Genomic DNA, 140,423 nt, shown 5'->3' with positions numbered 1-140,423 from the left:
ACTTTTCAGTAATCCCTTGTAAGTTGAGGGTGAAGCTGCATCAAGGCTGCACTGAATGAGCCTCCATCACTGTTCCTAGTCTTCTATCTGTCCTATTATGTAATGGTGTTCATTTTTAAAAATTTTATTTAACTTTTTTAAAACTTTATTTGTAAACCACCTTGTTTTGCATTGCAGGAAAGGAGGTTTTTCAGGATTGCTAATAAGCCATAAACCAGTTAAACATGGTTGAACATTCGAAGAGTTTTAGTTGACTATGTCCATTCAACCACTGTTGAATATAGAGATCACACTGTAGAAATTATTGTAGGATGAGAAAGTTACAACAAAAATTCTTTTGAACTCATTTCTTTCATCTTTTGGCTCGTTTTCTTATTTCATATAGGCTTAAGCTCGTTGAAATCATCTCTGAAGTCGGCGATGTTGATGTACGTTGGTGATTTGCAAGGCATTCTTTCTGTTCGAGGTCTGTGAAGCCCCAAGTCTCAGGGCAGACTGATTCTTTGGGGCCAGGATTCTAAAGTTCAGTTGGCTTTGCACTGAGGTCCGGATTCTGTAAACAGCGTCATTATCGGCAGCCGCCTAAAAAAAAACAAAAAACGGCTGCCAGTCATGTGTCAATCGCGCAACGGTACCGTTTGCGGAATGGCGCCAGAAATGTAGGGATTTTACAAGCCTACATTTATGGCATCTACATTTTAAAGAATCAAGCCTATGGAGGCACCTTATAACGCCCAACGCCATTTCTGTCATTAATCATGCCTACAGTGGCGTTATGCATCGTAAGGCACCCCCGTAAGTGAGATCACGGCAACCTCTTTGGATGTGCTTTGGTGTTTTTTTTTTAACTGAGTTTTAATTGGATTTTAATGCATGCAGCCAATTATTGCACCAATTAAACCAATTTAGTTAAGTGGCGGTAGGGAGGCCTACTGCTATTTAACTTTGGGCGCAGGCTTTAGAATCAGGCCCTCATTGCACCACAGTTGCATAAATTAAGGTGTGGTATATGCAAAGCCTACACAGTAAATACTGATGGTATGTCCAGCAATTTTTTTTTTTTTTTTTTTTGCATTTACCAAACAGGTCATCACTCCTGATTTAGTAAAATGACCACTAGCAGCAATACAGCAAGATTACCAGTAGGGGTCATAGGCACTGTTTTAAACCCGGTGCAATTCTAATGCAGCAGCAGAGACCACTCCCACTTTGGCCCACTAGACTACCATAAAAACACCTGCCTGCGTCCAGTCAAGGGGCAGGGGGAGAAGTAATTGGGGGGGCAACCTCTGTTAAGGGGCAGCTGTTGAGGGAATAAGACTGGGGGCTTCTATTAGAGAGGTGAAGGAGGCGCAAAGGGTTGATGATCATGGGTATGCTAGTTGCCTGGCAATGAGGTAATATTAAGGGTAGCAACAGTATTGGCCGTACCAACCTATACGCTCACAGTAAGAGCCAGGAATAAAGAAGTGGGCCTGGACAATGGGCCTTCCACCAAAAGGACCAGGCCAGAATCAGCAAGAGTCGTAAAACTGTTTATTAATCTCAAAGCGGAAAAGTCCAAGTGCCTTTTCTTGGAAATAAGAGGAAATTCTAAGAAAATCTCCCATTTTATTTCCTTTCATTTGTAACCAAATTAAACAAAACAAATGGAATTTCAGTCAGTCATTCAAAGTTTCCCCCGGATATTTCCAGGGTTTTCTCCCATCGTAGCTTACCTTATTTGCAGTCAAAAAAAAAGAGGCAGCAGTAATTTTGCACCGAGATACAGAGGGAAGGGGTATTTTTATTTTTTTTTTTTTTGCCATTTTAATGGTTAAAAAGAAACCCTACCCCCCCCCCCCAACTTTCCCAGAGAAGAAACCACAAAATTAAACATAAAGAAAAAAAAGATCCCCTCAATCCATACACTTATAATCCCACACTTATTTGTCCACTCTTGCCTACACACACCTTATAGTTCATACTGATGTGCATTCTCTTTCAGGAGTCGAACCTGGAGAATGCTATAAGCAACGCCGTACGGTTTGGACTTCTGCCACCTATCAATGGTATGTCTAATTGAATTTTTAATTATTTCTAACCTGATTTTTACAAAAAAAATAGGTCCTCTCAATAAAGCAGCCTTTTCCTAACCTTTCCCCTGCTTTTCCCCTCTCTGATACAACTTCCCATTTCACGTTCATATGCTGTGATTAAGTGTTATTAATTGCGCAATTAAAACTAATCACGCCGTTAGTCACAATTATCATTTTTTAATGTTGCCCATCCCTAATTATCCCCTCCTCCCTTTTTACTAAGCCAAGGTAGAGGTTCCTACCGTGGCCTGGGTCGCTAAATGCTCCGACGCTCATGGGAATTCAACGGTACATAGTCAAAAGCGCGCGCCGAGACAACTGAGCGCAAGGCGGAAGCCCACGCCGAAGAAAAACAGTGTTTTAAGGAGCTCCGACGGGTGGTGTTGGTGGGGAACCCCCCCCCCTCCACACACACACTTTACTGAATACAGACCGCGCCGGCATGGTGCGGTGTTGTGGGGGGTTTGGGGTGTTGTAACCCCCCTCATTATACTGGAAACTTAACTTTTTCTGTTTTTTTAGGGAAAAAGTGAAGTTTTCAGTATAATGTGGAGGGTTACAACACCCCAAACCCCCCCCCAACGCCAGCGCAATCTGTATTCAGTAAAGTGGGGGGTTCCCCCCCTCCCCCGTCGGAGCCCCTTAAAACACTGTTTTTTCTTTGGCGCGGGCTTCCGCCTTGCGCTCGGTTGTCTCGGCGCGCCTTTGTCGGCGCGCGCTTTTGACCTGTCACCGAATTCAACAGGTCAGCCACAAACCGTGCGTGGGAATTGCCGCCTCTGCTGGCCATCTTATGAAGAGCAAGGCCTGGTTAAGGTAAACCCGGAGAGGTGGGAGAAGAGATGCTGGACCGCGGGATACGCAAGGGGAAGAGAAAGTAAATGCCGGACAAGAGAGAGGAGTTAAAAAAAATGTAATTGTAGTCAAAATTTTAACCAACAAATCAAATTAATAGCATACTAAGGGCCCAATTCGATAAGACACCAACAGCTAGGCACCTAGATTGGTGCGCCTAGCTGATCTAAGGGCTCTTGAGCAGGTGGTAGTTTTTCGGGTAGCGCACGCTAATCCGGTGCGTGCGTTAAAAACGCTAGCGCACCTTTGTAAAAGGAGCCCTAAGTGTCTAACTTAGGGGTCCTTTTATCAAGGCATGCTAATTAATTTAGTGCACGCTAAATGCTAAGGCGTCCATTGTATTCTGTAGGCGCCTTAGCAATTAGCGCGGGCTAAATCAGCGCACGTTAATTTTTTTTTTAAAAACTTACTTTTTCAATTGGTCCAGTCAGTGCTGTTAATTGAAAAGGACCATTAAAATGAATTTTACAAAAATGAATTTGTTGGTAGGTGTCTACAACTTGGACGTACGCATCTATACCGAGGAGTCTACCAGTGCTTACACGGAAAGTAGGCGTGGTTAGGGGGCGGAGTCTGGGCATGGACTGAGTTAGGTTCCAGTAGGCAGGTCAACCTTAGGTACTGATATTTTAGGCTAGGTACCAGCACCTAAGTTGTAGATGTCTAGACACCTAACTCGATTTAGGCCAGGAGTCTCAAAGTCCCTCCTTGAGGGCCGCAATCCAGTCAGGTTTCCAGGATTTCCCCAATGAATATGCATGAGATCTATGTGCATGCACTGCTTTCAATGCATGTTCATTGGGGAAAATCCTGAAAACCCGACTGGATTGCGGCCCTCGAGGAGGGACTTTGAGATTTAGGCTCTATAGGTGTGATTCCAGAAAAAAATAACAGCTTTAAGGCCATCTCCTGGTCCCCAATCCCTCATTATGTAGGAAAAAAAAACAACAACCTTGGACTGCCGGTGCCATTTGTAACTGCAGCACTGCCACGAGCAACTGAGGAATCACTAGGGCTTCACAGAAGGGCCCCGAGTGAATTAGTGAACCTTTGCCATGCTGACATGACAGTATGTGCTAATTCATGCAATAAGTATACCGTGGTATGAAGCAGGAAATAGACATGTTATGGATAGAGAATTCTGTTATCTTTTTCTCAATGATTTATAAGCACATCATTTAGCATATTTGAATACATTTCAACAATACATGAACGGCATATTTCATGTGAAGTTTGAGTCTGTTGTAGCGGGCCTCCTCACATCGGTCAGTCCTTATTAAACTTGTAGGCAATACGGCTTAAAGCCATCAATAACATCTTAGTTAGAAGACTAAAAGGGACTCCAAGGGCCTAAAAGGGAGGAGTCCCTTTTAGTCTGATAACTAAGATGTTATTGATGGCTTTAAGCTGTATTGCCTACAAGTTTAATAAGATTGACCGATGAGGAGGCCCGCTACAACAGACTCAAACTTCACATGAAATATGCAGTTCGAATATAGCTGCTGAGGTCATTGTTGAAATGTATTGAAATATGCTAGATGAAGTGCTAAGAAATCATTGAGAAAAAGATTATTACATGATTTGGATATAAGAGTATAGCTATTTATGAGACCTTTACAAAGTTTTGCTTCACTCAGAAAATATTATATTGGGCTAGAATATTTGACGGATAGAGAATTGGCATTTGTTTTTAAAAAATATTTTTGCTTTGAGTGGAGAAATTGATTTTTTGCATTTCTTTTTTTCTTTTGTAAATCTTTATTAAATTTCCAAAGTACCATAGTGCAAACAGACAATTTCAATACTTCCCCCTCCCCATTCGCGGTTTCTGCACTCGCGATTTCACATAAATCGAGATTTTTTTCTAGGGAGGGGGAAAATAAAAAAAACCCATATTTTTTACCTCCCTGCCACCTTCCCGGCCTTACCTGGTGGTCTAGCGGGCTTTTGGGGCAGGAGCGATCTTCCTACGCTCCTGCCCCGTGCAGATCGCCATGAGGAAATGGCTGTAGGGAGTTCCCGTCAGTCTCGAGAGACTACGGGAACTCACAGGAGCCATTTCCTCATGGCGATCTGCATGGGGCAGGAGCATAGGAAGATCGCTCCTGCCCCGAAAGCCCTCTAGACCACCAGGTAAGGCTGGGAAGGTGGCAGGGAGGTGGGGGTCGGTCAGAGCCGGATATTCACGGTCCGGCTCTGCCCATATCCCCCGCGAATATGAGGGAGAAGTGTACATAAGTTTACACGAAATGCACATTAAACATTTTTCGCATTTCTATTCCTCAGCGATCCTGGCAAAATTAGCTAACAGATTTCTGTTTTATGTCTTTCAGGGAGAATGTCACAAGGATTCCCTATTCCCTCCCTGCATGGCATGTCCCTGGATAACACAGTAGTTAATATTAACCAAGTAAGGATGAGAAAATTTGAACAACTCATGCTCTTTTTTTCTTTCTTAAAATTGCTCAGTTTTCTTATGTGTGAAGGGTTGATTCTGCCTTCTGTGTACCTCCTTAAAACGGGACCTATGCTTTCCATAGGGGAACTAGGCAATGGCCTAGAGCACCAACATTCAGGGGGTAGCAGAAGGGCAGCAAACAGCCTTTTAAAATGTATCAAGGACTCAGCTTCTGAAGCCAGAGGAGAGAAGTTGGTCTCAAGTCCTCTTGGCTCAGAGGAAACCAAAGCACTCTTAAGCATCTTTCTACCTCTAGTTAGGGAATTTCCAAGTACCTATCTTATTTATTTTTATCTGTTGTATCTTTTAATGCATCAATTTTGTAAACCGCTTCGAAACCTCACGGTTATTAGCGGTATATAAGAATTAAATTAAAATTAAATAAGAAGAGCCTTACTGGGTCAGACCAATGGTCCATCAAGCCCAGTAGCCCATTCTCATGGTGGCCAATCCAGGTCACTAATACTTGGCCAAAACCCAAGGAGTAGCAACATTCCATGCTACCAATACAGGGCAAGAAGTAGCTTCCCCCACGTCTTTCTGAGTAACAATGGACTTTTCCTCCAGGAACTTGTCCAAACCTTTCTTAAAACCAGGTATGCTATCCGCTCTTACCACAACCTCTGGCAACACGTTCCAGAGCTTAACTATTCTCCGAGTAGAAAAAATATTTCCTCCTATTGGTTTTAAAAGTATTTCCCTGTAACTTCATGCGTCCCGTCTTTGTAATTTTTGACAGTGAAAAATCGATCCACTTCTACCCGTTCTACTCCACTCAGGATTTTGTAGACTCAGGGTAGGATTAATTCGTCGAGGGCCTCTAGGCACACAAGTACACTGGGCCCCCCTGCCGCGCCCCACCCCACCAAGGGCCCAGGCGGAAACAGGAAACTGTGTCAGAGGGAAGCTTTGGGCAAGCAGCACCGCTTGCAAAATTACAGTTCCCGTTGCCTTTCTTACCCGTGTTGCTTGCTTGTCTTACTTTCCGTCGATGGGGGGGTGCCACATTGCCAATCGGTGGGGGGGGGGGGGCCGTGTTGCCGATCGATGCTGGAGAGGCCCATCGCCGTTTGGGAAAAACAATGTTGATGCCCTCCTTCATCAGGCCCCCTGACCATTTTGGGCCCTAGGCACATGCCTACTGGGCCTATTGGTTTATCCTGCCCTGTGTAGACTTCAACCCTATCTCCCCTCAGCCGTCTCTTTTCCAAGCTGAAGAGCCCTAACCGTTTTAGTCTTTCCTCATATGAAAGGAGTTCCATCCTCTTTATCATCTTGGTCGCTCTTCTTTGAACCTTTTCTACTGCCGCTATATCTTTCTTAGTCTTGTTAACCATCCCATTTTTAAAATAATTCCCAGCATCCTGTTTGCTTTCATGGCCGCCACCACACATTGGGTGGAAGATTTCATCGAATTGTCTACAATACCTAGATCCTTTTCACTTTGGTTCCATTGTAGAGTAGGTTCCTACCATTATTGTTTTTTGAAATACGTAAAGTCCGCATTATCTTACAAATTCTAAGCAAATTTCAATGTTACATACATAGCACTCTAGACCAGTGGTTCTCAATCCTGTCCTGGAGGACCCCTAGGCCAGTCGGGTTTTCAGGATAGCCCTCATGAATATGCATGGAGTATATGCAGATCTCTCTCATGCATATTTATTAGGGCTATTCTGAAAGCCCGACTGGTCTGGGGGTCCTCCAGGAGAGGGTTGGGAACCACTGCTCTAGACAACAAATAAAGCATGAATATAAAAACAGTAGCCATATAACTAGGCAGTTGCGGAGGCCCCAGATTAAAAGGAGCCTAGTTTAAAACTACCTCCTTTGTGCGAGATTCAGGTGTGTCCTGTTTCATTGCAAATATTTGCACATTCCTAATTAAAACAACACAAGCAATGCAGTTCCTTGAAGCAGCTAAGGTTGGAAGCGGCAAAAGGGAGGATGTGCTGCCACCCTTTGAGCTACTTGATTTATGCAAGACACATAACTATAGTCTAGTAGAGAGCTTCCCAAGTCAGTCCTGGAGCACCCTCTTAGCCAGTGGCGTAGTAGGTGTGAGCGGCCCCCCCCAGAGTGGTGGTGCTGCTTCCCCCGCCTCCTGTCATGCATGCGCCCCTTTCCCCGTACCTTTTTAATTTCTCCGGCGTGGGCAACATGCCCATGTCGGTGTCGGCTTGCCTTCTGACATCACTTGCTAGGCGCGGGTCCCAGAAGTGATCTCGGAGAGAGCTCCGACGCCGATGCGGGCAACAAACTCACGCCGGAGAAGTACAAATGGTACAGGAGAAGGTAAGGGGCATGCGCGCGTGTGTGGCGAGGAGTGGGGTGCCACGCTCTTAGGAAGACCGCGCCCAGGGTGGACCCCCCCCACCTCCTGGTACCACCCGTACTATGCCACTGCTCTTGCCAGTCAGGTTTTTAGGATATCGACAATGAATATGTATGATAGAAATTTGCATACAATGGTAGCAATATATGCAAATCCGTCTCATGCATATTCATTGTGGATAGCCTAAAAACCTGACTGGACCAAATTGGGAAACACATTTGTTTCCTATCAATCTTACTGTGGGGTCAATATCCTATAACTCAGTGTCCCGCAAACTTCCTCGAGCCGGGGTGCACTAAATGCAGTGGCCATGGTTTAATGCATCCGGGAAGTGCGCGGACGTCAGCGTGATGATGCCACGAGCACGTGCGACATCATCACGTCGACATCTGCGCAAGCACAAAGGCCCTGAGACGCCCGCAGGGAAGGCGAGGCACTGGCGCAGGCTGATTGTCTACAGGACATGCCTCACGCCATGTAGGCGGTCTTCCGGCGCCAACGCCTTCCCTCCTCCCCAGCGTGCCACAGCTAGGGAGGACACATCCGGGGGTCCGGATGGCTTCTGAAAACCCAGCACTTTGTCAGAGTTTTGAAAAGCCTCCTCTCAATCGCGTCATGGCGTGGCACCCAGTTTGCGATACGCTGCTTTAACTGCGCGGCCAAAATTTCCAATTTACTTTTGCAACTGGAAAACCTAGGGGGGGAAAAAAAAAATTGTATGTGCCCCCTTTCTGTTCTTTTTCTCCTCAGGACTCGCTGCTGATTTCGACAGATGTGAGCTACGTCCCTTGGAAAGGTTCTCAGGGAGCCGAAGCCAAGAGAGTAACGGGCACAGCATCTTCCACTGCCTGATCGCGTTCTTGTCCTTCCAGGTTCGAAGGGTGGGATGTTGTCTTCGTACCTAGTCCTTGGCAGCTTAAGGGAAAATCATGTCCAAATGCTTGTCCGGGAAGCTTTTATGTTCTTGTTGTTCATGCTACAGCTTTAGATTGTACGTGTCCTTTTCAGATTGTAATAAACTCCATTTTACAGCTTCAGTTGCATTTCCTCATGTTTGCCTTTTAAAGCCAGATAAATTATTTTAGAGGGGTAGTTACCAACACGTGTTAAGGCAGTAGCTATCTTTCACCCCCTCCCTCCCCCCCCCCACCAACGGTAGGCTCTCTCTTCTCCCTTTCCCCTTTTTCTCTCTCCCCCTCCCCTCCATGATGGATTACAATCATAGAACACGTGTTAAGGCAGTAGCTATCTTTCACCCCCTCCCTCCCCCCCCCCACCAACGGTAGGCTCTCTCTTCTCCCTTTCCCCTTTTTCTCTCTCCCCCTCCCCTCCATGATGGATTACAATCATAGAACACGTGTTAAGGCAGTAGCTATCTTTCCCCCCCTCCCTCCCCCCCCCCACCAACGGTAGGCTCTCTCTTCTCCCTTTCCCCTTTTTCTCTCTCCCCCTCCCCTCCATGATGGATTACAATCATAGAACACGTGTTAAGGCAGTAGCTATCTTTCACCCCCCCCCCCCCCCCCCCCCACCAACGGTAGGCTCTCTCTTCTCCCTTTCCCCTTTTTCTCTCTCCCCCTCCCCTCCATGATGGATTACAATCATAGAACACGTGTTAAGGCAGTAGCTATCTTTCACCCCCTCCCTCCCCCCCCCCCACCAACGGTAGGCTCTCTCTTCTCCCTTTCCCCTTTTTCTCTCTCCCCCTCCCCTCCATGATGGATTACAATCATAGAACACGTGTTAAGGCAGTAGCTATCTTTCACCCCCTCCCGCCCCCCCCCCCACCAACGGTAGGCTCTCTCTTCTCCCTTTCCCCTTTTTCTCTCTCCCCCTCCCCTCCATGATGGATTACAATCATAGAACACGTGTTAAGGCAGTAGCTATCTTTCACCCCCTCCCTCCCCCTCCCCCACCAACGGTAGGCTCTCTCTTCTCCCTTTCCCCTTTTTCTCTCTCCCCCTCCCCTCCATGATGGATTACAATCATAGAACACGTGTTAAGGCAGTAGCTATCTTTCACCCCCTCCCTCCCCCCCCCCCCCACCAACGGTAGGCTCTCTCTTCTCCCTTTCCCCTTTTTCTCTCTCCCCCTCCCCTCCATGATGGATTACAATCATAGAACACGTGTTTTGGCAGTGCAATGTGATTAAAATTATAATGAGATGCAAAAGCATGCAAAACACTTATTTATTATAGAAACTGAGCAGTGCAGCTTGCTATTTTATACATGAAAATGTGGGGTTACCAGATTTTACGTTAGTCAAATCCGGACCCCTTAGACCCGCCCAGCTCCACCTACCCTGCCCCCGTTATGCCCCAGTCCCACCCCAGCCCAGCCCCCGCTGCCTGTTCATTGGGCAGAAAGGTATCCGCGCATGACTTCACCGCATTGCACCTGCGCAGGTCCGGATGACCCTCCCGCATGCAATTTCTTTTCAAAACCCGGACAAAGTAGCTTCAAAAGAAAAGTCTCCCATAGAGCTATGTTTTTCAAGCTGTTCCAGAGGTGTCTCCTAGCCAGACATCCACAAGGGCAGGGGTCTCAAAGTCCCTCCTTGAAGGCCGCAATCCAGTCGGGTTTTCAGGATTTCCTCAATGAATATACATGAGATCTATGTGCATATTCATTAGGGAAATCCTGAAAACCCGACTGGATTGCGGCCCTCCAGGAGGGACTTTGAGACCCCTGCACAAGGGTATGCAAATGTATTCAATCCCTACTGCTGTCCCTTGTGACCTTGGGCAATTCACTTAACCTTCCGTTGCCCCGAGGCACAAAAAAACAACAACTTAGGGCCCCTTTAGCAAAGCAGCAGTAACGATTCGGCCGTTTTAAATACACAGAAGTCCATTTAATTCCCGTGGGCTTTGGTACCTTGTCAGCATTGCTATCGTGACTTTGTAAAAGCGTCTGTTAGATTATGAGGCCACCAGGAACGGAGGAAGTTCCTGAATATAATATGCAAAACTTCTTTTGTTGTACCACAGAAAGGCGGTACCTCCTCATGAATGAAGATTCATTAAGAATGTTTTGAAAACCCGGACTGGCTAGGTGGCACTCCTGGATTAGCTTGGGGAAAAAAACAAACCTTCTACAGTATATGAAGAGTCAGATTTACCGTAGCTAATATGCTGGGGGAAGGTAGAGGTTTCAATTTCCATTTGCCTTAAAACATACAGCAGATGTATATTTGTTTTGTATTGGGAAGCTAATGAGTCATTAAGAAGCGGTCGGCTTTTACTTCATTTTGGCGTCGGTCTGTTTGTTTTGTAATGTGTTCTCTCTCATACACATGAGCTGGCAGTAGGTTCCTTTGGCATTCATGTTTCTGTCTGTGCAAATATTGCCATCTATTATAATGTGATTACACAATGTCTGTCATGGAACGTGGCAAGTTTCCCCAGATCTGTTTGCTTATTTGAGAGGAGCTGTTGTACATGTTTACATAACCATGAGAAAACAAATCCATAATCCAAGTGTAAATCTTTAGTGCCAAAAAGAGTTAAAGCAGTATTTACCACCGAGAGACAATGGTTCAAGCCCTGCGGGTATTAGAATGGCAAACAAGTGGCCTTGTGAAGAATTACTTCAAATCACAATCAACTCACAGGTAAGCAAACACGCCAACACTCTCAGGCTGGCACCAGCAACCCTGACAAACTGAGAAGACATGTAAGTAATTGGACAAGCAAGAAGGGCTGGAAAGGCCTCAAATAAACAGGATGAGAGCACGAGTCCAAAACAAATTCACTCTATTACAAACAGCATATTAAAAAAAACAAAAAAAAAATGAAACAGCACAATCCAGATGAATGGATGTACCAAGGAGCCAACACGGACTGCGCTTTGGCAGCCTATACCTTCACCAGGAGTCTGTTTGGCCAGCACTGCGCCATTTAAGATGGTGGCGATTTGGATTAAAACCAGGTTGATTTCCCACAATGATACTTAGGCCCTCTTTTACAAAAGGTGTGGTAACCGTTTTAGCGCGGGCTAAATCAATGCATGCTAAAAAAAAAAAAAAAAAAGAGTAATTATATAGACAGCTTAAAGGCTAGGATTACAGTGTCCCCCCGGTCATTCGTGGTTCGCTGTTCGTGGTCCTGGTCATTCGCAGATTTCCCGACCGCGAATGACCGGGCAGCCGAAGCGGCAGGAGAGGGCAGCCGGAGCGCCAGCGAGTGAAGGAAATCACTCGGGGTATGCTCCGACCGCCTCTTCCTGGCCTCACCAATCAGGAGCTGCGTGTCAAAGCAGCTCCTGATTGGTGAGGCCCAACTTTAGTGCAGGAAGAGGCGGTCGGAATGCTCCGACCGCCTCTTCCTGGCCTCACCAATCAGGAGCTGCGTGTCAAAGCAGCTCCCGATTGGCGAGGCCCGACTTTAGTGCAGGAAGAGGCGGTCGGAGCATACCGCGAGTGATTTCCTTCACTCGCTGGCGCTCCGGCTGCCCTCTCCTATCTCCCCCCACTAAAAACTGTATTTGCGGTTTTTCAGCATTCACGGGGGTTCCTGGTACGGAACCCCTGCGAATATCGGGGGAGTACTGTATATACAGTGTACAGAAAAGACAATTTGGAATGGAAGTAACACTGGAACATATCTCATGGGATACCAAACATCTTGAGAATTGAAGAGCATCACCTGAAAACTCAGCTATCAGCACTGCATAGTTTTCTCAAGCTGGTCTTGTTGCCCAGTGCTTCAACTGTCATCCTGGTTGCCAAGGGGCTCTTATTAGTACATAAGAACTGTCTTACTGGGTCAGACCAGGGCCAACCCAGGTCCCAAGTAGTACAAAAGATTTTATGCAGTTAGGAAGAAGCAGTGGATCTCCCCAAGCCATCTCAATAATGGCCTATGGACTTCTCGTTTAGGAAAGTATCCAAGTCATTTTTAAACCCCTCTGATGCTCGAATTGCTCCCTGTCAAAATTGTTCCCACCCTGAAACTATTAGGAGTTACCTTAGAATCTAGTTTTCCTATCATTCTCATATTAGCATGGTCGTTCAGGAATGTTTCTATCGGCTCAAGATGATACGTTCCCTTGCTAAATTGCTTGAACCAGCCTCCTTCAACACACTGATCCACACTTTAGTGATCGCCTGTATAGACTATTGTAATGCCCTATATAAGGGCATTACAACAAAAGGAAATTAGACGGCTTCAAATTGTGCATAACACAGCGATTTTAAGATCATCTGCGGCGCGAAGAAATACGATCACGTCTCACCCTTGTTGATTAGCGCACACTGGTTACCAGTTGACCATAGAATCTATATATATAAAATTGGAGGTATGTATGTGTGTGTGTATGTGCCGCGATCACGCAAAAACGGCTTGCCCGATTTGAACGAAACTTGGTATGCAGATCCCTCACTACCTGGGGTGATATGTTCTGTGGGTCTCGCGGCCCACCTGCACACGTGGGCGGAGCAACAAACAGAAAATCAGATTTCACCCATTCAAGTCAATGGAAAAAATGTAAAAAGCTGTGGGATCTCCAGTTATTTTACTTAGCAACCTCGATCCACCAAAACTTTTCAATGGCACAAGGCTTTGTGTAAAGAGGTTACTGTCCAATGTAATTGAAGCGACTATCTTAACCGGAAAGGGACAAGGTGAAACCGTATTTATCCCGCGGATACCACTTATTCCAACAGATCTTTTTTTTTCAGTTTAAGAGATTGCAAATTCCAGTGAGACTTGCATTCTCTATCACAATCAACAAATCACAGGGACAGACTATTACATACTGTGGAGTGGATTTAAGATCCCCCTGTTTTTCCCATGGACAACTCTATGTTGCTTGCTCAAGGGTGGGTTCACCCAAGAATGTATATGTTCTTGCTCCTGGAGGTGAAACTAAAATTGTTGTTTATAATCAAGTTTTGTGTTAGTTGTATTGTATTCATTTTGTCAAATATTTCACATTATAATTTGATTATTGTACTTTTTATAAAGCTGTAAAAAAATAATTTCATTCACCACTATAAAGTTTCTTTATTTCAATCCATTTACAGTGTTATTGCTATAATTAAATACCCGTGCAACGCCGGGGCATCAGCTAGTCAGTTATAAAATCCTGCTTTTAACATTTAAAACAAAATTAAATACCCAACCAGAATTTATTAACAGACTTCTAATACCTTACAATGCTATAAAAACCCTCCGTTCGACATCTCGGAATCTTCTTGTTATACCATCTTTAAAATTGATTAACACGCTGCGCTCCAATAATTTTGCCGCCACCGCCCCTACCCTCTGGAATTCATTGCCCACCTATTTGCGCAATGAGTCCGATCTAAAACAATTTAAAACAAAACTAAAAACATTCTTGTTCCAGGACGCCTTTGGATAAAAACTGTTCTTTTAAGGACATTTCAGATTAAATTTTGGTTTAGATTAAATTTTAGATTAAATTGATAATTTTCCCCCTAACCTATTGTATTTTCCTTTTATGTTGCTCTTTTCTTTCACGATTGTAGTTCTTCCCCACTCTCCTATTGTTTGAATTAAGTCCATATGTCTATCAGTGTTTTGTTATGACACTTGGTTTTTCCCTAGTATCCCTTTTTTTACCATGTATTTATATAATTTTAGAGTGTACACCGCTTAGAATAATGATTAAGCGGTTTAAAAAGATTTTTTAATAAACTTGAAACCCTGCTAAGCTAACTGATTTCATCACATTCTCCAGCAACAAATTAATATTTCCTCCGGTTTGTTTGAAATCTACTACTTAGTGGCTTCATCACAGTAGTTATCAGTCTGCCAGTGTCTGTGAGAAGCCAAATTCTGTACTGGGAACTGATTATTCAGACAGAACATCTACTCTCACTGTTTGGGTACTTTGGCATCACTGACGCTGAAACCGTGGATTGAAGACAAAGTTGTATTTTTCTTTCCAGCTTATGATTTATCTTTAATCTTATCTATTGTTTTGCCTTTTGTCTTTGTTTTGTTCTATTTCTATCATTTAAATTTCTCCAGAATTCTACTGTTCAACGGCTCCCCCTTCTGCTTCTATTCCTTTCTCTCCTCTCTTCTACCTTCCAAAGTATTTAGATCAATGCTGTCTTGTTAAAATGTTTATTTTTATTTTTTATTTTTCCTCTAACTCTACTTTTCACTTCTCTATTACCCTCCAGGTACTTTAGTTAGATTGTGAGCCTTCGGGACAGTAAGGGAATTTTTCAAGTACCTTTCTTAATTCTAATCTTAATGTATATTTTCTGTAAACCGCTTAGAACCTAACGGATGGAGCGGTATATAAGAAATAAATTACATTACATTACATTACATTACATGGACCATTTGGCCTTCATCTGCCATCATGTTTCTAGGTTTCTATAACCATAAAGCTCTATGACATCACAATGCAGGCAAAGAGCCTTAGCCAATGGGAAGAAGATATGCAAATGTTAAGAGCCTTAGCCAATAGGGAGAGGAGGAGATAGTGGATGCTGCAGAATTCTACTGTTCAACGGCTCCCCCTTCTGCTTCTATTCCTTTCTCTCCTCTCTTCTACCTTCCAAAGTATTTAGATCAATGCTGTCTTGTTAAAATGTTTATTTTATTTTTATTTTTCCTCTAACTCTACTTTTCACTTCTCTATTACCCTCCAGGTACTTTAGTTAGATTGTGAGCCTTCGGGACAGTAAGGGAATTTTTCAAGTACCTTTCTTATTTCTAATCTTAATGTATATTTTCTGTAAACCGCTTAGAACCTAACGGATGTAGCGGTATATAAGAAATAAATTACATTACATTACCTTACTGATAACAAAGAGCAGATTACTCGTTTTACCTCTCGTTATCACTTATCCTGTATAATTCTCACATGTTGGGAACATGTACTATCAGCTGCCATACAGTGTCTGTGTGTTTGGAAAGTAAACTGTAAAAAGAAGCCCCTCGGTGATGGTAAGTGAAGCTCAGCTGTGGGCCAACGGGTCGCTCAGCTCCATCCCATGGGAATCTCAACTGCGAGGCTGTTGAGAGGGCTTCCCAGTCTTTGAAAGGCAGGATGGTGCTGTTTACTTCCAAGGTGAAGTGTCGTTTCCTTTTTTTTTTGTAAATAAATACTCTACTTATTCCTAAAATAAGCCTGTGTGTGTAATACTCTTTTACAATAGAAATGAGTGGATCAGACTCTTCCTATGCTAACATTGAGTAAAGAGGTTTTGAGATGATCTGTAATAGAGTACAAACAAACCAAAACTGCAGGCTTGTACACGATGCAGGCAAATTTTATTGTGACAAATAAATCATATCTAAAAACCTTTTACCAAGCGAGGGACCCAACACGGTCTGTGTTTCAGACAACCTTCATCAGGGGTCCTATTAAGTACAAATACAATATTAAAACAATTATGTAAAAATAATGAATCTAAATAATTTTTTTTATATATTAAAAAATATATATACAAAAGGTAAATAAGTGTTGTGTAATATACCATATAGGAACATGGTGATCCTGTTTATCCTTAAAACAAGTGTGTGAAGAAGAAGAAAAGAAAGACTGCATGCAATAATCATGAATTCCATGTAGAATGTACATAAATAAGCTAAATGAATCATAAGAGAGACAGTTAAAGTAAAAAATGAGTGAATATAATAACCCAAGAGAACCAAGTATAAGTAAAAAGGCAATAATAACCAGAATATAGTGAATGTCACCATTAGAGGGATTATATATAAATCAATGTGAAAATCCTAAGATGTGGTAAAAGCATAAATGGTGAAAGGGAAAATACAAAATTTTGAAATAAGATATATATAAATAATACATACCATGGTAAAAAAGGAGGAAAGAAAAAATTGTACAGTCAGGCAACACAAGAATAAGCACGGGATTCAAGACAAGGCTAGACAAGTTCCTGTTGAACCAGAACGCAAGTAAGGCTAGACTCAAATAGGGCACTGGTCTTTGACCTAAGGGCCGCCGCGGGAGCACGATGGACCACTCTTCTGACCCAGCAGCGGCAAATCTTATGTTCTCTTTCAACACCCACAAAGAAGGTTTCTACAATCATAATGTAACCATGGGTTACAAAATAAATATGTTATAGTTGACCCAGGGCAGGAGAGACCTGACAGAGGGGTTTTTTTTTCCTCTAATATTTTAAAGTTAAAAGTTTTGGAATTCTAGACTGCTGATGTCTGCCAACAGGTCCGATGACCTCATGGAGAAGTCAGTAGTGCCGAGGAGAGCAGTTGGGTGGTTATCAGTCTGGAAGACAGGTTGGTCTTGGTTGCCTGAGAATAGAAAAAGATTAAAAAAAAAAAAAGATTTTATAGTGGATCTTAATTTAATGTTAATTAAGTTCAAGTCTGGCCTATTTTTGCGGCAAGGGCTGTGTTTGGTTATGTCATACAGTGATTCTCTGTCACTTTTGTGTTGAGGTGCAGAGCTCTTGTATTTAAATGGAAGGTAATTAATTTTGTCCTGGTTAACATTAAGAAAACAGGATAGAAAGTATCTTTTTGATGAGTTCTGGTTATTTATAAAAACCAGTTGTGAATTGGAGTAAATTCTGTCACTAAAATATTTTGGTTTAGATAACCATTTGATTCATAACCTTGGAGATAAGCCTATAGATTAAGATGCATTGTGGGTGGGAAACAGTTTAGGGAAATTTTAATTACAGTATCCATTTTTTTTCTCTGGGTAGCTAGTCAAAAGTATAGAAACAAATATAAATTTCAGGGTGTCATAGGGTTTTGCTTCCTTTGGGTTTTTTTTCGTTAGGGAGTAGGTACTCCATTTATTGAAGCTGAATCTCCAGAGAGGAAGAAGAAGTGCTGGTACCCAACGGCTCTGCAGAAAAAAGAACACCTAAACCCTGTGAGGAAAAAATTATTTCAAAGAACTAAATTCTTTGAGAAAGATTTTATATGGAATCTTATTCTAAAGTTACAGTACCTTGACTGTTTCGATCATGTCCCCTCTGTCTCCTCTTTTCAAGGGATAAGAGGCCCAGTTTCTCCAATCTCTCACTGTACGGCAACTCCTCCAGCCCCTTAACCATTTTAGTCGCTCTTCTCTGGACCCTTTTGAGTAGTACCATGTCCTTCTTCATGTGTGGCGACCAGTGCTGGACGCAGTACTCCAGGTGAGGGCGCACCATGGCCCAGTACAGCGGCACGATAACCTTCTCTGATCTGTTCGTGATCCCCATCTTTATCATTGCTAGCATTCTTTTTGCCCTTTTCGCTGCTGCCACGCATTGCACAGACGGCTTCATCGACTTGTCGATCAGAACTCCCAATTCTCTTTCCTGGGAGGTCTCTCCAAGTACCGCCCCGGACATCCTTTATTCATGCATGAGATTTTTGTTATCGACATGCATCACTTTACACTTATCCCTGTTGAACCTCATTTGCCATGCCGATGCCCATTTCTCAAGCTTGATTATGTCCAAGATCAGATCTATCCTGCTTCAAACCCGGAGGATCCATAATGATATATTTTCATATGCTAGGTCTAACATGCATTTATTTATGTATATTTGCTTGGCAATGTAAACATTTTCATATCTAGGTGGATTATAATCCTAAAAGCTCAGGTCCTGATATTTAAACTCCATGATTGGTATACCAATTAAATACCGACTAAGGTTGTAGTAAGAGCGGATAGCATAGCTGGTTTTAAGAAAGGTTTGGACAATTTCCTGGAGGAAAAGTCCATAGTGTGAAATTGAGAAAGACATGCTTGCCCTGGATCGGTAGCATTGAATGTTGCTACTCTATGGGGTTCCAGAATCTTTTTACTCTATGGGATTCCGGAATCTTTTTACTCTATGGGATTCCGGAATCTTTTTACTCTATGGGATTCCGGAATCTTTTTACTCTATGGGGTTCCGGAATCTTTTTACTCTATGGGGTTCCGGAATCTTTTTACTCTATGGGGTTCCGGAATCTTTTTACTCTATGGGGTTCCGGAATCTTTTTACTCTATGGGGTTCCGGAATCTTTTTACTCTATGGGGTTCCAGAATCTTGCTACTCTTTGGGAATCTGTATGGAATGTTGCTACTTCTTGGGTTTTGGCCAGGTACTAGTGACCTGGATAGGCCACCATGAAAACGAGCTACTGGGCTTGATGGACCATTGGTCTGACCCAGTAAGGCTATTCAGATGGTCTGTTGCTTTCAACTAGCTCTGACTATCCACAGGGTTTGTTTAGTACTATGGCACACACCACCATAGGAATACACAAGTGCATGACCCGGCAAAAGAAGTGCACCCCCGGCAAAAGAAAAGATGTGATAGTAGTAAAGGCTGCAACATAAGCAATATCAGCAACTCATTTCTTAGTATTGCAACGGAAAGTGAAACGACACAAAAATCCATACGAAAAAGGAGATTATTGCTGAAAAACAGCTGGAAAGCGATGACCACAAATGCTCGCAGTCTAAGCAACAAAGTTCATGATCTCCAACCCCTGATATTAGAGGCAGATCTAGATATTGTTGCTATCACAGAGACATGGTTCAGTGAATCACATGGATGGGATGCAAACATACCGGGATATAATCTTTTTAGGAAGGACAGAGATGGTCATAAAGGTGGAGGAGTAGCTCTCTATGTAAAGATCAATATCCAAGCGACCGAAATGCAAGGGACCTGGGAAGAGGAAGAAGCGATATGGATTGCTCTGAAAAGAGAAGATGGAACTTCTATCTACGTGGGTGTAGTCTACAGACCTCCGACTCAATCGCAGCAAATTAATAAGGATCTGATTGTGGATATCCAAAAGTTTGGAAGGAAAGAGGAGGTTCTGCTGTTGGGAGATTTCAACCTGCCGGATGCGGACTGGAATGTTCCGTCTGCGGAATCGGAAAGAAGTAGGGAGATTGTGGATGCCTTTCAAGAGGCTCTGCTCAGACAAATGGTGACGGAACCCACAAGGGAAAAAGCGATATTGGATCTGGTCCTCACAAATGGAGAGAGTATCTCTAATGTTCGAGTGGGTGCTCACCTGGGTAGTAGCGATCATCAAACGGTTTGGTTTGATATAACGGCTAAAGTGGAGAGCGGCCGCACGATACTTAAAGTCCTAGATTTCAAACGTACGGACTTTAATGCAATGGGAAAGTACCTGAAGAAAGAGCTGTTAGGATGGGAGGACATAAGAGAAGTGGAAAGACAGTGGTCTAAGCTGAAAGGAGCGATAAAAATGGCTACGGACCTTTATGTGAAGAAAATCAATAAAAACAAGAGAAAAAGGAAGCCGATATGGTTCTCCAACCTAGTGGCTGAGAAAATAAAGGCGAAAGAGTTGGCGTTCATGAAATATTAAAAAACCCAAGAAGAGGAGAGCAGAAAGGACTACAGGGTGAAACTGAAAGAAGCCAAGAGAGAGATACGTTTGGCGAAGGCACAGGCGGAAGAACAAATGGCTAAAAATGTAAAAAAGGGAGATAAAAATTTTTTCAGATATATTAGTGAAAGGAGGAAGATAAAAAATGGAATTGCTAGGCTAGTCACCTTTCCTTCCTTCGAGCGACTTCCATTAACCACCACCCTCTGGCGTCTGTGGTAAAACACACGCTAAAACAATTAGCGCACCTTAGTAAAACAAGGGAGGATAATGTTATTTTCTGTGGCATACACACAATTCACAGCTGTAAAAGAATTTCTGCTATCTGCTGCGTGTTACACGAGGGGCACCATGCCGAAGATCCGAAGTGTCCGAAGATCTAAAGGCGAAAAAACAGTGTGACAAGGCAGTGGCTGCTGCCAGAAGGATGCTGGGCTGTATAAAGAGAGGCGTAGTCAATAGAAGGAAGAAGGTGTTGACGCCCTTGTACAGGTCATTGGTGAGGCCCCACTTGGAGTATTGTGTTCAGTTTTGGAGACCGTATCTGGCGAAAGACGTAAGAAGACTTGAGGCGGTCCAGAGGAGGGCGACGAAAATGATAGGAGGCTTGCGCCAGAAGACGTATGAGGAGAGACTGGAAGCCCTGAATATGTATACCCTAGAGGAAAGGAGAGACAGGGGAGATATGATTCAGACGTTCAAATACTTAAAGGGTATTAACGTAGAACAAAATCTCTTCCAGAGAAAGGAAAATGGTAAAACCAGAGGACATAATTTGAGGTTGAGGGGTGGTAGATTCAGGGGCAATGTTAGGAAGTTCTACTTTACGGAGAGGGTGGTGGATGCCTGGAATGCGCTCCCGAGAGAGGTGGTGGAGAGTAAAACTGTGACTGAGTTCAAAGAAGCGTGGGATGAACACAGAGGATTTAGAATCAGAAAATAAGATTAAATATTGAACTAGGCCAGTTACTGGGCAGACTTGCACGGTCTGTGTCTGTGTATGGCCGTTTGGGGGAGGATGGGCAGGGGAGGGCTTCAATGGCTGGGAGGGTGTAGATGGGCTGGAGTTAGTCTTAACAGAGATTTTGGCAGTTGGAACCCAAGCACAGTACCGGGTAAAGCTTTGGATTCTTGCCCAGAAATAGCTAAGAAGAAAAAAAAAAAAATTTAATTGAATCAGGTTGGCCAGACTGGATGGACCATTCGGGTCTTTATCTGCCGTCATCTACTATGTTAATGTGAAGTCAAATTAAATCAAACAAACAGTACACCCTGTGAAATAACTAGCCTGTAACTGGAAAAATTTCCTCGACTATTGTTTCAAACATCAGCTGGCTCGATCCTGTTCATCGACTTTAACTTTTAATTGCCACACACTTTGGTGAATCCCAGGGTCCGACTGAACTTGGTTTCGGAGAAACTATAACCGAATCCAAAATCTCTTGTTAAAGCCAAAGATAGGTAATTAACATGGAGGAAAAAGGTCTTTTCATTACTCTCTAGCAAGAGATTGAAATGCTGGCATAGAGTGGCGGTTCTCCCTCAGACAATTGCCCCATGAATGTAGACCCTTGATAAAGCCGGAAAACCAGGCGAAACGGGTCCCTTCGGGGATGGGGGTTGATTGAACAGCCTTGTTACTGTTATGATTCATACGCCAGCAGATACAGATTAAGATAAGTCCCACTCTGCGTTTTGTGCAAGCACTCCATTGAGAGTGTCTGCTCTGTTGAGTTATTTATTTATAAAGTTATTTATTCAATACGTAAAAAATACAAAAAAATATATAAAATTTAAATTTTAAAAAAAGTTTTAAGTTAAAAATAGAGAATTACTAGGAGGTTTTTGGTCAATGATAGACACGGGAACCCCATTCGTATGCGAACGATTATTATCCCTTGTGGATGGTTCGTGGGGTTACCGAGACTTTTTTCCTCCATGTTAATTACCTATCTTTGGCTTTAACAAGAGATTTTGGATTCGGTTATAAGATATAAGCTATCTCTTGATCCTCATTGGATTTTGTTTTGGAGAAAACTATCCCCTTCAGCGGGAACCCAATAATTAATGGTGCCGACTGTTATGGCTCACCAATATTCCTATGAAGAAAAGACTCCACTCATTGTCCGTTTCACAGGGTGCACCGTTTGTGTTTGATTTTGCATGATTTAATTTGACTTTCTTTGATTTAAAGGCTCGAGAGCAGACGCTAAAGCAGTATTCCATAACCTTAGCTTATCCCCAGCTTTTTATATATTGAAGGAATTGTATAAATGGGGCCTAGGTTAAGAACCAGAAGGCACCTACCAGCATCCAGATGAATTCCATGCATCAGTGACATCAGAAGAGCACCAAGGCCGACGCGAGCAGCAAGTGGAAGATGCTGCTTAAGGCGGCGAACATTTAAAGAGGTACACGGGGGTGGGGAGGAGGAGAGGCACCATTGCTGGCATCCCCCGCGACGGCGGAATGTGGTGTGGTCCGTCCCTCCACCTCCCCTTACTACAACACTGCTTTCAGAATATTGTAAATAAGAACATAAGAAGTGCCTCTGCTGGGTCAGACCAGAGGTCCATCGTGCCCAGCAGTCCGCTCGCGCAGCGGCCCATCAGGTCTAGGACTTGCGTAGTAGTCTTCTATATGTACCCCTCTATCCCTTCAATCCTTTTTTTTTTTTCTCCCTTATCTATATCCTTCTAACTGTACCCTTCTTCATCCTATATCTTCCCTATCTATATCCCTCAATAACTTCTTTCAATAATATATCCAATTTCTCTTTGAAACCCTGTAAAGTACTCTGTCCTATCACACTCTCTGGAAGCGCATTCCAGGTATCCACCACCCTCTGAGTGAAGAAGTACTTCCTGGAATTGGTTCTAAACCTGTCCCCTTTTAGTTTCTCTGAGTGCCCCCTTGTTCTTGTAGTTCCCCGTAGGCTGAAGAATCTGTCCCTCTCCACATTCTCAATGCCCTTCATGATCTTATATGTCTCCTCTGAGTCTCCACTTTTCCAGGGAGAAGAGCCCCGGTTTCTCTAGCCTGTCTGCGTATGAAAGGTTTTCCATACCCTTTATCATACGTGTAGCTCTTCTCTGGACCCTCTCAAGTATCGCCATATCCTTCTTCAGGTACGACGACCAGTACTGAACACAGTACTCCAGATGCGGTCGCACCATCGCTCGATACAGCGGCAGGATAACTTCCTTCGTTCTGGTCGTAATATCCTTCTTGATGATACCCAACATTCTGTTTGCTTTCCTTGACGCTGCTGCGCATTGTGCTGATGGTTTCATTGTGGTGTCCACCAGCACTCCCAAGTCCCTTTCAAGGTTACTCTCCCCCAGTACCAACCCCCCCATTTTGTAGCAGAACCTCGGGTTCTTTTTCCCCACATGCATGACCTTGCATTTCTCCACATTGAAGCTCATCTGCCATTTGTTGGCCCACTCCTCCAGCTTGTTCAGATCCCTTTGTAATTTTTCGCAATCCTCTACTGTTCCTACCCTGCTACAGAGTTTGTTGTCATCCGCAAATTTTATAACTTCACACTTCGTCCCTTTTTCTAGGTCATTAATAAATACATTGAACAGCAGCGGTCTGAGTACTGACCCCTGCGGAACACCGCTTGTGACCTCTCTCCAGGCTGAGTAGTGTCCCTTCACTCCCACCCTCTGCTTCCTGCCTGCCAACCAGTGCTTAACCCATCTGTGCACGTCGCCTTCCACCCCGTGGTTCCACAGCTTCCTAAGAAGCCGCTCGTGGGGTACCTTGTGAAAGGCTTTTTGGAAGTCCAGATAAATGATGTCTATGGAATCTCCTCTGTCCATCTGTCTGCTTATCTCTTCAAAGAAGTGTAGTAAGTTCGTTTGACATGACCTTCCTTTGCAAAAGCCGTGTTGGGTCATTTTCAGTAGCCTATTTCTGTCTATGTGCTCACTGATGTTGTTTTTTTATCAGTGCTTCCACCATATTGCCCGGGACCAAAGTCAGACTTACCGGTCTGTAGTTTCCCGGGTCCCCTCTTGATCCTTTTTTGAAGATAGGTGTAACGTTTGCTACTCTCCAGTCCTCCGGGATCTCCCCTGTTTTCAAGGATAGGTTGCAAACTAATTGGAGTAATTCTGCCATTTCGTTTTTCAGTTCTTTTAAAACCCTTGGGTGGATTCCATCTGGGCCCAGGGATTTTTCTGTTTTCAATCTATCTACCTGCTGTAGGACATCCTCGAGGCTTACTTCTATTGTCGATAGTTTTTCTTCTTGGTCTCCATTGGAGATTTTCTCAGGTTCCGGTACATTGGTTGTGTCCTCTCTCGTGAAGACTGATGAGAAGAACCTGTTTAACCTATCGGCCACCTCTTTTTCCTCCTTTACTACTCCCTTTCTATCTCCATCATCGTGTGCTAAAATTCTGCATTCACAGCGCGTGAAGACTAACTTACCCTAACGACCTATAGTGGACTCGGACTGTCCCGAATACTATTATAGAAGTTGCGTTTTACCATGCTACATCTTGACATCTAAAGTTTGGTGCCTTTCATGGAACTGCCTCATATATATGAATCTAAAGAAAATTCGGCAAAAAAATATATAAGTGTAGTATATCCAGTCAAATCTTTGTAAATGTAGAAATAATAATTGTCTGGATAGTGATGAACTTTTTTTTCTTTCAAAAAGTCGCCTCAGCCCCACCACTCCACCGCTTATAGTGTTTCATACCGCGGGAAGCATATTGTGGTGCTTCATCATTGGCTGTCAATTTTTGAAAAAAGTTTTCATCTAGATTTTTTAATTTTTTCTTTTTTAAACGTTGTTGTGTGATTTATTTGAAAAATAAATATTTCAAAATTGTTTTTACTGGTTTCTATCCGTCTGTATCATTTAGAAAGTAGATAGTACTTATCTCAGCCAAAAAACCCAGGGAGTCATGAATATACAGTGGTGCCTCGCATAAAGAACGCCTCGCACAGCGAACGCTGCACACAACGAACTTCATGTCGTGATTCATACAACGAACTTCGTTTCACACAACGAAGTCGCCCGAGCTTCCACGATCGCTGCCGATGTATTGCATCCTTCCGCGCAGGCACTGCAGGCAGTCGTTAGTCACTGCGCTTAACGCGTTTCACATAACGAACTTTTCGCATAACAAACTTGCTCCTGGAACGAATTAAGTTCGTTGTGTGAGGCACCACTGTATATGAATAGCAACAAACAAAAATGGATGAATATCGCCATCTAGGTGAAGAGTCCAGGTAATGCTGAAATGTTTGAGACAATTCTTTTTGAATATTGAGCCTACAGTTATTTTCATATTTTGAGGATTCTGGAAACTATTACCCCACCCCCTTCCTTTTATGAAGCTGCATTAGCATTTTTTAATCACCAGCCATGGTGGTAAGAACATAAGAACATAATGATTTGCCGCTGCTGGGTCAGACCAGTGGTCCATCGTGCCCAGCAGTCCGCTCCCGCGGTGGCCCTTAGATCAAAGACCAGTGCCCTAAGACCAGCCCTACCTGCATATGTTCCGGTTCAGCATGAACTTGTCTAACTTTGTCTTAAATCCCTGGAGGGTGTTTTCCCCCATAACAGCCTCTGGAAGAGCGTTCCAGTTTTCCACCACTCTCTGGGTGAAGAAGAACTTACTTAAGTTTGTACAGAATCTATCCCCTATTCCAATGAGCTTCAGAAGTTTTACCACCGCAATAGGTGATAAAAAGCGCTACAGTGGCTTTATAAAAGGGGGGTATATCTGTCTGTCACTGTCTAGGATAGTGGATCTCAACATGACCCTTGGCATACAGCCAGCCAATCCAGTTTCTAGGCGATCCACAAATGAATTTGCATGGGATAGATTTGTATTCAATGAACAGGGTAAGATAAATCATTAAAAAAAAAAAAAAAATCTTTCTACTTAAGAAACTCGGAAGTATTCGTAAATACTTTGATGTGACCCAATTTAAGATCTTGGTTCAATCAGTAATCTTGAGTCAGATAAGACTTCTAAAATTAATACAACATTGCAAACCATTCAGAACACGCATTGCGACCGATTTATTCACTGAAAAAAAATCCGATAGTATATCTCATTATTTTTTGAGGTCACATTGGTTTTCTGTATGAGGGGGTGCTGAAAAGTTCTCAGCCCAACCAAGAAGAGAATGATGTGGAGACGTTTCAATCAATGATCTCAAAATGTCAAAAACATTGAATTTTGTTTCTGCAAATTGACACTTGACACCTTTTAGTAGGAATCCCTGTGCTTGTGTTATCGATACGAACGTATGAATTCAGAAATAAAGTGTTATGATAAAAATTTTAATAAGATTTGGGGCCCTTTAGCAAATTTTGAATCTACCAATTATTAGGCCAAGCCTTCCATTTTATCGAGTTTTACACACATCCGGATTGAGAGGGAGGGATGGGGGAGATAGAAACATAGAAAAATGATGGCAGAAAAGGGCCACGGCCCATCCAGTCTGCCCACCCCAAAGACCCACCCCCTATCTACCTCCATGAAGAGATCCGACATGCCAATCCCATCTTTTCTTAAAATCTGGCACACTGCTGTGGAAGATTATTCCAACGGTCAACCACCCTTTCGGTGAAGAAATATTTTCTGGTATCGCCATGAAATTTCCCATCCCTGATTTTCCACGGATGCCCCCTTGTCGCCGAGGGTCCTTTAAGAAAAAAGAGATTTTCTTCCCCCTCGATACGGCCCGTGACATATTTGAACGTCTCGATCATGTCTCCCCTCTCTCTGCGTTCTTCGAGAGAGTATAGCTGCAACTTATCCAGCCGTTCCTCATACGGGAGATCCTTGAGTCCTGAGACCATCCTGGTGGCCATTCGCTGAACCGACTCAACTCTCCGCACATCCTTTTGATAATGCAGCCTCCAGAACTGTTTCTATTATTATCGTTAGTAATAAGTGCTGTTATTTGGTGCCAATTGTTGTATTTTTGTATTCCCTTTGTATGTTTTTAAAATGAATAAAGACTTAAAAAATATATAAAATAAGATAATACTCTTTTCAGCTACAGTGGTAAAATAATGCTCAAAATTTAGGAAGTTGGTTGGTTGGATTGAGCACTTTTCAGCACCCCCTCGTAGAAGCAAAAATCCTTTTTCAAATTTTATTGTTTTATTTATAAATACTTTTCACGTTTTATTATTATATTTATAAAGTTTCATTTGATATGGTCCCAACGCATTGCTCCCCCTCCTTTACAAAGCTGCAGTAGCATTTTTAGCGCCGGCCACTGAGGTAACAGCTCCGATGCTCATATACCGTATTTTCACGCATATAACGCACGCGTTATATGTGTTTTTACAAACCGTGCATAACCTTGCGCGGTATACGCGTGAGCGCGTTGTACAAAATTTTTTTTTACATACTTTCCCCCTCCCCGACGTCCGATTCACCCCCCCCGCCGCAGGACCGCTCGCACCCCCACCCCGAAGGACCGCTCGCACGCGCTCCCATCCACACCCGCATCCCCACCCTGAAGGACCGCTCACACGCACTCCCACCCGCACCCCCACCCTGAAGGACCGCTCGCACGCACTCCCGCCCTCTTGCCCCAGCCAACCGCGGCAACCCCGACACGATCGGGGCAAGAGGGAGCTCAAGCCCTCTTGCCCCCCCCCGACACGATCGGGGCAAAAGGGAGCCCAAGCCCTCTTGCCCCGCCGACTCCCCAACTCCCCGACAATATCGGGCCAGGAGGGAGCCCAAACCCTCCTGGCCACGGCAACCCCCTACCCCCACCCCGCACTACATTACGGGCAGGAGGGATCCCAGGCCCTCCTGCCCTCGACGCAAGCTCTCTCCCCCCAACGACCGCCCCCCCCCAAGAACCGCCGACCACCCCCCCAGCTGACCCGCGACCCCCTGGCCGATTCGCGGTTATGGGCAGGTTTGTCGGACCAGGGCTGTTGTCGGTCGGTCGGGTTAGCGCCACAAACGTAAGGGGACCTGGCCGGCTGTGCTGCACACGGGGCGGGGCGGACCGCCCCCCTCCCTTGGAAGCCACTCGAGCCGCGAGGCTACTCCTCCTTACCTACCCTGCCTGCAGTACAGAGCCGAACGGAAGTCTTCTCAACGTCAGCGCAGACGTCAGAGGGAGGGAGGGCTTTGTTTACCGACATCAGCGCCGACGTCGGGAAGACTTCCGTTCGGCTCTGTGCTGCAAGCAGAGCAGGTAGTGAGAAAAGCCGCGAGACTTAATACATCCAGCCCCGCAGGAACCCCGCGACCCTCGGAGGCGTCCCCACGGGATCCCCGCGACCCGTGCAGCTCTCTATTGCGGACCTTCCCACGTGCCAGCTGCAAGGCCTTCGCGTGCCACAGCTGGCACGCGTGCCATAGGTTCTCCATCGCTGTCCTAGAGCAACTCCTGGAGAGGATGAAATTAGTACAGGAGGCAGTGGAGGCTAATTCTGTGAAGTTGGTATCGGTAAAGGAGGAAATTTGAAGCCTCACTAAACAGGTACAGGTTTTTAATGTAAGGCTGTGAGCAAAGAGTGGAAGCCTGCGAAGCTAAATTGGTCCAGTGTCAATCTGACCATAAGACCATACTGCGCTTATCTAAGGAGGTGGAGGATTTGAACAACAGGGGACGCAGAAAAAATGTACTGCTGATTGGTTTTCCTGAGGGGGTGGAAGGTGTTGATCCCATAAAATTTTTGGAGAGCTTCATGCCAAAAGTGCTCCCATTTCAGTTTTCTAATCCTCTGGAAATAGAGAGGGCACACAGAGTCCCATCAAGGCGAACAACTGGTCAAAGAAATCCCAGGCCACAGATATTTAAGTTGCTGCGCTTCCAGCAGGCAGTTGAAATTCTGAGAATAGCAAAGGAAAAGAAAAATCTAAAGTGGCAAAAATCCAGAGTTTTATTCTTGCCAGACTTTGCAAAAACAACAGCCGATCTGAGGAAAAGGTTCCTATTGCTCCGACCACAGCTGAAACAGCCGATTTGATTATGTTTAAATTCACTGTATTGCACTGTTAATAAATTGAAGACTAATAAAGATTTATTTTAAAAAAAAGTTCTGTTCTAGGATAGGTGTTACATTAGAAGCCCCTGTATTATGCGTGTTCTGCAATATTTGGGGAATTAATGCAACCGTTCTGTAGTTGTTACAATCCTTGGCATCACCTTTCTTAGCTATAGGTATGAACAGTGATCTTCTCCAATTGGTTGGCTATGTTTTCCTTCCCAATCTGTTGAAACAGTCACGTCAGGGCCTTCTGAGCCTTCGATTAATTCAATTGGAATACCATTGATACAGGTACTTTAAAAAAAAAACTAAAGCTTTAATTGCTGCTATGATTTCTTTTAAAATATCTGGTTCTTCTTCAGCATCAGTTTCCCATTCAATTTCCCCAATATTACCTCATTGCATTTTTTGTATAATTTTTTCTTTTTTCGCCTTTTATGCATAATTTATTTCAGCTTACAAAGCATGCACACTTGCTACTTGCTACTAATTTTCACAAGAATTTCCATGGCCAGTATCAAAATCGTCTTTTCAATAAAGTACACTGTAATTGCCGCAGAAATCTTCCCTATAGAAGATGCAGGGACAAAAGTAGTGACGGATTCAATTCCCAGCACTGGAGATTGTCATTTGCTCAGCATTGAGCTAATCTCTTTGTATTACATGGAATTTAAAGTGAGAAGATACATTGGTGGAAATGGCTTGGCGTTACAATGCGGTAAATGAACTGCTGTTGTTTGAGGGGGGATCCCTGCCATCATGCTTATTGCTGGTGCAAAGTATACTCGATTCTACTATTTTTTCCTTGCTTCTATTGAATGGAATTTCTTTATTTTCATTCTTAAGATAATTTTAGAAGGGAAAGATGGATTACAGGCTGATCCCATAGACTACACAGCCACAGTATCTGGAAAAGGTAGGAAACTGGTTGGATGACTCCGAAAGATGACGTACGGATGAATACAGACCACACGTCCATTCTTGTTCCTTTTGGAACAGATCCAAGATAAGCAGCACCGTGCTGAATCACAATTTGTCATGTGTCTGGGCAACACCGGCCTGTCCTTCTGGTGCAAGTCACGTTTCCAAACAGAATGTACGTAAAATACTGAACCTAAGAAAGGCTCCAGTTGCCACAGCTCAGAATATTTCAAACTAAATCATCTAATCTAATCAGGATTTTTTAAATCACACTTCTCCAGAATAGGTTCAAGGCAAAATACGAGGCCCCTGGAACATTCATGGGGAAAAGTTATATCACATCATAAGGGGGAGAGAATTACAGAAAACCCCCAAAACATTGTGGAGGAGGGTTAGATTGTTGCGAGAGTTACAATACATTAAGGACAAAGCCTAAGTAATAATATAGGGAAAAGTTTCATCAAATGGAACTAGGGGTAGAGTTGTCAATTGCCACAGGTCGTGCTAATAATAGCAAAGCCTGCAGGTAGAGTGAGCCCATCACAACTCACCACAACCTTATCTGTCACATGACCCACACATCTACAATCACCTATCACACAGCCTAAACCTCCATGCTCCCACACCCCTCACAAACAAACTGCCACCCGCACACACCCCATCCCTCGTATATTATCTCCGTTAACACAAACACACCTTCCCCCCCAAAAAAAAATACACCCCAGCCCACTGCACACACCTGGTCTTCACACCTAGTCAAAGCGTTAGAGGGAATATTCAGTGGTACTGTCTGGAGGGTATCAAGGTAGGTCAAGGCAATATTCAAGGTAGGCTGAGAGAATATCCAAGGTAGGGTGAGGCAATATTCAGTGGCACTGACCAAATAGTACTGAGGCATTGTCTGGATAGCACTGCTGAATATTCTGCTGGCATCAACCCTACCCAGACAGTGCCAATAAATATTCTCTCAGCCTACCGTGATGCTTGTAACACCCTAACTAAGGACAAATTGCAAGTGGAGTCAGAAGAGAAGTATGAAAAAGATGTCAGTGACAGTAGGCGTGGATAAGCGGCTATGTGTGCAGAAACACCAAAATTCTGCTAGGCACTAATCTATAAATACGCTTATATCATCTTCCATAGCATTGTCCAGGCAGATATACACACCCAGTTGGGCTGAACTCCTACCCAGTTAAATCCTTTTGAAGATCAACCCCAATACCTATAGGACATCGTTTCCGGATGCTCATCTACTTGGTCTGGTTTTCAGGATACCTTTAATGAAATATGCATAAGACTCACTTGCAAACATTTGGAGATCTGATGCATGCAAATCTATCTCATGCATATTTATTACAGATATCCTGAAAGCCAGACTGGGTTGAAATGCCTCCAGGATAGTGTTGGGAAATAGTGATTATAGGCAATTATTTTTGATACCTCCATTCCTCTATGAAGAAATTATTACCAAGGAACTCGATGCCCTATTTTTCAGAATACAAGCAAGCTCCTCCTAGTTTTTGAAATTCCCAAGCGTGCAAAAGGTTACACTAAAGCAGTGGTCTCAAACTCACGGCCTGGGGCCACAAGGGGCCTACAAGGTACTATTTTGAGACCCTCGGTATGTTTATCATAATCACAAAAGTAAAATAAGAGTTTCTAGATCATATGTCTCTTTAGCTATAAACCACAATATTATTATTAAGACTTAGCCAAATGGAAAGATTTATAAACTATACAGAGTTTTACCTCATGCAAAATTGTCATTTCTTTAATAAGACATTAACTATTTTTTCTGAGGCCCTTCAAGTACCTCCAAACCCAAAATGTGGCCCTGCAAACGGTTTGAGTTTGAGACCACTGCACTAAAGCTATAAAAACATGAAAAATCTTACTTTTTGAGCAGACAAGTCGAAATGGACCTCGTTCCTATGCTTTGTAGGTTTTTATGCGGCCATCACGTTCACCACGGTATGACGGGCTGCTGACAAGTTTTCAGCCCAGCCAACAAAGTTGGGACAGTCTCCATCGAGGGCTATACACTTAGGCCCTCTTTTACAAAGGTGCGCTAAGGCAGGGGGGTCTCAAAGTTCCTCCTGGAGGGCTGCAATCCAGTCAGGTTTTCAGGATTTCCCCAATGAATATGCATGAGATCTGTGTGCACGCACTGCTTTCAATGCACCTTCATTGGGGAAATCCTGAAAACCCGACTGGATTGCGGCCCTCAAGGAGGGACTTTGAGATCCCTGCGCCTAAGGGTTTTAGCGTGGATTTAGCACGTGCTATATGTAAAAGAGGGGGTTAGTCCAGTGATTTTCCACTTTTGTTGTCCCATCATAAAAATATAGGGGTCCTTTTACTAAGGCACACTAAACGTTAAAGCCTTAGTAAAAGGAATAATTGCCAATTGCTGCCACAGCACAATGAGGGGAATTTGATAGTGGGCACTAGTGTTGCCCAATTCACGATTCGAATCGGTTCGGTTTTGTAAAAAAACAGACTTACCGATTCATCCCGATTAAAGTTCATTCTTTTTTCACTGCCGGCCGCCGGACTCGTTCCCATCTAATGTAACTTCCAGTTTTGCAAAACCGGAAGTTACATCAGAAGGAATGAAAGGACGTGGGAGTGTGGAAGGGAAGCGAGTAGACCTCGTGCAGCGGACCAGTCGGAAGCAAAGGGTATTTTTTGGCTGTCTCCGCATTTCTCCTCTCTTCCCCGCGATTCCACATCCAGTCGAGTAAGTAACTGAACCGGCGGGGGGGGGGGGGGGGGGGGGCTGAGAATCGGCAGAGGGGCTGGTGAGTCTGGGGATGGAAGTTGGGAATTTTTGATATGATATTGCCTTGGTTAAATAAAATGTTTAAACTTAAAAAGCTATGTCATTAACAGTGAATCGAATCGAAATATTTTTCTCTGAATCAGGCAGCACTCTGATCATGTTACCCCTCTGCTTCAAAATGCCCACTGGTTGCCGGTCTCACATAGGGTAACATACAAAATCTATGCAGACTAATACCCCAGCTTTTATAGAGTTTTGATTCCATACGACCCTCCGAGATCTTTAAGATCTATATCTCAATTTAGCCTTAATATTCCTTCTCTAAAAATTATTGGCACACGCCGCACCTCCACTTTTTCTGTGACAACCCCTACGATCTGGAATGCTCTTCCGCTCTACTTAAAAATGGAAAAAAAAACTTAAAAAATTTTAAAAGCAACTTAAAATGCTTTCTTTTTAAAGATGCTTTTAACTGAAGTATTGTATTTTAGAGATTAATCTATATCTGTTCTTTTTTTAACTACATTTATTTTCCCAGTCCCTTTTGTGTTTACCTTAAATGTTTCTCCCATTTACTATATCAATTGTATTTCCCCCCCCCCTTTCCTACTTGTGTCCATTGCTTGTTAGTCCATAATAACCTAGTATGTATTGTTGTCAGCCTCGTAGTTCATAGAAAGTATGTCTTAATTGTTACATTTTTTTGTTGAAATGTTATTTTATACTCTGTACAACGCTTTGTAGAATCGAAAAAGCGTTTAATCAAAAAACTAAAACAATAAACAATAAACACTAGTGGGCACTCAAAATTAATTTAAACAAAAGAGACAGAAAATGCTACAGCAACATTTTTCACTTCGATATCTCTGGGAAACCAGTAATTCTAGAAATGGATTTTAAATGAGCTCACAGTTAAAAAACAACTGAAGAGAGCAGGAGCCGGGTCAAGCCCAACTGTAAATCACTTTCATCTCTCAATGATTGCACTTTCTGGATTTGGCCATAATCTTAGTACACCAGCATTTATGGACAGACTTCTTATTCCATAGGATTCCCCCCTAAAATCCTCATCACAATTTACCCTTAATGTTCCCTCTCTGAAAGTAATCGGCATTCGTCGCTCATACATTTTTTTCTGTAACAGCGCCCTCTATTTGGAACTCCACTACCATTACATTTAAGAGTAGAACTAAATTTAGTTAAGTTTAAGCGCAGCTTAAAATGCTTCCTTTTTAAGGATTCATATGATTAATGTATCCCATATAATCTTGATGTATCCTATATAGTCTTAATACATCTTTATTTTTTAATCAATTTTAAAACTCTTCCCAATCCTATCATTTCGTTTCTTTCCTTTGTTTTTTTTAAAATTTTATATTTTGTAAGAATTGTAATTTTCCCCACCTTTCCCTTTTGTCCTATTCCTTCCCCCCCCCCCTTAGTATGTCTGTTCCTGTATTGTTTTTATTCATTATTTATTTTTTATTTTAATTGTACAACATTTTGAAAATGTAATGTAAAGTGTTTTATCAAAATTTTAATCTATATATATATAAAATCGGAGGTAAGTATGTGTGTATGTATGTGCCGCGATCACGCAAAAACGGCTTGACCGATTTGAACGAAACTTGGTATGCAGATCCCTCACTACCTGGGGTGATATGTTCTGGGTGTCTCCCGGCCCCCCTGCACACGTGGGCGGAGCTACAAACATAAAATCAGATTTCACCCATTTATGTCAATGGAAAAAATGTAAAAAGCTGCCATTCTCACAGTAATTCACAAACGGCTTGACCGATTTGAACGAAACTTGGTATGCAGATCCCTCACTACCTGGGGTAATATGTTCTGGGGGTCTCGCGGCCCTCCTGCACACGTGGGCGGAGCTACAAACAGAAAATCAGATTTCACCCATTCATGTCAATGGAAAAAATGTAAAAAGCTGCCATTCTCACTGTTATTCAAAATCGGCTTGACCGATTTGGACGAAACTTGGTATGCAGATCTCTCACTACCTGGGGTGATATGTTCTGGGGGTCTCACGGCCCACCTGCACACGTGGGCGGAGCTACAAACAGAAAATCAGATTTTACCCATTCATGTCAATGGAACAAATGTAAAAAGCTGCCATTCTCACAGTAATTCACAAACGGCTTGACCGATTTGAACGAAACTTGGTATGCAGATCCCTCACTACCTGGGGTGATATGTTCTGGGGGTCTCGCGGCCCTCCTGCACACGTGGGCGGAGCTACAAACAGAAAATCAGATTTTACCCATTCATGTCAATGGAAAAAATGTAAAAAGCTGCCATTCTCACTGTAATTCAAAAACGGCTTGACCGATTTGGACGAAACTTGGTATGCAGATCCCTCACTACCTGGGGTGATATGTTCTGGGGGTCTCGCGGCCCACAACTCTATGTTGCTTGCTCAAGGATGGGTTCACCCAAGAATTTATATGTTCTTGCTCCAGGAGGTGAAACTAAAATTGTTGTTTATAATCACGTTTTGCGTTAGTTGTATTGTATTCATTTTGTCAAATATTTCACATTATTATTTGAATAGTGTACTTTTTATTAAGCTGTAAAAAAATAATTTCATTCACCACTATAAAGTATCTTTATTTGAATCCATTTACAGTGTTATTGCTATAATTAAATACCCGTGCAACGCCGGGGCATCAGCTAGTAAACTATAATTATAAACTTAATCTCAGGTCTCTAGTTCTGATGGATTTTTGCTGCAAAGTTGCCCCAGAAAACCCTTCACCAGTAGTGTAACGGAGTGGTCTCTCGCTCTTCAATGTTTAAAGGCTCAAAATTTGTTGCCAGAAAAAAACCCAACACAAAGCACAGTGGCATAGTAAGAAGGGGGTGTGGGCGGGAAGTACGTGGCACCCCTCTTCCTTTCCGCCCCTTCCCCCGTGCCTCTAGGCGTTCACTGCCACGAGCAACAACTTTAACGTGCTCCTTGTGACCACGTTATCCCTCCCACTGATGTCACTTCCGGATGCCACACATAGGAAATGACATCAGTGGGAGAGACGACGGGGTCGCCAGGAGAGCATCAACGTTGTTGTTGCTCAAGGCAGTGAACAACTAGAGGTACAGGGAAGGGGGGCATGTACGCAGAAGGGGGGAGCGGGGAAGGAGCAGGGTGGAGGCGAGGGCGGGTGAGGGGCAATACCACCCAAAACAGTGAACAACTAGAGGTACGGAGAAGAGAAGGGGGAACATGCACGCAGAAGGGGGTAGCGGGGAAGGAGTGGGGCAGAGATGGGGAAGGAGCGGGGCACTACCACCCAAGGCGGTGAAAAATAGAGGTATGGGGAAGGGAAGAGGGAACATGCACGCAGAAGGGGGGAGCAGGGAAGGAGCGGGGCGGAGGCAAGGGTGGGGGAGGGGCACTACCACCCAAAGTGGTGAACAACTAGAGGTACGGGGAAGGGGGGACATGCACGCAGAAGGGGGGAGTGGGGCGGAGACAGGGGAAGGAGCACTATGACCCCAGATACCTCTCACCCTCATAGGAACGGAGCAATATGAACCCCTCCCTCACTCCCTATCAGAATAGATTCATATGTGACAAGCAGACAAAGATGACATGAACATCTGGAATAAAGCCAAATAGCAAAAGGAATGCATTAGCTGTTTTGCCCAAAACTGGATGTTTTTCAGCATAAGAAGCAGCAAGAAAGATTTTATTTATTTATTTAAAATTATTTATAATCCGCTAGCCACAAATCTAGGCAAGGAACAGAACATACAAAATATACTAAAAGCAAACACAAATCAGCATATAAAAACAAAAAATTAGAACATTCTCGGTGCTTGAAACTCCCCCCCCCAAAAAAAACAAACAAACAAACAAAAAAACCTTATATACAGCAAAGTCTTCACCCCTTTTCTAAAATGCAACAGCATGTTATTTTTTCGCAAAGATAAAGGAAGGGCATGCCAAAGAATTGGGACCTGGACAGACAGCATTGACTTACGGTTCCTCAAAAGCCGCACCACATCCGACAACGGAACTTCTAAACAAATTTTGTCAGAGGACCGTAACTCACGCAAAAGGACGATGCCGCCGTAGCAAAGAACGAACACTCAATAGACAGTTAAACCAAAGCACTTTAAAGATCATACAGAATTTTACACTCAACCCGCACGTCGATCGGTAACCCATGAAGCTCACGAAGGATCGGGGGGGGATCGTATTTGGAAGCAGGAACAATAAACGCGCTACGGCATTTTGAGCTAGCAGCGATGCCCGCATAACACACCTTCGGGCCAACCCAAATAGATGGAGTTGCAAATAATCAAGCAGAGTGGTTTATCAACAGTGCGACAACCCAGCGAAAACGATCTCCAGAGTGCTGGTCACGCAACCGCCGTACCAAACGCAGCTCGAAAAACACACCGGAAATGACATGCGTAATCTGGGACTTCAAAAGGTGTGATGTAACCTGAATTCACCTGCTCTTGCTTGCGTTATGCAAACTAAATTATTCCTCTCCAGTCAGAGACGGGATGTCCTACTTCTGAGAAGTTCTGCAGGTCTGGATTCATTTCAACAATCTACGGTCCTCCATCTCAACAACAATCTGACGCGGCCTGTGTCTGTTTGAATCTACAGGGTAGCCGATTATTATTTTTGTTTTAACTTTTGTTCTTGATATTGCTTTTCCCTCTTTTCCATTTTGTTTTGATTTTTTAAAAATTTTTTTTCTATTTTGCCGCTTTCACGTCCTGACGTTTTAACGTAGCCGCCACGACGTCATTGGGTGCGCTGTTTTCGCGGGGCTCCAGGGCGTTTCAAATGCCCTCAGCGCCATTGTTTTCTTTACTTCTCCATCAGCAGTTCATTGTGCAACGCTCTGGCAAGCTTTTATTTATTTTAAAAACTAGTCTTTTAGTCCGTTACATTAACGGGTGCCTGTCTTTCTTTCTTTCTCTCTCCTTGGCCGCTGTCTGTCTGTCTTTCTTTTTTTGTTGTCTGTCTGTGTTTTCTTCTGTCTCTCTCTCTCCTTCTCCACTGTCTGTTTTTTGGGTTTTTTTCTTTCAATCTCTCTCCCTGGCCCCCCTGTCCTTCTGTGCGTGTCTTTCACTTCCACTTACCTGTCTTTCAGTGTGTGTGTCTCTCTATTTTTGTCAGTCTGTCAATGTCCCTGCCCACTTTCCCACCTACCTTTTTTTTTTTTTTTTTAATCACACGTTGTGTTGGAAAGGGCAACCGGCACACAGGAAAGTAAACCACCTCGTAGCTCCCAAAGTGCGTACACGCCGAACGCGCCAACATTTCTCTGCCGGTCACTGAGCTACGGATGCACGGAGCCACGAAAAAAAAAATAAAAAAAAAAAAAATCTTGAGATCTATATGAATAAATTAAATTGAAGAAACTCAAAAGATATAGGCCTCCTTTTATTAAACCGCGATAGCGTTTTTTTAGCGCAGGGAGCCGCGCTGAATGCCTCATGCTGTTCCCGATGCTCAAGGAACTCTACAAGCATCAGGAGCAGCGTGGAGCATTCAGCGCGGCTCCCTGTGCTAAAAAAACACTATCACGATTTAATAAAAGGGGGCCATAGTCTTAGAGACAATTTGTGATGTACGGGGCAGGGCTTATGGAGACTTTTAGTCTGATGCTTGTCATCTAATGAGTCCCTGCCCGGGGCTAACCACTCCTATCGCCCATACTGTTGTTTCTATTACTTATTAATTGCTAATTGACCACCTTGTATTTAGTCTGCCACTGTGGGCTCCTTTTACTAAGATGCGCTATGCTTTTTATTTGGCAGCTGAGCTTTAATGCCAAGAAGTATAAAGTTATGCACCTTGGTAGTGGAAACCCTTGCAGAACCTACACTCTGAATGGTGAGACCTTAACTAGAACCGTTACAGAACGGGACCTGGGAGTAATCATTAGTGAAGATATGAAGGCTGCCGATCAACTGGAGAAAGCTTCATCCAAGGCTAGACAGATGCTGGGTTGCATCTGGAGAAGTTTCATCAGCCGAAAGTCTGAAGTGGTAATGCCGTTGTACAGGTCCATGGTGAGACCACATCTGGAATACTGTGTTCAATTTTGGAGGTTACATTATCAAAAGGATGTGCTGAGAATAGAGTCGGTTCAGAGATTGACCACTAGGATGGTCTCAGGACTCAAGGATCTCCCATATGAAGAACGTCTAGGTAAGTTGCAGCTATACTCTCTCAAGGAACGCAGAGAGAGGGGAGACATGATAGAAACATTTAAATATGTTACTGGCCGTATGGAGATGGAAGAAAACATCTTTTTCCTTCAGGACCTACGGCGACAAGAGGGCATCCGCTAAAAATCAGGGGTGGGAGATTTCATGGTGACATTAGGAAGTATTTCTTCACCGAAAGGGTGGTTGATCGTTGGAATGATCTTCCACTTCAGGTAGTAGAGGCCAGCAACGTGCTCGATTTTAAGAATAAATGGGATAAACATGTGGGTTCACTTCGAGGAAGTGCTTAGGGGGGTGGGTTATTCGAGTGGGCAGACTTGTTGGGCCGACGGCCCTTTTCTGACATCATACTCTATGTTTCTATGTTTAAGTATGGCCTTTCTTATGCTCTTATGTGCAATAAACATTTATTTCTGTTCCCATTCAGCAAATATCCCACTTGAATTAATCGGAAGTATCCAATACACTGTCTTAGCCCTTCCAATAGTGTCTGGCAAGTTCATTGAGCTGGATGTAAACGTAAGTGCTGATTTTATTCGAGTGGGCAGACTTGTTGGGCCGACGGTCCTTTTCTGACATCATACATGTTTCTAATTTATGGACGCATTAGCAGTTAGTGCATGCGTAGATTTAGCGTGTGCTAAATGCGCACTAAAATGCTTAACGCACCTTAGTAAAACGGGGGGGGGGGGGTCTTTCCAGCGGGAGCGAATTAGTATTTTTTGCCAACTATTTTGTCTGTTGGATTCATTCAGAATACCTTAGAGCTAAAAGAATTGTGATCTTGATATTAACCTCCTCTTTTACAAAGGTGTGCTATGGATGCATTAGCGGTTAGCGCATGTGCAGATTTAGCATGTGCTAAAATGTTTATCACGCCTTGGTAAAACAGAGCCTAAAGCTCAAGTTAGTCAATGGTGTTGAATATTTGGGAATCAGTGCTGACCAGAGGTGCAAATATCTGGATGGTTTCCGATGCAAAAATTGGAGTTTTAAAAAATTAAATAGGGCAGTGTAAGGACAGGACAAAGATATAGACATAATTGATACAGAAGGTGCTGGGGAAGGGGAAGATTCAAAATGATATCAAAGTCAAAATAAAAGTGAACAGGAGGCTTGAAGGGGGAAGGAAAAGTCCGGGCAGAGAGGGGAAGTCGCTTCTTAAAAGCGGTTCTCATTAATCGTTGGAGATGGTAAGAGTGGATAGCGTAGCTGGTTTAAGAAAGGTTTGGACAAGTACCTGGAGGAAAAGTCCATAGTCTGCTATTGAGAAAGATATGGGGGAAGCCACTGCTTGCATGGAATGTCGCCACTCGTTGGGGATTCCGCATGGAACGTTGCTACTATTTAGGGGTTCCGGAATCTTGCTTACTTCCTTGAGTTTCTGGAATGTTGCCACTCTTGAGGGGGGGTTCCGAAATCTTGCTACTCTTTGGGGATTCTGCATGGAACGTTGCTACTTTTTGGGGTTCTGGAATCTTGATAATCTTTCAGATTCTGGAATGTTGCTACTTCTCGAGTTTTGGTCAGGTACAGGGACCTGGATTGGCCACCATGAGAAAGGACTACTGGGCTTGAAGGACCATTGGTCTGACTCAATAAGGCTATTCTTAGGTTTTTATGACGTGTTTGTTTGTGTTTTTTTTTAGTCAGCGCTGACTTTTTGGCGCCATTTCTAGAATTCAGTCCAATGAGTATAGAACAGGACAGTAAATCAATCAGTAGCAGGAGGCTTTTCAATGAATGCCTTAGGTGTATTAATTAAGATGAGCAGTCAACACCCAAGTCCATTGTATTCGGTAGTGAACTCTGGGAGTTCTGCTGTCAAGAGTGCACGCTCTTTCACCCGAGGCGTTTCTTTTAGCTGTCATCCGAGACCGAGGTAAATGCGGGTGGGTCCGGCATTCTATCTACACTTCTCTTCCCTGGCTTTACACATCCTTTACTTAATGCAGTGAGTAACAGACTGGTCAGCCTTCCAAAACCGGCTCAGCAGGTGAAGCAACTGGTTAATTTTAACCTAGTTGTCAGTCACGTCTCGACAGCTATAATTCAAAACGAGCCACTATCACATGGTGAAGGAGGAGTTTGAATTTCTCAACTTTATTCGCGTTTGCTCGGCAGCAATATCCATGTGAAGTGAACTTCGGAATATACAGGATCACCGATGGCGAATACAGGTCCTTTATGGACAGAACTTTGAAGTCTCAAGCTAGCAAACAGCAGACCTGGCTAGGCGACTCCATCAACAGAGCTAGGCTGACCTACGTCGCATTTCGGAAAGAAATTTAAGACAGCACTATTCAACAGATTTATCTCCTAATCAGTTCCTAGTTCTAAACGATTAACTCCATGCTGATAACTTGAGAAATACGTGTACTGAACTAGGCAAGATTTGTCTTGTCCAAGGCAAGACAAATTATGGGCTGCATACGAAGGGGTTTCGTCAGTCGTAAGGCGGAAGTCATTATGCCATTGTATAGATCCATGGTGAGGCCCCACCTGGAATACTGTGTGCAATTCTGGAGGCCGCATTATCGCAAGGATGTGCTGAGACTGGAGTCGGTGCAAAGAATGGCCACCCGGATGGTCTCGGGACTCAAGGATCTACCATACGAAAAACGGCTTGACAAATTACAGCTATACTCGCTCGAGGAGCGCAGAGAGAGGGGGGACATGTTCGAGACGTTCAAGTATCTTACGGGCCGCATCGAGGCGGAGGAAGATATCTTCTTTTTCAAGGGTCCCACGACAACAAGAGGGCATCCGTTGAAAATCAGGGGCGGGAAACTACGAGGTGACACCAGGAAATTCTTTTTCACCGAAAGAGTGGTTGATCGCTGGAAGAGTCTTCCACTACAGGTGATTGAGGCCAGCAGCGTGCCTGATTTTAAGGCCAAATGGGATCGACACATGGGATCTATTCACAGGGCAAAGGTAGGGGAGGGACATTAGGGTGGGCAGACTAGATGGGCCGTGGGCCCTTATCTGCCGTCTATTTCTATGTTTCTATAACTGTATTGTATCGTATCGTATCGTAATCTGTTATTCACTGACTGTACTGTATCATCCTCGCCATTTGTATTCTGTAAAATCGCCGACTGTCCAGCTCTCTTCACTGTGAACCGCCTAGAAGTCGTAAGATTATGGCGGTATAGAAGAAATAAAGTTATTATTTTATTATTATTAAACAGATAAGCTTAGCTGTTTGGCCCTTAGCTTGTTGCTGCCGTGCTGTGGCTTAAATGGATTTTGCTCCTGAACAGACACATTTTAGCTTCACCCCTGTGTGCAAAAAAAAAAAAAAATAGCTGCTCCTAAGTGGCCAGATATTTAGAAACGGTACTTGGATCGTCAGTTGAAAAATTCCACTTTGGCTGAATAAAAACTTTACCTCTGGAAGCCGCTGGATCTGACTCCACCCGTGCGATTTAAGGCACACGGATTGGTTCCTGTTTGATATATTTGGATAATGCCTAATGCCCCCCCCCCCCCCCCTTGAGAGCTACATGCGTCAATTCTGCTCCGACGCTTTTTTTTTATCATTGCCTTTCCATCTATGCAGACAGCAGACAAGGTCCGCTTTATAATGTCAAATACAACTGAAACTGTTAGGTCAAATTTAGCAAGGCCCAGATCAGTCACTCAGCAGCGTTCTGAATATAGGCCCGCGACCCACCCCTAACCTGCGACATGGGACACCCTGCCCCTGCGAACTCTATAAATCGAGTGCACTATAGAACATACACTACGTAGGAGGGTTCTTCATGAGGTTTCCGCCCTTCCATATTTTCGTGGGAAATGGTCGGAACGGGAGAAGTGGTAAAAGGGCGTGTCGTAGAAAGTCAAGTGACTGGTCCATCGGGCAAGCCGGCTCACCTTGCAGGTAGTGATGTAATTTGCTTTTGAGATATTTATAAAGATGTTTTTTTTATAAATAAATCATCTGTAGTGCCTTATTCCGATAGGAAGCCATCCTTGGGTGCAGGGCATTTACCTTTGCATCACGAAAAATTGCATTACAGTTCTAAAATTATCACGTAATAACATTTGTTTCAATCTAGTGATTCTAGTCAACAAGTGTATTTTTTAAAAAAAAATGATAATCACAGACAAAACCTGTTCCTGCATAGATTTCATTCTATGTATACCGCACAATTCCACCAGACGGTCTCTATACAGATCATGTCGGATACGATATAGCAGTGGTTCCCAACCCTGTCCTGGAGGAACACCAGGCCAATTGGGTTTTCAGGCTAGCCCTAATGAATATGCATGAAGCAAATTTGCATGCCTATCACTTCCATCATATGCAAATCTCTCTCATGCATATTCATTAGGGCTAGCCTGAAAACCCGATTGGCCTGGTGTTCCTCCAGGACAGGGTTGGGAATCACTGCGATATAGCTCATCTTCCTCTGAATGAGAATCTTTTCATAATACAGGGGTGTCCAACCTCGGCCCTTGCCAGGTCGGGTTTTCAGGATTTCCCAAATGAATATGCATGAGATCTATTTGCATACAACGCTGGGAAGTGAGAGGCCGATAGGCACGAATAGGGAGAGGGACCTTGGGGTGATAGCGTCCGAAGATCTAAAAGGTGAAAAAAATAGTGTGACAGGGGGCACAGTGTATTTGGTCCATAAGATGCACCCCCGTGAAAAACAGTATATACTTTATTAATAAAGCATTGGATTGCTTTATCTCACCTGCATTTCCTGGGGAAACTGGCAGGAAGGGAAGGGAACGAGGCTCCCAACTACCTATAATCATCATAGATTCTATTGTAATGTGTGAATCATTGAAACCCTATCTTTTACTCATTCCCAATACTGCAGTGGAGGTGTTAACTCTTGATTTTGAGTGAGGTCATTCTATGATGAAAAGAAAATCACGTTAAGAAGGGCATCCAGTTGAGTGTGAAATATACATAGTATAAAAACAAAGGCAAATTCAAGTACAGTTGCCTACATCAGCTCTAAGAGAAACTGTCTGTTTCTGGTGCCTCTCTGTGGACGATCTACCCCTTCCCCTCTTACTCCTGCGGGGCCCAAAGGGCCACGTCCCAAGAAGGTGCCGATCCTATGACCTAGATATCTACAGATGTATGAGGGGCCGCTGAAATGTTCTCAGCCAAACCGAGACTGATGTGAAGCGATGAAACTTACAAGTTACCGTATTCCACACTTTTCGTGACACTTTTCATTTCATTGAAACAGAAAATGTGGATTAACTTGTTAAGTTTCATCTACACATCATTCTCTTCTTGGTTGGGCTGAGAACGTTTCAACGCCCCCCTCGCACATGCGCTATCTTCATTAAAGGGTAACGAGCGCATGCCGTTTGTGATATTCCAACGGCTGTACTCTGCCCTAGAGAATGGCCCGGTGCCAAATTTGTCCCCGTGCCCTCGGGAGCTCAATTTCCCCTCCCCGCGAGTTTTGTCACTGTCCCCATGCCTGCCCCGTTCCTGTAAGCTCTGCCTTAACCACACAAATTTCACACTTGTGATTTTGAAGTGTTTGGGGTTTGTTCAAGTTGAGGACGGAGCTTGCAGGAATGGGGCAGGGGCAGGAAAAGAACTCGATGGGATGGGAAAATGAGTTCCCGCGGGGACAGGGAAAAATTTGTCCCCGTGTCATTCTCTACTCTGTCCTAACCTGTCTAGAACTATTGATCAACCTCAAGACATCATTTTGAAAGATATCCGGCAAGTGGTGGTTGGGGCTGAAGAGTGGGTTAAATCTACTATCCCATAGCTTTGAAAATTTTCTCAGTCAATGGTAGACAAATTTCATGACATGGATTCTAAAACTTCAACTACGGAGAGCAAGCTGACACAAATTTCTTCTACTGTGAAAAATTGCCAATCGCCTTCTTTGGCTTTTATTAAAGACAGTTTGATAATCCATAGACAAACGGAGATTCTAGAAAATAGTATTCGGTCAAAAACATGACATATATTGAATTTTCCTATATTACATTACATTACATTAGGGATTTCTATTCCGCCATTACCTTGAAGTTCAAGGCGGATTACAAAAGAATTATCCAAGATGTATTACAACAAGAACTTACAAAAAAAAAAAAAATTGGTCATTTTCAAAAAGAGTAAGAAATGGGTAAGGTTATTTGTTTGGGGTAGTTGGCTTTAGTGAGAGGTGGAGTTTGAGACTTGTGGTATTATTTCTTTTTTCAGAGTTTTCATGAAGAGTATGGTCTTTATTTCTTTTCTAAAAGTCTTGTAGTCGAGGGATGCCGTCAGTAGACTGGCGATTTGGTTGTCTTCCGAGATATTGTTTCGTAGATATTTAAAGGAGATATCGCAATTAGATAAAACTGACAAATTGGTTATTTTAGAATGTCGACATATGTTTGTTCTCCAATCTGGGATGGTCAGAGGGGGGCCAGAAGAGGTTGCCAATTTAGAATTAATTAACTTGACTAATTCCTTAAATCTTCTCAGGAAGATATCAATACAAGGGTCACCCTCTTGACCGAACAGGAGAAAGTTAGTATATTGATGTTGTATTTTTGGAGAAAAGATGTTCAGTTTTGTGGCCAGCCAGTCCGAATTTTTCCGGATGTGGCTAAGACCACACAGCTGTGTTGAAAAGAGTTTCTGAAGCTGAAGGAAAGGTTAAGGAGGAATTTTCTTCCTTCAGTTCTCCTGAATGTGCGATAACATTGAATTCTACAAGGTACGTATACTCCGCTTGAAAGATTACTGATTGAAAAAGAAGCATCTGTTGAGGGGTAATAAGAGTAGATGTAGTTACATTTTGTAAAGTTTGGGTGATGGAGGTGGGGTTTATTTTCAAAATTCAAACTTTTGTTGATTTAACCCTTTATTTGGCATTGTCGCACAGACGCCAATGTGTGTCTTCTTTGGCTCTTATGGGAGATCTGCGTCTCCAAATGCCTGTTACTTAGCACTGTTGCTCTCTCGTTCAACATCAAGTTATTTGCCTATCCAAAGATCACCGGTTGTAAATACAGGTCCTTTTTGGATAGGCCTTTTATGTTTCAAGCAAGTAAACAGCAGTCCTGGTTAGGTAATTACATCAATGGAACCAGGTTGACCTATGGCGCATTTTGGAAAGAAATTAACACTGTATTGTTTGATAGATTTATTTCCTAACAGAAGTCATACTAATTACAATAATTTTACTCTGACTATTCTTAAGAAATATGTCGTACTTTTGCTTTTGGTATTTTGCCAATTGTCCAGCTCTCTTCAGTGTAAACCACCTAGAAATCGTCCGATTGTTGTAGTATAGAAGAATAAAGTTATATTATGTTATGTAAAGCACCTGTTTCACCATCTGCCTATTAAAAGGATTAAAATTTCAGCTACTTCTTCCTATTAACATGGACTATGATTTCTTTGTATTTCATTGAGTGTGAAATATCTAATATAATAAAACGGTAAGCCGCGCATGCGCACTTCCTAAGCGTGCATCCGTTTTCCGTGAGCTGTAGCACACATAGGAAGTGCGCATGCGCGGCTTACGGTCTGGCCTCACAAGGCAAGACAAGTTGATGTCGACCGCGGCGACTGCTGGCCGCCCCAAGCTCGCTCTCTCTCTGGCGGCCCGAGGCGGATGCTTGCCGGCCGAAGCTTGCTCTCTATCTTCCTCCCTCCCCCCCCCCAGGCGGATGTCGACCGCGGCGGCTGCTGGCCGCCCGAAGCTTGCTCTCTCTCTCTTCCTCCCCCCCACCCAGGTGGATGTCGGCCGCGGCGGCTGCTGTCGGCGGCTGCAGGCCGTTAACATAAGTAGGCCATGGAGTTCAGCAGGAAGGTATGGGGGGAGGAAAATGCTGCAACACACGGAAATGGAGGGGCAGAAAAGGGGTTGATGGACAGGGGAACAGGTGCTGAGGAACAGAGAGGGGGCAGAAAAATGAAGACAGGGGGAACAGGAAGGAGGTGATGATGGACAGGGGGAGGTAAAACAAAGGGAGAACGGCTTCTGCTGGATAAGGTGAGCAGTGATGGGGTGGTGGAGGACACAGGGGAGGTAAAAGAAAGGGAGAATGGACAGGGGGAGCAGGCAAGGGGTGGTAGTGGACAGCCAAGGGAAAAAAAACCCAAAAAAAACACAGATAGAAATACAGAAAGCGGCTAAGGAGAGAAAAAAAAAAAAAAAAAAAGACAGACACACACATATATTCTAGCACCCGTTAATGTAACGGTCTATAAGACTAGTATATATTATAAATGCAAAAAAAATTTTTAGAAAAAGAAGGGCATTCCAGTTTAAAAGGAATCTAAATCGGTGTTTTTCAAGACAGTGCTGAACTACCTTCTAGATATTTGGAAGTCATCATTCAAAGAGATTTAACCGGGCACAAGAGGTTGCGGCTCCGTTTTGTTGCGCTGATTGAGCCAAATCTTTATATCTATTGGCATATACCAGGATATTGGCAATGGATATTTGGGCTGACTGCCATGACACTATTTCCCACTTGCCATAAATGTACATTTACATAAATGAGAGTAGGGTTCTGACTTACCCATTCCATAATCATACACTAAAATGGCTTTGTGCTTATTTGTAAGAGAGGGAGGGGCATTCACAGGGGGAGGCATAGGAGGGGGGGGGGTCAACATTTACACGCTTAACTTATAATGCATCAGGATAGGCCTGCCAGAATTCTAAGACCAGCCTAAAATCTGACTCCTGAACCTAGATAACTTAGCAGGTCCGATATCCATCGTGGGAATCCTGAAACTGCTTCCGCTACATTCCGATCTATCTCATGCATATGCATTGCGGATATCCTGAAACCCAGACTGAATAAGAGGTGCTCCAGGACCAGCTGGACTCTAGTACATCAGAAATAGGGCCGAATCAGCGCCAGATAGGGGCTAAACTCAGATATTACATATGGCCCAATTTTCAAACCACAGGAGGCAGCCCGGCTATCTCCCGCGGTCAGAAGCAAACCTGGAAACACAAAGCCAGGGTTATAGCCAGCAATTGGCACTGAATTCCTGGTATATGTGCAGCCATGTTTGAAGTAACCAGTCAGCATTTATTCATCAGTTCATCAGCTAAATCATAATGGATAAAGGTAGACCCGCTAACGTGTTTCCCCCCAAAATAAGAGTGCCATATTAATTTTGGGCCTAAAAAACGCACTAGGTCTTATTTTCGGGGTAGGTCTTATTTTTTTCATGTACAATGATCATCTCTCCCTTCCTCTCCTCCACCTCAATTCTTCCTCTTTCCTTTCTCTCTCCCACATGTGCCGCATCTTTCCTCACCTCACACCCATCCCCTTGTGCAGCAAAACCCTAGTCCTGCTTCCTCCCTTCCGTGCAGCTGCAGCAGAACCCTTGAGCAACACTCCCTCCTACCAGGCAGCTGAACCCCCGCTGACCATCCCATCCTTCCATCTCTCCCTCCCATCCGAACCCCGCTGACAACGAGACCTACATACCTCCCACCACAGAGCAGCATTGGCAACACTCTAAACAGGCTGCTTCGTGGCCTTCTCCCGCCAGGGACCTCCGTGAGCTGCATTGCTGATGACATCATCAGTGATGCAGCAGGAGGGCATGCCCCAGTGGGAGAAGGCCGCGAAGCAGCCTGTTTTAGAGTGCTGCCAACGCTGCTCTGTGGAGGGAAGTAGTAGGTCTCATGGTCGGAGGGGTTTGGACGGGAGGGAGAGATGGAAGAGTCAGTGGAGGTTCGGCTGCACGGCTGGGGCGGAGGCAGGGGGGGATGGAAGCGCCGCTGCCGGTAAATCCAGGGACGAGGGCTTATTTTTTTGGGTAGGGATTATATTAAGACCTACCTTGAAAATCATGCTAGGGCTTATTTACGGGGTAGGTCTTAATTTCGGGGCAACACGGTATTTAGGCAGGCCTATCTGGCCACTAAACCACCAGCCACTGACTGGGCTGGCAGGATAGCTGCTAACTGGGGATATTCACCGATTATTGTCAGTTAGTCGGCTTAATGCTATTTACCCAGCCAGCTAAATAGCACCGAATATCAGACGGATGTCTTTTCCAGATGTCCTGAAGAAAGGTGAAGATGCCTAGTGCCTCTTCACAGAAAGTCAAGTTAGGTAGCATCCTCCACCCCACAGAATGAGGAAAGCACATTTCCCGGACCATATCATTAAAGGACAAGAGCCTTCCTCGCACGGAGGCAGAGTTTCAGTGCGCCTGGCACTGGCTGAGTCCACTTGTTAGTTTCTGCCTCAGGTACTGATGTGTGAACACCAGCCCTGGGTGCGTGGTTAGATGCATATTTGGAAAGACTCATTGTTTCATCGCATTCAGGCTCTCACTGTCACACCCAGCCCATTTGAATGTTAATGTGCTTGATCATAAGGAGAAGGTATAAATACCAATGAATCAGCTGGTGCCTGTATTCACATCTTGCCTGAATTACTAAAGGCACAAGGAAAGCCATGGATGGTACAGGTACGTTTACTGGTGGAAGAGTCTTTAATGTATAATCAAATGTGTTAGCTCTCTAACAAGAGTTTTTAAAAGAACGGGCATACGTTACTATCCAATGGGTTTCACAAACCCAAACTTTTAACCAGGCACCAGTGTGGAGGCCTATCTCGCGAGGACCCTTTTTATCTCTTGTATTCTTATCATGGTGCATTGCTCTGTGTTAACGGAAGCTATGGCGTGTTTTTGAAAATCGGTGGTAATAATACAATTTATTAGTCGCTCTATGCCGAAAAGGCTCAAGGCGATTTGCATTCGAAGAAGCCGTAAAATCTACGGAAAATACAAAAGCAATCAATAATTTAAATATCATCATAACATGAATATTATTACAAATCATATTTAAAAAAATAATTCACATTTTTTTTTTTACTACACCTTAAGTAATTGATATCCATCCTAATGGGAACAGGAAGATTATTCCAAATTGTAAAGGCAGCGTAAAGCAAAAGAGGACCCGAGCTGTCGTTTATAAATCATACTCCTCTAATCTGTGGAAAATGCAGTAATAAAGTTACCACATAATCTGGTGGAAGAATAATGCAAATGAGAAAAATGCAAAAATCGGGTGATCTGAAGAGTCAGTCTGTAACAGACGAACTGTGCAAGTTGATTTAAAGTTAATTCGCCTCTCAACCGATAACCAACGAAGATTCTTGTACACTAATGCAACACTTTTCATATCTTTTTAGACCAAAAATTAATCTAACCGCAGTATTCTGGAGCAAATATAAAGAATTACAGTAATCAAGTTGAGGGAACACCTAGGGCTCTTTTTAGTTTTTTTTTACGATAAGACGCCTAGTTTTTTGGCGGATAATAAAATAATATTGTTCCAGCTTTTGTCACTAAGGGATAATTTTATTAAGTTTTTATTTTCTCTAATGTTTTACACACTGTAATAGGCTCTTACAAAAATGAGCGGGGGCATGAACGCAAAAATGAGCGGGGGCATGAACGCAAAAAAAACAAACAAACGTAGACTCGCCACCAGATAACGGCAACTTTTCAATGTTCCGAACTTTAGGAAACTGCTGAAAAGGTATCTGCTCTGTAAAATGAAATACAGGGTCTGAGTTTGGCTGGGGGGGGGGGAGAAGGAGAGATGAGTCTTGAGTGGTTCATAGCCTAAAGCACGCCGACAACCGAGCACGGACAACTGAGCGCAGGACTTCATCGCGCCGAAGAAAAAACATATTTTAAAGGGCTCCGACGGGGGGTGTTGGTGGGGAACCCCCCTACTTTACTTAAAAGAGATCGCGCTGGCGTTGTGGGGGATTTGGGGGGTTGTAACCCCCTCATAGTGGAAACTTAACTTTTTCCCTTGTTTTTTAGGGAAAAAGTTAAGTTTTCAGTATAATGTGGGGGGTTACACCCCCCACACACACCCCCAACATGGCAGCGTGAGGCAGTGCGATCTCTTCCCTCCCCCCCCCCCGGTCAGAGCCCTTTAAAATACAGGTTCTCTTCTGTTCAATTAAGCCCTGTGCTCAGTTGTCCGCGCGCCTTTGTCTTCGCATGCTTTTGATCCGTCACCCGTCTTGAGTGCTGGTCACAGAGGTGTTCAACGGTCTGGTTTATTTTATTTGGTTCATTGATGTCTGTTATTGAGGCATCTTGAATGACTTATGGAATTTTATTCTTTGATGTAAGTGTGGATTTGGCCAGTTTTGGCCTGAAATGAAATTCGTTGTCAATGCGACATGTATGTTATATGTATTTTGATTTGATATGCAAGTATGTAATTTGTTAGAGTGTGTCTCTGAAGGGTTTTGTAGGATAAATGTAAATCTTTTATTTTGCATGTTAATATGTAACTCGCCCTGGATAAGGGCGGGTGGGAAATGCACAAACACTCGATGAAGTTCCGGGGAAATACTTTTAAAACCAATAGGAGGACATTTTTTTTTTCACTCAGAGCTTAGTTAAGCTCTGGAACGCATTGCCAGAGGATGTGGTAAGAGCGGTTAGCGTAGCTGGTTTTAAGAAAGGTTTGGACAAGTTCCTGGAGGAAAAGTCTATAGTCTTGTTATTGAGAAAGCCATGGGGGAAGCCACTGCTTGCCCTGGATTGGTAGAATGGAATATTGCAACACCTTGGGTTTTGGCCACCTGGATTGGTCACCGTGAGAACGGGCTACTGGTCTGACCCAGTAAGGCTATTCTTATGTTCTTATGTAATCTGTATACAGGGGTTCCCGGGGGACGAATTTTGAGTGGAGCTAGGGAGGACTTATAATATGCGAACATGGTTTCTAACATGTATGTGTACTGTCAGATTACATGCTTACATATATATTTTTATGGAGCAGGTGTAAAATTGTGTGAGAATATTTATGTGCTTTTGGACCCCATTATGTCTTTCTGAAAACAAATGCTGGCATTGTTCCCAATTGTGTTTCCTCTCTGCCATTCCTTTCCCAGTTTCACTGGTTGCATCAACTGGGGAGGGGAGGGGGGGGAGAGATAATTCAAAGGTGAGGTTAAAATTGGGCTTTGGTGTATGTTTAAACAGCAGCTTGACTCCCTGTGCTAGGATAGCTTGTGCCATTTTAAACATGATGTCGGTAAGGAAAAGAGCGATAGGCAATCTATTCTCCCTGATCCACTAGACACCAGGGAGGCACTTTGGTGGGGGAAACCAGGATTATACAACAGTTGCGTAACTATGGGTGGGCCTGGGTGGCCCACCCAAAAAAATCTCAGTAGCAGCCACCTCGATCTCCTCTCTCCTGATCTCAGATCCGGCATTCCCATCCTATGGCCTGGCAACTCCCCCCTCCGATCCGTCTTGGCATCTTTGCTGGCACAGGAGCTAGGCACCTCCGCTGCCTGCGTTGGCCCTGCAGGTTTCAGTCCGTTGTAGCGTGCCCTCACTGATGTCACTTCCTGTTTCCTGGATAGAGCAGGGGGGGGGGAGGAAATGGAGGTGCATCGCTGCTGTTCTGGCAAAGATGTAAGAAGGGAGGGGGGGGGTGAGGCTGGATTGGTTAATGCTGGATCTGGGATTGAAGGAGAGAGACGCAGGGCAAAGGGAAATAAAGAGGAGGATGTTTTGGAAGGCCCACCCATCCTAACTGTGGACCCATCCAAAATGATACTGTAGATTTGGCTATGTAACTCGTATGCAAGGCTTGTGAAAGGTGCTGCTTGGGAGCATTAGGTCATGGATTTGCAGCCCAGTGGATTTTGCCGGCAGCATTTTTCCAGGAATAACTTTGATATGCAGCAAATGAACAACTAGAGTCATTGTGGGTTAAAATACCAGGAAAAAACGGATCTGAGATAAAGATGGGACTGATCTACCGTCCACCTGGGCAATCTGAAGCAGTGGAGACAGAAATGGTAGCTGAGCTGAGGAGGGAATGCAAGAACGCTAACACTATAGTCATGGGAGATTTCAACTATCCTGGGATAGACTGGCATCTTGGAAATTCAAAATGTACGAAGGAAACGGAGTTCCTGGAAACCGTCCAAGACTGTTTCATGGAACAACTTGTCCAGACTCCAACCAGAGGGGCAGCGATCCTGGATCTGATCCTCAACGGGCTTAAAGGACCTGCAAAGGGAGTGGAAGTAATGGGACCGCTAGGAAACAGTGACCACAACATGATTCTGTTCCAAGTGGAAGTAGGATTACCAAAGGGGAAGAGATCAAAGTGAACAGCGTTTAACTTCAGGAAAGGGAACTATGATGCCATGAGACAAATGGTGAGGAAGAAGCTCAGAAACAGCTCCAAGAAAGCTCTGTCTGTGGAGCAAGCCTGGTCCCTATTCAAGGACACGGTAAGCGAGGCACAAAACCTATATGTACCCAAATTTAGGAAAGGATGCAAAAAGAATCAGACTAAAGACCCAGCATGGATAAACAATGAAGTAAAGACAGTGATAGGAGTCAAGAAAACATCATTTCGGAAGTGGAAGAAGGACAAAACTGAAGGAAATTGGAAAGAGCACAGGAAGCATCAGAAAGAATGTCACCGAGTGGTCAGAAAAGCCAAGAAAGAATACGAGGAGAGACTAGCCAAGGAAGCACAAAATTTTAAACCATTTTTCAGATATGTAAAAGGAAAACAGCCAGCGAGGGAGGAGGTGGGACCTCTGGATGAGGGAGACAAGAAAGGAGTGGTGAAGGAAGAAAAAGAGGTGGCTGATAGACTAAACAAGTTCTTTGCGTCGGTCTTTACAAAAGAAGACACATCCAGCGTGCCGGAACCGGAAAAAATCTTCGAGGGGGATCAGGAGGGTATGTTATCATGCATGGAGGTAAGCCTCAAAGACGTTCTAAGGCAGATAGATAGATTAAAAATTGACAAATCTCCTGGCCCAGATGGGATCCACCCGAGAATACTGAAAGAGCTCAGAGACGAAATAGCGGAGTTACTCAGGCATATTTGCAACTTATCCTTGAGAACAGGGATAATCCCGGAAGATTGGAGGATAGCAAATGTTACACCAATCTTCAAAAAAGGATCGAGAGGCGACCCAGGGAACTATAGACCGGTGAGCTTGACCTCAGTTCCCGGGAAGATGGTCGAATCACTGATCAGGGAAGGTGTCAATGAGCATATAGAAAAAAATAAACTGATGAGAACAAGCCAGCAGGGTTTCTATAAAGGACGATCATAAGAACATAAGAAGTTGCCTCCACTGGGTCAGACCGAGGTCCATCTCGCCCAGCGGTCCGCTCCCGCAGTGGCCCATCAGGTCCGCGACCTGTGAAGTGGTTTCTGCCTACTTCTATAACCTACCTCAAGTTATATCTGTACCCCTCTATCCCCTTATCCTCCAGGAACCTATCCAAACCCTCCTTGAACCCCTGTACAGAGTTCTGGCCTATCACATTCTCCGGAAGCGCGTTCCATGTGTCCACCACCCTCTGGGTAAAAAAGAACTTCCTAGCATTTGTTCTAAACCTGTCCCCTTTCAATTTCTCCGAGTGACCCCTAGTGCTTGTGGCTCCCCACAGTTTGAAAAATCTGTCCTTATTCACTTTCTCTATGCCCTTAAGGATTTTGAAGGTTTCTATCATGTGCCCTCTAAGTCTCCTCTTCTCCAGGGAGAACAGCCCCAGCATTTTTAACCTGTCAGCGTATGAAAAATTTTCCATACCATTTATTAGTTTAGTTGCCCTCCTCTGCACTCCCTCGAGTATCGCCATGTCCTTCTTGAGGTACGGTGACCAGTATTGAACACAGTACTCCAGATGCGGGCGCACCATTGCGCGATACAGCGGCATGATGACTTCCTTCATCCTGGTTGTAATACCTTTTTTGATGATGCCCAGCATTCTGTTTGCTTTCTTTGAGGCTGTCGCACATTGCGCCGATGGTTTCAGTGATGTGTCGACCATCACCCCCAGGTCCCTTTCAAGGTTACTCACCCCTAGCAGTGTTCCCCCCATTTTGTAGCTGAACATCGGGTTCTTTTTCCCTACATGCATGACCTTGCATTTCTCTACGTTAAAACTCATTTGCCACTTTTTTGCCCAGTCTTCCAGTTTCGTTAGGTCCCTTTGCAGGTCTTCACAGTCTTCCGTGTTTCTAACCCTGCTGCAGAGTTTGGTGTCATCAGCAAATTTGATAACCTCACATTTTGTCCCTGCCTCCAGATCGTTAATAAATATATTGAACAGTAGAGGTCCCAGCACTGACCCCTGTGGAACTCTGCTCGTGACCCATTGCCAGTCTGAGTATTGGCCTTTTACTCCAACCCTCTGCTTTCTGCCTGCCAACCAGTGTTTGATCCATCGGTAGATATCCCCTTGCACCCCGTGGTACCACAGCTTTTTAAGTAGCTGTTCGTGAGGTACCTTGTCGAAGGCTTTTTGGAAGTCAAGGTAAATGATGTCTATGGATTCCCCCTTATCCATCTGGCTGTTTATTCCCTCAAAGAAGTACAGCAAGTTCGTGAGGCATGACCTTCCCTTGCAGAAGCCATGTTGGCTCGCCTTCAGTTGTCCATTGTTTTCTATGTATTCGCATATTGTGTCCTTTACCATTGCTTCCATCATCTTCCCTGGAACCGAGGTCAAGCTCACAGGTCTGTAGTTTCCCGGGTTACCCCTTGATCCCTTCTTAAAGATGGGCGTGACATTCGCTATTTTCCAGTCCTCTGGGATCTCCCCTGTTTTTAGGGAGCGGTTACATATTTGGCGAAGTGTCTCTGCTATTTCGTTTCTCAGTTCTTTTCTCAATTCGTGCCAAACGAATCTACTACATTTCTTTGAGGGGATAAGCAAACATTAGGACCAAGGTAACCCCATTGACATAGTTTATCTGGATTTCCAAAAAGCCTTCGACAAGGTACCCCATGAGCGCCTGCTGAAGAAACTGTGGAACCACGGGGTGGAAGGGGACGTCCACAGATGGATCCAAAATTGGCTGGCGGATAAGAAGCAGAGGGTAGTAGTAAAAGGACACTACTCTGACTGGAAAGGGGTCACGAGTGGTGTCCCGCAGGGGTCAGTGCTGGGACCGCTGCTGTTCAATATATTCATTAACGATCTGGAAACGGGCACGAAGTGCGAAGTTATCAAGTTCGCGGACGATACAAAACTCTCCAACAGGGTCAAAACTGTTGAGGAATGCAAAGAACTGCAGAGCGACCTGAACAAACTGTGTGAATGGGCAAAAAGATGGCAGATGAGCTTCAATGTGGAGAAATGTAAGGTCTTGCACATGGGGAAAGGGAACCCCATGTACAGCTATACGATGGGAGGAAGGGTGATGGGGAAAGGCACCCTAGAAAAAGACCTGGGGGTTTTGGTGGATACAACAATGAAGCCAGCGGCGCAATGTGCAGCGGCCTCAAAGAAAGCGAACAGAATGCTGGGCATTATCAGAAAAGGTATCACTACCAGAACGAAGGAGGTTATCCTGCCATTGTATCGAGCAATGGTGCGACCACATCTGGAATACTGTGTCCAATATTGGTCACCGTACCTTAAAAAAGACATGGCGATGCTTGAGAGGGTTCAGAGGAGAGCAACTAGGATGATAAAAGGAATGGAGAACCTTTCATATGCCGAAAGGTTAGACAAACTGGGGCTCTTTACCATGGAAAAGCGGAGACTGAGAGGAGACATGATACAGACATATAAAATCATGAGAGGCATAGAGAGGGTGGAGAGGGACAGATTCTTCAGACTAGCAGGGACAGCAAAAACAAGAGGTCACTTGGAAAAACTGAGAGGGGACGGATTCAAAACGAATGCAAGGAAGTTTTTCTTCACTCAGAGGGTGGTGGACACCTGGAACACGCTTCCAAAGGAGGTAATAGGACAGAGCACAATACTGGGTTTCAAAAAGGGACTGAAGGGGATTGCAGGGTATAGATAGAAGGTTACTCTACAGGACAAAATCGAAAAGTGTATGTGAGTTTTAGGGTAGGAGCACTATCAGGTCCTGGACCTGAGGGGCCGCCGCGTGAGCGGACTGCCGGGCACGATGGACCTCCGGTCTGACCCGACAGAGGCAAGTCTTATGTTCTTATGTTGCATTCTTAAATTTACATACCAGTGAGCTATTCCACATGTATGCCCTAATTCTGTACGTGGAGCTCCAAACCGCATGCGCAAATACGGATGTGTACCTAACTGGCACATGCAATTTAATCGATTCATGAGCCAATTAGTGTCAACAATTGGTTGCTAATAATTTTCAGCACCGATCGCCATTAATTGAAATTTGTGCACACATCTTTAGGTGCCAGGATGTGCGTGTAAATTTTACACTGGGGTCCAAAAAGGAGGTGTGGCCGTGGGAGGGACTTGGGTGGATCAGGGGCGTTCCTTGAACTTACAGTACACACAGTTCTAAGGGAGAGCCACGCCTAATTTAGGGGCTCGTTAATAAGGTGTCCTAGCCGATTTAACGCGCGCTAAATATTAGCGTTCGTTTAATGCGTAACACGTCCATTGTATCCTATGGACGCATTAGCATTTCTCAAGCACCTTAGGAAAAGATCCCTTTTAGGGACAAGAATTTACACCAGGTTTTACTTGGGCACAGATCCCAGTGCCAAATGCTATTCTGAGCGATTTTACAGAACTGCATTTAGCGCTAATTTGGGGGGGGGGGCTTTCGTTTATAGAACTGGGTCCAAGGATCACCAGCTGCAAATACAAGTCCTTTTTGGACAGGTCCTTCATGTTCCAAGCTTAATGAAGCCAGGCTGACCTACGGTGCCTTTCGGAGAGAAATTAAAAAACTGTACTGTTTGACAGATTCATCTCCTAAACAGAAGCCTCACTAAACTTCCTAAGTTTTATTTTCCCTCTATCTAATTCCTGTGTAATATGTTGTTCCCTCATTTTCCAAATTCTGCGACTCGTTGATTGTCCAGCTTCTATTCCCTGGGTTGCATACTTGAGATTCATATTTTCCTCTTACCTATTTCTTGTTTAATAAGTTGTACCCTCACTTCTTGCATTCTGTAATTCGCTGATTGTCCAGCCCTCTTCGATGTGAACTGCCTAGAAGTCATCTGACTATGGCGGTATAGAAGAAAAAAGTTATTATTATTATTATACACATTAGTGCTCTTTAAACACATTAAAAAGGCAAATAGCACACATTATGACCTTAATCTAATCTGAATTTTTGGAACACACTTATCCAGAACAGGTTCTAAGCCAGGGGTGTCAAAGTCCCTCCTCGAGGGCCGCAATCCAGTCAGGTTTTCAGGATTTTCCCAATGAATATGCATGAGATCTATTAGCGTTCAATGAAAGCGGTGCATGCATATTCATTGGGTAAATCCTGAAAACCTGACTGGATTGCGGACCTCGAGGAGGGACTTTGACACCCCTGTTCTAAGCAAATTACAAGGAAAGAGACCCATATATTCCATTGCGTAATAAGGGGTGGGGTGAGAGTGGACCACCCAGGCGTCATCTTTGCGGGGGGGGGGGGGGGTGTACCAGCGCCAGTGCCTCTCCTCCTTTCTGCCCCCGGCGTACCTCTTTAAATGTTCACCAGCATAACCAATGTCTTCCACTTGCTACTAACGCTGGCCTCGGCTCCCTTCCGATATCACTTCCTGGTCAGAGAAAGTGCCCGTCATAGATGCAACGTCAGGAGGCAAGTGCAAGCAGCAGGCGGAAGATGCTGATCAGGCCAGTGAACAATTCAAGAGGTATGCGGAGGGGGGGAGGTACTCAAGCAGCAGGGAAGAGTGAGGGGGATGCCCAAGTTGCAGGGAAGAGTTTGGGGCACTTGGCAGGATGATATTGGGTGCCATCACCCCCGGGCACCAACCTTCCTTGCTACTCCACTGCATACATTTACATAAATTTGCTAGGTGTATTTTATAAGATAGTAACATAGCAGATGATGGCAGAAAAAGACCCGAATGGTCCATCCAGTCTGCCCAACCTGATTCAATTTTATTTTTTCTTCTTCTTAACTATTTCTGGGCAAGAATCCAAAGCCCAGTACTGAGCTTAGGTTCCAACACCCGACATCTCCGTCAAAGCTCACTCCAGCCCATCTACACCCTTCCAGCTATTGAAGCCCTCCCCCAAGATTACATAGGATTTACAGCGAAGAGACCCATATAAGGGTTTTGCAAGCAAGAAGTCCGTACAGAGATTAGGAGAGTTTAGGAGTGGCATTACTATGCTAAAACATAGCTTGTAAGATTAGTTAGGATGACAGTGGAATTGGTTTGGTGGTTAAGGTGGGAGGGACAGTTAACAGTATACGCAAAACTAATCTATTTGGAGAAATTGTCCCCCAGACTTTACTCTCTGTAGACATCTGGCCCAATTGGCCTTTCAAGCAGACTTCTCCAGCGCACAACTCCCATGGGTGACGTATCACTACACTAGTTGTAAGCATAGTTTTAATCAAACCTGAAAATCATTAGAAAGTGATTAACAAAATTAGAGTATTTAATAGTAACTTTTCTGTTTAGGAAAAAAATATGATATTAGAACTGGATGTAAGGACATGCAACCAATGCAAATACAAAGGGTATCAAATGCCTTGGGGGGGGGGGGCACAATGCCTGCATCCTTCTATGCTCTTTGTAAAAGCCAGCAAAAAACAAAAGGAATTGACCCCAAAATATCCACAGAGAAGAAAATCCAGAGAAAACCAAAAAAACTCTGTAGAGTGACGATGTTCCCAAATGGACTTTATTTGAAAGTGTCAAAGTTCCAAAGGTCCACTGAAATCATCCACATAAAATAATTTCATCCACATAAAATTAAATCATCCACATAAGAGCCTCAAAGGACCTAGTCCGCTAGGGATACAGGACCCAACACGGTCTGCGTTTCGACAAAAAGTCTTCTTCAGGGGGTCCTATAAAGGTGAGGGCCCTTTTCCATTGCAAATGCAAGGAGTGTCTCACTTCCGGCTCACCACAGAATTGTTTCCCACGTACTCACCTTTATAGGACCCCCAGGGACCCCTGAAGAAGGCTTTTTGTCGAAACGCAGACCGTGTTGGGTCCTGTATCCCTAGCGGACTAGGTCCTTTAAGGCTCTTATGTGGATGATTTATTTTTATAATAATAACTTTATTTTTGTATACCGCCATACCCAGTGAGTTCTAGGCGGTTCACATTAATTAAACATAGTTACATACAGTTAAGTATTAATTGAACAGTTACATAGAGTTAAGTATTAATTGAACAGAGTTACATAGAGTTAAGTATTAATTGAACAGAGATGCAGGCAACGAAGTAGATGAAATTGGGGAGCAGGATAGAGTGGATCAAGGGGGAAGGGCGTAATAAAGGGGGAGGGAGGAGGTTAAAGTTCTTTGAGGAGGGGGCAATTAAGTGTCCTGGCCTTGGAAGAGGAAATCTAGACATCATATATCTAGATTTCCAAAAAGCCTTTGACAAGGTGCCTCATGAACGTCTACTCCGGAAACTGAAGAACCATGGGGTGGAAGGAGACGTACATAGATGGATCAGAAACTGGTTGGCGGGTAGGAAACAGAGGGTAATAATAATAACTTTATTTTTCTATACCGCCTGTGGATGGAATTATTTTATGTGGATGATTTCAGTGTACCTTTGGAACTGACGCTTTCAAATAAAGTCCATTTAGGAACATCATCACTCCACAGAGTTTTTTTGGGTACTCTTTGGGTTTCCAGGTACTTGGGACCTGAGATGGCCAGTGTTAGAAACAGGACGCTGGGCTTGGTGCACCTTTGGTCTGTCACAGCAGGATAATTCTTATAATAATAATAATAATAACAGTTTATATACCGCAGGACCGTGAAGTTCTATGCTGTTTACAATGATTAAAGGTGTTACAGATTGAGTGGAATAAACATAGTTCAGAGTTAGTGAATAACAGTTCTAAAGATCATTTGTTGAGGACTAAGATTGTATAGGTCAGTTATCTAAGTACTTCAGGCACAGATGTGTTTTTAGGCGTTTCCTGAATTCTCTACAAGTAGTGGGCACGAGCAGTTGTTCCAGATCTTTAGCCCATAACGCTGCTTGATGTGAAAAAAGATGTTGGCCATGACTTTTAAATTTACAACCTCTAACTGGTGGAGAAACAAAGTCCGGATGTGAGCTTCTCCTATGTCTGTTGGTTGTGAAGGAGAAAAGGTCTTGTTCTATATTTAGGGGCTAAGCCGTAAAGTACCTTGAAGCAAACCAAACTTGAATTTCACACGTGCCTCCATCGGCAGGCAGTGTAGAAGTCGATAGGAAGGCGTTACACGATCAGACTTCTGCAGTCCACAGAGTAGCCCAAGCGCTTCATTTTGTACCAGTTGCAATCGCCACATATTCTTCTGGGAGGGTGCCAAGTAGGCGATGTTAGAATAGTCAAGTTGACTCAGGATAAGGGATTGTACCAGAATTCTAAATGATGAGACATCAAAATAAGCTTTGATGGACTGAAGCTTCCAGAGGGCGAGAAAGATCTTTCTAATCAAGGAGTCTACCTGGTCTTTCATGGTCAGGCTCTGGTCCGGTGTTACTCCCAATACCTTCATCGTGGGTTGAATTGGATAACTAAGGTTAACTAATTCTTATGTTATGTGAGCCAAGTATAGGACAACTGAGCCATTGGGACATCACTGATAATGTTGGCTCTTAGGCATTGGTGGAATGAGGCATTATGACATCACAATCCCAGCTCTGGGTTTCTGCCTGGTACTTGGGACCTGAATTGGCCACTGTTTGAAACAGGATGCTGAGCTTGATGGACCTTTGGTCTGTCTCAGTACGGCTGTTCTTATTTTCTTAAATAATAAGTGCTCTGAGCAGACTGGCTAAATATAGGCTCCTATTTCTGTAACATTTAACTGCTGTGAATTAGTCATTTCAGGGGTGTAACTTGGTTGACGAAGAAAACCATGCAAGTGGAGTGCATTGAAGTTTCAGAGACTTATTCATAAACTAGTTTCCCCTGAAGTCCATCCATAGCTCCAAAATTTGCATCGGCTTCCAGTCGGATTCAGAGCACAGTATAAAAGTAGCGATGATTTGCCATCAATTCTTATATGGAAACGTCCCAGAATTGTTTTTAAAAATAACATACTTGGGGCTCCTTTTACTAAGGTGCGTTAGTGTTTTTAATCGCACGCAGGAAATTACCGCGCGCTACGCTTCTAGAACCAACGCCAACTCAATGCTGGCGTTAAGGTCTAGCGCTCGCTATTCCGCGCGTTAAAAGCCCTAGCGCACCTTAGTAAAAGGAGCCCTTCGTTATATACCAAAAAGATCTTTGCGTTCTGAGAATTTAGCTTTACCAAAGACGTCTGTGAAGCCAAGACTTGTCGAGACAGTTAAAAGGACCTTCTGTTGTGCGGGAGTTAAGTTATGGAAATGGGTCAGACTCAGATACGAAATTGCTGTGAAATGGGCAGGTGTAGAAAATTGCTAAAGGCACAACTATTTGGAGATGCCTTTTTTTAGCTACTTCTAGTAAAGTTGATGACCTATCCACGATCTTTATTATTCAAATTATGGCATCTTTCCGAGGATTGTTTGCATGTTTCTTTTATCACATGTCTATTTTAATCGGTGACTGGACAATCGTGCGCCAGACACCAGCGCGCCAACAATCGAGCGCTGACAATTCGGTGCAAGACACCAGCATGCCACGGGAAAACTTAGTTTTAAAGAGCTCTGAGGGGGGGGGAACCCCCCAACCCCCCACTTTACTGCATACTATTTGTGCTGCCGTTGGGGGGGGGCTGTGGGGGTGCAACCCCCCACAATATAGAGAAAACAAAACTTTTCTTGAAAAAAATTGGAAAAAGTTCCGTTTTCTCTATAATGGAGGGTTCCAACCCCCCAACAGCAGCGTGAACACTATGCAGTAAAGTGGGGGGGTTCCCCACTCACACCCCGCTTCGGAGCTCTTTAAAACGAAGTTTTCCCTTGGCGCGCTGGTGTCTTGCGCTCAATTGTCTGCCCTCCATTGTCGGCGCTACCGACTATGAACCATTTTATCATGTATTTGTTTTATCATGTTGCTATTTTAAATACCACGTATGTAACTTATGTAAACCGCTTAGTTTTAAACGGTATAGAAATTTTTTAAAATAAATAAAATAAGAGAGACACAAAGGCCCAGATTCTCTAACCGGCGTCAATTTTTTTAGGCACCCAAAATGCCGGTGAAACAACATTTTTAATGGCGTTTGAAAGTGACTACTGGCACTTAAAAACAAATCAGTGTTGGATTTGCGCCTCCATAAGCGTTATAGGCCTCCTAACACCCTTGTAGGCGTGGTTAATGCCTGAAGTGGTATCAGGCGGCCTATCACGCCTATGGAGGTGCGATTCACATCATAGTTAGGAGCCGGAAATTGTAGGCCAGGAAAACTCTGGCCTACATTTCTAGCGCTTACCTTGCCAGAGACGCAACTCTGTACCCGGCGCCATCACGTGATTTGACACGTGATCAGCCACTGACAACTATGCCGGTTAGAAAATCCAGACCAAAGTACATACTGCCCGATACCCAGCGCTATTTGGCCAGTCGGGAACAGCGAATGACCAGCTAACTAGCTCTAAGCTGGTCAACAGTCTTCCACTGAATATCCCCGTCACCATCTCTGTCATAGGACAAAGCCAGTCAGTGCCAGTATTCAAATGGTTAAGTGGCTAAGTTTAGCGGATAAATAGATCCGCCTAAATATCAGGTCTGTCTTTGGCTTCTTTGACCTAGCCAGTTGACTGATGAATATCGGCTCGGCCAACTACGTCAAATGCAACGGCACTAAGACTTTAAATTCAATGCCGGTCCGCCTACGATTACCAAGGGTCTGGATTTTGCCAGACATGACCTCCTTTTGAGGCTATGTCCAGGGGTCCAGACAGCTTTTCCAAAACCTGACACTTTGTCCGGGTTTTGAAAAGCTGTGTCGGGCAGAGAGGAAGTCTGCGCATGAGCGGCTGTCACGTGATGACATCATGCGCAGACGCATGATGTCATCATGTAGCAGCCATGCATGCCCAGACTTCCTCCCTGACTGACAAGAGCAGGCAGTGGGGGGCAGGGTTAGGGCGGATATTGGATTTATTACATTCGATATACCGCTTGTACGCAAATATTAGGCGATTTACAATATTACTTCACTAGTATTTTAGCCCGTCACATTAACGGGTGTTAGAATATATGTCTGTCTGTCTGTCTTTATTTCTGTCTCTCTCTTCCTCCCGCTGTCTTTCTTTCTGTCTGTCTGTCTCTGGCCCCCTTTGTCTGTCTGTCTTTCTGTGCATCTCCCTGCCCCTGTGTCTTTCTTCTTTTCTTTCTGTCTCCCTTCCTCCCTCTGTCTGTCTGTCTGTCCAAAGCAGCATTCCCTCCCCCTCCATTTCCCTCTCCCCCACACCACTTCCCTGTGCAGCAGCATTAGCGTTTCCTCTATCCCCCCCTTTCCCTTCCCGCGGACCCGACTACAAACCTGGCGATTCCAGGCACGTCCCTGATGACATCATCAGAGATGCGGCAGAGCAAATCAGGGCAGTAGAAGGGCCCGAAGCAGCGTGTGAAGACTGCTGCACACGCTGGAATCGCCCAGGTTCATAGTCTGGTCCGCAGGAAGGGAAGGGAAGGGTGGGGCAGCAAAGGACTCGGGTCCCGGGCGGCGGGGTCATCGCAAGAGCCGGTTCGTAAAGTTGCTGGATTCCTCTCGGCTCCATTTTTTGGTTCGTCCCGGGGGGGTGGGGGGCAGGAGGCGCTCTTTGTGCCACAGTCCCGGCTTGTGGAGGCGATCGTCGGCTGGTGACGTACTCCACGCATGCGCACTCTCGCCTAGCGCGACAGATCAGATCTCAGGGAACACGTGGCGAGAGTGCACATGCGCGGCTAGCATTTTATTATTATAGATTACAAGTGAAGGTTACAAAAACAATATACGTTGGCGATAGAAGTTACATTATTAATCCATCGGAAAACTGAAGAGAGGCAAGAGATGAGGTGACAATGCGTAAGAGTGGAGGTAGTAGGGTTACCAGAGGCACAGATTTCTCCGGACACATCCTCCTTGTCGAGGACATACCCAGGGGTCCAGAAGGCTTTTTAATACCCGGCGCTTGGTTTTGAAAAGCTTCCAGCTAGCAGCGACATCGGGACGGCATCTGCGCATGCGCATGACGTCAATTGCGCCTCACCAGCGCCTGCACAGATGCCCATCCCGACAAGCGAACGGATTGAGGGGGCAGAGCGGAGCCATATTTTCATTCCTGAAAATCTGGTAACCCTAGGAGGTAGTGAACACGGTTCATAGATAACGGCGCGAAAGACAAAAGCGCGCGCCGACAATTGAGTGCAGTGCGGAGGCACGCACCGCACAAAATTACAGTTTTTAGGAGCTCCGATGGGGGGTTTTGTTGGGGAACCCCCCCAGTTTACTTAATAGACATCGCGCCGGCGTTATGGGGGGTTTGGGGGGTTGTAACCCTCATTTTACTGTAAACTTAACTTTTTCCCTAAAAACAGGGAAAAAGTGAAGTTTTCAGTAAAATCTGGGGGGTGACAACCCCCCACATCCCCCACAACATGGCACGATGTCTATTAAGTAAAGTGGGGGGGGGTTCCCCCCCACACCCCCAGTCGGAGCCCTAAAAACAGTAATTTAGAGCGGCGCGTGCCTCCGCGCTCAATTGTCTGGGCGCGCCTTTGTCGCGGCGCGCTTTTGACCCGACACCGTGAACAGAGGGTCAGAGACAAAGATCACTTGAGGGTCAGAGACGTTGTCGGAGGAAAAGATTCACCGTTAGTGGGAAACGCCCGGTCGTGGACTAAGAAGAGTGATCGCATAGGGCTCCATAGTGCTGTTGGAACAGGATTGTTTTCAGTTGTTTCCGGAAGGAGAAGTAGGCCGCCTCCTCAAAGAAGCCTTGTAGTAGGGAGCTCCAGAGGCTAGGCCCCGCATGCCACTCTGGGATTGGAATGTCCAAGTTTGCCGGCATCCACAAGACGTAGGGGGACACTCGAAGTTACAGGGAAATACTTTTAAAACCAATAGGAGGAAATATTTTTTCACCGGGAGAATAGTTAAGCTCTGGAACACGTTGCCAGAGATTGTGGTAAGAGCGGATAGCGTAGCTGGTTTTAAGAAAGGTTCCTGGAGGTAAAGTCTATAGTCTGTTATTGAGAAAGACATGGGGGAAGCCACTGCTTGCCCTGGATCGGTAGCATGGAATGTTGCTACTCTTTGGGGTTCTAGAATCTTGGTACTCTCTGGGATTCCGGAATCTTGTTGTTCTTTGAGATTCTATATGGAATGTTGCTACTCTTTGGGGTTCTAGAATCTTGGTACTCTCTGGGATTCCGGAATCTTGTTGTTCTTTGAGATTCTATATGGAATGTTGCTACTCCTTGGGTTTTGGCCAGGTACTAGGGACCTGGATTGGCCACCGTGAGAACGGGCTACTGGGTTTAATGGACCATTGGTCTGACCCAGTAAGGCTATTCTTATGTTTTTATGCCTCCCCTGATCTGAAAATTGACCCCTAGAGTTGTTGTTTTTTTGGGGTTTTTTTTTACTGCTTGGATACTTTGCCTTTGAAGACCGACTACAAATTATGTGAGTCTTCCCATTAGCAGCAGGAAATGTTCCAAAGCAGATGAATCATATCGAAACACAGACAACATATACAGCAGCGTTTGTTGATTTAGAAAGTTTATATCCTGTATTTTCTGATAGACTAGGTGAGTCACAAAGTCAATCGCTCCTCCTAAACTTACTTGCTCCACTTCATCACTTCATCATGCTTCTATTCTTTTCTCTCCTCTCTTCTACCTTCCAAAGTATTTAGATCAATGCTGTCTTGTTAAAATGTTTATTTTATTTTTATTTTTCCTCTAACTCTACTTTTCACTTCTCTATTACCCTCCAGGTACTTTAGTTAGATTGTGAGCCTTCGGGACAGTAAGGGAATTTTTCAAGTACCTTTCTTATTTCTAATCTTAATGTATATTTTCTATAAACCGCTTAGAACCTAACGGATGTAGCGGTATATAAGAAATAAATTACATTACATTACAATATATGGGATGAGGCAAATAAATGTTATCTCCTAGATTGTTTTGCCGTTCTCGCCGCAACCACTTGGAATTTCAACATAAAATTTTAAACATAAGAAGCACCTTCTCTGGATCGGACCTTCGGTCCATCTAGTCCGGCGATCCACACACGCGGAGGCCCTGCCAGGTGTACACCTAGCGTAATTCTTAGTCACCCATATCCTTCTATGCCTCTCATAAGGAGATGTGCATCTAGTTTGCTTTGGAATCCTAGGACGGTCGATTCCGCAAGCTTTATTTGTTGTTACAATTGACATTAAGGTGCTGAGTGGAATGAGATTATCTTGATACACAGTGGAGTTGGACTTTTTAGCATGACCACTCAGCAGTTTATCAGACCACCACTGCTGCTTTTGGTTCATTTATTGGTTTTGCAGAGGTTATACCTCTGGGTTTCCTCTTTTTGCACTCTAAAACTATCATTTTTTTGAAGAAAAAAAAAAATTGGAGTTACTGTTAACGACGTGAAAATGAGGTAGACTTATCTGGGGAGTTATGTTGGCGGTAGAGAATAACACGGGGGCAAATTTGTCCCCGCCCCCGCAGGAACTCAATTTTCCTGTCCTATTCCTGCAAGCTCTGCCTTAACTGCATAAGCCGGGATGGGAAAATGAGTTCCCGCGGGGATGGGGGAAAATCTGTCCCCATGCTATTCTCTACTTGGGAGAAGAAAAGACCTTCACCGATAGCCACAAGGACAACACAAAGCGGTGATGGCCAGGCCACAATTCAAAATGGCAGAATCTTTATTGGCTGACCCGACATGGCCTTGTTTCAGCACAATGCTCGTGTCGGGGATCCTTTGAAGTAAATGAGGTCCCAACGGATGCTGCTGTCAAGAACGAAGTGAGAGCAACACCTGTTGGATCCTTGCATGCTTCAGAGGACCCCCCCCCCCCCGACACAGACATTGTGCCGAAACACAGCCGTGTCAGGTCAGCCAATAAAAGATCCTGCCATTCTGAATGGTGGTCTCACCTCTGTTCTTTGCCGTCTCTGCTTTGCGTTGGCCTTGTGGATATCTGTGGAGGTCTTCTCTTCTCCGTTCTGTCGTTGCCAATTGGATAGTGCCAAGTAGACGCAGATAACGTTGCTGAAAATTTCTGACTAGCACAAGGGCAGTGGGGGGGGGGGGGGGGTGAAGCTTGAGCAGAGCCCGGAGATAGCTAGAGACCGACACTGAAACTCTCATTATTTGAACAGCAGAAACAGTCATTGGTATCTACCACCAATATCTGGACAGCTACCGTTGCTGAATATTTGGATACATGTTTAAACGCCACAGCTGGCATCTAAAAGAAACACAAACTGTGGAGTTTAATATTTAACCGAGTGTTTCTTGATTCATTGTGGAGTTTTTGGAGGCCATCTGTATGCTAGCCTTTTTGTGACCTTTTCACATATTTTCTTATACTTAGGGCAAATGAAACCAAAAGAAACTCTGTGGAATGACGATGTTCTTGAATGGACTTTATTTGAAAATGTCAAAGTTCCAAGGTTACACTAAAATCATCCACATAAAAGTAAAGTAATCCACATAAGAGCCTTAGAGGACCTAGTCCGCTAGGGATGCAGGACCCAACACGGTCCACGTTTTGACAAAAAGTCTTCTTCAGGGGTCCCTGGGGGTCCTATAATGGTGAAATACGTGCAAGCAGTGTCTCACTTCCGGCTCACCACATATTAACTTTCCCACGTATTCACCATTATAGGACCCCCAGGGACCCCTGAAGAAGATTCTTTGTCGAAACGCAGACCGTGTTGGGTCCTGCATCCCTAGCGGATTAGGTCCTTTAAGGCTCTTATTTTAGTGTAACCTTGGAACTTTGACATTTTCAAATTAAGTCCATTAAGGAACATCGTCATTCCACAGAGTTTCTTTTGGTTTCTTCTGGATTTTCTTCTCTGTGGATTTTTTTTGGGGGGGGTCATTTTTTTTGTTTTTTGCTTATACTTAGGGCTCCTTTTACAAGGTGTGCGTTTTTAATGCACGCACAAGATTAGCGCACGCTAGCCGAAAAATTACCGCCTGCTTAAAAGGAGGCGGTAGCAGCTAACGTGCATGGCGTTTTAGCATGCGCTAAAAACCACTAGCGAAACCTTTGTATAAGGAGCCCTTAGAGTTTGTTTTTGTTCTAATGAAATTTGTCCTGTATGGCTTACTTTCCCTCCTTGCGACTGTGCACCTCGCTTTTGCATAACTACAACTGCAAACATTTAGAACATCAAAAGGCATTTTAGTTTTAATGTGAAATGAGGGAAGAGAATACACCCACATAAACAACTCCCAACTATTGGTATGGCTCAAAGATCTGGTCATTTTTAACATACAATTAACACTTCTATGGTAAAAAAAAAAAAAAAAAAAATCTGTTTGACGGAAGAATTCTTTTTTCTTGATGCCAGCATTTCTTTGCTCACTGATGTTTTCGAACGCGGTTTTAACATAACGTCAATTCTCATTCTTTGTCTTACAAGGTATTCAAATACAGTCTTGGAATCTCCTTAAGAATGAAAATCAGACTGCGCATAACACCACAGATTACAGCACGCAAGGGATGGTGTTGAGGAGAGGGGATCCCTTTAAGATGATTCTGACTTTCAACAAAACCATCAACTCTGATGACATCACAATTACAGTAAAGACAGGTAATCTCCAATCCACTCACAATAGAGGCAGGTGGGGTATTTTAATAGATTATTTATTTTTTTAAACGAACTAAATCACTGGGGGGTCCCTCAGAACGGCCAACAGTGCCCCAAGTGGCCACAGGCATAACTACTGGTCTGGGTGCGCTACTCAGGAAGGCGTTAGCCCTGCAGGTTCAATAAAGAATGAAAATGCACAACTTTGTTGCCAACAAAAAATTCTCAAAGCCACTTTAATTGTCAGAATGTGCCATGGTAAAATAAGAAAAAAAAAACAACACACCAAAATTCAATTCCAAGAAAGAAAACTTCTGTAGCTTTCAGGATTTTCACCAAACAAAACTTCACTTTTTCTTCCCAAAGAGTTCCTCTTATTCTCAAATCTTTTGCACAAGCCTATCCAAAATAGGTTTTAGGTAAGTGCAACTTCCTTCAGTTGTGGCAGTCCAAACTTTAAACAGTGATTCAAGCCAAACTCTAGAAGCCTCCAGCTGCTAGCAAGCACAGCTGGGAACAGGGAGTTTGCCACAAGCTTGCCTTCAAAGCTTCACAAATCGCTTTCAAAATTCCCACCCAGGATTGTAGCAAACTTCTCCCTAAAGTTATGGGCAAACCTCAGCTCCCTACTGGCTTAGGCTCACAAGAGAAAAGCCAGGAGGGAAAAAAACCTCACACAATTCCTCTTCCAGGCACACCTAGTGCCCAACTCCCTGCCCAAACCCAAAAAAACCTCAGCTAGGGTTTTAAATGCAGTGTCCTTAACTCAGGGACCAAAGTTCAAACAGTTAAGTCAGCCACAGTAGAGCACAAAATATTCCTCAAAAGAAAACAGCACATTTGCAGCAAGAAAGAAACACAGTCATTTCAAAAAGATAATGTCCCAAACTCAGCAAGCTTCAGAAACAAAACTCACAGCTCTTGTATTCAGGAATGCCTGGTAGCCAAGCCTGCATCCATGAATTCTGGCTCCTGTGGAATCAGGGTTTCCTGGAACTCCATTTGCTCCTCTTGGGCTGGAGCTGCAAATTCAATAGAGGAACCTGCCTCCATAGGGTCTGGCAGATTACCCTGGCTTAGGCTGGGAAGCTGTTCCTCTTTCTTCCCTATCCTCTCCAACAGCCTAGGCAAATTTGCAGGCTTTTCAGGTGTGGAGCCACACCCTAACCTGCTTGCTCTAGTCTAGCCTGTGGCTCTCTTGGGCTCCCCCCGGTGGCTGTTAGGGAGAATGCCTGACTGCCTATAAACAGGACTAGACATAAAACCTACCTTTCTAGGTGAGTTTACAGCAGGGCAGTGACTGGGGAGGGTTTCCATCTCCTCCCATTCTTGGTCTGACCAATCATCAGGCTGTTGTATCTGGCTCTGTGTTTGAGGCTTGTGCAGATGAGGACGGAGCTTGCAGGAATGGGGCAGGGACAGGAAAAGAATTCACCGGGACGGGATGGAAAATGAGTTCTCGCGGTGATGGGGAAAAATTTGACCCTCATGTCATTCTCTAATACACACATCTTGGTGGTGGTATAGCCAAAATTAGAAAAAAAATTGAACTTGCATAAAGAGGACTGGTGATGAATACATCACTCCAGTAAGGACCCTAGTAAGATGGTTAAGGGGCTGGAGGAGCAGCCGTACAGCGAAAGATTAGAGAAACTGGGCCTCTTCTCCCTCGAACAGAGGAGATTGAGAGGGGACATGATTGAAACATTCAAGGTACTGAAGGGGATAGACTTAGTAGATAAGGACAGGTTGTTCACCCTCTCCAATGTAGGGAGAACAAGAGGGCACTCTCTAAAGTTGAAAGGGGATAGATTCCGTACGAACGTAAGGAAGTTCTTCTTCACCCAGAGAGTGGTAGAAAGCTGGAACGCTCTTCCAGAGGCTGTTATAGGGGAAAACACCCTCCAAGGACTCAAGACAAAGTTAGACAAGTTTCTGCTGAACAGGAACGTGCGCTGGTGGGGCTAGTCTCAGTTAGGGTGCTGGTCTTGGACCAGAGGACCGCTGCGTGAGCGGACTTCTGGGCATGATGGACCACTGGTCTGACCCAGCAGTGGCAACTCTTATGTTCTTATGAAAGAAATTTCAGTAATGTCCTGGGTGTATGAGGTCCTAAATCAGGTTAACATTGTACGAGTTTACTCTCTATGTTTTTTTGATTCAAGATTGATTTTTGAGTAACTTAAGATCTTCAAGTTGACATTTTAATTATAAAGTACAGACCTGCACATATTCTTCAGCTGTGTATATTTACATCAGCTCCTGAGCAGGTGCAATTGAGTACAAAAGCTGCATTTCAGTCAGGATTATCCTGGGTTTAAAGAGGCGATTTTACAGAGATATGTGAAGGGTAATTCTTTAACAGCTCACAATTGGCATTTACAAATATACTCACTCCCCCCCCCCCCCTTTTATAAAACCATAGCACAGTTTATAACGCTGGCCGCAGTAGTAACACCTCTGACACTTATGGGAATTATTTAGAGCTGTTACCGCTGTGGTTGATGCTAAAAACCGCTGAGCTGATAAGCGGGCTAGAAATTTTTTTAAATAAATAAATAGTAGGCACCTAATTCGGTAGGTGTCTACCGATTTTGGGTAGGCACCTATCCCAAGCCATCTATCAGAAAGTGGGCAAGGTTAAGGATGGATTGTGGGTGGGTCTTGGGCATGTTTTCCTTACAGGTGCCTAAAATGGACTTAAGCGCCGGTATTTGGGCCCAAAAAAACCCTGACACAAATAGGGGGTGCTAAGGTTCAGGTACCTGCCGGCGCCTACGTCCATTTTAGGTGCTGTTTGGCGTGATTCTATAAATGGCGCTATGTGCTGAGCGGGGGCCTAATTATAGAATTAATCCCATAATACTCCCGCGTCATCATAAAATAAATTAAAACAGATACCTATGTGACCTCCCAACCTAAGCAACCCGCTATAAGCTTTCCTTCATAGAGGTCAATTCTAAGTTATGCAAATAAGTTGGAGTCACTCCCACAGCCTGCCCAAACTCCGCCCCCATATACACCCCCTGCAATTATGCACTATTGCACTTGGATCCAACCTTATAGAAGAGTATTGTGTGCGCTTAAGTATTTGACTGCCAACTTTAATGCCTCAGATGCACATACATGTAAGGGACATAAGTGTAGGCCCTAAGTTATGGAATTGCTCTTATAGATCAGAACTGCCTTCAGCTAGAAAATAAAATGTGACATATCGAGTCAGACAAAGAGTTGATTGGCCACAACATCTTCCCCAAAGACAGTGGCCAAGATGAGCACAGCATCCTGCCGTGGACAGTGTCCCCATCAGATCTCAAACAGTAGATCCGTTTAGTGTGGTGGAAGTTCTCAACCCAATTTTCAAAGATACGTCCAGTCAGGTTTTCAGGGGACCCACAATACATACACATTTGCATGCGTTGCTTCCATCGTATGCAGATTTATGTCTCTGTGGATATCCTGAAAACCTGGCTGCCTCTGTGTGCCTCAAGGATGGGTTGAGAACCCCTACTTTAGGAGATAGGGAGTGGTGGTCTGATCTTATTTCATGCACAGAAAATGTAATTTATTTTGTAGTATCTTGCGTTAGTATCAATATTCTGTTTTCTTGCCTTTTTAGGACCAGTTCCGAAGGTGGATAATAAGACTCTGGCCACCTTTTCTGCTACTTCTGCTCTTGGAAGTACCAACACATGGAGTGCTGTCAGAGGGCAAAGTGGTTCAAATAATATGACCATTACGATTACTTCTCCAAATGATGCAATCATTGGACACTATACTATGAGTGCCATGACCTCAGGGGGTTCCCGTGAACTAGGGAAATTCACCTTGCTCTTTAATCCTTGGTGTGCAGGTACAGTATAAAATATGCTACCTGTGTAAGGACCACAACTTTATTCCCTAGAATTACGGATATCCATGCATTCATTTGAAATAGGGGAGGAAAACACTCTTTCGAGAAAAGGCACACTTTTTGTAAAGAATATGCTTTATGTATAATTCGAAGAATTATCTACTTTTCAAAGACTTATCCACCAAAGCTGATATTTCAGCTTTCTCAGCACAATCATATTAGCGTTTTGTCTTTCCATGCTTTGACGCCTTGATACCCTCAATGAAAAGTCGCTTTTTCTTCATCTTTGTGACGGATAAGTCTTGGAATTATATAGAGAGCTGTTTTGATAGCACAGCAGTGAACACTTTGGCCGCACTCTACAATTTCTGTGATCCCTGAGGCAGGAGACCTTCACCAAAACATGGCTCCATGTCGGGTCTGTTCAACTGTGATGCTATATCAATAAACCTCTTGTTTTGGACCCCTTGTGGGTTTCCCTTTGTCCTACCCTCCTTACTTGCTTCTTTACGGAAAATGGTACAACTGAAAAATTTCGAGCGCCACACCTCTATTAATTCATAGATCATATGTATTAAACCAATTTTTCTCAAACTAAATTTTTCAATTAATTGAATGCACAGAAGCAAAGGTAGATGTCTATTAGAATTAATGCAAATCTATAGGTAAAAAGAGTATCTATAGATTTTCTGCTTTGAGGCCATTATAACAAGTGTTCTGGAAGTAACTTAGGACATTGCAACAGTTAGCCTGCATTTAAAAGGAATTATGTCAAAGGAAACCCTAAGGGATCATTTCCTAATAGCATGTGTTAATGGCTCCAGAGCATGCTATATGCCACAAAGCCTATAGGAGGAAAGCAGATTCTGCAGCAAATAACAAACACAACCAGTATCAAAATCTAATAACCCCTCTAAGAGTGCTGGAGGCAATAGAGGATAACTCCCTGTTGATAACTCGGGCCTAATATTCAAAAATCAGTTATGCATTTGGTGATATACCGCACACATAACTCATTTTATGTATAATAATGGGCATATCAACCATTATATAGCTGACTTTAGGGGGGAGGGGTCAATTCTGTAAACAATTACCTAGATTTAGGCAGCAAAACCACACATACGTGGCCACATCTGACCATATTCCAGGAAGACCTGGGCATGTCCTCTTTTTAGAGGACTCTCTGGGTTCCTGGATGGACTTTCAAAAACCCGGAAGTTTGTCCTGGTTCTGGAAAGCCCCGAGCTCTGGCCACTTCTGGACGGCCTTTAACAAGCGTCCGCGGGTGATCTCACATGTATCGGCACATGCTGGAGGCCCTCCAAATGAGGCCCGGAGGGAGAAAAGAGATGAGCGTTTTGGGGATCGGGACTGGAGGCGGAACGGGATGGGGCTATGCATCCGGGTTTGTCCGTTGTTAAATATGGTAACCCTACACTATATTATAAGATATACCAATCTTTGAGGCTCACCCTTTGCAACTTGGCATTCACATGGGTAGAGTTGGTTGTATGTATGGAAGGGGTATACAGTTATGCACTTAAATTCTAAAATAATATGATTTGCATGCATATTTACACCAGCTCTACTCCAGGAGTAAGTTCCTGTTCCTGTTCCTAAAATATAGGTGTCAACGAAGGCAGGCCTGGTGTCTAGGCAAGATAGAGCCACACAGTAGTTGCCAGTAAAGGAAAAGAGCATTTATTAAAACTGTTAGGTCAAGGGCTCCAGAGCCCTTTTCCATTCATAGGTGGGAGAAAAAAAGGCAATATAAAACTAGTCCGTAAATGTGACAATGTCCTCATGTGCTGAGCAGGAATCCTCCAACTACATTGCTACCAGTAGGGGGTGGTGCTTTAATCTTGGGTTTTCAATTGCTAGAGACAGGCAGCTAGCTTCCCCAGAGTCCTGCAGAGCTTGCTTGTCTCTCACTATTGAAAATGTGATAGTAAAAGAGCACCATCTACTGGCAGGACTATAGGTGGAGGACTAAAGGGTGGAGCTTAGAGGGAACAGTGGCCCCAGCACTAATAATTGACCCAGTCTTATTTGCTGTCAAATTTTACCTGCATCTTCTGATAATAGATATTCAACAAATTTTTTCTCATTCTTCCTTTGTACCATTGATGTACTGTAGATATAACAGCAGCTACTTTTGCCTTGGGTTTCTAGGTGATAGCGTTTATTTGTCCGACAACAGAGAACGGCAGGAGTACCTCCTGGAAGAGATTGGATTGATTTTTGTAGGAACTGCATCCCAAATAGAGAGCAGACGATGGGATTTGGGTCAGGTCAGTGAGAAAAGTCATTATGTTCCTTCTGGATATCACCATGAAAATGGAAACCACCAATGCGTCAATTCCCAGATCAAATCTATGTGTAATCAATTAATTATATCATTGATGTCACTTGGATTAAATTTCACCACACTCTATACACAAGATATTACACACATATAACACTATATGTTCATGTAACATTATATAGCACATATAACACTATATAGTTCATTACACACATATAACACTATAACTATTCATTACATTACTGTCCATAGGACCCTTGAAGAAGACAGTATTATCGAAACAAGGACTGTGTTGGGTCCATTCTCCCAGTATATTGGATCCTATATTTTTATGTGGATTATTAAGTTGAATTTCTAATAAAACCTACATCTTGAACATCAACTCTCCACGAACTTTTCCAATCAATTAATTTACCATATACTCATAACAGCCAATTCTGCACTAATTAGGAAAAAAAAAAACCTTCACCCAACAAACTGAGCAACTAAGGTTTGAAGGTTTTGACCCAAGATTGAAAATTAATGTTAATACTTCAGTAACTTGTTTTTGCTTTGTTTTGTTGTATTGTCGATTGGTTTCTTAATCTACCCGGCTCAATGGGTATCAAGCTCCCTCTAGAGGCCAACACAGAAACAGATTTAATTAGGAAAACTTTGAAATGTGAGATCTGGCATCCTATTGGCAAGGCTTCGATCTTAGTAGCTACTCTCTATTTGTGTCTCTCTTTTATTATTTATTATCATTTCAATACCTTGAGAAAGTATAAAAAAAACTCTATCAAAACCAAATCTTTCCTTTATTTCATGCTTGAGTCAGTATAAAGAACAGAGTCGACTTTCTCCGTAAGGCCTTCCGTTCAGAAATGCAAATATCAAATAAAGAAAGTTTGCAAGGGAATGTGTCTGGGGGGTGGGTGGGGTCTAGGGAAGAAAATGTCTGTAAGTAAAGTTGCCGTTAAGTTGAGCCAGGAGTCAAGCCAAGCTGACAAAAAATATTCCTCTAGAGCAGGGGTTCTCAACACACTCAAAGACAGTCTCGCAATGAATAGGCGTGAGGTAAATTTGAACCCCCTACCTCCATTGTAGGCAAATCTATCTCACACCTATTCATTGTGGGTGTCCTAAAAGCCTGGCTGACTGGATGTATCCTGAGGACCAGCTTGAGAACCTCTACTTTAGGGGCGCGGAATCAATGACCACCATCCCCGTCCTAACTTTGGCTCTTCCTAGGGTCCCTGGTGGGCTGTTGGGAGCAAAAGCTACTGCTAGTCACACTTGCTAACTGCAGCACCTAAGAATAATACTGATCAAATTCACACGAAGATGTATAAAAATAAAGCTTCTCCTTCTAGGTATTTATTGGTTAAAAGCTAAAATCAAAAGCCCTATGTATGGTGAACCCATGTTAAAGTGAAAATAGCAATTTTTTTTTTTATCTGCTTTGCAGTTTGAAGATAATATTTTGAATATCTGCTTCCATTTGTTGGACCGGAGCATAAATCACCGTCGTAATCCCGGGACTGATATTTCCAGAAGGAATGATCCTGCCTACGTTGGTAGAGTGCTCAGTGCTATGGTGAGGACAAAAAATGTTTTTTAAAATGTATGCGTTTGTTATAATTTATTTATTGTCATTTAGGATGCAGTTTGTACCTTTTCACTAACACCTTAAAGTAAATTGCACACAAGTAGAGACTTCAGCAGTTGGAACCCAAGCACAGTACCGGGTAGTGCTTTGGATTCTTGCCCAGAAATAGCTAAGAAGAAAATTTTTTAAAACAATTTAAATTGAATCAGGTTGGGCAGACTAGATGAACCATTTGGGTCTTTATCTGCCGTCATCTACTATTCATGTATGCCTTTGAGTTGAGCACTGACCCATGGCTGCATGCAGTGGCGTAGTAAGAGGGGTTGGTCCATACCGAGTGCAGTCTTCCTAAGGGTGCAGCTTCCCTCCTCCTCTCTGCCCCTCCACCTCTTTCCCTCCCCTCCTTGCCACGCACACCTTGCCTTCCCCTGCACCTTTTATACTTCCCTGACACGAGGTTACTGCCCGCGCCGGCATCGGCACTCTCTCTGAAATCACTTCCGGGACCCGCGCCTAGAAAATGATGTCAAAAGGCGAGCAGACACCAACATGGACATGCTGCCCCCACTGGAAACGTTTAAAGGCATGGGGAAAGAGAAGGGGATGTGCGCATGGCAGGGGGGGTGGGGGAAGCACCGCCACTGGCAGTGAGGAATCCTCCCTGTGGTCTTTCAAGGTAGGGTACCGGAGTGGTTTGCCATTGCCTTCTCCTGCGCAGTGTGTGGCTCCTTTTGGAAAATCCAGACCCCCTAGCCCCACCCATCCCTGCCCTAACCCCGCCCCCCCCCAGCCCCCTAGCTCTCCCCCTCCCCTCGCTGCCTGATCATGGAGGACGCCCACACATGTGCGCATGCTACGTGATGTCATCGCGTGATGGCTACGCACACGCGGACATCCTCCCTGCCCAACACAGCTTTTCAAAACCTGGACAAAGTGCTGGGTTTTGAAAAGCAGTCCAGACCCCCAGACATGTCCGGGGAAATTCGTACATCTGGTAACCCTATCCACTATGTTGCTGCTGCCCAACAATACCTGGTATTTCCCAGTGGAACCCATCCGGGTCCTAGCCAGGTCTGACCCTGCTTGGCTTCGGAGGGCAAGAGTGGGCCTCCCCAGGGCAGCCTGGCCATAGGCACCCAGGTACATAGAGGTCCTTTCATTAAAATATATTAAAATCTGGGCTTAACAATTTTATATAAAAAAAATATTGTACTCCTCTGCTCCTACTTGCTTTCAAAGTTCATGGGAAATCTCTCAGCCCGCAAGATGTTTGAGATCTGAGGGGGGGAGGGGATGTCGTTCATCAGTTTAAAAGCAAATGGGATTCGTTATGTTAAATGTAGACTATCGATTTTCTCACTTGCTGGTAAGAATTTCTGGAATTCAATTCCAGGTACAATGAGATTATGCAAAGATCGTACGTCTTTCAAGAAAATGTTAAAAACGCAATTATTTGTGGACGCCATTCTCTAACCCTGGGGTTATTATTTTTTTTTTTTTTTAAGATTTAAACAATTCTGTATTAAGGAAATTTGTGGAGAAGATTGATTTATTTGTTTACTGCATTTTTATAATGCTTGTTTGTGCTTGAAATTGTGAATGGAAATTTTTTTGCACATCGCTTAGATTTAAGCGATTCGTCCATTTTTTAAATAAATAAAAATATATTTCCAATGCTCCTGCCTGGCTTTTAAGATCCTTCTCGGCATCCTTCCTCCCTTAATCCCACGACCTTACAACTCCTCGAGTCCTGACTCTACCAGACCCGCCCAAAGGTATAAACTATCCTTCCCCCTCTCTACACGGTATTCGCTACGCAGGCAAACTGGGAAAATCCCTTCTCTTCAGAATCACAGGTCTTTGGAACGACCTTACTCCACCCCGCTGCGGAACCTGGGCTCCCTCCAATTATTCCGCAAGCAACTGAAAACCTGGCTTTTCACTAAAATGTCATTCTATCCCCCCCTTACTCTTCTCTCCTATATATAAGTTCATGTAAACCTTTTTTTCCCCTTCTCTTCCTATATTTTAAGTTCTTGTAAACCGTGCCGAGCTCCACAACATCCGTGGAGATGATGCGGTATATCAACTTCAGGTTTAGTTTAGACGTCTTCAACTCATTCAAAATACTGCAATAAAGATTATTTCAGGCTCAAAAAAGTTTGATCATGTCACACCCTTACTACAAAGTGCTCACTGGTTGCCTATATCTTACAGGATTACTTACAAAATAGCTCTCTTAGTCTTTAAGACATTAAAAACTAATACTCCTGCTTTCATAGACAGGCTCCTGATTCCATACAGTTCGTCCAGAGTTCTCAGATCAGCTTCACAATCTACTTTAAATGTTCCCTCTTTAAAAGTTATCGGAACCCGCCGTGCTTCAATTTTCTCCGTTACTGCACCAATGTTATGGAACTCTCTTCCTTTGTACTTAAGATTAGAACAAGATTTGCAAATATTTAAAAAGAACTTAAAGTGTCTTCTTTTTAAAGAAGCCTTTAACTGACAGTTTACTTTCTCAATAATATCAGTTAATTTCTTTTCCCTTAAATATAGACTATAAATACTCATTCTTATGACCTTTCTTGGTCTCTTATTTTTTCCCCTCATTTCCCCAATTTGTTTCCCTTTTATGTACTCTTTTAACAAATATTGTATTTCTTCCCCGCTTTCCCATTGTTTCCAGTTTTCTTCTTGTCTAAAGGATGTAACCCTTGTTCGTTTAGTAGAATATTATGTATAAGTGAGTCCATCTTAAACTCTGTTTTATTTTATGTAAAACGCTTTGAAATTGGAAAAGCGTTTAATCAAACAATTTAATAAACTTGAAACTTTAGTTTAGTATTGTAGGTCCCACTTGCAGGCCACTTGCAAAAAATACCAAGCATGGATGCACTTAGGAGAAAATTCTATAAGAGGTGCTTTTAAAGTGTATAATTATGTAGGTGCCTAACTTATCCCCCTCTTTTACAAAGGTGCACTAAGCTTTTTAGCGCATGCTAAATATTAGCGCATGCTAAAAGCGTGAAATGCTAATGCATGCATGCTATCCTACAGATGCGTTAGGGGTTAGCACATGTAATGTAATGTAATGTAATGTAATTTATTTCTTATATACCGCTACATCCGTTAGGTTCTAAGCGGTTTACAAAAAATATACATTAAGATTAGAAATAAGAAAGGTACTTTGTAGCACGCCTTTGTAAAAAAAAGGGCCTTAATTAGTAAATTGGCTTCAACGCGCGTTGGAGCTGTTACTGCCGTGGCTGGCGCTAAAAGCCACGCTACGGTTTTGTAAAAGCGGGGATTAATGTAGTTTATTAATAGCTTACTTTCGAAAGTCAATCTTATAAACTACATTAAGTTAGTCCAATAAAAAAAGGCACTTTTTTTTTCCTTTTATGGTTTTTTCTTACTTCTAGAAAATGCTTTAATTTCACGCTTAACACCCTATAGTTAAAAGGGCCCCCCCCTATCGTTTACACATCATTAGAGATCAGAAACCCTGTTCCGTTTTCTGGCTTACTCACCTTCACACCATTTCCTTCCTCGTCTGTGATTATATCACTTCCAGGTCAACAGCAATGATGATAACGGAGTATTGCTCGGAAGCTGGAGCGGAGACTATTCAGCTGGGAAGAACCCAACCAGTTGGAATGGAAGCGCCTCCATCTTACGCCAGTGGCAAAACAGCGGCTTTCAGCCTGTCAAGTATGCGCAGTGCTGGGTCTATGCAGGGGTGTTATGCACAGGTATTCTCTAATGTGAAACAAAGCACCAATTAAAAAAAAAAAAAAAATTGGTTTTGAGTAGGTTAAATAGGGAACCACCAAATATTTCAAATGTAGAACAAGTTTTTATAGTCAATACTTTTTATTAGTTTTATGATAACAGTGAATAAAAATACATATACTGGGTAACCAGATTGAGTTTACAATATTTTTCCTGGGCTGATCTCATCAAGAAATCCCATGAAATCTGATGAACAATTCAAGACAGAAGACTAGAAATAATTTGCCTATTTAGGGTCAAATTTTAATGAGTTGCAGAGCACAAATGTTTGTGGGAACTCACCGTATGTACCTTTATAGCCTTATCAGCACCAAAACAGGAGAAACAACCTTCAGACGGTGACCAAAACAACAAAAAAAGGGGTAAAGATGCCCAATAAATAATTCTTCGCTAAAACGACTCGACACACATATGTTTCGGCCCTGTGGCCTGCATCAGGAGTCTCTATTTTATGTGGACAGTAGTATGAAGAGCACCAAAGGATGGGCGGTCCAGGGCGGGTCCGGATTTTCTGTTTGGAAAATCTGGCAACCCTACGCTGAGCACTAATATTCAACGGCCATTCCTGGCCAGTTTAACAGTGCTAAATATTGAGTGGTTGGTTTTAACTCTCATCCTTCCAGGGATGCTAGTACATCTGGTTTTCAGGACTGATTGATTTATTTTCAGTATTTACATTCAGGTACTCAAGTATGTCTCTCTATCTCTCCTAGTCGACTCTCAATAAATCTTCATAGCAGAGTTTGCATGCCTATTGGCTCCACTGTATATAAATCTCTATTGACCTTGAGGCTTGAAAGTGAAGAGCCAGACCATAGATTTTATCCCTGCTAATGGTTCTGAAAATTTGCCCTTCCTGTAGTACAGTACTCACCGAAATTCATGGGGATTCCGTTCCAAGAACTCCCCATGAAGTTTGAAAAACCACAAACGCGGTTTTTCGCCTGTCAAAAGGCAGGGGAGGCAGGAGAGAGCAGCTGGAGTGCTGGCAGGTGAAGAAAATCCCTCACGGTCTGCTCCGACCTCCTCTTCCTGTAGTAAAGTCAGGCTACACCAATTATTAGCTGCTTTGACATGCAGCTCCCAATGGGTGTAGCCCGACTTTACTACAGGAAGAGGCAGTCGGAGCAGACCGCGAATGAGCGAGTCCACAATTCGCGAACCACAAATTCGCGGGGGAACACTGTATACTTTTATTGAACTATCAAAGCCTCTCAGAAGAGGAATGACCTAATCGTTATTGTAGTAACCTGTGAACCAGGGGAGCTGTGTTTGATTTCCACTGCAGCTACCTGTGACTCTGGGTAAGTCACTTACCACCCCTCCCCCCCCCCACAAACACACTTTTACAAAACCGTAGCTCGGGTTTTAGTGCCGACTCTCATAGGAATTCTATAAGCGTTGGAGCTGTTACCACCATGGCCGGCGCTAAAAATTGCTCTACGGTTTTGTATAAGGTGTGTGGGGAAGGGGGTTAATTTTCGATTACACCAAGTGCAAAATAAGTTCCTACACATAATATGTGAAGTGCTTTGATTGTAACCACTGAAAAGCTGTATATGAAACCCTATTTTCATTAAAGTAGCACATCCAGAATTTTGGCAATGGCTAAATTTTCATGTTACGGGTCCATAAGCAGTTTGAAAAAGTTACTTTATTTGAACGTCTGAAACTGCTTTTTTTTCACATAAAATGATGGGGCTTGCCTGTTGTCCTCTTATTTGCCTTAAGAGAATTCATTAAAACCTCATTTTTCGCTTTTGGGTGATGTTAGTCACATGTGTCTGATTGTCATTGTCTGATCTCTAGTGCACTCTAGTGGTAGAAGCATGTTCTGCAAATCAAGAAAACTGCATATGAACAGATATTAGTCAGGTTGTCTTAAAAAGATGCCAGCAGTAATTGAAATGAAACTTTGTTTTTGTTTTTAAATTTCCAGTACTAAGATGTCTTGGAATCGGTGCCCGTTGCATCACAAACTTTTCCTCTGCCCACGACACCGATAAAAACTTGAAGATTGAATCTTATGTTGACGTGAATGGAATGCCTGCAGGCATGAGTAACGACAGCATTTGGTAACTATCGACATCATTGGTAACATATTTAACCTCTCACAGGTCCCACATTGGACAGCTATGAAAGCCCACACTAGATAAATTTTGCAGGTTTGAATGTAACAAGCTGGGTGTACAAGTATAACATCCCTATCCTAGTAACTACAGACAATAAACAATCAATATTCAGTGTGGTCCAAGTGGACAGGAAAGGCACCTGCCTACTTAAATCACAAAGAGTAGACCAGACCAGGCCACAATATTCAGCAACACTTAACTTGTCAGTGCCACTGAATATCGGTTCTGACCACTGTGACAATGTTGGTCTAGTGCTGAAATGATCTGTGGGTAGAGTTTAGATGGAACAGTACAGAAGAAGACCCAAGCACCCAAGAAAGCTAACTTGGAAAAGGACAGTTGAAAATCCTTTATTAGATGAACCCAACATGTGCTGTGTTTCAGCATATGAAAGCCCTGCATCAGGGATCTGTTGTTGGATGATTAATAATTTATCACCTTACTCTTCTAAAAGAGAGTTTTAACAGTTTATGATTATGGAGAAATGCCAAAATTGCACTTTCCAGTGACCAGAACTTCACGGCATCACCAACCGATTCTCTGCTTTACAAAATGGTGCCAAAAATCCCAACATCAGACCCCTGATGCAGGCGCTTTCAAATGCTGAAACACGGCCCGTGTTGGGTTCATCTAGTAAAGGATTTTCAACTGCCTCAGACTTGATGTCCCTTGGTGCTTTTTCCTTGTTGGTAAAGTTTAGATGGAGCCAGCACTTAAGTGGTGATTCAATCTGCTAGCTGGTTAAGTGAATAAAGTTAGAATGGCAAAAAGTGGTATCTTAACTTCATCTGCTGAACTAACCGAGCATCAGTCTGAATATCAGACGATGCAGGTTAACCTCTGGGGAAGGGAGAGAAGGGGAAAGAGAGATGCCAGACCATGGGGAAGGAAGGAAGGGAGGGAAAGGAAGGAAGGAAAGGAGATGCCAGACCATGGAAGGGGGGGGGAAGAGATGGGAAGAATAGGTATATTAAAATTAATAAACTTGAAACTTGAGAGAGATGCCAGGGCATGAGAGTTGGGAAGGGAAGGAGACTAAGATGTTAGACCATCAGAAAGGAAAGGAGGGAGGGAAAGGAAAGAAAGGAAATGCCAGAGCTTGGAGGGAGAGGGATAGGTGGAAGAAGAAGAGAGGAGAGAAATTCCAGGAAGGGAAGCAGATAGATGACAGACTATGGGGTGAGTTGGGATGAGAAGGAGCGAAGGAAAGGAGATGCCCGAGCATGGGGGAAGGAGTGGAGACAGAGAGAAAAAATGGAAGGGACAATGAAAGAAGGTGGATGCTGGATAGAATGGAGAGTGAAGAGAAGATGAGGAAAGCAGAAACCAGAGATGACAAAAGGTAGATTTTTTTTGTTTTGCTTTAGAATAAAGTAGTATTGTAGCTGTATTGATAAACATTTATAAATAGAAATGGAAATAAGGTAATTTTTTAATTGGACTAATTTTAATACATTTTTTACTAACTTTTGGGGACTGAAATCCCCTTCCTCAGGCAGTGGCGTACCAAGGGGAGGGGGTTCAGGGTGATGGTCTGCTCCAAGTGCAGCTCCTAGGAGGGTGCTCTTCTGATCCCTTTTTATATGGGGGGGATTAAAAAATGATCGGCCCCGGGTGTCACAAATCCTAGGTATGCTATTGCAAAAAAAGCATTGTCGAGACATTGTGAGGCTTGAACTTAATGTTGAGCATATTTCTAAGAGTCCCAGTTTGCATCTTGTTGGGCTATGTTTTCATATAAGGCAACCATTTGTGTAACCGGATTTTGCAAAAAGAAACAATCACCAAGGTGGCAAAAAATTTGTAAGGTCCAAATTAATCTGAATACAATACATATTGGGGAATGTTTTGGACCGACTCTCTTCCATACAACTTGGTCACATTCCATGTCAGAAAAGAGGGTGACCCTAGCAAACAGTAAGGCAACCCCTGGGATCTTCCACCAAGGTTGGCCAAGTCACTCATTGTTCCATTCAATTGATATTGTTACAGGAATTTTCATGTGTGGGTCGAAGGTTGGTTTCAACGACCTGACCTTGGACCATCCTATGATGGATGGCAAGTTTTGGATGCAACTCCTCAGGAGACTAGTGACGGTAATCTTAGATTTATGCATGAATATCTCATATATCTGTCTACTATTCTTTAATTTCCTGCATGTAAAGCACTGAAAGTCATACTTTAAATCCAAAACTGTCAAAAAATGAGGGGGGATTTGTGGCAGGGGGTTCATAGACAACGGCGCGAAAGACAAAAGCGTGCGCCGACAATTGAGCGCAGCGTGGAGGCGCGCGCCGCACAAAATTACAGTTTTTAGGGGCTTCGATGGGGGGTTTTGTTGGGGAACCCCCCCAGTTTACTTAATAGACATTGCGCCGGCGTTATGGGGGGTTTGGGGGGTTGTAACCCTCCACATTTTACTGAAAACTGAACTTTTTCCCTAAAAACAGGGAAAAAGTTCAGTTTTCAGTAAAATGTGGGGGGTTAAAACCCCCCACACCCCCCACAACGCAGCGCGATGTCTATTAAGTAAAGTGCGGGGGTTCCACCCCCACGCCCCCCCGGAGCCCTAAAAACAGTAATTTAGAGCGGTGCGCGCCTCCGCGCTGCGCTCAATTGTCTGGGCACGCCTTTGTCGCGGCGCGCTTTTGACCTGACACCGTGGCAGGGTGTCAAGCTAGGGAGGCTCCGTATTTTATGTCTATTTTGTAAAGATATTATAAGGAAAATACTGTGCTTGAATTTGAAATGCTAAAATATTTATTTCAGAGGATTAGCTGAGAAGAGGATCTCACACGAATGAGTACATGTGATAGTGGGAGGTAAAAGAAAACTAGGAGATTTAGCAGAAATGAAAATTAAAAAGGGCAATATTCAACCAGCAGTGGTCAAAATTTTCTGGTCATTAAGTATGGCAGCAAATTAGGGCCCCTTTATGTCAAACTGCTTTAGAACTTTTTACCGCGGACCGGTGAGGTAAATGCTCCGTTGCTCATAGGCTGGCCCCCGGTAAAAAGCTCATCTGCAGTTTGATCAAAGGGGCCCATTGCCAGACAATGTGGTGAAATCAGTTAGCTTAGCAGGATTTACATAAGAACATAAGCAATGCCTCCACTGAGTCAGACCCGAGGTCCATCGTGCCCAGCAGTCCGCTCACGCGGCGGCCCAACAGGTCCAGGACCTGCGCAGTAGCCCCCTATCTATACCCATCTATCCCTTTCTTCAGCAGGAAATTGTCCAATCCTTTCTTGAATCCCAGTACCATATGTTGCCCCATTATGACCTCTGGAAGCGCATTCCAGGTGTCCACCACTCGCTGGGTAAAGAAAAACTTCCTAGCATTTGTTTTGAATCTGTCCCCTTCCAACTTTTCCGAATGCCCTCTTGTTCTTTTATGTTTTGAAAGTTTGAAGAATCTGTCCCTCTCTACTCTCTCTATGCCCTTCATGATCTTGTAGGTCTCTATCATGTCTCCTCTGAGTCTCCGCTTTTCCAGGGAGAAGAGCCCCAGTCTCTCCAATCTTTCTCTATCTCTCTCTCTTTCTCTCTCTATTTCTGTCTCTCTCCTTTCTTTCTTTCTTTCTTTCTTTCTTTCTTTCTTTCTTTCTATCTCTCTCTCTCTCTATTTCTCTCTGTCTCCCTTTCTCTCTCTTTCTGTCCCTCTCTACTCTCTCTATGCCCTTCATGATCTTGTAGGTCTCTATCATGTCTCCTCTGAGTCTCCGCTTTTCCAGGGAGAAGAGCCCCAGTCTCTCCAATCTTTCAGCGTATGAAAGGTTTTCCATGCCCTTAATCATTCGTGTCGCTCTCCTCTGGACCCTCTCAAGTATTGCCATATCCTTCTTAAGGTACGGTGACCAATACTGAACACAGTACTCCAGCTGCGGAGTACCTTTAAAAAAGGTTGGCTAATTTCCTAAAAGAGAAGTCCATAGCCCGTTATTGAGATGACTTGGGGAAAACCACTGCTTATTCCTAGGATAAGCAGCATACTATTTGGGACCAGGGTTGGCCACTGTTGGAAACAGGATACTGCATTTGATGGACCTTGAGTCTGTCCCAGTATGACTATTCTTATGTTCTTTTGTGAGCCAAGTATAGGACAGTCAAGCCATTGTGACATCACTGATGAGACTGGCTCTTAGGTATTGGTGGAATGAGGCTTTATGACATCACAATCTCAACTCTGGAATGTTGCTACTCTTTGGGTTTCTGCCAGGTACTTGGGACTTGGGTTGGCCACTGTTGGAAACAGGATACTAGGCTTGATGGACCTCCAGTATGGCAATTTTTATGTTCTTATATCCAAGAAGCTGATAAACTAAGTCACAGGATTTCCCATGAATTAGCTGCTTCTTTCTCAGGAAAGTTTGATGCAAATGAGCGCCTTAATAAACCTTAAGCAAAAAGAAGGACTGAAGGAACAATATGCAATTCACAATAATAAATTCCACTCCAATAATATCAAGAATAATAAGGTTCATGCCCTTCTCTAAAGAATTTAAAAAAAGCTTCAGATGGTGCAGAGAATGTTCCATGTACCAATGGAGTAAGCTGTCGTAATATTGATCTCCTCCAAACCATCCATCACTGACAAAAATAACTTTCTTAGGTGCACTTAAAACAAATACTCAGTGAACAAATACAGGCACCCCCAAGCTGCTGTCGTGCCAGCGTCAACTCTTCCTTTGACCTCACTTCCTAGGTGCAGGTCCAAGAAGTGACATTAGAGGAAGAGCTGACGCTGGGGCAGGGATGTCAAAGTCCCTCCTCGAGGGCCGCAATCCAGTAGGGTTTTCAGGATTTCCCCAATGAATATGCAGGAAATCTATTTGCATGCATTGTCTTGCATCGTATGCTAATAGATCTCACGCATATTCATTGGGGATATCCTGAAAACCCGACTGGATGGCGGCCCTCGAGGATGGACTTTGACACCCCTGTGCTGGGCTGACAGCAGCTTGGGGGTTGCTGCTCACGCCACGAACATTACAGAAGTATGGGGGAAGGGAAGTGGCACGCATGTGCGACAGTGGGGGGGGGGAAGAGTAGGGGGAGGGGCAGAGAGGAGGACAGGTGCCTGTGCCCTCACCAAGACAGCACTTGGGGCGGACCGTCCTCCTGCCCCCCTTTACTATGCTACTGTGTACCATCATAAATACTTTGTGCTGTATTCTCCACTCAATGGGCCGCCAATGCAGTTCTTTCAACACTGGATGCATTGAAGTGAACCAATTAACCCCCTTCAAAACCTTTGCTGTTGTATTTTGGATCACTTGAAGGGCATGCTGCGCACTCATGGTCATTCCTAAATATACGGCATTGCAGTAGTCGATTTTCCCAATGACTAAACTTTGTAGGACAGTTTGAAAATCATTTCATGGCATTAACGCTTTCAATCTTTTCAGTAAATGCAGTTGAAAAAAAAGGCAGATTGGACAACTCGAGTCACTTGCAATTTGTCCAGTTTAAGAAGATATGAAGAACTGGTCTAAATTGCAGGGAGTGCAGCAAGCTAGCCTATAACACGGGTGGATTTACAAAATGTGCCCTTGGTCTTTCTGTTCTCAGGTATATTCTGCCTTGGTCCCACCTCAGTGTACGCCATCAAGGAAGGAAACGTGCAACTCCCTTTTGACGGTCCGTTCGTGTTTTCTGAAGTGAATGCAGACTATGAACGTTTCATTGTATATGACAATGGCTATACAGCCAAAATCCATACCGACAAGAGCACAGTAGGGAAAAATATCAGTACAAAGACCGTGGGCTCTGATGGGCGGATGGACATTACACTTAATTATAAATATTTAGAAGGTAGGCGAACCTGGATCTGTTGTTCTTATTATCTCATATTGGTTTTGGGGTTTGTTTTTTTTCCATTGTGTAATTACGTCTTAGAAGTTTTTGATTGCTCGTTCAATTCAACAATCAGACCTCGGGGAAGGAAACAGGAGGATTGGCTGGGGGCGCAACGGGGGCGGAGCTGGGGGGCAGAATGGGGCGGAGCCAGGCGTCCTTTTTTAGAGAGGAAATCTGGCAACCCTATCTATGACTGCGGACGTGTAATGTTAAGCACTCTGAAGTTGGGTTCCACTAATATTCTATAATGGATTCTGGGTGCCCAGAAGTTTTTATAAAATAGGGTGCTTGTGTAGGGTTACCAGACATCCAGGAAAACCCGGACATGTCCTCTTTTTAGAGGACTGTCTGAGGTCCCGGACGGACTTTCCAAAACCTGGCAGTTTGTCCGGGTTTTGGAAAGCCCCGATGTGCTCCGGCCGCATCTGGAGGGCATTGAGCATGCAAGGATGATGTCGCACACACCTGCGCATGCTCCAGTCTCTCCAGAGAGGGCCAGAGCTTGTCCGGGGCGGAGAATGGAGGCTGAACTGGGAGGGAATGGGGCGGAGCTGAAGGTGGGACCTGGTTGGAATGGGGTGGGGCCGGAGGCAGAGCTGGGTGGAGCCATGTGTCCATATTTTTGAGGCCTGCAAAATGGTAACCCTAAACGTGTGGGCATTGACGCTCCTCGGTAGCAATGTCTATTCAAAGAATTTCCTCCTTGGTGCATTATTAGTAACTAGTCTTATAGCCCGTTACATTAACGGGTTCTAGAATATATGTGTGTGTCTCTATTTCTTTCTCTCTCTCTCCTTAGCCGCTTTCTTTCTTTCTGTCTTTCTTTTTCCTTGGCTGTCCATCACCACCCCTTGCCTGCTCCCCCTGTCCATTCTCCCTTCCTTTTACCTCCCCTGTGTCCACCACCACCCTTTCACTGCTCTCCTTATGCAGCAGCAGCCCTTCTCCCTTTGTTTTACCTCCCCCTGTCCATCAGCACCTCTTTCCTTCTCCCCCTGTCCAGCAGTAGGCGTCCCTTCCTTTTTCTCCCCCTCCTCCTTCTTATCCCTGTGATACACTTACCTTGCTCTGCCCCTGATCAGAGGTTCCCGACAGCTGCCCAGTTGCACCCATTGGAAAAGTTCCCTCTGCCGCATCCCGCACCCCTCCTGATGCGACTCCCGCTGTCTTTCTTTCTGTCTGTCTCTGTCCCTGGCCCCCTTTGTCTGTCTGTATTTCTGTGTATCTCCCTGCCCCTGTTTCTTTCTTCTTTTCTTTCTGTCTCCCTCCCTCTGTCTGTCTGTCCGAAGCAGCATTCCCTCCCCCTCCATTTCCCTCCCCCCACACCAGTTCCCTGTGCACCTGCCCCTGTGTCTTCTTTTCTTTCTGTCTCCCTTCCTCCCTCTGTCTGCTGTCCAAAGCAGCATTCCCTCCCCCTCCATTTCCCTCCCCCCACACCAGTTCCCTGTGCACCTGCCCCCGTGTCTTTCTTCTTTTCTTTCTGTCTCCCTTCCTCCCTCTGTCTGTCCAAAGCAGCATTCCCTCCCCCTTCCATTTCCCTCCCCCCACACCAGTTCCCTGTGCAGCAGCTTTAGCGATTCCTCTATCCCCCTTTCCCTTCCCGCGGTCCCGAGTCCTTTGCCGCCCCCCCCTTCCCTTCCCGCAGGCCCGACTACACATGGTGATTAAAGCAGCGTGTGCAGCAGTCTTCACACGCTGCTTCGGGTCCTTCTACTGCCCTGATTTCCTCTGGCACGTCCCTGATGACATCATCAGAGACGCGGCAGAGCAAATCAGGGCAGTAGAGGGGCCCGAAGCAACGTGTGAAGACTGCTGTACACGCTGCTTAAATCGTCAGTCGGGCCTGCGGAAGGGAAGGGGGGGGCGGCAAATGACTCGGGTCCCGGGCAGTGGAAAGTTGCTGGGCTCCTCGGTGGGGGCGCTGAGTGGCCGCGATCCCTCTCCTCCCAGACCCCAGACCCCCCCCCCCCCCGGAGGAACGGATATCAGCGGTTAAAGCCGCTGGCTGGCTTCGGCGTCTTCTATCCACTGCGGCCAACCCTAGCGGGCCGCAGTGAACAGAAGACGGCAAAGCCAGCGTTAGCACGGTGCAGCGCTTTTCTCTTCATTTAAAGGCGGGTGATCCGGCGAGAAGGAGGAGGTGGTGGTTTTGGCTGTGAGTGAGGGCGGGAGGGGGGGGAGTCGCCGGCTATGCTGTGCTTTCCCGATCTGGCCGCCGCATACGCACTGTGACCACGACATACGGATGACAGATCAGGGATTACAGATCACGCAGGTCTGAGTGCGCATGCGCGGCTAGCGTTTTATTATATAGGATTGAGATGTAGAGCGCTGGATGTAATCATGAGACTGGTTCTTACTAGTCTGTTCCTTTCTCAACCAGGAACTAGCCAAGAGAGAAGTGCGTTTCAGAATGCTTTGAAGATGCTCCATGAAAGTCCTCAATTTAGAGCTATGTCAGCCCAGCCTAGCCCAGCGTCATCAGCCGCTCCGGCAAGAAATCCTCACATTTCTGGGGAGATTGCCTGGTCTGGGAGTCCTGTGGTTGGTGATAGCATCACGGGGACTTTGACCGTCAAGAACTTGACTGGTGCTTCAAAGAATGTAAAAGTAAACAGGACCGCCACTTCCATTTCCTATACCAGGAGAGAAGCACAGCAGATCTGGAAAGACTCGCAGTCATTTATCCTTTCTGATAATGAAGGTACAGTTCTAAAGAATTCAGACCTATTAATGTTTGGGGGGGGGCCTTTTTCAAAACTTCCCTCGTCCCCTTTGTCCTACATCCGGTGGCATAGTGAGGATGAGTGGCGCCCAGAGCAGTGACGGCCCTCCCACTTCTCCGCCCCGCCCCCGCTCCTTCCCTTCTCCATACCGCTTTAAATTTTCCCAGCGTGAGCAGCGTGACGAACTTGCTGCCCACGTCGTGTCAACGCTTCCTCTGACATCACTTCCTCGGCGCGGGACCCAGAAGTGACGTCAGAGAGAGCCAACAGCGATGCGGGCAACAGGTTTATGATGCTGTTCGCGCCCGTGAAAATTAAAGAGGTACGAGGTGAAGAGAAGGGGTACACGTGCAGTGGGGAGGGGGGTCATAAAGGAGCAGGGAGGCGGAGATGAAGACAGGTGCCGGCAGCCCTACCAAAATGGCACCCAGGGCAGACTGCCCTCCCCACCCCCCTTACTTTGCTACTGCCTACATCTGTCTCCCTCTCCTTCCACCTTGGATCCAGCATTAACCCCCCCCCCCACACACACACACCTATGTTCCCTCTAAGCTGAGCACGTAAGCAATTGTTCACACATTCTGGGAGTGTCACTCACAAGTCGCTGACAAAAACACTTGCAAATCTGGAAAATTGGTGGTTTTTAGAACTTGGCGCTCGCATGAGAAAAAATTTGCACGCACCCGACCAGTATTTAAAGGGAGTATTGTCCCCCCTATCCATAGTCTGGCAGCCCCTTGGTCTACCTTCCCATCTTTGCCAGTGCAGCAGAGATGCATTTCTATTGCCTGGGCTGGCCACCTCCAGAAAACAGGAAATGACATCAGTGAAGGAAGGACTCAACAGAGGGAAGCGTGTTGGGATGATGCTGCCAGTCGAAGCGCATCGCTGCTGCGCCCGTCAAGATTCTGAGGTAGATCAGAGAGGGCGAGGGAACTGCCAGGCCAAAGGAGGGGAATGCCAGATCTGGGGGGGGTGAGAGAGAGCAGAGAGGGGTGGCTGCCGCTGAACCTTTTTGGCCTAGTCAAATCACAGTGATCCTGAGATTGGGAAGAGTAATTTTCAGAGCCATTTTCCATGGGTAAAAGTAGCCCCTGTGTTTGAACAATCCAATAACCTTATAAACGTCTCATTATTTTCCAGTGAAGGAAACCGATGTAATTATAACCTACGACATGTATAAAGACCATTTGACCAATGACAATATGATCCAAGTGACAGCTGTGTGTGAAGTTGATCAAGAGGGATGTATAGTAGCGGAGAAAGTCATCACCCTAGCGCAACCGCCCATCGTCATTAAGGTAAACCAAAGCTCTCTCCTAGAAATCGAGGGAAGGGCTGTTGCGTCAACATGACAAGAGAGAGAAGTTTTTAGTGGTTAGTTTAGAAACACGATTCGTGTTCTGGGTGTCTAAAAACTGGAATTTAGACAGCCATATTGCACGAACACCCAAATCTCAATTTTATAAAGGCAGGATGTGAACAGCTAAGGGTTTTGCCGCCTATCCCTACTAATCGCTGGGCTACTTCTCCACGTTACTTGGTTTCTATATGCATATAAATCGTAAGCCCTCTCCAATGATGAATGCGGCTGAAATTTTTTAGAAGACGCCCCTCTTGAAGTGTCAATGCTCCTGACAAATTTCAGCCAAATTCAGCCCAAATAGATGAACGGGATAGAGGAACCACCTATGAATCGCTAAAAACAGTCGGGAACCAGAGCATAACGTAGAGGAAGCCCGCTAAACATGCTTTTGTTGAAAATGTGCGCTTCCAGCTCAGAAATGGATTGCTTGTCATCAGTCCTTGAAAATCCAGAAAAAACAGTTTCATGTTTAAAAGGGCCAGCCCAGCCTATGACCCAGGGGGCCAAAATCACAGTCCGATTTACCTTCAGTTTTCAAGAGGGATAAATGCTGGACTATTGGCACCTTTTTATCATCAGTGCCTTGAGCCAGTGCCTCACCTGGTCCAGCAGGAAGGGTTGGTGATATCAGATCACAGGTGGGGAAGAGAGAGATCAGATTGTGGGGGTGAAGGCAGTGGCGTAGCGAGGGTGAGAGGCGCCCCTCCCCCACCCTCTTCTCTGCCCCCCACCTCCACATGCTCCTCCCCTGCCCCTTCCTGCCGTGCTTTTGCTGCTTCCTTTCCCCCGCACCTCTGTAACATTCCTGGTGCGAGTAGCAGCCCCCAAGCTGCTGTCGTGCCGGTATCGGCTCTTCCTCTGACATCACTTCCTAGGTGTGGGTCCAGGAAGTTACATCAGAGAACGAGCCAATACTGGGTCCACAGCAGGATGGGGGTTGCTGCTCATGCTAAGAACATATAGAGGTACGGAGGAAGGGAAGTGGTGCGCACGCGTGGCAGTGGGGGCGACGCAGGAAGGAGCGGAGGGGGGGAGAGGAGGACATTACCCCCTGCCCTCACCAAGATGGTGTCTGGAGAGGAGGACGTATGCCTATGCCCTCACCAAGATGGTGCCTGGGGGCGGACCAACCCCCACCCCCTTCCTTACTACGTCACTGGGTGGGGGCTCCAATGCAAAAGTTGGCTCAGAGTGCCACCATCCTCATCACCACTGTTTTATAGAATATAGGAAAGGTGTGATGTTATAGGACGGTCCAAGAATTCTCAAAAAGAAACTTCTCCCTGTCCCCAGGCTCTTGGAGAAGCCATAAAAGACAAGAAACTTGAAATAGAGGTCACAATTTTCAACCCTCTTAAAGAGCCACTGAAGGATTGCATTCTAACTGCAGAAGGCAGCGGCTTGACTGAGAAGGAAGTCAAAATGATGTAAGTTTTGAAATGAATAGTTATTTATTTATTTTAACATATCTGGACAATTTTATTGAATGGTTAGCTGAGAAGATTCTGCACAGTTGATTTCATCACGATAATCTGTATGATAGTTATAACATGGAATAGTTATTGTTTGCTCATCCACTATAGCAGACAAAAAGATAGTGGTGCGATCCTATTCAGACATTAGTGACACAATCTGTCTTTGGCAGTTGGCGTAGCTGGGTTTAAAAAAGATTTGGACAAGTTCCTGGAAGGAGCGTCCATGGTCTGCTATTTTTTTATTTATTTATATATTCTTTATTTGTTTTTAATTCAAATACAGAGTGTAAACATATGAACAACCAAGTAATATCTCAACCTACACTCTATTCCAACAAATAATATACAGTTATTAAATCCCACCTCCCCCCCACCCTCCCCTCCTGGATGTGTATAACAACCTTTCCTAAATCAAAGGGAAATAATATTAATATTTCATAACTTGCAACATTTTGTTAATGGGTCACAAATTTCCTTAAATTTACTATGGTACCCCCTCTGTATAGAATAAAAGTTTTCAAACTTATAAATTTGACATAAGGACTCCCACCAAAAACTATAATTCAAGTTATCCCAATTTTTCATTATCATCTGCATGATGAGGAGCAATTTATTCTTATTTGCATTTATAGGTTTCTTGGTTAATAACAATTCTTCCAAATAATATTATATCATATGATAGTGATAAAGGAACTTCCAATACCGTAGTAATTTGACCCCAAATAGATTTCTAGAATTTGAATATCAAAGGACAATAGTATAGAGATTTCTAATTGGATCATTAATATATGGAACAACTGGCCTAGTCAAGCCTACAGATTACTACTCAAGGAGATATTGGGACTTTAATTGACTCATCATCAAGATAAGTGAGCTTCATTGGGCCTGGATGGCTTCAAAACTTAACATCATTAAGAACCTTGAAGATTGATTGGTGGACTCTATTTAACCCTTTCAGGACCATAAGGATCGTAGGCCAATTTTTGTGGTTTTGACGACATTTTTATGGTAAAAAGGGCTTGCAGATGCCAAAAAATTGATTTTTTTTGTGAAATATCATTATTTTTTTTTGTAAAAAATCAAACTTCTGGCTTATGGACAGTGTGGCAAGTGAATCTTCTCGTCAATCTGGCAACGACGCTAATGAATGAATGTCGGAACCAGTTTGTTTACATAAAGGCAGTATCATATGGAATCCGTACATATCAAATTTAGAACTGTAGACTATCCCAATCAAAATTTATAGGATTTTAAAGTTATGGGACAAATATGTCCCTTGGTCCTGAAAGGGTTAAAAGCAGATAGTACCTGTAGCTTTTCCCAGCCTATGATTTTGTAACTAGTAGCACTTTGCACTTTGTTTTACATGTTATTGTAGATTTTAAATGTAGATGAAATAAATTTTGTTAGTTTTTAGGATATGAATTGAATTAAAGAAATCAATAAATGAAGTATTTAGTTAATTTTATGGTATGGTATTCTTGGTATAGCATTTTAATGAATTGAATATCAGTAATTGACTCTATTTTGTATAGAGGTGTTCCTATGCTGCCACAAAGATGTCCACGTTCCTTGTTTTCCCTGTTCACAATTTGGACTTTTCAGTTTGGAGGAGTGTGTGGCGCAGTGGTTGGCTCTACAGCCTCAGCACCCTGGGGTTGTGGGTTCAAACCCCGCACTGCTCCTTGTGACCCCGGGCAAGTCACTTATTCTTCCATAGCCCCAGGTACATTAGATAGATTGTGAGCCCACCGGGACAGAGGGGGAAAATGCTTGAGTACCTGATTGTAAAAAACCGCTTAGATAACCTTGATAGGCAGTATATAAAATCCTAATAAAAACTTGAAAAAAAAAAAAAACTTGAAAAAACTTGTAAAGCAGATATTCATGTTGGATATCTCAAGCACGTGAACGTCCATCTCACAAGTGTTTTTTTTTTAGAACCAGCCGTATCCTATTCTAAAATGCATCTGACTTGGACATCCATTTTCTGAGCTAGACGTCCTTTCTAAAATGCCCTTCCATAGTCTCCTAAGAGAGAGACACCTTCGTCAACTGAAGTGGTAACCACAACGCTCACAGCACAATGGCAGATAGTTTCTTCAGTCCTTGGAGGGAGGCAAAGCTCTATGGACAGTTAATACTTGAAGTAGCTTGCCAGGCCTAAAATTTGTTTTAATTCCTTTTATATTGGATGTCAGTAAGGCTCATTAGAAGGTTAAATGTTTATCCCAAAGAAATGGACAACAGGAAACTTTCTAAACTGGAATGGAATATGTTTGCTGGTTTTTGGGTTCCCCAAGTCCTCCATAACCCCATCTCACAGTCTGGTACACAGTTATGGGATGTATTCTGGGATGTGAGTAGTTATTTTTTTCCACCCATCTTCCTAATATAGGTGGCCTGGTGACTTGCGCTCAACCTGGAGATATTCGGAAGACAACACATCGGGAGACTTGGAGAGGACATCCCGGGGGCGAAGTAGAGTCAGCAAAAGAGGAGCACTGCGGTCATGGTGGTCTCAATGCCTCTGTGCAAGGTGAGCTGAGCATTCATAGTTCCTCTGAGGAGCTCCTGGGCAATGTCAAGGGTGGCAGATTCTAAGATGATAACTAAAGTGAGAAGTCTGACCATTCTTCACCCTGGTGAGCAGACGCAACATGGCACCCAGTGGCACCCCTCCCCTGCCCCCCTGTCCCCTGATCCTTCCCAGATCCCGACTGCCGCGTGCACCCTCCCCCCAGCTCCTTCTCCGATCCCGCCTGATGCAGGCACTCCCTACCCTTCCCCCGTACATCTAGTTGAATTTGCGGCACCCGGAAGCGATGTCAGCAGGAGAGCCGATGGGGGTCGCAAAGAGCACATTGTTGACCACCATAAAGTAAGGGAGTAAGGGGGAAGGGAAGGGGGAGGGGAGGAATGGGAAGAAGTGGTGGGGGAGGGACGGAGAGGAGGAGGGGTGCCGCGCCAACATGGCACCCGGGGAGGACTGCCCTCCCCCGTTACAATGCAAGTCTAGTAAGGGGAGTCTTCAACTTATATGTTCACAGTTGATGCCCTTTGACCATTATCACATTGTCTGATGAGCGTGTGCATTAATTTCCTTTCGGTTTCATTTTGTTACAAGCTCAAATTGTAATGTGTTGTTTACAATCCTGAACCCACTTTATTGTCACAACCACATTTATAACAAAACAGCTGGGTAACTGTGTAGTGTAATATTATTCTCATCGTCCATGGCAAGACAGTTTAGCGCGCATTAAACCGCAACCGCAGCTTCTTAAAAGGAGCCCTTATTTTAGGAATGTATTGTAGTACTTACTATGGTATGGTTTAATGTTACAGTTTATACTCAAATATAAACCGAAGGTCCATCAAGCCCAGTGTCCTGTTTCCAACAGTGGCCAACCCAGGTCCCAAGTACCTGTCAGAAACCCAAAGAGTAGCAACATTCCAGAGCTGAGATTGTGATGTCACAATGCCTCATTCCACCAATGGCTAAGAGCCAGCCTCAGCAGTGATGTCACAATGGAGTAGCAACATTCCAGAGCAGAGATTGTGATGTCATAATGCCTCATTCCACCAATGGCTAAGAGCCAGCCTCAGCAGTGATGTCACAATGGAGTAGCAACATTCCAGAGCAGAGATTGTGATGTCATAATGCTTCATTCCACCAATGCTTAAGAGCCAGCCTCATCAGTGATGTCACAATGGTTTGATTGTCCTATACTTGGCTCACATAAGAACATTAGAGGTGCCATACTGGGACAGACTGAAGGTCCATCAAGCTCGGTATCCTGTTTCCAACAGCGGCCAACCCAGGTCCCAAGCACCTAGCTAGATCCCAAGTAGCAAAACAGATTTCATGCTGCTTATTCTAGGAAGAAGCAGTGGATTTCCCCAAACCATCTCAATAATGGCCTATGGACTTCTCTTTTAGGAAATTAGCCAAACCTCTTTTTTAAACCCCGCTAATCATTGTTCTCTCTCTCTCTTTCTCTGTGATTTTTATTCTTCTTTCAGGGTACCATCGTTAAATGAAAGAGAGAAAATACAACTCAAATTTGAAATCATACCCTTCAAGACAGGCGAAAAACAACTGTTGGTCAACTTTACAAGTGACAAGCTACGTGACATTAAAGGATTTGAGAAAATTAATGTGACAGAACCACCCCCGTCATAATTTGCTTGGAGGCGCCATTATTTTCACAATGCAAGCGAGGGGCAAATGGTTCGTCGTAGCTCTTCTTCGAATCTGTAGTGTTCAATGAAGGGTTGTAGCATTTTATACAGTATAATTTATATTTTAGCCTGCCTTTGAAGTCATATGGCAAAATCAATGTGAAGTAACCGAGATATATGGATTCCTCAGAACACTAGAATTTGAAATTGACTTGGTTGGTGCTGCCTGATAAACATTCCCCCCCTTTTACAAAAGTGTGCTATGCTTTTTAGCGCGCACAACATATTAGCATGCACTAAACGCCAACGCGTTCATGTTATCCTATGGACGCATTCGCGGTTAGCGCACGCATTGATTCATAGCACCCTAAATCTGCGCTAAAACGCGTAGCGCGCCTTTGTAAAAGAGATGCCATTATCTCCAAGATTGTTTAGAACTGATTTTAATTATTACTTAACTTTTGCGGGAAAGAAATTTAAATCAGAAAATTGGCCAAATATATTTGAAGCGCTGTGGATATTTTTTTATTATTATTATTATTGAAGAAGAGTGGAAAGTAAATTAGGAAAGATGATCCCCTTGATTATATTACTCGATGGTTAAGTATTGTTTTGTTAAATTTGATGAAAAGGTTTTGTTTATTGATATTATGTATGTTTCTGAGCCTCTTAGGTTTGTAAGCTGATTATAAATATTTTAAATAAAATATTGTCTCTGTAGTTTCCTTCTGTTCCTTGGCCTTTCATGTACTTGGCTATGACACCATAGGAACCTCCAAATTTCTTGAATCTATTTTTTATCTTTTCTTCCAAATTAACCCAGCCAGCCATGGCTGGCACAGTATCCTCCAAGCCAACATATACCAGGTGTCTCTTCAGAGCACTCAAAGTCATTTGTAGTGCAATCTGAGTAGATTTTGCTTGGTTTTTCTTTCTTGTTATGTATTAAATTGTGTATGTATTAAATTTTGTATGTTTTAAATTGTGAATGTTGACCTGTACAAGTTTTAAGAATAAATAAATAAGCACAGGTCTTCAGTATGTCCACTAGGTGTCACCATTGCCCAATGACTTGGATTCCCTCACATACTTGCTAAGGTTTTGTTTGTTTTTTTGCCTATTGGTGCCTAAATCATTCCATGCCCAAACTCCACCTCAAATCCACTCGCTAACTACGCCTACTTGCTGGTGGGTGCTAGAAGGTGCCTTACCCCCTCTTCTAGTAAACCGCACTAGAGATTTTAGCATGGGGAGCCGCACTGAATGGCCTGTGCTGCTCCTGACGCTCATAGATTTCTTATGAGCGTCGGGAGCAGCGCGGGTCATTCAGCGCGGCTCCCGGCGCTAAAACTGCTAGTGCGGTTTAGTAGAAGAGGCCCTTAGTGTAGCCACCTACTGAGGTCCCCTACCTATAAATTACATTTTTAAATCAGTTTTTAAGTGTTTTTTAATGGCGCTTTCAATTATCAGCTCCGATTAAGCCAATTAAAAAAATCAAGTTAGGCGCCTAACTTCAGAACCTAGGCCTCTGAGCCAGATTGTATAAATGGTGATCAAAAACGGGCACCAGAAAAGTGTGGCGTTGAGCGTAATCTTTTAAAGCATGGTTGTTCATCTTTCGTCCTGAAGGGCCACGATACAATCAGGTTTTCAGGCTTTCCCCAGTGAATATGCATGAGATCTATTTTGCACTCACCATCTCCATTGTGCGCAACTAGATCTCATGCATTCACATTGACGAGATCCCGAAAACCTGACCTGGAAAGGACTCCGAGGCTGGACACGCCTGCTCTCCCATGGGTGTGCACCCTTTGTAGTACAGCAGTTAGCACCAGGCCCCCAGGCCCGACCTTTGAATGCCGGACTCAATGGCTACCGAACTCTGGTGGAAATGTTGTCAACCCAAGTTGGGCGTGCACAACTTTTCAGAATGCTTCTGACATCCCCAAGCCCTTCCCATGGCCATGCCCCCTTCTGAGTTGCATATTATGGGATTTGGGTTCCCAGTGTTACAGAATAGCACACAGCTATTGGTGCCAACTGTTTATTAGCATTATTGCTCATTAATGACTTGTTAGCCAATTACGATCTGCATGCATCTTAAGATCACACTCAAATCTGGGTGCCACATATAGAACCCAAGGATCCCTGGGCAGCACTGGGCTGACTAACAGGATATGACCAATTATAGAACTGCCCTCAAAATGCCATGTTTCTTCTGCTTATTTCCATTTGTTAATGACATTCAGGAACATGAGGTAAGACGTTTGACCGTTTCCAAGTCATTGCAAACGACAACCCTCCCAGTGAATAATTAAGATACTTTTTGATAGTACAAGGTGCAGAAGGAGGCAGAATCTCATTTTGGGCTAAACAAAGACGGGCATTAGGCCGCCTTCACTACAATGCTGTGGGATGCCCTAACAGTGAAATTGTCATAGGTAAAAGTGGCCAGTAGAAGCCAGATGCCAATCTTGAAAGGGGTGATGTCAAACTGAACTCTTGCTCTCTGAGTGGGCTTCAGTGGTGGCAACCTAGAATAAGAAAAGAAAAACACTAGTTCATTAAGGTGAAAAGTCCTTTTTATCTACAATGTCCTTTTTTATACATTTGTGGCCACATGGGTAAATGGACTGGCAGGGCTAAAAGGATGCAGGTGTCTACAGGGTGGAATATGAGTTGAACCTGTGTTGAATTTGCAAGCATGCACATAGATTCTCAAATCTGATAATAGTCAACTAATCTATGTGCAACTTCTGCTGCGAAGTAGAGAATGACACGGTGACAAAATTCATCACCGTTCCCGTCCCCGCGGATAACCACGGGAAATAATCCCATATCATTTTCTAGTGTCTATTTCAACTTCGGTCATTATTCAAAGCAAAGCTTGTGGGTCAGTGGTTGTGGCCATCATACTCTGATTCTTATGTGAGCCAAGGATAATGAAGCCATTGTGACATCACTGATGTGATTGGCTCTTAGGCACTGGTGGAATGAGGCATTATGACATCACAATATCTGCTCTGGATACCAGAGACTGTCATTCTGTAGTGTCTGTTTCAACCTCAGTCCTTCTACACCAGCATTATTCAAAGCAAAGCTTGAGGGTCAGTGGTTGTGGCCATTCATACTCTGATTCTTATGGGAGCCAAGGATAATGAAGCCATTGTGACATCACTGATGTGATTGGCTCTTAGGCACTGGTGGAATGAGGCATTATGACATCACAATATCTGCTCTGGATACCAGAGACTGTCATTCTGTAGTGTCTGTTTCAACCTCGGTCCTTCTACACCAGCATTCTTCAAAGCAAAGCTTGCGGGTCAGTGGTTGTGGCCATTCATACTCTGATTCTTCCCTCTTTCCTTAAAGAATGACATGAAGATGGTTTCCCGCGGGGACGGGAACGGTGATGAATTTTGTCACCGTATCATTCTCTACTGCGAAGATTAGTAGTTTATAAACAACAAGAGAAAAGGTCGACCCAGTTGCTCCACAGTGAAAAAAATGTCCAGAGAATGAAAACGAAAAGAAACTATGGAGGATGATGTTCTTGATGCTTATTTATTGCCGTATCACACAGAAAATCAAAGCCGTAATCCACATATGCTCTGGGGAGGCAGGACCCAACACGGTCCGTGTTTCAGTGGACTCGCCTTCCTCAGGGGTCCTATAATAGTGAATGTGTAATGAGCATAAACCTCCATGGGACCCCTGAGGAAGGCGAGTCCGCCGAAACACAGACCTTATTGGGTCCTGTCTCACCGGAGCATATGTGGATTACGGCTTTGATTTTCTGTGTGATACGTCAATAAATAAACATCAAGAACACCATCCTTCATAGTAGTTTATAAAGATATGTGGAGAGATATTTTCAATATGACACTCATGGGAACTCTTTGACTGTCGGAGCAACGCAGAGCATTCAGCGTACGGCTGGCACCATAAATCTCTTGAGCGGTTTTGTGAATGGGGTGGGGATTAAATAAGTACTTTTATTTGCATGTCCTGATTGCTCTTTGTATTACACTTCTGTATTCTTGCAATTAGGTATTCCCCCTTTTTTTTGTTGTTGTTTCCTTCCATGGGCAATCTCTTGCACATACTTTCCGACTAGTCGGGATTCTGTAAGGGGTCATTTACATGCTTATGTTGTCTCACCCACAATCGCTTTATTAAAATACCCCAAAGTAGGCGTGCACGCACCCTAAATACACATGCCCCCTTATAGAACTACCTTTATAATGGATATTTCTGGAAGACCACCAAGGAAGATATCCCGTCCTACTTACTCTAATGTGATGCTCTTGTCGAGAAGGCCACTGCCTTCCACAGACAGCCTGCAGTTGTTCAAATGCTCTGAGGGATCATTTCCAATTATGATTTCTACAGGAATGTCTTTATTCAACACTGCTGCTTTTGTAGCCTATAGAACAAAAGGGGAGAGCACATCTGAATTAACTTATTTCTTTACTAGTCTTTAAGCCTGTTACATTAACGGGTGCTAGAATCCCTCTCCCTAACTGTCTCTCCATGGCCCTCTTCTGTCTTCCCCCCCCCCCCCCGAGCAAAGCTGTCTGTCCCCAGCACACCTCCTCCCCAAAGTAGCCCCCTTTCCCTCTCCCTATCTCTCCATGGCCCCTTCTGTCTCCTCCCAGAGCAAAGCTGTCCCCAGCACACCTCCCCCCAAAGCAGCCCCTTTCCCTCTCCCTATCCATGGCCCCTTCTGTCTCCCCCCAGCACACCCCTCCCCCCAAAGCAGCCCCCTTTCCCTTTCCCTCTCCCCCTGGCTCCCAGTATTGATCCCCTTCTAACCCTCCCCTCCATCCCGGCGTCTTCTGGCCTGCTCCTCTTCAAAGCAGCCTGCGATCGTGGTGGCCGGCTTTAGCGAATCTCGCAGGCTGCTCTCCAACTCGACAGCACGTGCCCTCTGACGCGATCCTGTGCGTCAGAGGGAGCGTGCTACTGAGGTTGGAGAGCGGCCTGCGAGGTTCTTTAAAGCCAGCCACGATCACAGGCTGCTCTGAAGAGGATCAGCGGCGGCGGAAAGTGAGGTGACACGGCGAGGACGCGGGCAGACAGCGAGTGAGAGGCGGCGGTGAGTGAGGGCGGGCGGTGACGCGCCGAGGCAGGGAGAGAGCACAGTCGCGCGCCTTCAGCCCCTGCATGCGCCGTGAGGTTAGAATGTTGCCACAGAAGCACACCTCACGGCGCCACGCCGCACGAATTTTCAAGAGCGCAGGCGCGCTCTAGCATTTTATTATTATGGATATTTCGCATTTCCTACAATTCTATGTGGATTACAAATTATTCAGGTACTCAAGCATTTTTCCCTATCTGTCTAATGTACCTGGGGCAATGGGGATTAAAGGGTCCTTTAATTAAGTTGCGGTAAACGCTAACGCTTCCATTATAGTCTATGGACGCGTTAGCGTATGCTGATATTTGGCATACGCTAATACGGCTAGCATGCCTTAGTAAAAGGACCCCTAAGTGACTTGCTCAGGGTCACAAGGAGCAGTGCTGGATTTGAACCCACAACCCCAGGGTGTAACTTGTCATGAAACCAGGTTCAAATTGAAATGAATCGACTCAAATTTATTTGAATATTCCCAGATCAGAGTAACCTTTCACCTGGTTCAGATCTGACTATCCTTCAAAGAGCATTCAACCCCCCTGGCCCGCCCCACCCAAAATGATTAATGCCAGTGAATCTTAGCCCTGTTCGTGGGAAACACTCACCGCTCATGTTACCCCAAAAGGATGCTAATAAGATAGATATGCATACAAGGAGGCAATGTCTATAAATTTACTTCACGAATATTTAAATATGGCTTGACAATCATACTGGCTGGGTGTGTCCTCAAGTCTAGGTTCAGAACCCCTGATTTTCTCTTCTCAGTTTGGTTTCATGCAAACATCTACAGCTTAAACCCTCTAATGCAGTGGTTCCCAACCCTGTCCTGGAGGTCCACCAGACCAGTCGGGGATAGCCCTAATGAATATGCATGAGAGAGATTTGCGTATAATGGATGTGACAGAAATGCAAATCTGATCCATGCATATTTATTAGGGCTATCCCCAAAACCCGACTGGCCTGGTGGTCCTCCAGGACAGGGTTGGGAACCACTGCTCTAATGCATTTCAAATATACGGTAAATCTGAATATTTGCATCTAAGCTGGGGGATATAGATCAACCTTGAGCAAATACGTAGAGTAATGTTGAGTGGCAAGAAATCAGAAATCTATCCCAAGTCAGACTACAAATGGTTACAGTTTATGGATGCCAATTTATGGTCTCACCATAATCAGTTCTAATTATTAGAACCACAACTCTCTAACCCTTAAATGGGTAGTATCGCCAAATATTAGCACAGACCCACCACACATTATCCAATTAGTGTCGAGACAACCCGGAGGCAGAGCAGAGACATATCTAGGACCCTGCTGATCTTCACTGATGTCCAGATAATTATATGGGCAAACGGCACTGTAGAAATAGTAACCCTAACTTACTCAGATGGCTATCCAGGTATAGGCATTGAATATTGCTGGTCTTCAGATAACTTCCAGGAGCCACTGAGTATCTGAATATGTGGTGTCAGGCACTGAATACTCAGGAACATTTTATTCAGCAGCGGCCAGCGTTTTAAAAATAAGCTGATCGTCAACGGATGAATATTATGTAGAAATATATAAAATGAAAGCAGATAAAGACCATATGACCTATCTAACCTGCCTAACCACACCATCTCCTAACCCATCCTCTCCCCTAGAGATCCAACATACTTGTCCCAAGCTTTCTTGAAGTCAGATATACTTTTTTTCTCCCCAACCTCCACCAGGAGGCCATTCCAAGCATTCACCAACCTTTCCGTGAAAAAGTATTTTCTGAGGTTACTTCTGAATCTATCCCCTTTCACCTTCGTCCTATGCCCCCCTCATTTCAGAGTTTTCTTTCTATTGAAAGAGACTTGCCTCATGTGCATTTTTGCTAGGTAGGTATTTAAACATCTGTATCATATTTCCCCTTTCCCACCTTACTTCATATTGAGATCTTTAAGTGTCTCCCCCATATGCTTTATGACAAAGACCACCGACTGCCTCCATCCTGTTTATCTTTTCGAAGGTGGAGGTCTCATCAGAGTCTTATGCAGGGGCATCACTACCCCATTTTTCCTACTGGCCATTCCTCTCCCTAAGCACCTTAGCGTCCTTCTAGCTTTCGCCATCGCCTTCTCAACCTATTCTGCCACCTTAAGATTTTTCTAAGCAGACATGAGTCTCCAGGGGCAGCAGAGCATATTTTTACTTAGGAAGCCAGACATACCAAGATCTGTCTCTGACCCCATCACCCTGATTGCTGATGCTGTGTGGACCACACATTAGCACGGACATGCCCCCTGTGGACATTCCGCTGCTTATGTGAAAATCTGTTAACTGATCAGCTATATATGGGTGCTAATTTGTAACCTAGCTCTAGCCATCCTAATTAGCTGCACCGTATGTAATCTGCATATAGGGGGCCTGTACAGTATGTATATATTCACCTATAAGATTTCAAAATCCCATCAATAAATTATGGTCATCTTATCTATGGGTTATTCTCATCAATGTCATAGCACTCTTGCTATGGTAGCTTCATTCAAGTAGAGAGAACAGATTTTGGCTATGCTGAAGCTGCTTGTGAAGACACAATCAGTGCTATATAGGTCTCTGATTTGGAAAGAACTCTTAATTCAAGGTGAGCTTGAACAGTGTTCCAATTAAAAAGAAGGGGGGGCTGATTTTCAGACCACAGGAGGCAGATTGGCTATCTTCCTCAGTCGGCGGTGAACCCAGAGGTTCATTGGTGGGGCTGTAGCCGGCAACCGGCATTGACTTTCTGATCTATTTTTATCCATAGTTGACATACTCGTAGTTGGCCAAGTCATTATTCATCAACTGACCAGTTAACTTATAGTGACAAAAGATAGATCTGCTATTTAGGCAGGTTTGTGTGGCCACTAAATTTAGCCAGTTGGCCAATAAAGTTGTAATTCTCATCTTAGATTAGGAGAAAATGTTTCTCTTGGGACGGGATTAGGAATCTCAATGGAAGATAGACTGGGATTATCCAAGTCATTATCATCGTCCTTTTCTACTTCTTACCTTTCTAAAAATCTTGATCATCTCCTTACCTTGATACTGAGGGACGGCTTCTCCAAAAGGATGTCCATCTCTACCAGAATTTTCTCATCTGTCTCCTTAACCACACACACAGCTGTAATGCCTATCATGGCATCACTGTGCAAATATTTTGCATACTCTTCATATGTTATCGTGACTGGAACTTGTTTTTCTGGAAATTGGAACACTCGGAATTAATTAGAAAACCAGGTTACAGAGTAGCTTGCAGAAATAGTGATGGTTCACAGTTTTCCTAACTGGAATGAATATTTGCTACTTCTAAGGGATTCACCATGATTCATCAAAACCCCAAAAAGTCAATATTCAATGGTAAGGCCGCCATTCAATTTCTAAACATATTCCCAACCATCCAAAATTATATATATTTTCAGTGGCAACTGGACTTTCAATTGGCACTTTAAAAACATATAACTTTGGACCTGCACTAAGGGATGCAGCTACCTGCATGTGTGCTACCGTTAATAAGTGTTAATTTACCAATAACTGGTGCCAGTGGTATAGTGAGGGAGGTTGGCACCCAGGATGAAGGTGCCCAGCATCGCCACGCCGTGCACCTCTCCGCAATCTTTTCTACCACTTCAGCACCCCCTCACTCTTCCCCGCCGCTCGACTACCCCCTACCAACCGCATACCTCTTGACGCGCTTGCCAGCACGTTCAGCATCTTCCATCTGCTGCTCGCGCCGGCCTCTGACATCACTTCCTGAGCCCCTGACCAGGAAGTGGCATCAGAAGGATGGATGGACGCATTAGCAGAGAATGACTAACACTTCCTAAGAAGAGATCCCCCTCCCTTTTGTATTTTCCCAACCCCCCCTCGTCACTATTTTTTAATTTGCATCTCGATGTAATTATACTCCCCCGTGTCCTTTCCCACCAATTATGGCAGCTTTTGTCTGTTTTTAATTCCCGTTTTATTTGACTATACATGTTGCTGTTTTTTTAACGTTTCTTTTTCTTTTATTATATTAAATACAGCTCGTTTTAATCCATTTAGAAAACGCTTGATAGACGGTAGATCAAATAACAAATAAAACTTGGAAGCTGAGGCCAGCGCATGCAGCAAGTGGAAGATGCTGCTCACGCCAGCGGACATTTAAAGAGGTATATGGGGGCAGGGAGGAGGAGGGGCGCTGGCACTGTCACTCACCTGAAAAACGACGCCCAGGGCGGTTTGCCCCCTTATTACTACACCACTGTCTGGTGTTATTTTAACACTGGTTGGTTTTAGTTTTAATACAGTGAGACCTAATTCCTAATAACCGGGGTTAACAGTAAAATATCCTGTCTTAGCAATACCCCATATTGACAATGTCCCTTTTTAGTCTTTTAAAAAGGTATTACCTTACATGTTTTGTTTATTGGTCTTTGCTTCTGAAAACATTTTCAAACCGAGATGGCAAAAGACCGCCTCTAGATGGCAGACTTCAGGCTTCACATCTCCACCACCAAACACCAAATAATACCAGAACAAATCTCGATTTTAGACACCACGCCTGCGTCGAATCAAAACTGTTAGGGTTATAAAATCACATGAAAATTTACCTTCTTCAGGTTCAAGTGCAATAGATTTTGAATCCTTCCAGATGTCATTGATCCGTCTCCCGTTGTAGAGGGTGGAAGATACGTTGAAATGTACCTCCACGTCTGTATTTTCAGGGGTCAGATTTTTGAGAACTAAGATAATGCTGAGGTCCTGACCAGCCAGAGGAGACTTTTCAAGCTTGAACTCCCCTGACAACAGAGGTCCTCGTGAAGGCTTACGAGAAAATCTATGCCGTAGTATTGCTAGGGCTTTATAAGTTGATGCCATGCCATCTCCTTCATATAGCTTGCTTGTAGCCTTTTCAAATATCTCTCGCTCTATCTCAGAACCTGGTAGAGAAGAATCTGACTATAATGTACAAATTAACACTGAGCCCATGATTATTTTTTAAACTCACATCAACGCTGCATGAAATACTGTATTATGATTTTTGATGTTTCAATTATCATCTGTTATACAGTTAATGTGGTCATGGATGATTATTACATCTATATTGTACCAGAAATTAAAAAAGAAAAACAAGCAAACATTTTGTCAGAACATCTCCAATGTCCACCATAAAGGTTCTAACTAGAGAATGACACGGGGACAAATTTTTCCCTGTCCCTGTAGGAACTCAATTTTCCCGTCCCATCCCCGTGAGTTTTGTCACTGTCCCTGCCCCGTTCCTGTAAGCTCTTCTTTAACTGCGCAAGCCTCGAACACTTATGATTTTCAAGTGTTTGAGGCTTGTGCCGATGAGGACGGAGCTTAGGCATTGGTGGAATGAGGCATTATGACATCACAATCTGAGCTCTAGAATGTTGCTACTTAGGATTTTCAAGGGTTTGAGGCTTATGCAGATGAGGACAGTGCTTGCGGAAATGGGGCAGGGACAGGACAGGAAAATGAGTTCCCGCGGGGACAGGGAAAAATTTGTGCCCGTCTCAATCTCTAGTTCTAACTGTCAGGCCAAGCTGAAGTCATTTCGCAAGGTCAATCAAAGAGGCAAGCAGGTTCTATGAGTTTTTTGTTTTTTAAAAAAAAATAATTTATATTCTGCTTATCCTACAATTCAATGCGGATTCCAAATTATTCAGGTACTCAAGCATTTTTCCCCGTCTGTCCTGGTGGGCTCACACCATCTAATCCACCTGGGGAAATGGAGGGATTAAGTGACTTGCTCAGGGTCACAAGGAGCAGTGCAGGATTCGAACCTACAACCTCAGGGTGCTGAGACTGTAGCTCTAACCACTGCACCACACACTCCCGCCCAGGGGTTTCCCAGGGGACCTGCCTTCCCCAGATGATTAAAAGTGCCAGAATGCTCAGTGATAAGCAGATCCCAGCACACCTTAGAAGGAACGTTGAACAGCTATAGACAAGCATCTATTTATCCCCGTGTCATTCTCTAGTCTCCATTCCCCTTACTTGTGCTTGTCCCACAGTAAGCTGTGGTAAGTGCATGCTAGTGCTACAATAGCTTGGTAAAATGGCCCCTTAGATAGTAACTGGCAGGCTGCCATTAGGAAATACCACACTGCATTTCTCACACCTAAACTTCTATCTAATATAATAAAAGGGTAAGCCGCGCATGCGCACTTCCTATGCGTGCGTCCATTTTCCGTGAGCTGTAGCGAGCCATAAGAAGTGCGCATGCGCGGCTTACGGTCTGGCCTCACGCGAGGCAAGACAAGGGCGCAGGCGCGCCCTTCCCTGCTCTCCACCTGCGGAGCGGCGGCTGCTGGCCGCTAGCACCCCCTGCCCTCTCCGTCGCCTCCCGGCTCCAGCGGCGTAGGCAGCACTATAAACACGCTGCTTCGCGCCCTTCTCTGCCGATTTCCTCTGCCGCGTCTCTGATGACATCATCGGAGACAGACGCGGCAGAGGAAATCGCCAGTAGAAGGCCGCGAAGCAGCGTGTTTAAAGTGCTGCCTACGCGGCTAGAGCCCCGAGGTTTGTAGGCGGTGGGAAGGTCAGGAGCAGGCCGGATCGACAACGGCAGTAAAAGAAGGGGGAGGGGCCGAACGGAGCAGGGAAGAGAAGGGAAAGGGGGAGTGGGGGGAAATGCTGCTACTGCTTCTACACAGGAAAGGGGGGGATAGGAGGGAAATGCTGTTGCTGCTGCATAGGGAAGTGGGATGGAAATGCTGCTGCACAGGGAAATGGGGAAAAATGACAGACAGATAGCGGGAGGGAGACAGAAAGAAAGAAAGACACAGGGGCAGGGAGAGGGACAGAAAGACAGACAGAGAAAGGGGGCCAGAGAAAGAGTCAGCGGGAGAGGGAAAGGGGGCTGCTTTGGGGGAAGGGGTGTGCTTGGGGCAAACAGCTTTGCTCTGGGGGGGGAAGACAGAAGGGGCCATGGAGAGACAGGGAGAGGGATAGGGGGCTGCTTTGGGGGGAGGGGTGTGCTGGGGGGAGACAGAAGGGGCCATGGAGAGATAGGGAAAGGGGGCTGCTTTGGGGGGAGGTGTGCTGGGGACAGACAGCTTTGCTCGGGGGGGAGGGGGAGACAGAAAGATACAGACAGCGGCCAAGGAGAGAGAGATAAAGAAACACAGACAGACAGACACATCTATTCTAGCATCCGTTAATGTAACGGGCTTAAAGACTAGTTTAGCTAATAATTACTTATTATTAGCTGATAATTCATGTTAGCCACATTATCTGGCAACAAATTCCATAGTTTAACTGAATTTACCTTCTTCGTATTTGTAGGCGGAAGTAACATCCATCCGCTCATCACTGCCTACGGCTTTGGTACTTATGAATTTACCAATTTGTTTGGCATCGTTGTAAACTCTAGTTTTGCTTCCGTCCTCGTTTCTAATCCAGATGGAGTAGTCTGCATTCACCTTGGCAAACATGAAAGCCGTGTCATACGCGAGGTCCACGTCGCCTTCTCTAATGGCTGTGACAGAGGAAGGGCCACAGCAGTAGATTCCTAAAGTGAGAGAACACGCAGGAGAGTAACATATGTTATCCGGCACCCCGTGAAAAGTTCTGGCGTGGAGAAACTTTGGCAAGACGGTTGGCCGGGCTTAGGGTTAGCAGACGTCCGGACGGCTTTTGAAAACCCGGCACCTTGTCTGGGTTTTGAAAAGCTTCTAGCAACGAGTGTCGTCGGGACGCCATCTGCGCATGCACGGATGCAACGTGGTGACATGATGTCATCGCGCCACACCAGCGCATGCACGGATGCCGTCCCAACGGGCATACAGGTTGAGGAGGCGGGGCTGGGGTGGAATGGGGCATGACTCGGGCAGAACGGCAGAATTGGGCAGGCCTAGGGGCGGGGCCATGCAGAAGTGGGAAGGCCTGGGGGCGGGGTAATGGGTCTAGATTTTCATTCATGAAAATCTGGTAACCCTACACACACAAGACTAAGAAGCACGCATAAACTTTTCCCCAATCTGGGTAGTTTGAAAATCACTGAATAATGCCATATAGTTTCCAGATCGTAATTCAAACTGGATAGTACCATCGCTTTTCTTCAGGGGAGTTGCATCGATGGCCTGCCATCCATTATATGATGATCCCAGGTCTCCACGGTTGAACCAGGCTTCATTCCAGATATGGACATTCCTATATGTTTGAAAAAAAAAAAAGCTAATACAGTGAAAATGAACATAATAATAATAACTTTATTCTTATATACCGCCAACAATCTTGCGACTTCTAGGCGGTTTACAATGAAGAGAAACTGTACAGACAGCGAATTACAGAGTATAGCATTGAACATCTAGTGATAGTAACAGGAGAGTTACAGGGTCTGTGTATTACACGGTTTCACAATGAGTAGCATTATACAGTCGACGATATTCAGAGCATAAGTAGGAGAAGAGAAAGGAGATTGCGCTTTGAGTTACAAAGGTGAAAGACTGCGAAGGTGAAAAAGATAACATAAGATGTTGATGAGAAGTAAGTTGTTAACTTGGTACATTTGAACGAAGGACGGGCACCAGTGGGAAAAACTGGTAACAATTAAAGATAGAAATTTTGGCAGAAGAGGGTAGACGGACTCCTTGGGATGGGAGGAGGCTCCGATTTTATGGGAGAAGTCTGGTTAGGTTATAAATTTCTTAAACAAGGTGGTTTTTAGTTCTTTCCTAAAGATACTATATGATTCTCTGGCGGCATCAGTGAAGTAGCCTGTCCAAGTTTGCAGTCTACCTGCTTGGAATTTGAATGTTCTATCAAAGAAGGTGCGATATCTACAGCCTATGATATTTGGGTAGGTAAAGAGGTTACGGTTTCTGGTAGGCCTAATAGAGGAGTGGAATTCGAAGTGAGGTAGTAGGTAGCTGGGGGCCAGTCCCCAGATTAGTTTATAGCAGAGGCAGGAGAATTTGAATAGAATTTGTGCTTCAATTAGAAACATAGAAACATAGAAATAGACGGCAGATAAGGGCCACGGCCCATCAAGTCTGCCCACTCCAGTGATCCTCGCTATCTATCTTTGCGGATAGATCCCACATGTCTATCCCATCTGGCCTTAAAATCCGCCACACTGGTGGCCTCAATAACCCGAAGTGGAAGACTATTCCAGCGATCAACCACCCTTTCAGTGAAGAAGAACTTCCTAGTGTCACTGTGCAGTTTCCAGCCCCTGATTTTCCACGAATGCCCCCTTGTTGCCGCGGGACCCTTGAAGAAGAAGATGTCTTCTTCCACCTTGATGCGGCCCGTGAGATATTTGAATGTCTCGATCATATCTCCCCTCTCTCGACGCTCCTCGAGTGAGTAGAGCTGCAAATTCCCCAACCGCTCCTCGTACGGGAGCTCCCTGAGTCCCGAGACCATCCTGGTGGCCATCCTCTGGACCGATTCCAGTCTCAGCACATCCTTGCGGTAATGCGGCCTCCAGAATTGCACACAGTACTCCAGGTGCGGTCTCACCATGGATCTATATAGTGGCATAATGACTTCAGGTTTACGGCTGATGAAACTCCTGCGTATGCAACCTATGATTTGCCTTGCTTTGGATGAAGCTTGCTCCACTTGGTTTGCCGACTTCATGTCTTCCCTGACAATCACTCCCAAGTCTCTTTCTGCTACAGTTCTTGTCAGGATCTCGCCATTTAGGGTGTAGATCTTGCATGGATTCTGGCTTCCCAGGTGCATGACTTTGCATTTTTTGGCATTGAAACTGAGTTGCCAGGACCTAGACCAGTGCTCCAGCAGAAGTAAGTCATGCACCATATCGTCTGTCATTGCTTTTTTGTCTGTTGTGCTTTTGCTCACTACATTGCACAGTTTGGCATCATCGGCAAACAATGTTATTTTGCCTCGAAGCCCTTCTGTCAGGTCTCTTATATAGATGTTGAACAAGATCGGGCCCAGGACGGAGCCCTGTGGCACTCCACTTATCACTTCCGACATCTCGGAGGGAGTGCCATTCACCATCACCCTCTGAAGCCTACCTCCAAGCCAGTTCCCAAACCATTGGTAACCAATGAAGGAGTTTGTAGAATGGACTAACATGATCGCTCTTCTTTAGTCCGAATATTAGACGGATGGCCGTATTTTGAACTATTCTCAGTTTTCTCACATTTTTTTTAGATATTCCCAAGTAGACAATGTTACAGTAGTCCAGGGTGGATAAAACCAGTGATTGTACCAATATTCTGAAGGATAGCGGGTCGAAGTATTTTTTTATGGTTTTCAGTTTCCATAGGATGAAGAAGCATTTTTTAGTCACCGAGTTTATGTGCTCGGTCAGGGACAGGTGGGTATCCAGGGTGACTCCCAGTATTTTTATGGTTTTTAGTATTGGGTGATCATGGCCGTTTACATATATTGTAGTTGCAGAGATTTTCTTGTTTGGGCTAGCAAGGAAAATCTTTGTCTTTTCTGAGTTTAATTTCAGTTTGAAGTTTAAAGTCCATTTTTCTATTTCGAGCATGATGGAGGAGATATGTTTTGAGTTGGTTGAGGTCACATTTGTTATTGGTATTAGTATGGAGATGTCGTCTGCGTATATATAATAAGTTAGGTTAAGCTTTTGTAAAAGGTGGCCTAGAGAAGAGATGTATATATTGAACAAGGTGGGAGATAGGGGGGGGATCCTTGTGGGACTCTCGAGGGGCTTTTCCAGGGTTCAGTGTAATTTCCTTCATGGACCACTTGATAAGATCGTTTGGTTAGGAAACCTTGGAACCTGGTCCACACTCTTCCTGATATTCCCATTTCGTCGAGGCACCTAAGCATAGTTTTGTGGTCCATGAGATCGAAGGCACTGCTGAAGTCTAACTGTAGGATCAAGGCGCTGGAACCTTGATTGAAAAGGTCGTATAGGTGGTTAAGGAGAGAGCCTAGGACTGTCTCGGTGCTGAATCCTTTTCTGAATCCAGATTGGTGGTCATTTAGGAGAGAGTACTTATCTAAGTGATTTACTAATTCCAAGTTGACCAGCCCTTCCAGCATTTTGGTGAAAAAGGGGGTGCTCGCTATGGGTCTGTAGTTGGACGCCAGTGTGAGCGAGATCTTCTGGTCTTTGGGTATGGGTGTGATTAGGATGTGTCCCATATTTTCCAGGTAGGTTCCGTTTTTGAGAGAGTAAGTTGCCCAGTTAAATAGGTCCCTCTTAAATTCTGGTATTGCATCTTGCATGATCTTAGACGGACATTCATCTAGTAGACAATTTGATTTGGAGTATTTGTTGAAGAGTGCAAGGAAGTTATTCCAATCTGGGGGCTCGAAGTGGTTCCAGCTCATATCGCCTTTGGATTCACTACTCTGCGTTTTGAGGTTGAATTCAAGATTGGGCGGAGGAGGGGGTATTGAGGCTCTGAGGTCGGTGATTTTTTTCCTAAAGTGGTTGGCTAGGGTGGAGACCTCTGGGATTTGATCGTGATGGTTCTGTAGTATCTGTGTGGTGTCTGTTATTTTGCTTACTAGTTTGAATAGTTCTCTACTGTTTGTATTGGTTGTTCCTATTTTCTGTGCATAACAGTTATAACGCTTTTCTTTGATCCGATTCTTGTAATTTTTCATTTTTTGTTTCCATTTAATTTTATCTTCCACTTTGTCTGTTTTTTGCCATACTCTTTCCAGTTTTCTGAGATCTGAGAAATGAACAGGTGGGAAACTGAGGATGGGTCTTTCCTCCCCCTTCAGTCCCCTACATACAAAGAACATTCAAAGGAAACTTTCTAACATGGGAGGTGTATGGAAATCAGAACACCTACAGCCCTACTATTTGAAGCTACATTGGTTGCTGATAACTGCAAGGATCAACTATAAATTGGGCATCACTGCCTTTAAAATCCTAAGAGGGAATGCCCCTGATTACCTAACAGAGTTGGCCATCCTACTCCAGGTTGCCTCCAACAGATATTCCACCAGAAATCTTTTCCATTTAAAATTCCCAGCATGCAAAATTCCCAGCATGCAAAGTCTACCCGACAAATGACCTTATCCATCCAATGTCAATTAATAAAATGCTGTAGCCAACTACCATTTACAGTAAGATCTTGTGACCGCTACTTCAGGTCCTGGAAACTTCTTAAAAGCATTTCTGGTCTAAGACAGGGAACCAATCTTGGAATGGTTCGGAGGCAGAGCTAAGGTGGAGCCGCTCACCACTCTGGCTAAAAATTGTCCCCGTATTCAACCGAAACCTGGCAAAATATTTGTATATTTCTATTACTGTCCTCTCTCTTTCTTTTATTTATTTAATTAATTAATTCGATTTCTATCCCATCTTCATTCACAGTAGGTTACATTGGACAGTACGTTTGGCAATATAATACAATACCATACAATACAGTAACATAATGAGAAAGGCTGGGCAGTACAGCAACTTAAGGATAGCTTGGGGTGGGGACATTCACAGGAAATTCCTGGGGAGGTTTGACAGTAGATTGGACCAGAGGGTCGCCAACAAGTGGTTGTTGGCGGGAGAGAGTTTAGAGGGGACTGTTTGCGGCTGGACCTTTAGCTGAAGAGAAAGGTCTTCACAGCTCTTCGGAAGGTTCATTAGTGCGTTCTGTGATCTGATTTATGGGGGAGGGGGGGTTGGTTCCAAAGCTGTGGGATGAAATGGCTGTGGGACCTCAGCGGATTGCCGGCCCTTCACCTTCTCTGAACTGCTTCCTTGTCTAAAATGCGATCTGCAGAATCATTGCACTTTGGAAATATTGGCTCTTAAAATATTCTGCACTTACCATATGCCTTCTCCACTCACATTTTCACGCTTTCCCGAAATGTCATAGAATACATCAATAGTGAGATTTCCATCTTTGTCTTGAGCAGCATTAAAAGTTGAAATGATACGGACTGGAATCCCCAGACACCGGAGTACTGAAAAATTAAACCAGCAGAACCTTTTCTTTTGTGTATATTATAAATATTTCAGTTTTGTACAGAATCTTCCTTATACAAGCTATCCTTCTCAATGCTACGCTTAGCACGCCAAGATATGAACAGTTTTTCAAACTTCGCGGGGGTTCCTGAAACGGAACCCCCGCAAATTTCGGGGGAGTACTGTACATATGTCTCTGTCCCTGGTGAACCTACATTCTATGTCAAATTGAGCTGCACAGCCTGATTTCAGACCTCATTCGAAATGTAGGCATAGGCGGGAATTTAATAATAATAAACAGTGCGCTGCTGAGCAGTGCACGTTAAGGAGCAAATTCTAAATGTGGGCGTATAACAACGTAGGCATCCAAATAGATTGAACAATAAGCAGAGTTATCGACGTTAACAAGCAATGATTGAAAGTTAGATGTCCAAAGGCTGTGCGCAATTCACAAAATAGGCGTCCGGAATTTCATGGACGCCCATCGGAAAAAGCAGCGCCTAACGGGATAGGCATGGGCGCGGTTTTACTACGGAGGCCCATTTACAGAATCGCGTGGTGCTCGGCGTCCAAATGCGTCTATATTCTCGCCTAAAATGTAGGCGTTCCAAGACCAGGTCTACTTTTGAGCACAAGTTGGGCACTAGCGAGGCGTCCTTTATAGAATTTGCCCCCTAAATGCCGAGCTGCCCATAGGAATTTAGCATTGGTGAAAAGGGGACTAGCAGTCCCTGCCTTCATGTTTATTGGCAGATTAGAGGATGTTTGGGTCACTGTTCGAACACACCTGTGCAAACTAGACCTGCAAAGATCCAACACTGTCCGTACTTGACAGGCACAAATCCTTCATTATACCACTTCTGCAAAATGTCAGCACTTCCACTCCATTCCTTTGGATCGATCCCGTCAGTGTAATCTCCATTCCAATTGTCAACGAGCACCCCTTTATCATCCCTGGAGTTCACCTAAAAAAGTAAGAATTTGGGCCGGTGAGATGAAGAATACAATTTATTAGTTACAGTCTGCCTTTAACAAAGCGGAATACAGCCCGAGGTCTGTTCAAAAAGTTCCAAGACCGATTGTATAAAAGTGTATTAAACAATCTTACTACTTATTCCATCGGGGCCCCTTCAAAGTACACCCTTCCTGAGGATTTCCCATATCCTCATTCCCTAAATATACGCTCTTCCCAACGTCGCTTCCACTTCTGGAAACAGTCCTTAAACACATCTGCAGGAATCGCCAAAAGTTGTTGCATACAACAGACGCGCAAATATGCCCCATCTTGTCAGAGTGTGTACTTATACATAGTATGTGTACCAGAGGACAAGTTATTAAAGGTCTTACCTGCAATCAAAAAAAAGACTTAACGTAGTAACACAGTAAATGTTGGCAGATAAAGACCCTCAGAGTCATCCAATCTGCACAGCAAGGTGGCCAGTGTTGAGTCTGACTCTCTGCAACTGTGGCATAGCCACCCACTTTGGCTTCAGGCCCACCAGCTAGCAGCACAACTTGGGAATCTCCAAGCCTCGCCAGCAAAAAAAGCGCTCAAACTCTCCACTGCCCTGTACCTTTAAAGAGAAGAACTTTGCCGGCAGTGAGCAACGTGACCGACACACCCCGCTTGTGCCGGCCCCACAGCCTTCCTTCTGTCGTGCTCCACCTATGCCGAAACAGGATGCTGTGCCGGAAGGAAAGCTGTGTGGCCAGTGTGAGCAGTGTGTTTCAGTCACACTTCTTGCTGCCGGCTGCAATGGCGGTGGGCTTCAGACAGGGGGGGGGGCTAGATCACAAGGGCAGGATAGGGGCAGCTCGAGAAGCTGGAATGTCGGGGGAGGGCCACATTGTTTGGGTGGGAGAGGGAGAGATATGCCCACCCAACTTAGGTCCAGGCCCATCCAACATTGGATGTCTTGCTATGCCCCTGCTCTGCACAGATTCCACTTCTTCATGATTAAACACTGATATATTTAATCTCTTTCTCTCCCTCTCCCTTCCTGTCCCACTTCCCCTCTCCCTGTCCCTCCCCCTCTCCATTTCCCCCTCTCCCTTTTCCTATCTCCCTCCTCCCCTCTCCCCTTCTCACCCTCTCTCCCCCTTGCCCCCTCACCCTCTCCCATTGGGTCAAAGACCATATAAATTGTCCCAGCACTGGTCCTACTTCCCAACTACCAGAGTTGCTATTGAAGACCACGCCAGCCATGATCCTGATCAGTTTCGGAACCCAGAGCGTAGAAGTTTGCTAGCATTGGTCTAACTTCCCAACCTTCGAAGCTGCCATCAAAGGTCACTCCTGCTATGGGTCCATTTAAGTTTCACTTTAATTGGATACCATACTTTTTCTATATAGTGATCCCTCTATATTTATCCCATGCATTTTTTTTTTTTTTACTTCATCTACCGAAAAACCTTTATTCAAATTCCCCTCCACCCCCCCCTCCCATCCAAGTACTCTAGCTTTAGCTTCGAGGGTTCTTCAAAGAGTGTCTGCACTTTCATATTTTCGCAGAAAATGGTTGGGGCGGGAGAAGTGATAAGACGTTAGTAGGACGCTGGGGGAAAATGTATTGCCAAAAAGGGCGATACTGTGGAAAAGTGATACAATTTGAAATGTCAACCGAAAACAAAAATCACTTTGAAGAAGGTGATATCCAAGATGTAGGCTTTATTGAAAATGCAGTCAATTAATCCTCCTGACGAGATATTTAGGACCCAAGTGAGATGTTTAATAAATAGTGTTTATAAAAATAAAAGTGCCGAAACATTTTGAATATCTCTCATATATTTGAGTTAAGTTCCTGTAACTTTGGATAAATTAACTCTTTTCTCACCATGGCACAGACCACCCTGCTCACATATACAGGGTTATTCCTCTTGGAGTGATCTGCTGCTGGGTCCCGCCTATGGTTTATGCTTTTATCCAGCATGGCGAAACAGATATCCAGAATGTCTCTGTCAAACTGAAATGATACAAGAAAACATAATTAAGGGGGAGAGAACTTGATATTCCACCTCTCTGTGGTTACAGTCAAAGCAGTTTACATATTATTGTATTCTTATTCTATAGCTGGGTCAATGGAGGGCTGCGTGGCTTGGCCCAGAGTCATGAGGAGCTGTGGTGGGAATTGGACCCAGCAACTCCAACTCCAACTTAATTTTACCTCTAATCCCATCCCTATAATCTACCTCTACTCTTATCTGTACCCCTCAATCCCTTGGATAGGTACTTGGAAGACAAAGGGATTGAGGGGTACAGATAAGAGTAGAGGTAGATTATAGGGATGGGATTAGAGGTAAAATTATAAAATTAATCAGGGATCACTGTTCAGGCACTAGGTCTGATGGGCCGCCGCGGGAGCGGACCGCTGGGCAGGATGGACCTCTGGTCTGACTCAGCGGGGGCAACTTCTTATGTTCTTATGCATTAACCACTAGGCTACTCCTCCATTAAGGAGTTTGATAGCAACGCTCAAGATTCTTTCCATCTTGGAGCTCCAGCTTTATGGAATTTGAGTAGGAGTAGCTACATGGTTTTGTTTAATAAGAACAGGAAATACAAAATAGAGAAATTTATTGATTTATTCAATTTTCTATACTGTTCTCTCGGGGGAGCTCAGAACGGTTTACATGCATTTATTCAGATACTCAAGTATGTTTCCCTGTCTGTCCCGGTGGGCTCTCAATCTATCTAATGTACCTGGGACAATGGGGGGATTAAGTGACTTGCCCAGGGTCACAAGAAGTAGCGTGGGCTTGAACCCACAACCTCAGGGTGCTGAGATTGTAGCTTTAACCAGTGCGCCACACTCTCCCCACACTCTCAGCTACGTATATTCCCCATACAATTCCCTAGAAACTTTGATTCCAGTTACTGTAAATTTTTATGAATCATTAAGTTCATTTCCATCATAGCTCAGAAATTAATATGTTTGAATTTGCTTCCGATTTGCTCTGTGTTTCCAGTCGGAAATCAAGTGCATTTCCTTAGCGGATCTGGGGGGAGATGCAAAACCTCCATCAGACTCAAACCAGGCTGAAATCCATCTGGTCTGGGTTTTACATTCAGTTCCTTGACTATCTCTATATAACAAAAAAAATGGCAGAAAAGATGCTGGCATTAAAGACTTACAAAAACGGTCTTTCCAGTTCTCCGTTTACCTGATTGTAGTTCCATTCCGCACTCATGATATTGTTTTCATGCCCCAAAAAATAGATTCCATTATCATTCATAACGTATTCCTGCTTCATATCCTCATCCGCCATATAGACGTCGTCACCTGAAAGGCGAGAACCAGACACGCGGTTACGATCATTCCACGGAGAGGTATTTTTATCCATGTATTTATTAAGGGGCCCTTTTCCTAAGCTGTGTTAGTTACTAACGCACACCTAATCTAATCTAATCCTTAGGTTTGTATACCACATCATCTCCACATTTGTAGAGCTCGACGCGGTTTACAGTAGGAGAAATAGGAAGGAACTACAACAGAGGGTTAGAGGTAGAAGTGTGAAGAAAATTTAGAGGACTTGGGATGCCAAGATATAAGAGTTTCCTTGATTCCTAAATTGGAGGGAGACTTACATTTTTTGAGAAAAGCCAGGTTTTCAGATGTTTGCGGAAAACTTGGAGAGAGCTCAAGTTCCGAAGAGGGGAGGTAAGGTTGTTCCAGAGCTCAGTGATTTTGAAGTGGAGAGAGGTCCCTAGCTTTCCTGTGTGGGAAATGCCTTTTAGCGAGGGGAAGGATAGTTTTAATTTGTGGGAGGATCTGGTGGTATTAGGGTTTGAGGAATTCCAAGAAAGAGGGATAAAGGGAGGGAGGATACCGTGTAGGATTTTGAAAGCTAAACAGGCGCATTTATAGTGGACCCTGGCGATTATCGGAAGCCAGTGGAGCTTGGCCAGGAGCGGGGAGACATGGTCAAATTTACTTTTAGCGAAGATGAGCTTGGCCGCGGCAAAATGGAATATCATGGGACTTGCTCAAACATCCTCCCATAATTCCAAAATTTGCACTTGCTAACTAAAGGGTCTTTTTATTAAGGTGTGCTAACCAATGTAGCATGCGTTAAAGATTAGCACACACTAAGGCATCTGTTTTATTCTATGGGCGCTGCTTTTTCCGATGGGCGTCCATGAAATTCCGGACGCCTATTTTGTGAATTGCGCACAGCCTTTGGACATCTAACTTTCAATCATTGCTTGTTAACGTCGTTAACTGTGCTTATTGTTCAATCTATTTGGACGCCTACGTTGTTATACGCCCACATTTAGAATTTGCCCATTAACGTGCACTGCTCAGCAGCGCACTGTTTATTATTATTAAATTCCCGCCTATGCTTACATTTCGAATGAGGTCTGAAATCAGGCGGAGTCACATGGTCAAATTTACGTTTCCCAAAAATCAATTTCACAGCAGTATTTTGAATCAATTGCAGTCTATAAAGGCAGATTTTTTTGTAATGCTGAGGTAAATAACGTTGCAGTAATCAAGGCGAGATGGTATAATTGACTGAACTAAAATAGAAAAATGACAATTAGAGAATGACATGGTGACAAAATTAATCACCGTTCCCGTCCCCGTGGATAACCGCAGGAAACCATCTTCATGTCATTCTTTAAGGAGAGAGGGAAGAATCAGAGTATGAATGGCCACAACCACTGACCCGCAAGCTTTGCTTTGAAGAATGCTGGTGTAGAAGGACTGAGGTTGAGATAGACACAAAAAAAATGACATGGGATTATTTCCCGCGGTTATCCGCGGGGACGAGAACGGTGATGAATTTTGTCACCGTGTCATTCTCTAATGACGATGATGAAAAAGATGTCTAACCTTCCTCATAGAGATGAAAGATAATGCCTTGAGGTTTCTATTCTAGGTATACCTGAATACCAAGGGTTAAACAGCAGTATGAATTTGCCAAGCTCGCTAGAGGTGGCCTGGCCTTTGCACTCCGGGATGACCTGAAGACTCAAGTTATAAGATCCAACAACAGCATCAGCAGGGCTGGAGAGAATGATGTCCATGTCTTCGGAACCACTGGCCTCGTGAATGGCGCTCCAGGAGCTGGTGCTCTCAGAACTGGAAAGAGGGAACACAGCCTTTGTTTTATAAGATTTGGAAGGGGTGGGTCCTTTAACAGAAAAAAAAAAAAAGAAAAACAGCCATGTTCATGAAGCAAAGCACATTCATATCTCAAATATAATTAAAATATAATCATATCAAACTTACCCCCTCTTGTACAAAGGTGAGCTAAGCTTTTTAGCACGCACTAAATGCTAATGCGTGCATGTTATCCTATAGACACGTTAGCGGTTAGTGCACGTGCGCTAAATCCGCGCTAAAACGCTTAATGCACCTTTGTAAAAGAGGGCCTAAGAGCTCTTTTGCATTAGTAGGCCTCTGACTTATATATGAAAAAGATGACTTTGGATTTGCCTATGTCAATGTCTCTCAAACTGTGTGCCATAGCAGAGTGGTGTACCCCGAAGAGATTTGGGCTGTATCACAACAGATTCCAGAATTTTACTGTATTTTTTAAAAAATTCCTTTCATAAATGCACTAGAATAGGTGTCATGTACATTGCTAATGCAAGAGTCTGTCGATGTTATGAACGCCTGTATGCGTAAGGATAGAACCGCCCAGACAAGCAACATTCATTGACGTGATTGATCTTTGAAAACTAATGGCAATTAATTTTATTTTTATTTTTTATATAGTAGTTATTCTAACAAGCAACAAAGCAATCAAGGCTTCTTTTCTTTGAAAACTTGGATTTTCAGCCCTGACAGAATTAAATCGTTAAAAAGAGAACGACTGCAGATGGCGGATGATAAAATGCGTGTTTTCTTGTTAACTATTGAGCCACATTTTGAGTTAATTTGCACCCAAAAACAAGCCCATCCATCGCACTGATTAGCAATTCTGTTCTATCTGCTTTAGTTTCACCGTTGCTACAATTACCCATATGTAGCTTCAAAAAAAACCTTAAATAAATAACTCTCAAATTTAAATTTTTTTGTTGGTTTTGCAAGTTACAATTTTAATTATAATGTGCTGTAGAAAAACATTTGCTCTGTTTAGCTATAAAAAAGTTTGAGTGACAGTGGTCTATATGATGGTATATTGCAGGGGTAGGCGACTATGGTTCTTGAGGGCCACAACCCAATCAGGTTTTCAAGATTTCCACAATGAATTTGCATGTATTGCTTTCATTGTATGCAAATCAATCTCATGCATATTCATTGTGGAAATTTTAAAAACCTGATTGGGTGGTGGCCCTTGAAGACAGTGGTTGCCCACCCTCAGTATATCAGAATGATTTGTCTGTTGGTGAGCATATCACAGGTTGAGTAGAGACAATTTATGAATTGCATGAATGGATAGAGATTATCTTGGGCTATTCTCTCCAAATGTGCTTGGAGCCTTTATACATGCGTTTGCCAAGTTAGAATGGAATTTGTTCCTTAGAATAGTTCACCTAATCCAGGGGTGTCCCGCATGCGGCCCAGTGAAGTATTTTGTGTGGCCCTAGTCGAGGGCAATGCAGTGTTTTCCTCTGCTGCCCCCGTGTGTTTATTGTCTTGCCGGCTCCCTCCTCTGTCTTGCTGCAGCATTTGTGCGGCCCCAGAAAAATTTTTTGGGCCAGTGCGGCCCAGGGAAGCCAAAAGGTTAGACACCCCTGACCTAATCATTGTTCTACAAAATGCAAATTTGACATCTCCAAATTATCCAATAGCTCCAAAGTGCACTCACCCCCTTCATATTCATGGTGGTTAGGGGAAGAGCCGGCCCGCGAATATTGAAAATTCATGAATAACTTTTGAGTTGACTCTGACCCACCCCTGTCTCCCTCCTGCATCCCAGACCTCACCTGGTGGTCTAGCGGTGACGCAGGGCAGGAGCGATCTTCCTATGCTCCTGCACCGTGCAGAGCCGTCATCAAAATGGCTGCCGTGAGTTCCCGTTGTAGTCTCATAAGACCACGGGAACTCATAACAGCCCTTTTTGATGACGGCTCTGCACGGGGCAGGAGTGTAGGAAGATCGCTCCTTCCCCAAGTCCCCGCTAGACCACCAGGTAAGGTTGAATCACTAGGAGGGGGGGTCCCGGCACCAAAAACCGTGAAGTCGAAACTGCGAGTGCTGAAACCACGAATGAGGGAGGAGTGTAAGGGGTTTAACTGAAAATGTAGGGTTGACAATTACTGTATAGGATTGGACTTACCCATGGATTATCATCAACTTGTGTTTCGATATGAATAAAAATTTTAAGGTTCCAGCTAGTTTAGACAATGGCATAATAAAGTCGATGGAACGCCATAAGCGCCGACTTGGTGGGGGGACTGCATCTCTCTACTCCTCTGCCCCCCTCCCTCCCAACACAGGGGTCTCTCTAAAAATGCATTTTCCTCCATACCTCTTGTAGTTGGTACTGGCAATGAGCAGGGTCTCCCCTTGCTGCTCACTCCGGCCCCAGCCCTCTCTCTGACTTCACCTTTTTGGGGGGTTTTTGGTAAATTTTAACCTCTTTTACTTTTGTGTCATTTCTGTCAGTATTGTAATTCCTTTTCTTTTCTTCCAAATTTGTAAACTGTCTCAATGTCCTCGAGAGGCGGTATACAAGTCTTCAAATAAACAAACTTCCTCTACATGGGGGTAGGGAGTGACATCAAAGGCAGGCTCAGCCGGAGTGAGCAGTGGTTAGGAGACCCTGCTCACTAAGATAACAACCATAAGAGGTACGGGGGGACAGAGGAGAATGTAATTTTAAGGGACCCCCCTGCTGAGGGTGTGCTGGACGCCACCGCCCCTCGCTACAACACTGAGTTCAGATCTCTTGCGGCTATTTTGTGGACTTGTTATCTGCATATCATGATAGGCATATGTTCCTTACAATTGGGTACAATTAACTTTGTATGAGGTGATATTATTGATCTATCGTTTTTGCAGTAGTTCTGAAAGGTCACTTTGGGCAGCCACAAACTTAGAGACTTGAAGAAAGCACAGATGTTTATTAGCATACATATGTGACTCCTGAGCTCCAAGCTGGCTTCAGAAGTCCCGAAAACAGGAAGTTAAAGAGATATTTATACATTCTTCTGGCTATACAACTGAATTCTAGAAAAAAAACTTTTCACGTGTTACTTTTCTTAACAATCATGAGATAAGTTAGGTCTGCAGCTAAACATAATTCAGCATTTTATTAAAGAGAAAACTTAGTTCAAGACTTAGGAAGACCAGTCCCAGACTCCTTCAGTTCCATTGTGGAATAATGTTCCTTTTGAAATTTGGCTAGAAATTAATTATTTAAAATTTCGTAAATTTCTTAAATTTGGGTTGTTTACATTTTCAATATTGTTTTTGCTTTTTTATGATTTTTGCAAGTCGTGTTTTGATGTTGACTTACTGTAAAACGTTCTGAGCCATTGGCTTGACGCGATATATAAGAGTCATTATGTTATGCTATGTAATATATGATGTATATGATCTTCTGAAAGATGAATGCAACCGAGATTACCTGTCTCTACGGTGAATTCAATGCACTCTCCAGGCTGCAGCGCTCTGTTGAAACTAAGAAGCATTTTGAAGTCCTGTCCCCTCCTCACTATTAGCTTTTCACCTAAGTATCGAGTAGTGTGATGTGCTGTCTTGTTCAAAGGAATTTGGAAGTCAGTTTTGGTCACCTGCAGGTCTGTGAAAGAGAGAAGGCTTCATCAACACAAAATCGACAACATTCTATTTGTCACCGACCAACACCTTGCATGGAAAGAGATAGGACATCATTGGGGTAATTTTTAAACTTTGTGGACACACAAAAAAAATTGGTGCATAGTTTTCCCTGAGTAGGTCAGTCCATAAAGTGATACACTTCTTCCGTAATTCGAAATATGGCACTCAAAATAGCTTACACAAAATTGGACGCCTGATAATTGGGCACTAAGGCACTAAGATTGCGCCTGCCAGCGCCTAACGTAAGTGTTTTAATTGGTTTAAAGTAGTTCAATATCTGGTCGTGCCGTTAAAAACTCTCCGGGACCAGCATGGGGGTCCATGGCACCTAGCAGCACCTACCCCCTCTTTCACAAAGGCGTGCTAAGCGTTTTGGCGCACGCTAAATATTAGTGCGGGCTAAAAAGGCGCTAAATGCTAACGCGTGCATGTTATCCTATGGACACATTAGCGGTTAGCACCCGCGTTGATTTAGCGCACGCTAAATCCACGCTAAACACTTAGCGCGCCTTTCTAAAAGAAGGCCCTAGTGATGTTGAAACCCAGAAATGGGCGGGTTTATGGGCGGTGCCAGACTTCAGCATCACTAGGTACTGCTGGCTGCAATTCTCCAAGGACCCTAGGCGCCCTTGCTAGCTGTGATTCTGTAAGTAGCGCCTTTCCGTGATGGACACGCGGCAGGTGCCAGTATTCTAGGTGCCTTCCGCGGCATGCACCACGTATGGAATCAAGCCATCAACCCCTAAGGATTCTATAAATGGCACCTAACCCCTAGGCGCTGTTTTTGCATTGAATTCCTAGAGCTTTCCATCTATTAAAATCGTCCTTACCCTAACTGGATCAGTAGCTAAAAGGCAAATAGACTGAATAAACCAGTCCTTTTATCCTAAATCGGATTGAACAATGGACTATTGAATTTAAGTTGAAATTAAACACTGAAAAACACAGATTTTTCCTGGCTAGTCCTAACGATAAAATTACGGATAAAACTCTTTATTTAAGAAGACAAGAATATCCAATAATAATAACTTTATTCTTCATAGAAACATAGAAATAGATGGCAGATAAGGGCCACGGCCCATCAAGTCTGCCCACTCTAATGACCCACCCTATTTATCTTTGCGGATAGATTCCACATGTCTATCCCATCTGGCCTTAAAATCTGGCACGCTGCTGGCCTCAATAACCTGGAGTGGAAGGCTATTCCAGCGATCAACCACCCTTTCAGTGAAGAAGAACTTCCTAGTGTCACCGTGCAGCTTCCCGCCCCTGATTTTCCACGGATGCCCCCTTGTTGCCGCGGGACCCTTGAAAAAGAAGATATCTTCCTCCACCTCGATGCGGCCCGTGAGATACTTGAATGTCTCTATCATATCTCCCCTCTCTCTACGTTCCTCGAGTGAGTAGAGCTGCAACTTCCCTAACCGCTCCTCGTATGGGAGCTCCTTGAGTCCCGAGACCATCCTGGTGGCCATTCTCTGGACCGATTCCAGTCTCAGCACATCCTTCTATACCGCAATAGTCAGATGACTTCTAGGCGGTTCACACTGAAGTCTGCTGGACAATCAGCGAGTTACAAAATGCAAATAGTGAAAGTTCAACATATTAACACCAGAAATAGACAGAAGAAAAATATAAATTTAGTGTGGCTTCTCTTTAGGAGATAAATCTGTCAAACAGTACAGTTTTAATTACTCTCCGAAAGGCGACGTAGGTCAGCTTGGCTTCATTGATGTAGTTTCCCATTTAAGACTGCTTCTCTTAAAATTTTAGGAGTTATAGTTGACCGCCATTTAACCCTGGGGGAACATACCAAAATGCTTGTTAATAAATGTTTCTTTGCATTATGGAAATTGCGTTCCATTAAAAAATACTTTGACCCTACTTCTTTTAGTTTATTCGGTCAAGCATTAATTTTTATCTATTCTTGACTCTACTAAACTAAACTAAACTAAACCTTGGGTTTATATACCGCACCATCTCCACGAATGCGGAGCTCGGCACGGTTTACAGGAAGAAAGATGAGAGAGGAACTACAGAGGAGAGATTAAAGAGTTAGGTGTAAAGGGGGAAGGTGAGAGGCCTAAGAGGGGGGAAGTGTTACAGTTTTGAGAATAGCCAGGTTTTTAGGTGTTTGCGGAAGAGTTGGAGGGAGCTTGAGGTTCGGAGAGGGGAGGGGAGGTTATTCCAGATCTCAGTGATTCTAAAGGGGAGGGATGACCCAAGTTTGCCTGCATGGGAAATACCTTTTATGGAAGGGAAGGATAGTTTAAAAATTTGGGAGGATCTGGAGGAAGTAGGGGTTGGGGAGTTCCAGGATAGAGGGATAACGGCAGGAAGGATGCCATGTAGGATCTTGTAGGCCAGACACGCAAAATAATCTGTTTGGGAGTTTATAAAACCATTTTAGGAAGATTAAGGTTAATCCAAAATACAACGGTCTGTTTAATTTTCAGACTAAAAAAAAAACAGGACCATGTCAGCCCTTCCTACCGTCAGCTGCACTGGTTGCCAATGGAAGCAAGAGCACTTTTCAAATTTGCTTGTATTTGCTATAAGATGTCATTTGGATTAGCTCCGTTATATCTCTTTTCTCATGTTGGAATTGTACTTTTCGACTAGGTCTACTCGGCATACTGGTTTATTTACTTTTCCCAATCCCAAATATTGCCGTTATAAAAAGTATTTTGATCGATCTTGGCTTATCAAGCAGGTAAAGTTCAAGTATGGTTAGACGGTCTGATTCAACAATCTGTATCTTATTGTACCTTAAGAAAACTGATTAAGACCTATGGGGCTCATAATCGAAAGAGAAAAACGTCCAAAAACCGGCCTAAGTCGGCACTTGGACGAATATTTCTCAAAAACGTCCAAGTGCCGATAATAAAACCGTGTTTTGGATGTATTTCTAAATGACCTAGGCCTTCATAGTGCCGCTCAACATCCAAAGCTAAACAGGGCGTTTCGGGAGGAGTGTCGAGGGCGGGAGTTGGGCGGGACGTGGGCCGGCTTAGACTTAGTATAACCGAAAATTTTACAATAGAGCCTAGACGGAACTTGGACGTTGTGACTTAGACCATGTAAAACATGCTCTAAGTCACAAAAACCCACCTAAACTCACCAGATAAGCACTGCAAACACATAACACAGACCCCCACACACTACCCCAGTGATCACCACCCCCCAACTCCATAAAAATATTATTCACAACTTTAAATTTCAGCCTCCAGACCATCATCACCTGGCCGCCTGGCATAGGAAAGCCTAGTCGTCCAGCCCAGAGGCAGCTTAAGTCATCTTGGGGGTGGGTTAGGGGCCCATAGAGAAGAGGACCCATGCCCATAAGCCCCTGTAATCACTGCATTGATACTTAAACATGTGCACTCCCTTATACACCCCCAAAACCCTTTTTGACTGGCATATAAGTGGCTCCTGCGGTCATAAGGGCTATTGGGGTGGTAAATAAGTGGGTCTAGGGGATTCTGGAGGTGTTTTGGGGGGGGCTCACCATAACCTATAAGGGAACTTTAGTGAGGAGAAGCCATGGCACCCTTTTTGTGAAGTTCACAGCAGTGCCCTGTAAGGTACCCCACTATTTAGGTGGCATGTCTGGGTGTTCAATCCATCACTTTGCAGACCCCTCCCACATCCAACAGGGCTTGTTCTAGGCATTTTGGACTTGGATGGAAAGTTGGACAGAAATGTGGTATAAAGATGGACGATTTAGTGACTTGGACAATCAGATTGGCAGGACGCATAATTAGACGATTTTTGAAAGTTAAAAAAAGTTGGACATCTCTTTCGAAAATGTGTCTTAGGCTTTTTTTTAACTTTGGACGACTTGCAAGATGGGCGTAAACGGACTTAGACGTCCCTTTCGATTTTGCCCCTCCACTTGTTCAAAACATTTATTACTTGACTAATGACAATCTCATAGTTTCATACTGTATTTTTCATTATAGAAATATTGTATTGCCTTTTTGTGTGCTTTGTATCATCATTGGAATATTCCGTCTTTTTACTCTGTGAACTGCCTAGAACTTTTTGGGTGTTGGCAGTATAGAAAAATAAAGTTATTATTTGTATTAAAGTTGTTGGTTTTTTGTTCATTCACTCACTCACTCACTATAACTATACATCTACTGCGGCGAAACATTCTCAGTCAAGATCCTACCTCATTGCTCACATCAGAAACATGGACTGGTAAGAGAAAATCGCTTGCATTACGAGCATGAAGTTGGTATGGTTCGCGAACTAGTTGGCCAGGAGTTGGGCAACCTTTGTGAGTCGCCAGCACCATTTCATAGTAAATGAAACCGACACTTGGGGAGGTAGATGGAAGCTTTCCAAGAAAGCTTTTCCAAGAAAGTTTTGTCTGTTCTTGAATTGGAAAAGCTGAGTCAACTTTCCGATTGCATCAAAATCTAGAGAGCATAGATCAAACCCAAGGACATTGGTATCAGAGCGGCAAATAGGTCAACTGATTTCATGTAGACTAGCCTTCTTCGCTTCTAAGTTCTGAACAAAAGAAACCTTCATGTCTTTGGTGGTGATTCTGGATTTACGACCCTCAATACCATGCACTTCTAACTAAACTAAACTAAACCTTGGGTTTATATACCGCACCATCTCCACGAATGCGGAGCTCGGCACGGTTTACAGGAAGAAAGATGAGAGAGGAACTACAGTGGAGAGATTAAAGAGTTAGGTGTAAAGGGGGAAGGTGAGAGGCCTAAGAGGGGGGAAGTGTTACAGTTTTGAGAATAGCCAGGTTTTTAGGTGTTTGCGGAAGAGTTGGAGGGAGCTTGAGGTTCGGAGAGGGGAGGTGAGGTTATTCCAGATCTCAGTGATTCTAAAGGGGAGGGATGACCCAAGTTTGCCTACATGGGAAATACCTTTTATGGAAGGGAAGGATAGTTTAAAAATTTGGGAGGATCTGGAGGAAGTAGGGGTTGGGGAGTTCCAGGATAGAGGGATAATGGCAGGAAGGATGCCATGTAGGATCTTGTAGGCCAGACACGCACATTTGAAGTGGATCCTGGGGATTACTGGGAGCCAATGGAGCTTAGACAGGAGTGGTGAGACGTGATCAAATTTGCTTTTCGCGAAAACAAGCTTAGCTGTGGCGTTCTGAATCCGCTGAAGTCTGTGGAGGCTTTTCTTGGTTAGGCTGAGGTAGATAGAATTGCAATAATCCAATCTGGAGAGACTAACCATTGCTCACTCAAGCTGAGCCTGCCTTCTAGTGTCACTCCCTAGTCCCATAAAGAGGAACTTTATGTCTATTTGAAGACTTATATACTGCCTCTTAAGGACATTGAGGTGGTTTGCAAATTTGGGGGAAAAGAAAAGGAACCACAATACTGATGGAAAAAGACACAAAATTCTTGGGTGTTTTGTTCAGAGTGCATTAATGTTACTAGTTCTAGAATAAGGAGGGAATGGGGGGAGGTTGAACGCATCAGTTAGGACCTGCGTACTGATAACCTGGATTTGACGCTAAGGCCCTGAAGCAGTGGTTACCGGCCACAAAACGATCGTCGGCCTGGCCTGTTTGTGTTCCGTGGGTTGTTTTTTTTCCTTTAATCGTTCTCAGCCGTTTTGTTTGCTCCCACCTGCTAACTTTAAACTTGGACTTTCTTTTTTAGTTTATGATGTTTTATTTTTAACTCTCATTCATTGTTTTGCCACTTGGTTTTTGTTTCCTACTTTATTATTTAAATTTCATTTAAATTTCCCAAGAATTCTATAGTTTCAACGGTTCTCCCTCTGCATCTATTCTTATCTCCCCTCTTTTTTCAACCTTTCAAAGTCCTTTAGACCATTGTAGTCTTATTAGAATGTTTATTTTCTTATTTTTTCTCATCTATCTCTATTTTATTTTTTCATTACTCTACTAATTGTCATTTTTCCAGGTACTTTAGTTAGATTGTGAGCCTTCGGGACAGTAAGGGAATATCTAAGTACCTATTTTACTTATAATTTTAATGCACCCTAGTGTTTATTTTTCTGTAAACCGCTTAGAATCCTAATGGAGTTTAGCGGTATATAAGAAATAAATTAAATTACATGATGCTTGGGTGGAAGAGCGTGGGTCCACCTCTCCGTTTGTCTTAAGTAATAAGCTAGCTTTCTTGGCTTGGGTGGTGCTTTTGTTTTGGAGCGATAGTTTTGAATTTTTGTATGCATGTTCCAGCATAACTCTGAAATGCATGGAGAAATTTCAACCAAACTTGGTATACATATGACTTACTATCTGGGGAAAAATACTGTGCTGGTGGGAAAGGGGATGAGTGAGGGGGGGGGCATAGATTTCAGGCTCGCAGAGATGACACTCCCAATGCTGTTTAAGTCCAAGTTCCAGCCATAATCACTGAATATTATTATTATTATTAGGATTTTTTAAATACCGCCTATCAAGGTTATCTAAGCGGTTTTTACAATCAGGTACTCAAGCATTTTCCCTCTCTGTCCCGGTGGGCTCACAATCTATCTAACGTACCTGGGGCTAGGGAGGATTAAGTGACTTGCCCAGGGTCACAAGGAGCAGCGCTGGATTTGAACCCACAACCCCAGGGTGCGGAGGCTGTAGCTTCAACCACCGCGCCACACACTCCACACACTATCGATGCTGGAAGATTGGGAAAATAAATATCCGGGCAATGCCCGGTGATCGTTTAGTAAAGAAATCAATCTCTGCTAGCAGTTGATGCTTAGTAATGTGTGGACTAAATTCAGAAGCTTTCTATCTAGCGAGAGGATGGGATCAAAAGGAAAACAAAGGATGGAGAAGGGGGGGACCAGTGCTTAGCGAGGGTGAAGGGAACCTGGGGCAGTGGTGCCCCTTCCCTGCCCTCTTTTCTGCCCATTGCTCTTCCCCCCCCCCCTCACACCCCCGTCCCTTGTACCTTTTTAATTTTCCAGGCGGGAGCAACATCAAGAACTTGCTGCCTGCATTGTGTCGGCCACCCCTCTGACATCACATCCAAGGTGTGAGGCCCAGAAGTGATGTCACAGAGAAGCAACACCGACACGGGCAGCAATTTCATAATGCTGCTTGCACAGGGAAAATTAAAGAGGTACAAGGGAAGGGAAGGGGGTGCATGCACACGGCAGAGGGAGTCAGGAAGGAACAGGGGGTAGAGAGGAGGAAGGGTACCGGTGCCCCTAGCAAGACCATGCTCGGGGTGAACCGCCCCCCCCCCCCTCTCACTACTTATCAAATATATAGCGCTGAAAGGTGTATGCAGCGCTGTACATTTTGACATTTAAAGACGGTCCCTGCTGGGAAGAGCTTACAATCTAACTTGGACAGACAGACATGACATATAGGGTTGGGGGATGCAGAACCCAAGGTGAGAGGAAATAGAAGTGAAAAGCACTCTCAAAAAGGTGGGCTGACTTTTATCGATGGTCCCTGCTTGGATGAGCTTACAATCTAACTTGGACAGACAGACATTACATATAGGGTTGGGGATGCAGGACCCAAGGTGAGAAAAGTTAGGAATTGAAAGCCCTCTCAAAAAGGTAGACTTTTAACTGGGCCTTGAACACTGCCAGAGACGGAGCCCACCAAAAGGATTCAGGTAGCTTGTTCCAAGCATATGGCGTAGCAAGGCAGAAGGGAAGGAATCTGGAGTTGGCAGTTGAAGAGAAGGGCACAGGTAGGAGGGACTTCTGGGGGGGGGGGGAGATCATAGGGGGAGATAAGTGAAGAGAGATCACGAGGGGCAGCTGAGTGAGTGCATTTACAGGTCAGTAAAAGGAGTTTGTATTGTATATGGAAGCAGATGGGAAGCCAATGAAAAGACTTTAGGGGAGGGGTAACATGAGTATAGCGGCTCTCCCGGAATACGAGTCGTGCAGCCAAATTCTGGACGGATTGGAGGGGAGCCAGATGGCTATGCGGAAGGCCTGAGAGTAGCGAATTGCAGTAGTCTAAGCATGAGTTTAACTGGCATGGTAAATAGGCCCCATCTTAAAACATTTCTCTCTCTTTTTTTTTTTTTTTTACAAAATAGAATTTTGAGTTTGACGCTTGCTATGGCTTTGGTCCAGAAAAAAACAGGGGCTCAGTCTCGCCTTTGGCAAAGAAAAATATTGAGCTGCAGTTTCTTTCCGCCCAGTGTATTGTCATGATTTAATCTCAGCTCTTTTGCCTGTGGTTTAGTTTAGCAATACTCTCAATTGAGTAACCCAAATAATGAGCCAATGTGCTCAATGACCGACAAAGGTGATGATGACATGGACAAGGGACATTTGTTCTATGCAATTCACTGACCCAAAGAAACCTTTCCCCTCTTGCAGCATTTGTGTTTTACAAAAACTGATCTTTGAAGGATACGAATCAAAGTGAAGCACCTGACTGCCTGGCCAGCAAAAAAATGGCCATAAATCATAATAATATGCTGGCTTCCACTAGGAACGTAGCTCAGAAAGCAGCATAGATAATGTAGAAGTATCTCACAAGGCTTGCCTGTACAGAAAAATAACTAACAAAGGGGAAACTAGTGGCTCAGCTGTAGTGTGGAATCTCTGCATCCATTTCTGCTAGTCTGGTCTGGGAATAGCTCAAAGGCAGCGTTCACAGGCCAAGGAGTGAGAGGGGAAAGAGTGTCAGTCATTGCTCCACGGTATGGTAGACCCGCTCCCCCAGACCCTCCAAGTTCCGCCTATCCCCTACCTGTAATGCCCAAATCCCGCCCCCAGTTCTGCCCTAGCCCCGCCCCGATGCCTGCTCTTGTCAAGCAGAGAGGAAGTCCATGCTCGCGTGGACTGCCTCTCTGCCTGACTCGATTTGAGGTGGCTTTTCAAAACCTGGACAAAGCGCTGGGTTTTGAAAAGCCGTCCGGGGAAACCCGGAAGTCTGGTAACCTTTCCGGGTCAGCAGGGGATCCCATTTGCCTCCTTCCAGGGAGGGCTGCTGCTCCTTCCTGCCTTCAGTGGCATTTGTTGCAGGGATGTGGGCAGCCGCTGCACGTGGCTGACCCACAAGCCTTCTCTCCGACGTCTGACCTCGTATGGATACTCTTACGTTCTTAATCCTGGGAGCTGCGCATGAATATCTGCTTGAATATCCATGTTTAGGTCAGCCAGCAGCTGCAAATAAACTATAATATGCCATATACCATTGCAGACTGAATATTATGGCTGAAATACTTACCATATTTACAAATGCGCGCTAAGCATTTTAGCGTGGATTTAGTGCACGTTAAATCAACACATACGCTAATCATTAACGCGTCCATAGGATACCATGCGCTTATTTAGCACGCTAAAAAGCTTAGCGCATCTTTGAAAAAGAGGGGGAAAGTTTTATTAAATCCCATTTTGTGTCCAAGGGAAAGAACCTAAACTCCCCCTCCTTTTTTTTTTTTTTTTTTTTTTACAAAGCCACCCCAATGGCTGCCACTGTGGTATCTGGCCTGAAGCCCACAGAGATTTAGGGCTCCTTTCACAAAGCCATGTTAGGAGAGTGTGATGTAGTGGTTAGAGCAACCGCCTCACCACCCTGAAGCTGTGGGCTCAAACCCTGTGCTGCTCCCTGTGATCCAGGGCAAGCCACTTAAATCCTCCATTGCCCCAGGTACATTAGATGCATTGGGACAGATAGGTAAAATGCTTGAAGTACTTCTACAAGTATGTAAACCACTTTGAGTGTGGTTGTGTAACTGCAAAAAGCCAATATACAAGTCCCAATCCCTTTCCCTGGTGTCATAATGCCTGGCAGAAACCCAGAGTAGCAACATTCCAGAGATGAGATTGTGATGTCATGATGTCATAATGCCTCATTCCACCAATGCCTAAGAGCCAACCTCAGCAGTGATGTCACAATGGCTTCATTGTTCTATACTTGGCTCACTTCTGCTATTGTATTGGAGAAGAGGGTGGTGTAATGGTTCAAACCCCATGCTGTTCCCTGTGACCCTGGACTTAATCCTCCACTGCCCCAGGTACATTAGATAGATTGTGAACCCATTAGGACGGTTCACAGTCATTCGCGCGCGGGACAAAGCCGCGCCGACATTTGAGCCCAGACAATTGTGCGCAAGACTCCAGCGTGCCGCCAGAAAAGTTAATTTTAAAGAGCTCCGACGGGGGTGTGTGAGGGGGGAACCACCCAGTTTACTTAATAGTGTTCGTGCTGCCGTTGGGGGGTGTTGGGGGGTTGGAACCTCCCATTATAGAGGAAACTTAACTTTTTCCTGATTTTTTAGGGAAAAGTTAAGTTTTCTGCATAATGTGAGGGGTTGCACCCCCCCCCCAACGGCAGCGCGAACAGTATGAAGTAAAGTGGGGGTTCCCTACCCACCCCCGCCCCGTTGGAGCTCTTTAAAATTAACTTTTACAGCGGCGCGCTGGAGTCTTGCGCCCAATTGTCTGGGCTGAAATGGCAGCGCGGCTTTGTCCAGCGCGCTTTTGTCCCGTCACCCGTTAGGACGGGGAGGGAAAATGCTGTACGCAAACCACGCCGAATGTGGTTGCATAACTACAGAATGGCAGTGGACGTGTTCCAATCCCTAGCTCTTTTTATCGCTGGCCGCGGCTTAGGAATTCCATGAGCATCAGAACAGGGGATAAAAAAGCCTAACGCAGCTTTGTAAAAAGGGGGTTGGGGCGCGCGGCAGCTGCCAGCATGGCTGGTGAATCGGTTCATAGTCATTTGCGCGCGGTCAGATGCGCGCAAGTCATTATGGCGCAAGACAATAGCGAATAGGACTTTATAGCGCAAAGTCAATGGGTAAATTGTCTTACGCCGAGTTGCCTTGCGCCGAGTTGTCTTCGCGCAATTTTCCACGCGCTTTTGCCTTGCGCGCATTTGACTTGTCACCGGTGAATCGGGTCCATACAGGTTCACAGCGAGAGTGGTACTACTGTCTTTTCTGTGTCCTCTTACCAAGTATTTATATTAAATGTGTCCAAAAGGCCTACGACTTAACAAACACAATTTATTAATTTTTTTAATGTGCCATCAATAGCGTCCAGTCTTTAAAAAGAACTCACCCTCTTTCCTGGTGGGTGCATGCATGCATGCATATGCCATTCCTTATCAGAAATGTGAATGCCGTGTTTTCTTTTCGAAACCCTGCCCTCTTTCGAAAGCGCGGGCTGCTTTTTATCTGAAAAAGCCCGCGCTTGTAGCCACGCGGCGCCCGTCACAACACAAGGGAAAGCCCGAACGAAATCAGACCTTCCCAAACACGACCCGGGAAACAAGGTGAAAACGAACCGCACGCCCTTATTATTTATCCAAACCCTCTCTTCAAAACAATTCATAAATCACGGAGGCCAGTGTTTGAAGTACAAGCCGTGATTCTTTGACTTAAATCTCACAAACTCAAAAGGCATTGCGGTTCCTAAACGGGTTAATGAACCATGAGAAGATAAAGATGAGGCCTGAATGACGAGTCTGTTCCTGCTAAAGATTAGACTGGGATACTTTACAGGAGCTGATCCTTCTATAATAATCCTGACACAAGGATAATACAGTCTTTTAATGTACTTACCTGCCATGGTTTTCCCTCTCACTCTCTCTCCGAGCCTTCCTTTGTTTGCGGATACTAGTTTACTGAGAGGCTCCAAAATTGTCCCTCATCCAGCGAGTGTTTTTATAATGCAGCCTCTCCTCCAATTAAGACAGAATTTAAATGAGCTGGGTGAGGCCTCGTAGCACTTATTGCACCAAACAACTCCTGAAAACTTTTCCCACCTACGCTGTTCTTTGAACTTGCAAGTTTCAGAAGGCTGAGTAGCTCTGGGAACTGTGCTGGATTTGATGGTTTGGAGAGGAGGCCATGTTGCCTCTCGAACTGAGATCTGTGACCTCATCGGGCGAACTGTTTTTTTGTTTTTTTTTTCTTTTAATTATGTCTTTTCCAAACGGTGAGAGCTGAAGAGGTGGGCAGGAAAATTTGCATTTCATTCACTGTATCCATTTCTGCAGTAGAATTTGACTTATTTGGATGGAGTGGCCTATCAGAATTTGTAAAGCTGGCCTCTACAATATTGTATGTCCTGCTAATATATGCTAATATATTCAAATATTGAAATAGGGGTTTTTAATCCATATTATACGAGGCAGACTCTCTCTTACTTACTTCTGGCAGAATTCTGGGCAAAACTAATTGAAAATTCTACACAAAGGCCCTTTTTTTACAAGGGCGCTGCTAAATCAACGCGTGCGCTAACCGCTAAACGCGTCCATAGGATAACATGCACATGTTAGCATTTAGCGCTAAAAAGCATAGTGCAAAGAGTGTGTGAAAATTCTGTCCATAATATTTCAAAATTCTGCAAAATTCTCCTATCCCGAGGCCTAAAATTCCTTTCTACTTTTCCTTTTCTCAGGTTCAAGCCTCCTCGCGGGTTTCCTCTCTCACTCCAACTTCAGCTCTGTCTCCTTCTAAATCCCACCCTTCGCTCACTTGCACCATGAATCCCCCTCCCTGGTCCCCATAGACTGGAGTCTCTCTCGCCCTCTCTCCACTGGCTAAGAATCTCTTCTTCCCTTCCCACTCACTTTCTGTTCGGGGTCACTCTCTCTTCTTCTCTCTATCATTCCCCCACTCGTGGGTCCATGTTCACTCATCCTACCCAGCCGTACCTCGCTTGCTTGCATCCTGAATCCCTTCCCTGCTCCCCATGGTCTGACACCTCTCCCCTCCCTCTCTCCACTGGCCAAGCATCTCTTCCTCCCTTCCCACCCTCCTTTCTGGTTTGGGTCACTTTCTCTTCTCCCTCCTCCCCATTTGTATGTCCAGTATCCATGCCCCCTCCCCATCATCAATGTCTCCTCCTCTGCCCCTCACTTTCGGGACCAGCATCCATGTGCCGTCCCTTCCCCTCCCTGTGGATCTGGCCTTTCTCACCTCACACCTCCCTCCCCCTTGTGTAGATCTGGCATCTCTCCTACCCACAGGTCTTCCAAATTCAGCAGCAGTGGCTGACAGAGGCAGCACTGTGAACAGGCTGCTTGGAGCCAATCTCGCCAGGGCCTTTTTTCTGGCACAGTGTCTGTCTACGCAGAAGAGGAAAGGGCCTGGTGGGGCTGGCCACAAGCAGCCTGTTTATAGTGTCAAGGGAAGGGTCATTTCCGTTGAGTTTGGCACCCCCGGTCATTTTGAAAAGCTGACTCCGCAGACATCACTGAACATCGGTCAGTGCATATAACTTCCAGTTGCCAGGCCAGGCCTAGATATTCAGTGTTGGTTCTTGAATTAGACTTGGCATTGAATATTTTTTTTATTTTATTTTTTAACTTCTAGCCCACCTAAATCAGATCAAATTCATCTGCAGCGGTCGGTGCCTTAAAAATTTCTGACCGCCTTTGGCTGAATTATAGGGCCCATGTATATTTTTGCTAATACCTGTCAAAATGGTTCTCCATATATTCCACAATCATAGCTCTTCTGAATTGCTAGGTGATTAAAGTCACTCCTGAGAGCAATAAATTCATAATTAGTCAGCAAATAGCAATTTCTCAGAGGAGAGGCTGCCATTCACCTTTTCTAGCTGGGCAAAATAGGTCAAGATAATAATTTATGAAGGTTCAGTCGAATGTTTCAGGTGCAAAGTAATAAGGTACATGTCTTAATTTAAAATGACAAGGGAAATATCAGCATTCACAGCTACTATTTCATATCACGTTTACTCTAAAATTGGATCTTTTTTTTTTTATTTTCTTATATTGTAAATGGTGTTCACGCCTTGCATTCTGGGAAGAGCATGGACTCTTTTCAAAGAGAGTTCACACTTTCACGATGCTCTA

General features: G+C 44.3%; 2 protein-coding genes across 3 annotated transcripts; one reads left to right on the top strand and one right to left on the bottom strand.

The window, feature by feature from the left end:
• Positions 1–73,336: 73,336 nt before the first annotated feature.
• Positions 73,337–99,889, top strand: LOC117345726 (protein-glutamine gamma-glutamyltransferase E-like). Its single transcript, XM_033914803.1, has 12 exons — positions 73,337–73,470; positions 75,643–75,761; positions 77,223–77,351; positions 80,941–81,118; positions 83,098–83,233; positions 85,283–85,386; positions 88,862–89,104; positions 91,533–91,853; positions 93,019–93,176; positions 94,535–94,668; positions 97,115–97,255; positions 98,740–99,889. Exons 1-12 carry the CDS (start codon positions 73,347–73,349, stop codon positions 98,897–98,899), a joined length of 1,947 nt encoding a protein of 648 aa, XP_033770694.1. The 5' UTR covers positions 73,337–73,346; the 3' UTR covers positions 98,900–99,889.
• Positions 99,890–100,293: 404 nt separating this feature from the next.
• On the bottom strand, positions 100,294–138,280 carry LOC117345581 (protein-glutamine gamma-glutamyltransferase E-like). Of its 2 annotated transcripts, XM_033914427.1 has the most exons (13): positions 138,163–138,280; positions 126,444–126,617; positions 122,808–123,056; positions 121,083–121,201; positions 119,756–119,884; positions 117,709–117,886; positions 116,785–116,920; positions 112,098–112,201; positions 111,318–111,560; positions 108,634–108,963; positions 107,080–107,240; positions 103,191–103,324; positions 100,294–101,432 (listed from the first exon to the last, which is right to left on the bottom strand). In XM_033914427.1, the coding sequence occupies exons 1-13, from the start codon at positions 138,167–138,169 to the stop codon at positions 101,285–101,287; spliced, it is 2,112 nt and encodes a 703-aa protein (XP_033770318.1). In that variant the 5' UTR covers positions 138,170–138,280; the 3' UTR covers positions 100,294–101,284. The 2 variants fall into 2 exon arrangements, with proteins under 2 accessions (XP_033770318.1, XP_033770319.1); XM_033914428.1 differs by lacking the exon at positions 138,163–138,280 and having other exon boundaries at positions 122,808–123,004; positions 126,444–126,542.
• Between the last annotated feature and the right edge of the window lie 2,143 nt (positions 138,281–140,423).

The sequence above is a fragment of the Geotrypetes seraphini genome, chromosome 11 (assembly GCF_902459505.1).
Source record: "Geotrypetes seraphini chromosome 11, aGeoSer1.1, whole genome shotgun sequence".
Taxonomy (NCBI): domain Eukaryota; kingdom Metazoa; phylum Chordata; class Amphibia; order Gymnophiona; family Dermophiidae; genus Geotrypetes; species Geotrypetes seraphini.
Note: the sequence above shows the minus strand (reverse complement) of the source record. Positions and strands in the feature narration are given on the sequence as shown.

Excerpts from the sequence above, each read along its gene's own strand:
- LOC117345726 (XM_033914803.1), top strand. The coding sequence starts at position 73,347 with ATGACCATTACGATTACTTCTCCAAATGATGCAATCATTGGACACTAT. Across the intron at positions 77,352-80,940 it reads GTAGAGTGCTCAGTGCTATG|GTCAACAGCAATGATGATAA; the intron begins GTGAGGACAAAA and ends TATCACTTCCAG. Across the intron at positions 94,669-97,114 it reads GAGAAGGAAGTCAAAATGAT|GTGGCCTGGTGACTTGCGCT; the intron begins GTAAGTTTTGAA and ends TTCCTAATATAG.
- LOC117345581 (XM_033914427.1), bottom strand. Across the intron at positions 123,057-126,443 it reads TGAATTCACCGTAGAGACAG|GACCCACCCCTTCCAAATCT; the intron begins GTAATCTCGGTT and ends TTTCTGTTAAAG. Across the intron at positions 103,325-107,079 it reads AGCCGTCCCTCAGTATCAAG|GCTACAAAAGCAGCAGTGTT; the intron begins GTAAGGAGATGA and ends TTTGTTCTATAG.